Here is a 107,500-nt window from a genome sequence, read left to right on the forward strand (position 1 = left end):
TAGTGTTAACTCATAAATTAGAACGTTGCATTGAAAAAAGTATCAATGCTTCGGACAGCTGCATTGTGTGCATAGATGTTTCGCACAGCTGCACTATGTACATAAGTGTTTCGCACAGATGCAGTGTACATAGATGTTTCGGGCAGCTGCATTGTGTACATAGGTGTTTCGGACAGCTGCATTGTGTGCATAGGTGTTTCGGACAGCTGCACTGTGTACATAGATGTTTCGGACAACTGCACTGTGTACATAGATGTTTCGGACAGCTGCAATGTATACATACAAGCTTCGTACAGTTGTTAGGTGTGTACATACATGCTCCTGTTATCCTTAATATCTAGGTGTGTGTGTGTGGTCAAGCCTTTGTTGAACACTTACTGTCAATGGTTTAAGAATACTAGACAGACGGTTGTAAGACATTGACTATGCACAGTGAATCAGTTGCCCAATGGCCTCTGAATAGTAATGACGGCAACAATGATTTAAATAATCGATGTTGATTATTTGGTTTCTCATTAATACATTACGTTAATGTGATTTCTTTGTGTTTTTTAAATTAAATCTGGAAGCTGCGTGATCTAATAATATAACTTTAGTTACTATCACGTTTAACGTGATTTGATAGGCCAGTTATAATATCTAGTTTCCTATGCGTGAAACGTGTACTAAATTCAACATGATACTTACATATTTATTTGTCTTTCATGTTTAAAGAGTAAATACAGAACATATGAAGTTATGGGTTACTAGGCTTGGAGTTGCCAATGCAGTGATATTACTTCATTTCTTGAGAACGTCTCCTTATCGCTGGTTAAGCAGTGATATTTCAAACCCATTCTCAAAAATAACAGAACCTTTAGCTACTATGGATGGGATGTATAGAAAAGGTTCATGTTTTGTACGATTAAAATTCAAAAGGCCATAACAAAAATTGCAAGCATACATGTAACCCTAATCTTTCTGGGTATATATATATATCCATGTGACACCATTAACATCCGGAGACATCTCCCGTCACGCAGGGTGCAGTCACACCTCCACAGATCTCCAGTATCATCTATTGATACTGGTAATGGCTCAAAAGGGCCACCACTTACAGGCTATTCATGCCCGTGCCACCTTTTGGGTGGCTTAATCTTCATCTTCATCATTAACATCAATTCATGTATAATCTGGTGCTGCTCACGTACAGAACAAAAAGATTGAATGGAACTACAGAAGAACTATTTGTATTTTCTCCATCCACCGGTTTCACGATCAAAAAGTCGCCAACTTAGAAAATGTAGTGTTGTCACCGCGCGCTCAACCACAAAGTAATCATAAGTTTGATTCATGAAGGTTTGGTAACAAGTCTGTGACGCGTCATGCGATGCTTGTCTAGTGAAAGTTGGCATTACTAGTGAAGACCTAGCCGGACTGTCACGCCAGGTAACGTCTTGGCTCAAGACGCGTTAGTACACACACTGTATTATGTACACTATTGGACGCGTTAGTACACACTGTATTGTGTACACTAGTGGACGCGTTAGTACACACACACTATTGTGTACACCAGTGGTCGCGTTAGTACACACAATGTATTGTGTACACCAGTGGTCGCCTCAGTACACACGCTATAGTGTACACACCTCGAACGAAAAATGACTTTTGGAGAAACCCTCTTCCAATTAAACCATAGAGAGAGACTAGGTCGGGAGTCGGCAGAACATTAGACAACCTACGATATAAAGGCAGGGTCCAAAAACTAACGGCTCGATCCTGCAAAAACAAATATGTAAATACACACGCGCACACACATACACAGGAATGGTGTATGGAGAGTTTCAATCATCTGTATTAGAAATACGCATGTTTGACAACTGTATCGCTAATAAAGTTCTAAACCGTTTATGGCACTAATAAAGTTCTTAACTCTATAACACTAATAAAGTTCTTAAAGATAATACAGTTATAGTTTAATCGACAAAATACGCAAACGAACATCTAATTAGGCATTAATTCAAACGAACACACTGGGCTAGGCTGGAATAGGAAAGATGACGGCAGACTTGTATAAACGTTGCAGAACATACGTTTCGAAAGAGCACAATTTCAGCGTGACAGCCACTTTTACTCTCTGGTCTGCGGGAAGCGCAACACAGTGATAACACCGTCACAAATGGCCGTCAATCATTTATGCCACTGCTCCACATTCATGCTCTCGCAAGATATACGACCGTATTCATAAAACCACTATGGCAACACCAACTGGATTTTATATATTTTTATATATATAAAAAATAAGAAAATTTTGATATTGAATATAACAGTAAAATAAATGTTTCACGGAGATCGCCCACAACAGTAACAACAATTCGGGAAATAAATCAGAAAAAATTATCAAATGTATATATTTTATATTTACATATATCTCAGAAACATCAAACTACCAACAAGAAAATCATGGAATGTCTTCTCAGAATACAATAATTGGCCTAAGGAACATAGTTTTAAATGGGATAATTGTTTTCAAGTACCATGTCTCAAAACCAAGGAACATTGCTTAGGAACGAAGGAACATTGTCTCATGAGCAATAAATGTTATTTTAACTGAAATACACTCGAAAGCAAGGACCTATAGTCTCGGCTGATAGGAACCTAGTCTTGGAAACTAGTAACTAAAGACACGACAGCCCAAGAGTGTAACAATTATATGCTGTGCTTACTATATTAACCTGCAATGTTAAATGGGATTCTTGTAATGTTATTTGTCTATGTGTACTCACTGAATTTGTGCACCCCTTGAGGGACTTGAAGTAGAGGGGGGTAGAAATAGCCTAAGCTACTCTATCCCTTTGAGATGTATTTCTTTCTTATCTCAATAAACATACTTGAACTTGACACGACAGCTTGAAATGGTGTTTCGGCAGTTAGAAATGTGGTCTCTTCAGCTAGAAACCGATGAGACCACATTCTCATAATGTGATCACATTCTTAATAATGCTGCTAATTGTCTCCTAATTTAATATGAAATTTTAGCTTTCTTTTTTTAACAACTTGATTCGTGGCCGTATTTTTGATAGACACACACAGGTTCTTTTTCCACAAACATCAATCAGTTCATTCTTCTGTATGGTTTTTATATTCGTTAAATACGAAAATGACTGCTCTCATAAGTACGACGTTGAGAATTGTAGCAATATATTTATGCGTTCTGGGAGATAAAAGGAAACTCTGCTTTCACTGATATTCAAAACACATCTGACAGATCATTAAATTTAGTTTTTAGGATTAAAACCTGTTAAAATCTAGTAAGCTCAAATTTCCGTTACGGCTTGATGAGCTCATGAAAATGTATTAGTTATTATCTGGACTATTGTTACTTTACCTATTTTAACTACAAGGTGTTGAACATCACCAAACTGATATTATATCTTACTTGTGTAAAGGAGGAAATGTATATGTTTATCTCTCAGAATGTTTGGTAATATGTTTATTGTTTGTGATGTGTGTATATGTATGTATTAACACGATGTACTGAACGGGGTGAGAATAGCTTGAGCTACCTCATCCCTTTGTGTGTATTTTACCTCAATAAACTCATTTCAATTTCAATTTCAAATTTCAATATTATATCGCCGTTCTCATCCCCCAACAGATGGCGCGACGGGCGGGTCTGAGTCGTCCGGTCTGCTTCATCTCTGGCGTCTTGCTGCTGACTTTCTTACAATTTTTCGTCAAGGTCTGTATCTTCCAGGTCTCCTCGTATCCGGAAGGAACTAGACAAGAATCAAAATTCTCGAGTTATCAAGAAACTGTTTCAAATAAGAATGGCAGAGCACTCAAATCTGAGAAATCTTCAGAGTTTGCCTCAAGGTACACAACGGCAATAGAAAGATTTCCAAAAATGAACTGTTCGCTTGTTCATGACTCAAAGGAACTTAAAGAGAATGTCAGCGTCATTACTCAAGAAAGTGATGCACTTATGAAGGCCCTATATAGTTCAAATAGGACACGCGTTCGAATAACTAGAAGTATCAACATATCAGACAAGCGAGAGTTTACCGCATGTTTCCTGCAGCTAAATGTTAATTATTGCACTTGTAGCCGGACTGTGACGACCCGCCAAGCCCACACCTGCCCAAGTAAATCCGTTACTGTTGATGAACTCCTACAGGAGATCAAATCCTCCCTTGGGGAGTCTAGCTGTGGAGACTCCGCCACTCTGAGAGGAGGAGGACAGAAAGTAAGGCTCCTTTAAACTGTGTATAAATTGCTGCGCTTGCAGGTACATTATTCGCTTTGCAATGAAGATATTATTTAATCAAATTTAATGGCTTGCACATTGAAAGCACTGATCACTGAATATTTATGCATTCCACAAACTAATTTAACGTAAATATAATTTCTCTTATCTCCTCGTCAGCTTAAGCTTTAGATAATATTGTGCAATGTATACCATACAACATGTACGAAGCAATTAGCATGCAATGAAAGCCTAAAATATATATATGAAAACAAAATCAAATGATTCTCATACAGGTAGTGAGCTTTTCAGTGTACGGTCAATTTCCCAGCGAGTACTACGAGGGGTTGAAGAAGCTGTTACCAGTGGTAGGCGAGATGTACCCCGGGTGGACCGTCCGGGTGTACCTAGACCTCAGTACTGGAACCCTGCAGGACTGGGCCTGCTCCCTGGCCTGCCATCACCCCCATCTTGACCTATGTAACGTCAGACAACTACCAGGTGAGGTCTGGTAAACCTAGGTCTTTACCTAGATCTTTCATGAATCTAAATTTACCTAATTTATATCCCCCTCTTATTCTGTCTCTCCTCTTTCTTTCTCCTCTCTCATCCTGTACCTATGTTATAAACCCGAGTAAGGCTCGTGGTGTAGACTCCCCATTCTCAGTATTACGCACACCTGGCCTCAAGTAAATTACATCTTCAATCAATTAGTCTAGGGATATGGAAAGTCTATGGAAACAGAACCACCAGTTTACTGGATGGCAAGCACTAGTAACACAAATATTAACATATGTACAGTTACATGAACCATGGTAATCTTGGTACTTCAAACTACACCTATAGGTGCTACTAAGGTAAACAGGTCAAGCTTAAGGTACACGAAACTCAACAACTTTTGTACACTAGGTTTAGACTAGATGCTGTTAAGTTAAACTAGTTACGAGATTTGTTTTTATAAGACATAGTAACATTGATACACTAATCTGCAGTTAATGTGGTCTACGGTAACGAGATTAAATTGAATCATTGTGAACTTTATCCAAACTTTAAAGTCCCTAAGGACTATCATATCAAAGTCTCTCTGGATTCCACAGCGTTAAAGTATCTAGTACTGGGCAAAGTCACTAGACCTTAACAAACCTAGTCATTGGGACTCAAAAACGAAATCTCCGAGGACTGGCAAAGTCAGTAATCACTGAAAAAATTAGAGTACCAAATGATTTGGCAAGCGTCAAAGTCCCCCACATGGACATATATAAAGTCACATTGGGGGTAGAAATAGCCTAAGCTACTCTATCCCTTTGAGATGTATTTTTTTCTTGTCTCAATAAACATACTTGAAGTAACTTGAAATCACAAAATGTACTTGAAATTAATGTAAAACACTGATAATATAATGATACCATATCCACAATAAATCTATATTCTTACTTACTCTGCATACTATGAAAATATATAACTTGTCTTTAGAGCTCAACAATAATGTCCTGCCTCAGTCGAATTCCTCAGACTTGTGAGGAGAGACACCGGGCAGCCCCAGAGATAACATTAGGTTATTACCAACTGTGGCTGAACTTACTATCCTCTCATGGTATACTTAATATAACTAATAACACATGTTACTATACGGGAATAAATGCAGGTTCGTGTAAGGAGTTAACAATTGAAAAACAATTAAACTATCGATACACCTTGTTTTAACCAACCACCTGGTTGGCTGCCCTGAAATATAACGCATCCAGACATTGACTAGAGCTGGCCAGCACACAGACAGGCAGTTAAAAAATAAAAGTCGTAATTGAAAATGAAAATAGGTGCAGAGAGTCAGAATTCGGCTCAAAAATTAACTAGTTTAACTCGCGCCAGACATGTAAACAAAACCTTGACATATTGTATAGTCCGACTTTCATATGGACATGTATTACATACACCGATATAATGACAAGATATATTTGTCACTTATTACAAGAACAGTTTAAACTTAAACTTAATGACATTATATTTATTAATGCCAATAATTATAGGATTTTATTTATGAAGTTAGGACACAGTGTATATTAATAATATACTGGTCCATAGCAACCTCTTCATTCCATTTCCTCTATCGTTCTGTCCACCGATTGATTGATTGATTGATGAAGATTAAGCCACCCAAGAGGTGGCACGGGCATGAGTAGCTCGTAAGTGGTAGAATTTTTGGAGTGAATGTGATCTTTGGTCGTGAATCTGACCATCCTTGCTCCATTCGCCTCGCCTATTTGCCTCCCTCCCTCCCTCCCTCCCTCTCTCATTCAGTACCTCCATAATTCACACTGCATTCTCACTTCCAGTGTTGGGTGACGTGAGCGGGTCGACGGGGCGGGTGTGGAGGTTCGCGGTGATGGCTGACGCTCTGGTGGACCGCTACGTAATCCGGGACACCGACTCTCCCATCCTACAGCGGGAGGTGGACGCCGTGAACCAGTGGCTGTCCTCAGGCACGGTACGTCCTCGCAGAACATGCACTTTCCCCACTTTTCTTGGCCAGTGGACCAAGGCCGGTGGACCAAGTCTCAGTGGTGGACCAAGTCTCAGTAGTGGACCAAGGCCGGTGGACCAAGTAGATCTCGCACAGTCTGGTGGACGTTTTGTGCTGCCCATAAGCATAGGTTTCAGATCTGAACAAATTGTTTTTTATACTGGTGCTTTCAGGTCGTTAGTAGTCAGTAATTTCTCTCCTATCAAACCTGAGTGTTTGGAACAATATAGTCTTGACAGCAGAGATGGGGATACCTAGGTCTAATTCAACTTCATCTTTGTTACACGTTTATTTAGCTGCAATGTCTGTCTCATTATGATGGGTTATATTTATGTGTGATGGTGTCAATACAATGGAGATTCGAAACCCTTTACTCTGTGCAGCGATTAGGTCATATATAATTGCTCGTAGGAAGTTCTTGCTGTCGATCTTCCAGAAGTTTACAATTGCTTGAAGAGCAGACTTTGAATCACAAAATATTATTCAACTAAAAAAATCCAAATTAGCCAAAACAAAATTCCAAATCAGCCAACAAAACATATCCAAATCTGCAAACAAACAAATTTCAAATCCGCCAACAAAAAAATCGAAATCCGCCAATTGATTGGCGAACACCAATTAATAATATACCGTATTGTTTTTTTTTTTTTGCTCTTATTATTGTTTAATTTTCTCAGAGCGTATAATTCAAGTGTTCATGTCCTCCTCCACACCCACCACAATACTTTTTCACATTCTTGGGGAAATGTCTCGAGCCGCTGCTCGAGCCCTAGTTATCTAACCCATAACAGTGAAGCGAAGTATATCGTTCAAATAAATAAATATGTTCATGATATATATATTAAATTGAGAGTAACTTATCATGAATTACAACATACACATTAAACTATAGAACTAGCTTATCAAGACTGTAACTTACTTCGCTAATAGAATTTGGGGAATCAGTTCCTGAGTGAGCCCCGGTAACCTTATCCACTACCCCCCACGGGATGGGCATGGGATGAATAAATGAACCAAAACATGGATCATGTTGTTGGTATTAAGAGCAGCGACGAGACTAAGCCGTATTACAGTGTCCTCTCCCAGTTACTATGTGATGCGTGACTGTCTTCCTTCCACAGTGTTATCACGTGATGCGTGACAACCTCTTCCATTCAGTGCCCATGTTGGCGGGGATGTGGGGCGGGTGCAACAGTTGGCACCAGGAGGCGGCGCGCGCCGTGCGAACTCGCGCCCTCTGCCAGGGCCTGGGCCCCTTCGACGACCAGGAGATACTTAAAGTATATATATACTTCCTCTCGCTCGTTCATCACTCACCTTGGGGTGATCACTTCATCACATACTCACTCTGTATAGTTATTATAGTAATTATGTTAAATCATATAAAGTAGCAAATTATTGTTTTAGGTGAGAGAATAAGTTTTTGCTAAAACTAAGCTAACAAAAAAACTTTAATATATATAAATATATATATATATATATATATCTGAAAACTCCTATATATATTTATTCTTCGCATATATATATGTATATATATAATAATTTTTTCCATGTGTTCTCTTCCCCTGTTGTACACCAGTTGTACTTGTGGCCTGTCGCTCGTCTCAATGCCACTGTACACGACTCCTATACTTGCAAGAGGTTCGGGAAATCTTTGCCTTTTCCATCAGAGAGAGTCAACTTCACTTTTGTGGGACAGAGATCTTACCGCAACAGATACCGCAGAGAGAGGACCTACATCGCCTGTCCTATCAATTGTCGTCCCAAGAAGCACAAAAACTGGTTTTACTGCTGACACAATTACTTGGGAAAATACTCGCACAATCATCTACACTGCAGAACTATAATATAGCAATTTAGGTTATATTTAGCTTTGAAGTAGTAGTGGCATTAAGAGCAATCACAGTGCCATGGCCAGAGAAAATACACACACTATATGCTCACACGCTACAGAAAAATAAAGAGATACTTCCTCTTTTTAAAATATGGGTTAAATCTGCAATGTCTGATGTTAAATACTGGTAACGTTAAGACAGGTTTACACTAAACACACAATGTGGTAACTAGATGTAAGAGCCGTGGTTGATGCATGGTACAATAGCGTCGTGGAAATTGAAATTGAAATAAAAGTTCCGGTGACGGCAGACCAATCACAGTTGGTGGAACTGTGGCTGGTAAGAGGTGATGTTACTGCTGGCTATGTTGTGAGATTGACGGAAGAGTTAAGGGGGTAGAAATACCCTAAGCTATTCTGTCCCTTTGAGATGTATTTCTTTCTTGTCTCAATAAACATACTTGAACTTGACGGAAGAGTTAGATCAGAGGTGGTGGTGCTTCTGGCTGAGTTGTGTTCAGACTGCCTAGAATGAAAAAAACTTACTGCAATGCCGTAGTGCTTGAATTTAGATTAAGGAAAACCCAATATATGACAAGTGTATTAAAACCAAATTTTGGAACGCAACCTACATCCTTTCGCAAGGTGCTGTAAACATTGTTTATATAAATCAAAGTTTATGTAAACAATTTCAGAGTCCCCCAAGTTCAAGTTCAGAGTCAGAGTATTTGGGATTTTGTGGAATCCCAAACAAGGGGTTCCAGGAAATTTAAGTAACTGCAACATAATTTCCAATGTACGAAATCACTAGAAAAGCACCACTGTAGCCAAAATGTATTTCTTGCCTTATGTATGATGAAACATGAGCAGCACCTCGTCCAGGATTATAGGAACAACGACACTTGTTCCAACCCCCAATTTTCGGGAGATACAAGTCTGACTACAGGTATTCTAATTCTTGATTGTATTCATTTTGAGAATAATGATAAACAGACTGCAAACGATAGACAGTGAAATTTGAGGCCCGTGTTCAGTGACCTGAATGAAAAGTACAAAGATTTTTATTTTTATTTTATTTATATATATATATTTATTTCTGTGTACCAGGTCAGAAACTGATGATAGACAAATCACTTGTGCTTTTCAAAGGACTTGTTAATTTCAAGCAGTACATCCTGCTTGATACCTGCTTGGTATGGGCAAACATCCCTAAAGATGCAAAACATTTGGACTCAAATTTTTTGTTCCGTGTAATTTTGAATGGTCATAAACTTTATACAGTACTTCAGTGTGGCACTGACGTAAGCATTACCAAGGACGAACTCACGGTTTTTCAGGCAGTGTGATAAAAACGCTGATGACACCCACTGGACCAAGTGCTATATAGTCGTAATGGCATGGCGCTTTCTCCTGATAGTTCCCTTCACTTCCACTGCTAGACAATTCCACATTTTATACACAGACAATTATTATACCAGTTCCTTGCTAACTAGATTCCTGCTTGAACATAAAACTGTTTTGTATGACACAGTAAAGTTGCAAAGGAGAAAAATGAGTGTTTGGCCAATTTCAATAGGTGAATGTCAGATAAGACAAACCGTCAAAATATTAGCAGTGCATCGGAAAGACAGGTGCCCATCAGAGGGTTGTCATATAAAATAGGTGCGCTGTGCAGGAATTAATTACAGGGTATTCATGCCCGTGCCACCTCTTGGGTGGCTTAATCTTCATCAATCAATCAATCAGGGATTAACCACTAAGGGGAGGACGATGACAACATCCGCGAGGGGGTTGAGTGACCATATCAACCAGGATAGGATAACCTTGGGCTTTGAGGATGTATTTAATATCCTCGTGGCAGTCCTTAGTTTCTTGTTCCCCATCGCAACATGGGGTGGGAGAATGATTGTACCGATACTGGCATTTAATTAGACACTTTTAGAGATCCAAACCCATGGTCTCACCAAAGTGAGAGCAGCTAAGAGGTGATCTCCTTAGAAGGGGCCTCAAAAAATATGGGCACCAGTCTGGATGGGTTTAAAACATAACACGAGCATCCAGTGTCACCATGGTATGTGTGTATTTGCAAATCAAGGCAGGTAAGGTCTTCGTGGAAGATATCAAAATATTTAGGCCACATAGCAGGGCCAAACAGATTACGGTACATAGCACCATAGGAGCTGGCGGCTGAGCGGACAGCGGTCTCCATGCACAGTAAAAACATGGGTGGTGAACCCACAAGGATATACTTCACTCATGCATTGTCACAGGAGACAGGAGCAGAAGCCACTGACACCTGTCTGAGGGTAGTGCACAAGAGCTCCCCCTCACCACATCAAGGTAGCACCCTAGAGGAGAGAGTATTAACATAAATTATGCCTTAAAATGATATCTACATTTTTAACTGTTTTTGTTAAATAAAACAAATTTAAAATTAAATATTTATTTTCTTTGTATTTCATTATTTTGTACTGTTATGAATAAATAATAAAATACACTGTCAATCAACTTCCATTCTTTAGTTGTACATGTTGTAAAATATCAAACTAATACATGTACAAAAGAAAGTTATTCAGTAAAGTGCTGTTGAACTGTGGGATGTTCACTATATTTTTACATAATTTTTCTTCGCCAATACCGTTTTTCCACATTCATGAGATGTGATTGCATCAGATCAGGAAGAAGAGAATGACTTTAAAAAACAGCTTATCCATGCCATACACTGAATCATGCAGAATCAGCAGTCACACAAACAACACTATTTTATTGATTGATTTATTCATATACAAGAAGATACAATGGCTTATTTAAGTATTTATGTTGGTAATTGGTAAGCACATTCTTGCAAAGCAACTGGCATGCATACCATTTCAGGCATGTCCTTAGCTAACAAATAAGCATAATAATAGGTACATTTTGTTTTATTTATTTATTTATTTATGCATATACAAGAATGTACATAAGGAATGTGAGGATACAAATATGGTAATTACAGTCTTGTAACATTGTAACAATTTGAATTCACATAATAAATACATCAGTATAAAGAAAATAATATTATACTGATGAAGTTGCATTTCTACATTATAATATACTGGGCAAGTGAGTAGAACAAGATACTGTGAGATTTAATAGCCCAAGGTAAAGTACTGTACTATCAAGATGAAATTTGGCATTTCTTAGTTCAACTTCTGAATAAAGTATAGGTTGGACAATTCCATACACTGGCATGTTTTCATAGATTTAGCCTGACTAAGAATATCGGATACTTATTTCAGGTATTATGCTTATGGAGTTCTATTGTAGCAATTAAGAAAGTTTCAAAACAGGATTAGCATTTAGGAAGTGTAAGTAGGACAAGAGAATACACCGTATGTGGATTAACTGAATGTTTAGCATAGTTAAGTATTTAAAAAGAGGGGCTGGGTGTTGTCTGAAGACACACATGTTATACTTCTCATAGCTTAATTTTTTTCGTGAGTGATGATGGATTTGAGGTAGTTTGCAATAGCTGAACTCCATTCACCTAAGTTAGATAGGTATACTGTAGTATGAGAAGGGAACATAGTAGATGACTGAGAAAACACTTTAGAGAGAGTTTTTGATGACCAGAGGAAGACCTCAATGTTTTTTTTCAATGTAGACCAATATTTTTTAACAAAAGCATACATATTCTTTTATACAAAATCATCCATTTCTTCTTTTATAAATACACACTCTTCTTTTACAAGTACTTCATTTTTACAAGAGATTTTATTACAAAAAAGTAAGTTATCCTCCTCTTTTAAAAGACCATATTTTTGTACACATGCATCATCACTAGATAACATATAATTCTCTTCTTTTACAATTGTATCTTTTTCTTCCTTTACAAATGCACAATTATCCATTACAAAACCTTTTCTCTCTGCATTAACTTCATTAAGAATACCTTCACAATTTTCACTCTTCTTACCCTGATACACATTTCTAATAAAAACATTCTCTCTTGCTACCTTATCAGAGGTATTATTATACAGCCATTCATGTTTAACATGGATGTCATTCTTGGAAGCATAAAGATTGTTTAATGTGTGGTTTTCTGGAATAGCATTACACTTATGTTCTAAACTGCTATAACATTCAAATGGGTTTTCTTTGTTTATAAACTTGCTTTTAATACTGCTGACTGCACGCATCTTATCTGGTACAGTATTTATGAAATAATTAATACTACGAGAATTGAAACCGATTTTTCGAATAACGTTTGAATTAACTTGCTTTTTTCTGGATATACTAGGATGTCTCTGGACAAATTTTTTGAACCATGCTACATCTACTAAACCATCAAAATCCCACAGAGGATTTGGAATAATTGCATTGTATTTAAAAGCAAACTCATACACTAATTTCCGAGTCTCCTTGGTTGTCATTTCATCAAAAAAAACATCTGCTTCCTTGATGCATTTCACTAACTCAACTTCCTGCTTATCAGAAAAGACACATGCATGATCTTTGATAAGAAACTGATGAACAGGTACACCAGACTTCGGTGTAGGGTGGTGCTTTCCAAGTTCTTTACTTTCAGCTACAGACGTGTGTGCTTTCCCATAATCTCTCTTTCCTACTCTTCCCATCACTGCACTGGTATCTGTATCTCTCCCATGTTTTTGTGTTGTAGCAAGATCCTGTGGAAAGATGCATGTAAAGAAGCAACACCACTACATATATGCAAGTTTTAAATGTATTGCAGAATGAGGAATTAATGATTACTTTGCCTATGAAAAAATTACAAAATGGATGACAAAGGACTAGCTTCCTCTGTATTTCATAAAGGACAAAAATACAAAACATTTATTATGTACAAAACTTGATACAATATATTCTGACTAGTTTTGCATTCCAAAATTTTAGATGCTCAATATAACCAAACTTTACTAAAACTTTACCTAACGTCCTTCCATACACAGCAAAAACTCAGAAATTGATTAAATTCTTGTAGATTAACAGACATTTGGGCAATTTCCTTTCACCTGATGCCCCCATACTCATACTGGGTCGGCAGTTTCTCCTCACAATTACCTTACCTTCTTTCACCTGATGCCTCTGGGTACCTAGTTACTGCTAGAGAACAGTTAGGCAACTTGTGGGTTGTATCCTGGGGAAAGTAAGTACAGTATTTGGTCTTAGGAGACCTCCATAAGCCTAACAGGCTTCATGTCCACTAACAATGGGAACCATGTCCCAACCAAGAAATATGGCCGGAGCAACCATGGACATCTTCAAGAGAAAACTAGATAATTTTCTCCAAGGAGTGCCGGACCAACCGGGCTGTGGTGGATATGTGGAAGTGCCGGACCAACCGGGCTGTGGTGGATATGTGGGCCTGCAGGCCACTCCAAGCAACAGCCTAGTGGACCAAACTCTCACAAGTCAAGCCTGGCCTCGGGCCGGGCTTGGGGAGCAGAAGAACTCCCAGAACCCCATCAAGCAGGTATGTATAAACATATACAAAGCTGTACTTTTACAATTAGTACAATATTATACTTTTAATATGATCTAAAAACAGGTTAACATAATAATTAAATGGTACTAGGAAAGACAAGGAATGACATGTTAGGTGACAAATTTTTAAGAGAAAGTTGATATGCAACATATGTGCAGGCAGAATGAAATATTGTTAAGGCCATGAGTAAGAAAATAAGAGCTAGTAAAGAAGTTTGTTAACAGATTGTAATGGAATAATTAATTACTTTTCTAAGTGCCTGGCACATGGTAGGTGTAAGGTGGCTACCATGATTTCTTATGAACTGTGTGATGTATAAAGTGAGAATGAAAGAATATTTTCTAGAGTTGACTAGAAAATAAAACTGGTGTGACAGATACCGAGAAGCTACAGTAAGTGTGATGTGTGATTTTCAGGGTAATGCAAGAATGTACCCTAAAAATCATAATGGACATGCAGGATTTCACAGATAATAAATATGAAAAATCTATTAATCACAGATCTCGTGGACAATGATAAAGCTTTGGCCGCAGAAACAATTTGGCAAATATCACAATAGGTACAGTATCTACAGGCTTGGTTTTGTTTTACTGTACAAACTAAAGCATGTCACATTCTATTACAAGGTTTCCAAAAATTTATGAAGATTAAAAGTAATTTGTATTTCACTGAAAAACAGAGAAAAGTAGCTTAAGTGGCTGAGGACTGGCGACTTATCCTACAGGAAGAAGTCGGGAGATCAGAATATTACTTTTTGATACTGTATTTCATACTGACCTCAGGCAAATCTGAAGGCGAGTCAAACACTGAAGGCACAGCACCCTCTCGTAGGCGTACAGTTTGCCTTGAACGATCAAGGTCCGATTCAGCAAAGTGGTTACTACACAAAATGCTGTGCCGGTTTGGTATGAAGTCTTTCTTCATTCCATGAAGCCATTTTTTCAAAAGGAGAGGGTTTGACATTGGAAACCTGGAGGGAAAATTTAGGTACTAATATTGATTTGATTTAAAAAAATGAAAATATCAGAACAAAAAATACCTAGAATAAATTACATTTTTTTTTTACCCTTGGTAGTAAATATAACTTTTTAACTGCTTATTCCTCCAAAGTACAGTACAGTATAGGAAACTGGTATTATTCCCCCCCACAAACTTTACTTTAATCTTTTCCTTAGGTTAGGAAGTTCTCTTGAAGGTACTGTTCTTGAAGGCTGCCAACTCCCTATCTAGAACCATGACAATTTTACAGCTTTGAGTGGAATCATAACCATTTTTTATGCTTTGGAGGAATAAACAATTAGAAAATAATACTTACTACCCAGGGATAAAGAAAATTTGTTTACACATTCTCCAGTGAATTCCTATCACTAAATTACTTCACAAGGTCAGTATTGACACTTTCCCTGAGGCACTGCAGTGTGTCATCCTGCCTGACACTGCATGATCCTTTCCACTGAACACAAGGGGATCATACCTCATGGAACAGTAGAATGAGCTAGCTTGGAAAATGGAGCAGATCATCAAGTGGTATAAGGAGTACCACCTTTTACTTTCATATGTTAGTGCTTCCCAAAGTGATCAATGCTAATTAGACTAAATGCTAACTAAATTGTGTAAACTGTCAAATGCAAAGGGTTTGGTGAAATATTATATTACATTTTTTCAATTTTGCCACGAGGGGCGAGTTTATTGGGCAGCGCCACTCATCCTGTGAGTGGACATACAGCCATAGCAGCATGTACAAGACTACCCAATAAAGGACGAAAACCCGCGGGATTGTTCATCCTGTCACTTGAAGTAAATATTAGATGTACATAAAACTGTCATCCACACTTCCATGGAAATAAACATTCCATTTCCCTGGGCTCTAATATCCTCCTTCGAGACTCGAGACTCCTAGAGCCAAGGTGAATGGAATTAGATGTACATGTTACATGGTCAATAAGTTTAACACTATTGATTCTGGCATGTAACTGGTTGGATGACTGCACAGACAGCCTTGTCCATGGCTAGTGGGACCTTGATAAGCCAAACATTCAACAGAGGCTTGAGGGTTTGAAAACATTAATATACAGCCGTGCATATGTCTGCATGCAAGTGGCACGTCGAACCCAGTAGGTCTTCTTCATACTCTAGGTTTTTCTACATGCTGCTTTAGTGATATGTTGACTCACAGGATGAATGACTGCCCAATAAACTAAACAAAAACTAAAAAAAAAATGGCAATCAATTAGTAACGTTAAAACAAAATTGTTTGTACAGCATATAAACTTGCATTTGAACACAATAACTCACCTATGAAATGATATGCCAGCTCCTCTGCTCCTTCTTATGCCGCAGTTATAAGCAGCACAGGTGGCAGGCATTATGGTGTCTCCACTTTCAACAGTATCTGCTTGCTGCAACATGAGTGCAGTGCATCAGTGTGTGTCTAATTCTCTCTGTCCTTCATTGTGTGCAAATGCTACATAACACCTCTGGGGACTTTGCTCGGATATTTTCCACATGAAATTTTGAATATCTCCCTAACATACCCCACCATAGGGAACCAGTCTGGATTATCCTGTTGGTAGAGTTCTTGCCTATAAAAATAAAGTACCCTGTACAAAAGTTCTTTAATCTAATAACTAAACCAGTCATTCTGAACAGAAGGTGATAACACCCCCAAGGGTGTATCCTTCAAATAATTCTGGGTCGTACATTAGATTAACATATGGATTTCAATGTCAACTGAAAGGAAACAACTTATGTCTTTGATTCTGATGCTGGTTAAATGAGAAAAATTAACAAAAATTACTCTAATGTACATTTACAAATTATTAGAATTAGACTATCACCATCTCTTGCAGAACCCCTAATTACCTTGGGTTCCACGGAGCAGTGGTTGAGAAACACTGAACTAAACATAAGTAGAAAACAATATTTGTACATTCTTTTTAATTATTTACTGTGTATCATGTAACCATGTAATGTACAAGACACTTTCTTTGTTTAAAGAATATACTGTACAGTATGTCCAATTACTTTATGTTTTCATATACAGAGGGGGCCTCGTAGTCTGGTGGAAGGGGGCCTCGTAGCCTGGTGGATAGCGCGCAGGACTCATAATTCTGTGGCGCGGGTTCGATTCCCGCACGAGGCAGAAACAAATGGGCAAAGTTTCTTTCACCCTGAATGCCCCTGTTACCTAGCAGTAAATAGGTACCTGGGAGTTAGTCAGCTGTCACGGGCTGCTTCCTGGGGATGGAGGCCTGGTCGAGGACCGGGCCGCGGGGACACTAAAAAAGCCCCGAAATCATCTCAAGATAACAGTACAGTATATTCTCCAGTACATTAATTTTATATTTTTTAATAAGCTCAGACACAAAGCTAAACTGCAGTAGCAAAATATATAAACAAATAAATCAATACTTCCAATATGACCGAGTTCCTCGTTAATAACATCACGTGCTTGTGGATAGTGTAAGCAACTTACGAATAATCACTAGAGCCTAAACTCGCTTAAGAAAAGATATGCCAACATTATAATGAGCTACATTATAATGGTGCTAAATGTAGAACATAGAAAAACATATTTTTACTCTGAAAAAGTATCATTTCATAATGAAATTAGAAAAAAATAAGCTGCTGGTGACGCCAAAGCAAGTCGAAGGTCCAAGCGACAATGTTGTGGAGCGACTTAGTCAAGATATATTGTTGTGTACAGGTTATATTAACTTAGGTTTGGATAGGTAAGGATTTGTTAGGTTATGTTTGGGTAGGTTAGTTAGGTTAGGTAGGTACAGGAGGCTGATATGCCAGCAAATACTCTTTAGGCAACAATGTGTCTTGGATAAGTCGCTCCACAACATTGTCGCTTGGATCGTCGAGTTGCTTTGGCGTCATCAGCAGCTTATTTTCGTCTAATTTCGTTGTGAAATGATACTTTTTTAGAGTAAAAATATGTTTTTCCATGTTCCACATTCACCACCAACATTATAATGAGTAAATATATCATATTTATTCATTACTAATGTAATGCCAGGAAGCTTTGGGTGGCTTTGAGTAGCTGTGGGTAATTAGACGGACCCGCTATTTACTGCCAGCTGAACAAGGGCACTTGAAATTGAAATTGAAATAAGTTTATTGAGGTAAAATGCACACAAAGGGATGAGGTAGCTCAAGCTATTCTCACCCCGTTCAGTACATCGTGTTAAAACATACATATACACACATCACAAACAATAAACATATTACCAAACATTCTGAGAGATAAACATCTACATTTCCACCTAAGGCATTTGGTAATAGGAAACGCGCCCAACCATTTCTGTCCCGCCCGGGATTTTTTATTCAGTCGACAACGAACCCGGGACATCTCTACACTGTGGCTGGACTCAGTCATATCTATAGTTTCCCACTCCTGTCCACTGTCCTACACACACACACACACACACACGTGTATCCAACCACGCTGCCTCGTGACTTAGGGCAGCTTGTTAATGTTGAGCAACAAGTCCCCCCTTGTTTCAAAAGCTCTATCTAGCCCCATTCGATTTCTTAGTTTAGTTTTCACAGATGTTTTACTCGCGAAAATACTCACTCAAGCAGGGCTTTGCTGAATGGTAAGCTGTGTATTTTAATGACAAACTCTGCGAGGTCAGTCTTCGGAGCTCCAACACGTGTGACTGTTATTGTTTTGGTCCAAAATGACGATCCGATTCACGAAGCAGTTACGGAAGTACTTACGAACGTGTACATCTTTCCTTAATCTCTGACGGCTTTGGTTACATTTATTAAACAGCTTACAAACATGAAAACTTCGCAAATAACTGTTGTTATTGTTATAAACAGCCTCCTGGTGCTTTGGAGCTCATTAACTGTTTAATAATTGTAAACTAAGTCGCCAAAGATTGAGAAAAGATGTACAGGTTCGTAAGTGCTTGCGTAATTTCTTCGTGAATCTGGCTCAAGATGTTAATGTAGATGCAAGTCACATCGTACACGAGACAATTCGCCAACGGATTTTTTTTTAAACCTACCTAATTTAACCTAGTTCAACCCAATACATACGTTACCTTGAGGTTACCTTGAGGTGCTTCCGGGGCTTAGCGTCCCCGCGGCCCGGTCGTCGACCAGGTCTCCTGGTTGCTGGACTGATCAACCAGGCTGTTGGACGCGGCTGCTCGCAGCCTGACATATGAGTCACAGCCTGGTTGATCAGGTATCCTTTGGAGGTGCTTATCCAGTTCTCTCTTGAACACTGTGAGGGGATTGCCAGTTATGCCCCTTATGTGTAGCGGAAGTGAGTTGAACAGTCTCGGGCCTCTGATGTGATAGAATTCTCTCTCAGAGTACCTGATGCACCTCCGCTTTTTAACAGGGGTATTCTGCACATCCTGCCATGTCTTCTGGTCTCATGTGATGTTATTTCTGTGTGCAGGTTTGGGACCAGCCCCTCTAATATTTTCCACGTGTAAATTATTATGTATCTCTCCCGCCTGCGCTCAAGGGAGTACAGATTTAGGCTCTTTAGTCGGTCCCAATAGTTTAGGTGTTTTTCTGAGTGGATTCTAGCAGTAAAGGATCTCTGCACGCTCTCCAGGTCAGCAATTTCTCCAGCTTTGAAAGGGGCTGTCATTGTGCAGCAGTACTCCACTCTAGAGAGCACAAGTGTTTTGAAAAGTGTCATCATCGGTATAGCATCTCTAGTGTGAAAAGTTCTTGTTATCCAACCTGTCATTTTTCGTGCAGTTGTGACGGCTATACTTTATTGTGTTCTTTAAAGGTAAGGTCTTCCGACATGAGTACACCCAGATCCTTTACATTGCCTTTACGTTCTATGTTATGATTTGCCAGAGTTTTGTACGTGGTTTCCGTTTTTATATTTTCATTTTTTCCATAGCGCATGAGCTGGAACTTATCTTCGTTAAACACCATATTATTTTCTGTAGCCCATAGAAAGACCTGATCTACATCTGACTGGAGGTTTGCCGTGTCCTCTATGTTGCCTACTCTCATGAAGATCCTAGTGTCATCTGCAAAGGATGATACAGTGCTATAGGTTGTGTTCTTGTCTATGTCCGATATGAGGATGAGAAAAAGTACTGGAGCAAGCACAGTACCCTGGGGAACTGAGCTCTTCACGGTTGATGGGCTGGATTTTATTTTGTTGACTATTACACATTGGGTTCTGTTGGTCAGGAAATTGTAGATCCATCTGCCTATTTTTCCGGTAATTCCTTTTGAACGCATTTTATGTGCAATAACGCCATGGTCACATTTATCAAAAGCTTTTGCGAAATCTGTGTAAATTACATCAGCGTTTTGTTTGTCTTCCATAGCATCTAATGCCATATCATAGTGGTCCAGCAATGGATCTCTATATATACATATATTCAGAAAAATAGTAAAATCAAATACATGCGACTGGAAGATCAATAGACTTTTGTTCCCATAGCATCTGAGACACATGGCCTCTGGAGTAGAAATGCCGTGGGATTTCTCAAAGAATTGGGCTCAAGCAGAGACCCAAGGGCTGCCAGTTTCTTGTTTCAGCGCCTCAGTGTGGCGACCCAGAAGAATTGAATTGGAGGGGACCTAAACATCCCTTCTAATGCGTTATATGTGCTTTCCTCCGAGGCTAAAGGTTCCCTTCTTCCAGCCAGATGTGGAAATGCCTGCTGCGTCCTCGATTCTTGTCCAGAAGCAGAGGAGCTTAAAGAGATCCATAACCTTTTAAGCACTCATTGTATCAACCAATGTACATCTTATAACTTTTAAATATCTAATAAAGCACAACAAAACACAAAAGAAAGGGGGGTTGGTAGGAGAAAAGTACATAGAAACTGAATTGGAGGGGACCTAAACATCCCCTCTAATGCGTTATGTGTGCTTTCCTCCGAGGCTAAGGGTCCCCTTCTTCCAGCCAGATGTGGAAGAAGGTATATAATGCCCCTTGGCATTATAACTGTCAAGAAATTATAATTTCTGTTGTAAGCTGCCAAGCCACAGATATTTTTCATCGTAAATAAATGGCGTAATTAAGAATTATTATTCTGGCTGACTACACAAACAAAAATTTATATAGTGATTTTGTTATCATGAAACTGCTGTTTAGCAATTGATTTTTTTTGTATTGAGGCAGGTATTTTCTCATATGATTCCATGTATTTTGTATTTAATTATTTATATATACAAGTTAGATTAGTTCATTTATTATGCACCCCGTACCCATCATGTGGGCGGTAGTGGAAAGGGTTTCAGAGACATATAATGGGCTCTGAACCCCACAATTCATTTAGCTAAGCAAGTTACAATTTTGATGAGCTAGTTACAAAATTCAGTATAAGTCGTCACATCATAAATGGGTTCGAGATCGACCACAAGTACAGTTTCTAAATTAAGCAACTGACAAATGTGAAGAGCTAGTGTCACAATTGATATGTTTGTCCTGCACACCGCTCCCCATTCAATGGGCAGCAGTGGATAGGTTACAGTCACTTAGTTACTACCTACAGTTTGCAAACTGGATATTTGGCTAAAATTTCTGGTAGCAGATCATTTTGAATTAAATATTTACACATTAGAGTTCTTACATTCTTGTACAAGACATGTATGACTAACCATCCTGTGGGATGGGAATATAAGATGAACTTATAGCTAGTTTTTTATCTACACTGTTTAATCTTTTGTAAAGAATAGTGTAGCGGCACATTGCTGTGTATACCTAAGCTTGTTAATAAAGAAAAACTTATCCTGCTATTCAAGCTTCATATTTTTTACATATATTCTTTCTAACTGTTCTAGATAGTTTAATAAGTATTTTTATGATACAAGAAAGCTATATACAAAGGAATTAAGAATAAGGAAGTTTAATTATAAACTTTCTTATTCTTAACATTTTGTATATATTGCTTTCCTTTTTTCAACGTAAATATACAATTGATATGATCGTGTACAAATAATTTTACTTATAAATATTTTATGGTTTTATATTTAACCTAATTTTGCAGGATGTGAGTATTTAATCCTTAAAACATTCGTTGTACAGTATCTTAAAATACAATACTTCCAGAGTACAAATTGTTCTACCAACGATGGCCGTACCGTAGTCACAAGTATTACTATAATAACCGACCCCGGACGTGGCAGATCATAACAAAACTCCGTCAAAATGGGGCTTTGTAAATGTTCCAAGAAAAAAGTAACCAATCAGTTTTGTTTTGAGCACAGGGTCAATGTCTGTGAGCAGTGTATTGTTGAGGAGCATACAACAGTAAGTATGAATGTTGTATTAACCGAGATTTATCATATGGATACTAGCTCTCTGGTGAAGGGTTGAACTAGAAACAGGGTTTTTCATCCTGCTGCTCCTGGCTGACTGAGCATTTGCAATGGGAAAAGGCAGCGGGATGCTGCTCCTTGTTTACAGAGCAGCTATATGACTTTGTAAAATGTTTTAATCCCTGATATGGATCAGACTTTCCTCTTGGTGTACCTCTATATTTGTAACAATAGTACACAATTCTCACCTACAATGTGCAACAGAACTTCAGGGAGCAAACAATGTCTGGACATGCTGATCTGCAGTCGTGTCTTTACATTTTATCTGCAGTCGTGCTAATGAATATTTTTTTTTACATTGTTATGATTTGTGGTCCCCATGGCGCAGTGGTTAAATACTCGCTCGGCGCTTCGCATGCGCTTTGGCCTGGGTTCGTATCCTGGCCAGGGAGGATTTACTTGGCACCAATCCTTAACTGTAGCCTCTGTTCACCCAGCAGTAACTGGGTACCTGGTTGTTAAATGATTTGATGGGTTATATTCCGGGGGAAATTAGGATTAAAGACTTGCCTGAAACACTATGCATGCTTGTGACTGTACAGAATGTAAGAACTCTTGTACAGTGTATATATAAATAAATAAAATAAATTAATTAATATGTACTAAATTTTACATTATTGTGATTAATATATGTACTAAATAATTATAAAGGTCAAAATTCTATTTTATGACAATATTTTCTGTTTTAATTTGCATTAGTATAATGCTATCATACAGACAGTGATGTTCTAACTGTTCAAGGATATATCACTGCCTGACCTAACCTCACCTTGAGCATTCACCTACAAACAAGCACCAAGAAACTTAGACAAGTACTGTACTAAAGTAGGTGCTCTGCTAAATTCAGCATCATTAAATTCAGTACTTTAAATATAAAAAAAGATTTCTTTCTGCCATTATCAACGTCCTCACTTTTAACCATTTAATTTTCTGTGTAGCCTATCTATAAAGCTTTAACTTGTTTTGGAAATTTACAGTACTTTACATGATTTTTATAATGAGTAGTGAGGTTTTATGTAACAACATTGGTTGTTAGCCCCCTAACAAAATTAGCATGTTAACATGCAGATCATACAATAACAATTTTGTAGTTTGGACATTTGTGACATTTGGACATTTTATTCCATGGGATATTTGAGCCCATGGAATATGCACACTACCTGTCGGCAAACATGAAACTGGTGATACAGTACTCTCAATGTTGCATGTCCTGAATTCGAGGGGATGGGGTAGTGTTGTGGTAATCTATAGGCAGTAAAATATTATTCAGCTTCTTGTTGTTTTCATGTCTGTTCCACCCTAACCCAATGAAAGTGAGGCACAAGGTGATGATAATGAATGAATGATTTTGCACATCATTATGGTAATTGATATGAATAAGTATAAAAAATCAAGAGAACAATATACACTGTATTGTATATAACATGAATAACAATAATGATAACTGAAGACTAAAATATGCCTATCATTATGGGAATAATTACAGTACAGTACTGTATGTACTGACTAGCAGTAATTGTATACAAGTACAGTGCCTGTATACAATTGTTGTAAAAAGGAAAATGTTTATTGAGATCTCCCTAGTCAGGGAAGTGTTGTCCATGTGGTCATCCATCCAGGGCTAGCCAGACTAGATTGTGCTTAACCTAACTGACCAAGTGATGTACACATCATCTATTATGCCATGTTGTTGATTACCAGCGAATATAGGCCCCAGGACTGCACTATATGACACATCCAGGGCCCATAGATTTTAGATATGCTATGTAAGGTAAAGCATTCAATGCCAAAGGATCTCAAATCTTCTGTGATGTGTTCAAAAGTAAAGCAGCACCTTTAGAACGTATGAGCCTGTTTAATCTTTGCTAAGGGTTATGTAGTGATTTAATTTCTTGGCTCATTACCAGCATGTCAGATCATGAGCAATGAACTGAAGCTCCAAAAGGAGCTCCAGTTCAGGAGCTCATACAAATATTTCATAATAATTTTTGTATAGTGAGGGATTTCCTTGGCTTAAAGAACTAGGAATAGCTGGATGCAATGTAAATCATTCTAGGCAATGAAAATAATTTTAATTATTATTTTTAGTGTGTTGTCCAGTCGTACCTTCATTGGCTAGATGGCAGTGACTATAATCCTGTGTGTCGGATATGTGATGACCAGTTGGCTGCAGGAGAGTGTATACGACTTGTTTGTTATGGTAATTATTTTCTGTGTTTTTAGAATAAATTTATAAACAATCTTCTGTTTGATAAGGTATCAGATTTGTTCTACCTTGGAATAGTTATGCCAGGAGAACAAATATTAGCGGTGAATAAAAGCAAAGTTTAAGTGCTTTCTAGATGTATATCATGAATGTGTTTGAAGTACAGTACTGTGGCTCACTTAGGGAGTACTGTAGTAACTTGTGCTGGTTCAAAGAAGAGCCAGTTAGACCAGGCTTGTGTGCCACTGTGTTCTGATGCATATCTTGAAATGGATTGAGGTATGAATATGCTCACCATTGAGTTCCAGACTCCTTTACAAAGGGAACAAGATATTTTGAAAAGGTACTGTGCTTGTCCTTCTGGGGCCAATGACATGAAGCAGAGGAAAGCTACTAAGGTATTGCTCAAGAAAGGGCATATCATATCAATTAAAGCTTTATTGTAAATTCATAATTTAAAACACTAATTTTAATCTATGTCTACAGTATCATATTGTATTTTTAAATTGCTAATAAGCCTGTTTTCTATACAGATTTGTTTCATAAGGAGTGTCTAAATGACTGGGCAAGTCGATTACCACCTCACACAGCACCTGCTGGATATAAATGCCCAGTCTGTTCTGAGGCAATATTCCCTCCTGCAAATTATGTCTCTCCTGTGGCTGAGCGGTTAAGGGAGACTCTTGCCATCTTCCCATGGGCGCGAACGGGACTTGGACTGCCTCTGGTAATATACCGTATATTCTTTTATTTCTTTGTGTGCTTCAATTTATTTGACCAGGGGAAACATATCAATTGACGTATTGACTATGATATGTTGTAATATTTAATCTTTGAACTTCATGTCATTATGCTTTTACTTTTCTGGCACTCGCTAAGTCACCACTGAAAAATAACAAACTAGTTCTTATTCTCAAAGCTAAAGAGCTCATTATGTACTAATGATAACTAGATTGAAGTAGTTTTTCTGACAATATAATATAATTTTTGTATATTATTTACCTGTTGGCTTTTCAGATATTGTTCCTTAAACCCCTGACTTTAATTTGTTTCAAGTATAGTAAATGGCTCATAAAAGTGCTTTTCATGTATAGGGGCCACTCAGAAAGGAGCTTTTAAATTCCCTTGACATAATTTTCTTTAAAATTAGTGAAAATAAATAACTAATACTGAGCCAAGTAGAAGGCTCAGTAGACAATCTCATCCAAGATAGACAATCTCAGACAATCTCATCTAAGACAGATGAGATTGTCTTAACTAATCCTGATAATTGGAAGTAAACTGACACTTGAAATAATTAGCTTAATACCAATGAATAATCTGTTACAGATAGCAAATGCTGGGAACAGTGATGAACCTGACTGGAGTGCAGCCAATGGTACCACTGTTGCTGAAATGGACAGCAGTGACCATTTGTCATCCATCCATTCAAGACCAGCAGTTACACAGGCAAAACCTATGGGAGAAACTAAGACGCGCAATATAGACACAACAACTAGAGTTCATGATCACGGTAAGAATTACATTATACTGTAATGCGAAGGCGAAACATTTTCATGTATGTTTTTCCTCCCAAATGATTCCTTTTATATAGCATTGCCACCATCACTGCATTTATCACTTGCATGGAAGCAAGGACCAAGTACTGAGTTGGTCAAAGTTCTTTTCTTTCGAAAGGACCATGACCTGGACTCTGGGTTAATTCTGAGGTAAGGACCAGGCTTGGGGTCCATTCACTTTTCAAGGAATAGGTGCCCACCTTTGTGCAATGATAGTATGACAGGAAAATTATTACAGTCACACATTGGCGTGAGATCCACAAAAGTACTGTATTTCAGTTGTGTCAGAACTGTTTCCACTCAATCTTGTTCATTTGCTACTGCTTGTGCATTGTTTACAAACAAAATATTTTTCTGGGTTAACCCTTAGTAGCTTCATTGAGCTTGTATGCTGGTACCATTCAGCCTTCAGATCATATTAGGAACCTGAAACTTGTGCAGGGCTACCAGAAACAAGGACCAGGTAGCTGTGTTTTAGTGTGCATGTTGTTCCTGACCTAGATTCATATTCTGTTCTGATTTTACTCCTTAGCTGGGTTTGTGTTTGAGTCATATAATGTGATTCTTTCTGATTTGTGGCTTCCATATATCAGCCACTCTTTGTCCTTTACTTACACGCAACTGCAGTTGCACAAATTCTTAATTTTGTCAGTCACATCTTGTGTATTCATAAAAAAAATTCCATTACCCTAGTTTCAATTATCTGATATTGGGAAACCTTCCTTCTCTCATGACAGCTATAAATGCAGTTTTTCAGTTTTTTGTTTTTTGTACAGAAGAATAATAATGGCGTAAAAAAGTTAAAAGTTTTTTGCAGGTTTTATCTAATCAACTTTTAATCGAAAGCAAATACAGTAAGCTCTTTAATGTATTGTATTGTATACAATTTCCAGGCAGTAGTAAGAGCTGTGGAGGCACTGTTAGTGACAGTGGTAGCACTAATGTGAGAGTTACTGCCATTGAAGACCCTCCTATCACTCCATCTCAGTTTAGAGAGACTCACCATCCTACTGGCAGTGGTGTAACACGCAAAGGATCTTCCTCTGAAACACGACTTACTGTAAATGACAAAGCAGATGTTGATGATGATGAAAATAAATATAAGAGAAGATCTGCCATTGAATGGTTTGGCAGATGGTGGAGGTAAGTTTTAATGTGTCACATTGTAGCTTATTGTTGTTGGAACTATAGAATATAGAGAAGGTACTTTTTTGTGTGTATATTTTATTGCCATTTTGCTACATCTTCATGGTGAAGAGAAAACTAAGATTGAGTAATAGTTGCAAGATCCAAACTAGTTTCACATCAATCTTGCAGATTTATTAGTACACCAGTTGGCTTCGGTCTTCCATGGAAACACTATTTTGTAGATGAAAGAGGTATCAATAGCCTCTATATTTGTTGTCTGTTGACCAGGCTCATGCTACAGAAGCACCTGGTGGTCTGCTAGATCTTGCTCACCTCTTGTCCTTTTTCTTTCCAGAGTTACTGTATTAGATTCGCCTCTCTTGAACTGCCTTCTTAGCTTGGAGCTCATAGTTCTGGACACTAACCTTGCTGCAAATGTCACAACTTACTAAATCTTCTTTTTTGTGCATCACTAAATGCAGATTTATATTATGAGTCTTCAGACCTGCTTCACTCAATTCAGAATCCATTACAATTCCGCATTTTCTAGAATTCATCTAAAGTAGAGTCTGTAAATCGTCTTGAAAGTGTCATTGTGTAGGTTTTTAAGCACTGTTCCTTATGTTTGCTGGGTTCCTATATGCTGCTGGTGTTATCTAATTTACATGCAATTCTAGTGCTAGTACTGTATTATATCTACTCCCAAGTCTCTTGTTTTAATACTTTAAAGTTGCCTACCTCTTATGGTGTAACTTCATCCTAATTTTTTCATCTTTCTTATCTTCCTTTGTACTTGCTTGGGTTGAAATCTAGTAGCCCTCTGTCTGCCAACACTTGTCAGCAAGTATGAATGTGAAAGACATCAATGAAAGAGTTTGAAACTACAGTAACAACTAATAAATATTATATTTTTCTTGCAGAACTATGAGTCGTCCACCATCACGTCACCATCAAAGTTTGATAGGGGGACGACGACGTATGATTATAGTTTTAGTATTGCTAGCTTGTGCTACTTTGTTAGTAGTTCTGTCATACTTAGGACATGGAGCTTCAGATAATGATCCTTTACTTGACCCACATCATAACCCCAACATTCATGTTGAGGGAGAGTAAATGCAATAGCTCTGTGTTGTGGTATTACGTGAAATTAATTGTAATTTAAAGGACAGTGACAAGTCAAGTAATAGAATCATAGAAGGTCTTGCTTCACCAACAAGTTTTCCTGGCCATTAGTAAAGTTTGATACAAAAAATCTTATTGAAATACATTATTAATGCAGTAAATTGAAAATTACAAGGCATTGCAATTTATTTGCTCAAGTCAACAGGATAAAAGAGAAATTTGAGGGAAGTTCGCATATTCTTAAAATATAAATGGATGGATATCTTTGTACAGTATGTATGTAAAGGCAATTTTCATCCAGATAAAACATTTGAAACACAATTTGTTTAGTGTTTGAATAAAAGAACTGATAATATTGCATATCTAAAGATAAAATGGCATTCAGCCCTTTCTTAAACAAGTAGCAATTATTTTATTAAGAGCTAGACTTAAGCAAGTGCCTATTAAAACAAGCAGGATGAATATATAAATCATAGGTGTTTTTTAAATTAACTGCACATTTTCCATATTCTGTATTGGTATCATTACTCCATTATTCTTGTTTCAAATTCTTCAGTGGTTACTCGGTCATCCTTTTCATTAATTAGCTTCTGTGCACAAGAATATATATATATATAGTAGGTTGTTGTTGACCTGTATTGCATTCATTTGGTTTAACTTATGCCATTTGACTTTATTGTTTATATATATATATATATATATATATATATATATATATATATATATATATATATATATATATATATATATATATATATATATATATATATATATATATATATATATATATATATATATATATATATATATATATATATATACATATATACATACATACATACATACATACATACATACATACATACATACATACACATACATAAAATATAATATATATTTACTTTAGGATATTTTATGGATTTTTCTTTATCATAATGTGGATCTAAAAAAAATATTATTGTTTTATGTTACCTGTTGCTGATTATATGTTTTGGAAACTCCCATAAGCTTTGAATATAAAAATACACATGAATATATTCTAACATTAAATTGGTGTAAAATCATTTTGATAATACATTTGGTCGATAATCATTTTCTTGGATCATAGATATCATATGCTATATACTAAGTGTAGGCTCGGTTAAAGTTGCCTTTATAGTCAAACATTAAAATATAAATTATTATAATGTAGCTTTGAGTGATATTATTTTCTTATTCTTTCCTAAACAGAATTCTTATGCAACTCAAGTGTAAATCAAATTGGTAGAATCATGGCCCAATAATGTGTGTGTCTTTTTTTTACCAAAATCTTTTGTTTCTGGTATTAAGTCATATATATTCGCATCAATTGATCTTTATGACTATTTTTGGTGACATTGGTGGTATATACAATGCTAAATAAATTACTTAAAATGGTAATTCCTGATTTCCTGTTTGCCTTTCTCCATAGGATGGGCAGCTCCCAGATATATTTTTTATTAATGATTCTAGGGTCATGACATGACAGTGCCAACCTGCATGTAAGACCAAACTACAATCCATCAGTCTAAAGCCAGAGTTTTATATATGTATGTATGGCTTACATGCAGACATTGTTTTTACATGAGTGCATGCACACAGGTACAGATATAGCTCGGCATACACATACAAACGTACTCAACCCTGGAATATTATTTTGTTATATTTTATTTATTAAAATGAACAAATAAGCAGCTTATTTCCCTATTTTGGTTAAGTTTTTGTGCCAACCAAGCACAATGTGATGGTGTGTGTAATATAATGTATAAAAAATTATGAAAAATAAAATTTTAAATAAATAAATATTATACTGTGTACTATATTTTATTTTTTTATATCAAATATACAGTACGATGTACTAATGTGGGTTTTTATGAACTGTTATACAGTACTGTAATGAAATAAATATTTTGGAAATCATAGGGATTATATTATATAAGTGGTAACCCCATAATTGGGGATCCTGGGTTAGATCCCAGGGCAAGACAGAAATTTACCTGTGGGACACTAACAGGTAATGTTATCTGTTAGTGGCCCTAACACTAACTCTTCTTTAGGTTACTTAAACACTTGAATGAGGATAAAAATCCAGGCAATGCTATCAGTGATGCCTTGCGTATTCCTGTACCATCGAATAACTTGGAATGTTGTTTGGTCCAAGTGGTCATATTATATATTCTATATATGTTTGTATTTTGTTACTATAATTAGAATACACAGTATTTGGCCACTTTTAGATGGAAACAACAGTTTTCTAAGAGCAAGATACACTTTGTAGTTTGATAAAAAATAAAAGGGGGTGGGGTAAAATATAATACAGTATATACCTATTGGAGAGAATGTCTTAGTCCAAAGGTGGAGGCCAGATGGTTGGAGATAATCTCACCCAAATTTGCAGGGGAAAATCGTCTGAGGTAGGGGACAGACATACGCTTGTTGGGGTAGGCCTAAGTTTATTGCCTTTAAGAAATATTACCAATTATAACACCCTCAGGTGATTTTCATCGAGTCAATTGTGAAATATATATTGTGATTCCTATGGAGTTTTTTGTGATCATAATACTGTAATATATTTTCTTAGAGATTCAGAAATTAATAATTTTTATTAGAGAAGAGGGAGAGAGAGGCAAGAGGAGGAGGATGAGGGAAATGAAGTTGGGGACCAAGAAGATGGGGACAAGGGGATCAAGAGGTAGATAGATTATTACAGAGAAAACCTCAATGTGCGATCCAGAGAAGAAACGCCTGCTGCATCCTCTGTTCCTGCCCAGTGTTGAAGGAGTTCGAAGAAATCTACAGCCTCAAGGAAACAAACATCCTTTTCTTTCTTAATGTTCACATTTTGAAACCAATCAGCTCATGTAGCTGTGTAATCTTGTATAATAAAAAGGGGTGGTAGAAGCAAAAACACACACAAATTTAGAGTCAGACGGCAAGTTTTCTCTGCTGTTTATTCCCTTCTCTGAGGCTATGGGTCCCCACAATTGCACCAGAGATGGTCCACATCCCAGTCATAAAAATTGTTAACCACTATATCATGAATAACAACTTTTCATTCACTTGTATCATCGAAGCCTTGAACCACAGACCACACAAACAGCGGTCCACAGCTCTACCTACTCGGTGATCAGCGCGCACACAATAAGGAAGGAAGGACTCCAGAGACATCTATCACCTATCAAACTAGAACTTTACGGCTTTCCTGGGGTGCCTTCTTTTCCCCAAGCCACATTTATTTCTGTCCTGCCCGAGAATCAAACCCGGGATAGTGAGTCGAGAACAAAGTCAACTGTACTACGAGACCCTATATTCCATCGTAGGCATAATTTAGCATGTATGTACTATACTAGACCCAGGAAAGTTTAAATTTGGTTGTTCTTTAGTGTCTTAGTTTAGTTCAATAATTTATATGCATATAGGTTGCTCGTTGGTGCATTGGCAACACTTTCCTGCTTACAAGCAGTACTAGTCAGTTTCGTTTCTTTAAGTAGTATGGATGATATTCTAGCAGTCCCCATTATGCATTGGTAAGACACTCGCCCTACACTTCGCGAGCGATTTGGCCTGGGTTTGTATCCTTAAATTTACTCCTCTGTTCATCCAGCAGTAAATAGGTGCCAATGTGGCAGGTCATATTCCAGGGGAAACTTAAGATTAAGGTTGTAATGTACGATTATGTTATGTTGTTTGGTTGATTAGATACACAGAGTTTAGTGGTTTTGATATTTATTTAGTAGTCTTGGTTACAGCAGTTGGTTGTTGGTATTGTCATAGAAGTTAAGACGAAACTTGGAGCAAAGCAGAGAGTCGAGTGAGGCCAGGGATAGCTTGGATGTGGGGTGAGAGTCGAAGAGCGTGGTGCTCTGAATGTGGGTAGAGTCGAGGAACTCGATGTGGGGCGAGAGTTTGGTAGTTAGATGCGGCCTGAGTCCAGCTGTCTGCTCCGAGTCAAAGCTGAAGTCTCTTGGAGTCGGTAAGAACTGGACACGCCGAGTGCTACATTCTCGAGATTGAAGGTGTGTGGTACTCTCAAGCTGTATTAAGTTAACTAAACCACTGTTGAAACTATATTGATGATTATTCGTTGTTGTTTTAGATTCAGCTACTCGGAACAAAAAGTTCACAGTAGCAAGGACTATGGTGAGCCCGTAGCGGACTTACCTAGCACAGGAGCGGGGCTGTAACTTGATGATTACTTGATTGATGAAAATTAAGCTATCCAAGAGGTGACATGGGCATGAATAGCCCGTAAGACGATTACTCGATTGATTGATGAAGATTAAGCCACCCAAGAGGTAGCATGGGAGTGAACAGCCCATAAGATGATTACTCACTTGTCGAGTGTTTATATAATTTGCCCAACCTCACCTAATAGGTTGGAAGGAGTGTTAACTGCAATTAGGGAAGATGTATGAGTTTTGTCATTAGTGGATTAAGTAGACTTAACAAACCAATCTCATTAAGCTAATGAGGGTTTGGAGTATATTATTGACCATTATATACTCCCTACAAGGCCCTACCCAAAAGGCTATGCAAGCTAGTGGCTTTACAAGAATGTAAGAACTGTAGTACAGTATATATAAATAAATAAAATAAAAGCATGGGCGTGTGTTTTGTGTTTGATCATGAGATGTTGGGTTAAAGCCCAAGATTATGTGTCACATCACTGAATTTCGTTTAACTTCATATGCCTGCTAAGTAAAAGAGTTTAGCTGTTAATAATATTATATTGTGTTTTAATAGTGAGTAATAATTTGTATACAGAACGTACAAATTTTGTGTGCGAAATGGTAGATATATAATGTATTCACCTAGTTGTGCTTGCAGGGGTTGAGCTCTGCTCTTTCGGCCCGCCTCTCAACTGTCAATCAACTGCTACTATTTATAATACTACTACTACTATTTTTTTCCCCACACCCCAGGAAGCAGCCCGTGACAGCTGACTAACTCCCAGGTACCTATTTACTGCTAGGTAAGAGGGGCATAGAGTGAAAGAAACTGCCATCGTTTCTCACCGGCGCCCGGGATCGAACCTGGGACCACAGGATCACGTGCCCAGCGTGCTGTCCGCTCGGCCAACCGGCACCCAACGTGTGGACTCCGTATTGTGTACTGCCATTGTATTAAGGCCATACCCAGTACCCAGGGTGAAGATTGGCACGGCTTCTTTATTCCTCCCCCTCTATACAAGATTAATAGCACTAAACATGAACATTGATTGGATCATAAATCCATATTCAAATCAAGTTCTGCCCGAAATGCTATGCGTGATAGTGGCTTTACAAGAATGTGAAACTTTCAAGTCTGTATACTCTCATAAACCCAATGTACCTTATATATAAATAAATAAATAAATATATTGTACTTTCCATCCATAGCAATATGATTAAATAGGTATCCTTTAAAAAATCGAAATAGATTTGTTTTGTATAAATAAAATATTTTATAGTTTGTATTTTTTAATTAACTCAGGGTACCAATACAGAAATGTATTGGTACCCTGAGTTACAGCCCCGCTCCTGTGCCAGTAGCCCGTGCTACTTGTAACTTTATATTCTCTATATGAGAGTTAGTTTAGTTTAGTTCATTTATTGTGCACCCCATACCCATCTTGTGGGCGGTAGTGGAAAGGGTTACAGATAGTGGGCTCAGGGACTGAACCCCACAATTGAGAGAATACAGAGTCTAGATAAAGATTACGGGCTATTCATGCCCGTACCACCTTTTGGGATGGCTTAATATTTATTTTAACTTAGCTGAATGAATTGTGGTGTTTAGTCCCTGAGCCCATTATGTGCCTCTGTAACCCTTTCCACCACCTCCCACAAGATGGGTATGGGAGGGTGCATAATAAATGAACTAAATTTAATCGTTATCAATCAATTAATCTTAGATGAAGAGCTAGATAATGTATCATTATCCCCATGTGAGAGGTCAGTACACGTGAATATTGAGCAGGTATCGGCGGCGGCCTGTGGCTCTTCACGTTTATCATCTATATTCTTCACCTTTGTGGTGGCATTGTGTAAGTTGAGGCGTAGAGCCTCACATATGGCCTCTAATATCGTGTAGTGGTATTTTCCTGAAGTATAACCTTTACCACAATTGTATGGAACGGTTTGTGATGGTCCTGTGGTTTGTTTATCATGATGGGATGACATATTGTTGTTGATTTTACGAGTATGAAGATTGTTTTGTGGTAATGGAACGTGACCGAGGAATTGTGGGGCGTTGGGGTAGGTTGTTGAAGGAATGGTGTGAAGTGGCATGAAGGGTATATATGCCTTGCTGGTTAGGGTAAGTCAGGTGTAGGGTATGGCACCCGCGGCCGCCTCACACCTGCTCTTGGGGGTCGCCTTATACCTGCTCTTGGGGTCGCCTTATATCTGCTCTTGGGGTCGCCTTATACCTGGCCTTGTGGCTGCCTCACACCTGCTCTTGGGGTCGCCTCACATCTGCTCTTGGGGTCGCCTTATACCTGGCCTTGTGGCTGCCTTACACCTGCTCTTGTGGCTGCTTTACACCTGCTCTTGTGGACGCCTCACACCTGCTCTTGGGGTCGCCTTATACCTGGTCTTGTGGCCGCTTTACACCTGCTCTTGGGGTCGCCTTATACCTGGCCTTGTGGCTGCCTCACACCTGCTCTTGTGGCCGCCTCACATCTGCTCTTGGGGTCGCCTTATACCTGGTCTTGTGGCCGCTTCACACCTGCTCTTGGGGTCGCCTTATACCTGGCCTTGTGGCCGCCTCACACCTGGCCTTGTGGGGGTCCATAAAATTACCCAAATTTACCCAAATCCTGCTACCCCTCCAATATGTTCCAGTTTCCAGAACAACATCTTATGTGGCACTCCGTCGAAAGCCTTTTTTAGGTCCAGATAGATGCAGTCAACCCAACCATCTCTTTCCTGTAAAATCTCTGTGGCTCAATCATAGAAACTGAGTAAATTCGATACACAGGATCTTCCAGATCGAAAACCATACTCTCTGATACTATATCATTTCTCTCCAGGTGTTCTACCCATTTAGTTTTAATTATTTATTTCCAGTATTTTGACTTGTCAATGATACAGGACTATAATTGAGGGGGTCTTCCCTGCTGCCACTTTTGTAGATTGGAACTGTGTTAGCCTTTTTCCACACATCAGCTACAACTCCTGTACACAGGGATGTCTGAAATCAGCTGAAGTGGAATGCTGAGCTCAGGTGCACATTCTCTCAGAACCCATGGAGAAATGCCATCTGGGCCAACTGCTTTGTTCTTGCTTAGTTCAAAGAGCATTTTTTTCACTTTGTCTGTAGACACCTCTATGTGCTTTGTTGTTCTCTGGAATTCTTATTGTGTCTGGTTCCCTGAAGATCTCATTTTGTGCAAACACACTTTGGAACTTTTCGTTTAATGCTTCACACATTTCATTTTCCGTGTATCTGTCTCCCATGTTCAACCTCTGAATATTATCCTTTACCTGCAGCTTGTTTTTAATGAATTTCTAGAAAAGGTCTGGATCTGATTTACATTTGTCTGCTATACTATTCTCAAATTTCCTCTCTGCCTCTCTCCTTACTGACGTGTAGTTGTTTCTCGCATCTTTGTATTGTTGGTATGTTTGGGGGATTGGCCTCTTCCTATAATGATTCCATGCTTGTGTCTTTTGATCTCTGGCCCTCTCGCAGTTTCTGTTGAACCAGCCCTGTTTCCTAAGTCTTCATCTTTGTTTTGGTATGAATGTTTGTGTGCCTTCATCGTATATTTCACAAAATTTGGCATACATCTCATTTACTTCCTTGCCTAGCAACAAGTCTGTCCAATCATACCCATGAAAAAATTGTCTAAGTTCCCCATAGCATCCTCTCTTGAAATCGAGTTTAACAACTGTTTCAACATCCCCATTCTCTACTAGATTATATCGTAAAGTGTATTTAATGTCCAACAAGACATGATCACTCTTGGTGTACAGGTTCTCGAGCCTATTGGGCTCCATCTGTGTATATTGTATTTTTGTGTACTCGCTACAGTGTGACTGGAGTAATAGCACTCAAAATAAGAAGTGATGAACCAAGACAATAAGCAGAGTTATTATAAGATATACATCTACACGTAACTTTCATATCTTTTTCCAATCAGCAGAAGGATGTCTGGTGTAGGGGCACTCTCACTGCATAAGATACTGTGTGTTGGACATGTTTGTGTTGACATGATCAACATTTGCTCCAGCTACCCAGAAGAAGATAGTAAAATTGGTACTACAACAAAAACTAACAGGCCAGTACAGTATATCTATTGAGTAGCTAATTCCCTTAATAATAATTTTGAAATAAGAACTAAGTCAACAAAGTACAGTTGTGTTTTGTACAGTACAGGTATTGTTTTAATCCTTAAGGGACTGGTCGTGTCATATGACTTCCTTTTGAAGACAGAAGTTGCTATATTTTTGATAGCTAAATCTTGTTGGATAATGATGGGTTTGAAGTAGTTGGCAGTGGTTAAGTCCGATGCAGATACCGTAAATTAGACAGGGATGAATTTGGGAGCAATATAATAAGAAAACAACAGAGTATTTACCTGAATTTACCAGAGGGCCACCTTCTATCCAGTGGCCATGACGGGACAGAAAACCAGCGGCTTGTGAAAGATTCCCCCATTTTTCCTGAGACAAGCTGCCAGCGTCCTGTCCCCATCGTGACCACTAGATAGATGGTGACCTTATTGATGATGTTAAATGGTGCATGGCAAGAGTAGGAGATGCCATCCAGCCATGTGAAGTTTCTAGTAGTCCAGTTACAGCTGGATTCTCTGCTGTAGATTTGTTTTTGTTCACACTATATATATATAATTGTTGGCAAGTCCTATTCTGCCTCTGTGTTAGTTTAATGCTTAAGGATGGGAGCTATGCTCATGGTATCCATGTCTGTCATATGAAGTTTTGAAGCGCCTGATGACTTTTTCATATGCCGAGAATCGAGCACCATTAATTGTCTAATGTATTTGTCTGTGTGTATGGGGTTACCAATTTCTGGCTACAGTAGTAGAGCTGTGTTTGTGGTGTCTTCTTTAATACTGTATCATAAGTTTCTTTCCTGTTTTCATGAAGTTTCTATTTGTTTGGGTTAGGTCTGGTTTCTGTGACTACTTATGCCAGTGCTTACACTGTTATGTTCTCGGCTGACTCTTTTGGAAATGTCAGATTGAGCCAATTAATTGTTAACCTGCCATTCATTATTGTGGGAAAGTTGGTGTGTTGAATATCTACTACCTTGGCCTCTGAGTAGTTGACATAACACACAAGATGCTAAATTAGACGTTGAGTTTTATGTAATTAACAAAAAAAGGGATCTGTAGAGAATTTTTGAATAAATAAAGCTACTGAACCCCAAAGTGCTGCATGCAAGGTAATTTTTCTTAGGGGCTTTTGCCCCTATCCCATCTCCTCCCAGAACCTATTTCCCTCAGTACACATTGTTACATGTTACACTCACATGCTGGGTATTTCCACCCATTCACTCTTCAAGCACATGCTACGATTATGAGGAAGGGAGATTATTATGTACCTGTATTTAATGCATTATTATTTTCCACAGGTAAGACCAGTGTCCAAGAAACTCTCATGTGCACCACGTGTAATTGTGGCACTGTCAAGGTTCATCAGAAATTGTAAACAATATCGCCTGGTCAAATTTGGACAATTACATACAGCTACAGTATTTGGTTTAGTCATGTGTTGAACGGTGCATTAGACCTTTAATAATTAGTTGAATATCAAATATGAGTTCAAAGCAAAATATACTCTGTGTAGGGTATTGCTGTCTTGACATCGTCAGTCAAGTCTCCAAGTTTCCTCTTGAAGACACAGACCAAAGGTAGGAAGGATTCATTATTGATGAAATTACTTTTTACAATTTTTTTTTTATTTTCAAGTTCCACTGTTTGATGTGTTGGTTTAGACCTATAAAAATTGCTTAATCAAGAGTGAAGTCATTGCTTAATCTCTTCACACACACATATACAGTACATACATACTCTTAATCAAGTGATGTCATATGTGTATGTATGTATATGTATGTGAAGTTACATACATACATATTGTATGTATGTAACTGATAATCACACAATCTAAGGTTAACTAAGGGGCAGCAATCATATTGCAATTGAAGGATGTTACCAGATGTGAAACAAGATTTTTTATCAGAATGCTACATAGTGAAATTTCTGTAGTCTTTCTCAGTTAGAATTAATTTTTCTTTACCCTGCTCTGGTTTTCATGAATGCGTCTGATTGTTTCCCATTGGTAGGGACAGAATTAGCCGTTGATTTGGTAACTCTTGTGTACTGTACTTATTTACTGCCAGGTAAACAGAGGAATCGGGTGAATAGAAACATGTTAAAATGTGCCTATCCTGCCATGGGAATCAAATTCAAGACCTTTTGATTGTGAAGTGACTGCACTGACCACTGCGGTGCCGAATGCTGTGGTGGTGAAAAAACAATTATACATCCACAAGATACTGATGAGAATTGAAAATGGGGACAAGGCAAACATTTAAATTTAAAGGAGGTAGGACAATTGTGTTGAATACACAATTGAGTTATCGAGATATAAGGAAATTCTCATACCCTGCACAATACAGGCCAGCAAGTGGAATGTATTGAAGGAAGGCATTAAAGCCACTTCCATTGACAACTTTAAGGAAAAATTTGGTGAACTTAAAAGTCAAGTAATGTAATGAGTACAGCAGATATAAATTTGTAGGAAGTGGGGCATTAAGAGCTAAATCTCACTCTCCTGTAGTTACCGATATGTAAGCACTGCATTGGCCTTCTTGTCTTTAGGTACATAATTCATACTTAAATTATGAAACATTTGGTCAATTTATTTTTAAAGGGGAACAAATTTGTAATTTGTTGTTACTATTGCATGCCATTCTATTGGTTTTTAATATTCTTTTTTAACATTTAAACTGTATAAAATATAATAATTAACTATAAATAATCTGAATCTTCAAATATTATACATTTTTAATTTCTACTTAATGATCATCAAAATAATTTTAACTTGCTAAAATATTGTCTTACCCCGTTACTTTGGTCTTAAGCTCCATACCATAACTAGTAAATTATTATTTATTTCATTATTTCAATTGATCAACTTTATTAGATGTCTGGATCAGCGTTGGCAGCGAGGCGGTAATGCTTCCAACAATTGTACTGTCCTGGGGCTCCTCGGGGCTAAGCCAACCTTTTTTGGCACCATCGCTGACTCCCCTGAGAAGAGGTATAGTAGAATATAAGAGTGCCTGTACAGTACTGTAATTATGGCAGACATAATACTGCACTTTTTTTTTCTATACAGTATACATATCTGCATAGCTTTGAGTCATTGTCATAGAATTTTTGAGAGTAGAATAGTCATTATAAAGAGCCAGAAGTCATGGGGTATAAGATATTAACTAAACAATTGTAATGCCATTTCCTGCTTTGTGTTGGATGGCCCACATTAAACCCTCAGACCTTTTAATTTTTAATATATATCTCTTCTTGTTTCCTCTTCCTGTACTACATTCAAAAGAATTTGGTTTGTTTTTGCATATGATTTTTGGTGTGCCTTTACAGGTAATTTCTGAATATTTTTCACAGTGCTGTTTGCATACAAGTGTGTAATACATGTTAACTCAAATACAGTAATTAAGTACATCGTTAAGAAAGCAAATGTATTAGAATTATTTTATATGTTATGAGGAATGTCTCCAGTAAGTAATGAGGTTCGTTATGCTGTATCACTGGTTTTGGAGAGGAATAATAAGTAAGGGTTAACAATGGATGACAAGACATCAACCTGACTGAAATATCCATGTCTCTTCTCTGTTCAGTACTTTTGTCAGCAACATTCTTCATAATGTGAGCTCTCCATTAATATTCTGCATTCCTATACTCCACTTTTTATTCTAATGCAAATGGAATACTTCTCACAATGGTTATGAGAAGTGCCAAGTGCTGATGACAATGTCAACAAACACTAAGATCTACTTATTACATTTCCTGTTGTTGCAGACAATTATTATTTGCAATAGCATGTGACACTAATCCTTCAAACTTTTTCACTAACTTTATTTTTTTTAATAATCACTTTTTTTTAACATTTAAACTTTTACCAGATTCCTCCTTGAAGACTTTGCCAAGTTTGATGTAAACACAGATTATGCCGTCATACACGAAGGTTGTGACTGTCCAGCGTCGTGCATTATTCTTAGTGCTGCAACAGGGTCACGTACAATTGTGCATGCCAATAAGAATCTTCCAGAAGTTTCTGTGGAAGATTTTGACAAGATTGACTTATCACCATTCAAGTGGGTTCATTTTGAGGTAAAGTTCTGAAGGTCCCTTAAGGCTAATTGCTTTAAGGTTAGTAGGTAACACAATTGTACATTTTTCTTATGTGTTTTATGAAGATAATGTGCATGTCTAGTCATTTTATATAATTCTGAAATATTACAGTAATTGGGCAAATATCACCTTAAAGTGTTAAAGTGAAGTGTTGGTTGATGACCATCTGCACATTTATAATTGATACAGCTTGCATATATGGTAGTACTACTCTACCCAGGAGACTAAGTAAGTTGTTATGGTACTATGTTTTGTGGTTAATTCCCTTATCCTTTAAGTGTTCAGCAATTGAATGATATTTCTTATCATTCTTATCTTATTTCTTTCTGTACCTATTTTACATGTGACTGGGTCCTCTTAGTACTGTACACTATTATTCTCGTGTGCATTGTTTATTTTATGTTATTTCAAGTTCCATATATATGCAGTCGAAAGGAATTTTTTTCACACATGCTCACATAGAATTCCTTATCTACAACTACAGCTGTATTTGTTTTGCATAGTAGTGCATAGAGAAAATAAAAATACCTTTGTCCTCAATATGACTCGCTTACATGTGGTTAGATTGATCAGACCACCTTCTTAACCCTTTGAGTTTTGAATTACAACAACATGCTCCATCTGTACAGAAGGGACTTGTAAAACTTGTTTATATACTGTATCTTGAGTTTGCGAGAAGTCAGTATTTCTGAAGAGCTTCTGTTTTTTGGCTATTACACCATTTTAGTGGATTTTTTGGGGAGGTACTGATATAACTCCTCTTCGTATCATGTGATGGTGCATGTAGCAAGTTAAGTAGAAATCTTGGGGTTTATAATTGGCAACATCGGTAATAAATGCACATTGTCCTCCAGTTATATTTAGCCCTGGTGAGGCCCCCCACTTAGACTGGGCTTTCCAATTCTGATCACTATATTACCAAACAACCCATCATCCTGTTTAGATAGTATATATTGTGATGATTGTCAATAGTCAGAATTTGTATGTTCTTAGCTTTTAGATAGTAATATACTGACTAGTAAAGAATTGTTTTAAAATAAATGAAGCTAAAACACAAACTTAAATATGCTTAGGCCTAGTATAGCACACACATGTATTATATTAGGCCTCAGATATCGTGTATTAGGCCTGGGAAGGTTAGGTTACACTAGTTTAGTTTGTCAAAGCAATAAAAGTACATAATAGTTTTCCAGTTTGTCCAACTCAATAGTGCCGATTTCTACTTTCTAATTTCGTTGTACGTCGGTACAGTATATATATACTATGGTCCTCGTCGTTACTATAAGTACTATCGAAACAGGAGGATGGCTTGTACCAAATTCTTTCGACAAAATTCATTGTAGAATGACCAGACTGATCCCTGGCATTTGGGACCTTCCATGCGAGGAGAGGCTAAAAAAAAGCTCGGCTCGCATTCCTTGAATAAGAATAGGGTGAAGGGAAACGTAACCGAGGTCTTCAAGTGGATGTCGGGTATCAACAGAGGAATTTCAGCATGATCTTGGGCAATTCTTAATTCTATGCCTCTGTTCACCCAGCAGGGATTGGTACCTGGTTGTTAACCGATTGGTGGTTAAAATAATACAAAAAATAGCTATTAAATTGACTCGTATACTTAGTACTGTATGCATATTGATGTACAGCTTTCGTTATTCTGCTCACTGAAATACTTCTTGCAAAATATTCCATTTTTATTTTTTATTACAATAATTGTCTTCATGTTTTGTGAAAGTATATTGGTAAGAAGCCGTCTTTGGATGGTTTTCAGTTAAAATATTGTGAATCATTTTTTTATGTACTTATTTTCATGCAGGATCACTTTTTCAGGGGCGAAATGTGCCAAATGTTACAAAAATGATTGACCGCATAAGGCAGCACAATAAAAACCTTCGGGATGGGATCCCTGTCACTATTTCTGTTGAAATAGAGAAAGCAAAACCTGAGCTTGAGTCACTCATTTCCTTGCCAGATGTGCTCTTTGTCTCCAAGGACTATGCCATGTATAAAGGATACAGAAGTATGCAAGAAACGCTTGAGAAAGTCCAAGCTCAAGCATTTCCCAAGTAAGTTGCAGGGTTGGTGTATATAGGAGTTGTGTACGGCAGTACCGTGACATTCACTTACATGTCGCTTTACTGTATATTCTTTCATTGCATGTTGATGAAGAAGCTCCTGTGTGTGTGAAGTTAGGTACATTATTTATTTGAATTATAGAAGAAAATGTCCATGTTAACCACATTAAGTGAATTGGTAACATTCTGTTGTTTATGATCCTTAGACTATAGACTTGGTGTGTTTTGGCACATTGCAGTATGCACTGCTTTTTAGCCTTGCTGCATGACCGAGCTATGTCTAAGAAACACACCATGTTTAAATACCAACACTTCTTTTCATAAGAAGCAGAGAAGCAGCGAGACCCCACCATGTGGTGTTGTCGTTATTCAAACGGCAATATAATATTCTAAAGTATCTTGTCATATATCTATTTATTAGTCCTAGAATAAAGAACCATATAGGGAGCTGCTTCCTATCAGATTTAGTGTTTACTCTCCATAATGTGGGAATGGTATAATAGAATGCATTATTAGCATTGCAGTATACATTAAAAATCATCTGTTTTCTGTTACTTGGCTCATTGTTACTGGTTGATTCTTCACATGGTTAATGGAGTTTCTGCAATAAATATTATGTAATCAGTAGGTAAGGGAATATGAAGTGTGTGGTCCATTCACCTGGGCTGTGAAATAAATATATATATACAGTGGAACCTCAAATAACGAATTTTATCAGTTCCAGCACCGAGCTCATTATGTGAAACGCTCATCTTTCAAAATGAATTTCCCCATTTAAAATAGTGGAAATCAAATTAATCCGTTTTACCACTGAAAAACATTAACACTGTATGATATTCGATGTTTTAAATAAGGGAGCAGCCTACCTTACATACACTGAACAAACCTTTATGACCTTTTTCTTTCTTCAAATGTGTTATTTTTTTTTCCCCCATTTTTTTATAGCAAAAAGTTCGTTCGGTGTTTGTCAAGTAGGCTGCTCCATGTTTAAAAAAAAAAAAAAAAGTTGAAACAATTTGAAAGATGGACAAATGCCATATAGGTTCGTTCAGTGTTTGTCGGGTAGGCTGCTCCATTATGACAATCTTTCTTTGTTTCAAATGTGTTCCATTTGTTTTGTATTTTTCATTTATTTCTCAATAATGGAGCAGCCTACCCGACAAACACTGAACGAACCTATATGGCATTTGTCCGTTTTTCAAATTGTTTAAACTTTTTTATTTTTCATTTGTTATTTTTTTTTAAGAAACACGGAGCATCCTACCTGCCGAACACCGAACGAACCTTTTTGACATTTGTTCTGTTTTTCAAAATTTTTCATTTTTTTCTGTTAAGAAACATGGAGCAGCCTATTTGACAAACACCAAATGAATTTTTTTTACTTTTTTTTTTTTAAATTTCATTTCTTTTTTCTACAAAAAAGTCAATGCTTTGCAACATCACAGCAGTCACCCATTTACATCCCAGCACCATTAGCATCTTTAAACAAAAACAACATGCAGGCGATGAGTCACAATAACGTGGCTAAAATATATTGACCAGACCACACACTAGAAGATGAAGGGACGGCGGCGTTTCGGTCCGTCCTGGACTATTCTCAAGTCGATTGTGAATGGTCTAGGACGGACCGAAACGTCGTCCTCCCTTCACCTTCTAGTGTGGAGTCTGGTCAACAAAAACAACACAATTTATCTGCATCGTCGGAGGCGTCCGAGAATGTGCGAGAAGCAGCGAGACCCCACCGTGTGGTGTTGTCGTTATTCAAACGAGTGCTCACCAAACAAGACGAATTGTCAGTGATCGGGGTGCTCGTTACCCAAATTGCTCACCAATTGAGGTGCTCGTCACTCGAGGTTCTACTGTAATGTGTGTGTGTGTATATATATATACTGTATATATTAGTCTCAGCATTACAAATATATAATCAATCTATCCATAAAAAATAGACAATTTATTGTATCTGTGTTGTTATCCAGGGCCGTTGTGATATGTCCATGGGGAGAAGAAGGTGCAAGTGCAAGCAGCAGTGATGGCAATTTGGTGCATAGTCCTGCCTTCCCTCCTGTCCAAGTGATAGACACATTGGGTGCTGGGGATACCTTCAATGCTGCTACTATATTTTCACTCTCTAGTGGTCGCAGTTTAAAAGATAGTATTACTTTTGGGTGTCGAATTGCAGGCTTGAAAGTTGGCGTTGCAGGATGGGAAGCGCTAAGAAAATTTGCAATGGATGGAGCTTTCTCTTTGTTAGAAAATTCAGTTGAAAAGAGCAATGTTATCAGTGTCGCCTGATATATGGAGATTGGTGCTAGAGGTGAACTTGGGAGCCAAGTTGAGGGTATTGTGTGTGCTGCTTGGGTGTATTTACTGGTGCTGCTTGTCATATGGCAATTACTTTTCACAGATACTGATGAAAATGAGTTACTCTGATGAATGTTGAAAGATAATGCTATTTTTTCAATATGGCAAAAAGTTAATGGAGCTCTGTTACTTGCCAAAAAAAATTCATAGAATATGTTGATCATTTGGATTTTTAAGCCCATCTCTCGGCTACCTATTTTAACCATAACTCAAACCAGTGATAGGATAGGAGCCTACAATTGAGCCTAAATTTGTATTTTTAAACTCTTAGATCAAATGCCCAAAGGTAATGGCTATCTGAATCATCAATCTGACCTTCACGTTATCTAGCTATCATTACATTTTCTATTTGAATAGGTAGACCACAATAATTCCTTTCTTATGAACTCGGTGGTCAATGGTAAATTGCATCGGATGTTTTGATAGTTTTGTCTATGGCAAATGATTATCACTTTACACTGCTATTAACAAACTTTGCCCCAAGTACAAGGTGTGGGCCGGGGCCACAATAAACCATGCACCTTTTGCTTATATAAAACCAAAAAGCAGTGCGTATCAGAGGCCTAAGTTGTTCCTCGCATAGCTTTTGATCACGATCAAGAGGAAGAAGATATAAAAAATGGGTATCCCCTGACATAATGTACAGCTTTAGTTATATTGACATTTCCACCAGTTTTGCTCATCTAGAAAGTATTATTTTTGTTTTTGCTTGTCTTATGAGAATAAACGTTTTTAGCAAGTGCTGGCCTTACGGTTCCTTAGCTGTGGTTTAAGAAGTATAATATATCTTAGGAAGGATGACATAAAAGTGCATTAATAATTTGGAGATTAAAGTTTTGAATCACATTTTACTTTCTGAATATATTACATGTAATGTACATAATATTAAATATTTATTATTTTATGAAACTTTATTATATTTTTATATTTTGCTTGTATAGTATTTAGAGCATTAATATAAATACTGTCTGTGCAGGTTTGCGTCCATACAGCTTTATACAGTATTGTCATATCCATATTTTACTTCCAGCATCGCTGTAAATTTTCAGGGCTTTAGAATATGAAATTATAAATTACTTATGTTGGTGATGCCAAAAATAGTTATTTGTGAATACCATTGAGTAACACAAGGAGTGACTGTTGAACTGTGAAAGATAAGCAAATTTCTAAAGATCTAGAATGGTAATCAAATTAAATCTATTATTGTACATGCAAAAAGAATATTGTGATCGCACGCCATGAAAATAGATTTTATTTGTATTATTACAAAATGCCTATACGGGCTTTACTATATCAGGGAGAATCTGGGTTAGTGCGTGTAAAATACTATAGTAAAAAAAGAAAAAAAAAAGAAGGGTTGGGTTGATGTCGGTAACCTCACCCTTTTCGGGATACGATAAAATGTCATCCACAAATAGTCTAGTCGCATCTTGGTGTTTATTTTGTTGACGGCCCTTTGTGCTTGCCGTAATAACAAGAATATTTCAACTCTCTGTTGATATAAACCAATGAAACATGCTGCAGGCTATAAATTAAATTACTTGCATTTTGATTAATCTTCAAGCTACATATCAGTGTCTGTTCAGTATTTGGAAAAGTAAAAGGGAGACCTTACAAATTTTGTGGTGTTTAATACCATTATCTGGAGATCTTAGTGTTTGTTAACATTGTCATCAACACTTGGTACTTCTCACAACCAAGAACTATTGCATTGGAATAAAAAGTGGAGATAATAGGAAAGTAGGATATTAATGCAGAGCTCACATGCAGGCGTTCGAGTCACAATAACGTGGCTGAAGTATGTTGACCAATCCACACACTAGAAAATGAAGGGACGACGACGTTTTGGTCTGTCCTGGACTTGAGAATGGTCCAGGACGGACCGAAATGTCGTCGTCCCTTCATTTTCTAATGTGTGGATTGGTCAACAGAGCTCACATTATGAAAAATGTTATTAACAAAAGTACTGAACAGAGAAAGGATATAGAACTCAGCATATGACCTGTTAAAATTAAGAAAATTAATTTGTTTTTTCTTAATTACTTATGAGGAGAAAAGTTTCTATCAAAGTGTAGTTACAAGTTGAGAGATATACTCATGGTCTCCCATCTTCCCAGTACTCTTTGCTATATGACACTGATATATGATGAAGTTACTGATGGTTTTAGCATCTACAACCTCTTTGTTACAATTGTCTACCACTCTGCATAAAAAAAAATATATATATATACAGTATATATATGTATATATACAGATATACAGTATATATATGTATATATACAGATATACAGTATATATTTGCCACAAAAAATAATAAAGTTCTTGCTAATATTATTTTTTCATGCCACCTCTGCATCAAAAGAATGTACAGAGGAATGACTTAAAAGTCACAAATACTGTACTGGTACTATTATAGAAGTAGAAGTAAGTGCTGGAAAATTTAAAATTAATATTAAAGGTACTGTAGTGAATGTGCAATGCTATTAAGGGAAATTTTTTTAATGAAAAACTAATTCTGCTGTAATATATATTTTATGGTTAAATGAGGTTAATGAATGTCTGAACTGAATATTGTATTTTATACCTTTGAGATGCCATAAAGTTTTGTACTTTTTCATTGCAAAAATTTATCTATAAAATTACATTGGGATAGATACTGTATATACAAAATATTGCCTATACACAAGTGATGTTGAAGAGACAGACAAATTCTTGCTGGAAGTGCTGGACCGGTTCTGTTGTAATGGATACATGGGTCTTCAGGCTGCTCCAAGCAACAGCCTTTTAGATCAGCTTACCACAAGGCAAGCCTTGCTGCAGGCCAGGCTTGGGGAGAAGAAGTATGTACTCTTAACTGACTACAGGTAAATATGCAATACCAACAAAAATATTAATTGTTGTTGAAAATGTGAAAATATTCACAACACCACAAAATAATGGTGTTGTGAACGTTGTTACACTTCAATTAATTATCTGTACACCCTGGCACCTGCCTCCAGACAGCAAGACATATCACCCATTTGTAAAGGAATTTTGCAAGTATAACTATATATTATGGTCTATATTATACTTTAATTTCTTTACTATTAGGCAATACTTTTAGAATAACATATCTGTACCAGGTTCCTGGATGTTCAGGCCCTGTGGGGATCAGGAAACTTGTATCCAGATGGTATCCGAGACAGGTGCCAGGTATTCGAATGATCAATAGATCATTTCTCACAAATCACTGAGCATTAAGATTTGATATTACTACACATGGCAGTGGGATGTGTCAGTACTATTTAGTTTTGTTTTCACATTATTGGGTAACTTTCTACTTCCCCACATGTTCACAGATTAGAAACCAAACAGCCATAGTCCGTGATTCATTCCTTGAGAACCACTGACCATTAAGGCCTGATATTAATATATAAGGTGGAATGGTCTGGTTGGAATGCATCTGTGGCATTTTCAATTAAATTAGACACCTTTCGTGGTGTTAAGTGTCCAGAAACGAGGCAAATTTTGGTATTCTTCTGATTGTATTTATAACTTTAGGTGCCTGCCTATGTCATTCTACAGTTTAAGGCCCATCTATTTGCCTGAAAATAAGAGAATTAAATTAGATGTAACTGCTTCAATTTTACAAAAAATAACTAACTTTTTTTTTATAATTTCATAAAAACATTCACTGAATTGTGGAAAAATTAACATTATTAAATTTATTGTAACAAGTTTTAATATGTAGCTTTCATGATTCAATATGGTTTTAAAATATACTGTATATTGAAGTTTCATTATATTTGTTATTCTCTGCACTAGTACAGATGCTATGGCTTTATTTCCATTGGCAATGTCCAGAGACAGACAACTACCTAACTGTGAATATAGTGCACATTTAATGTAGATAATTTTGTTTAGTGCAACTTATGCAGCTATAATGAAAATGGTGCTTGTGTGTTAGAAATAATGCTTATGCAATGGGGGATCATTTCTCAGGATGTTAGATAACACTGTCGTAAAGATGGTGCAAGGATTTTAGATAGATTAAAAGTGCATTATTGCAAGTCATGCTTTTGATGTTGCAGTTAAGCCCACTTTATGGACTTACTTGTTCACATTATACAGACACTGTAAATAAATGGGAAAACGAAGACACCCGTAATTCTCGGTAATCATTATTATGTGGACTTTATTTTCTCTTGCCTATATCAAATTAATATTAGATTTATTATAATTCTCCTTTTTATTTTTACTTGGTGCTTTGTTTTTGTTATTAAAAAATACTCTGTCTGAAAATTATACTTATGAATAGGTTCTGTATTTGTACTCTCCAGAAACGGTGTTAAATTTTGGTCAGTAATATACGATGATTTGTACCAAGGCAGGTGTGCATCATTATTTGCTGACCAGCACATGCATGATTATGTTTTAGTTAATAGATATGGATAATTAGTTTCATTAATCATATACCATCAGACTTCAATGAAATTTTTTTTCCATGACTTGCTTCATTACCAGTTTAAATACATGAGCAGAATAATTTACAGTCTTCACAGACTCCATAAACTGTGGGAATGATTTATCTGTATGATCATTATTATTATTATTGGGCATCTTTCCGTTAATATTCATCATGCCAAGGTCTATAGTGCATTATTGCTTGTAAACTTTGTACTGAACCAAGTATTGTTGTCATTACAAAATTCTGTATCAGAATCTGAGTGGGGAACACTTCTGTACATGCTTTGAGTAATAAAATGCATTAGTTACATGCTTTAAGCTGAAGTAATGTTATTGTGAAAGAATTGTATTTTGTGGTTTTAATGAAAATAAATGTTTTTTAGCCTTGCAGAACAAATAGTGCTGTTGCAGTTCTGGCTGCAGGTTTGTTGTAGTAACTTGAGTTAAACCATTTGAATACATGAGCAACTGACAGATAGGGCGTCAAGTTCTCAAGAGAGAACTGGATAAGCACCTCCAAAGGATACCTGATCAACCAGGCTGCGACTCATACGTCAGGCTGCGAGCAGCCGCGTCCAACAGCCTGGTTGATCAGTCCAGCGACCAGGAGGTCTGGTCAACGACCGGGGCCGCGGGGACGCTAAGCCCTGGAAGCACCTCAAAGTAACCTCAAGGTAGGGCATTGAAGAGGACTAATATGATTTTTTCCCTGATTTCTCTAATTATTGAAATTTGGCATTAATATATTTACTGCATTTATATATTCAAGAAGCCTTCTAGGTCACCTGATCTGTAAAATTAAAAAGGAAAGCATATGACCTGTTATAAACAGGTCATATATATACATATGACCCAGGTTATATAGCTGTTAAATGTTTCACCAGGTTGGTTCATTCATTGGGTTTGAAATTGACATTGGTATTAGTAGAACATGTTGGGATGGTAATGTTTGTTTTCAGACTGCCAGATATTTGAATGGTAAGTCTTAAGCATTAGTAAAGTATACTCAGCCTTCAGTAAACGTAGTGTAGAAATGTCAGCCGTAAGTACTGTATGAAGCTTCAGCCAGTTAGTTTGTATTTTGTTTTGGCAATTATTTAAATTAATATGGTCAGTTTAAAATTTAAACTAGAAATTGTCAGATATCAAATTAAAATAAATACAGTATGATATTTGTTGTAGCAGAAGACAAGTTGAAAAAATTAGCATTTTTTATAGTTTATATTAAGGTTTTAATTAAAATTGCATTTTAAGGAGCAGCATCCAGCACTCCACTTGACAGTATACAAGCAAAACTCAATAATTATGTTTTTTATATTATAGGAGAGAAGAGCAAATTGATTAATGTTAAGATTTTTCATGTGTAGTATTTGTAGAAGAACATTTGTTCTTCTACAAATGCTATAACAATATGCTACACACCAATATGTTTGGATAATTCCAGTTCTTGTTTGTAGAATAAGTGGAATTATCCAAACATTGGTGTGTACTGAAAACAATTTTGTGTGTTGAGGGTAAAGATGCAAGGAATATGTATACTGTATTTGTATGGGTGATTTCTCTTACTAAAACTGTCCTAAATAATAATATTGTGAAGTGTTAAAATATTTATAAATTAATTACACACAAAATTGAATTGCAGACTTTGACATTCAATACATATTTTATATTAAGGTTTATGTTGATGATACTTAAAATATAGCTGGATTTGAATACTGTGGAGTAATTCCAATATTACTTTCTAAATTAAAAGGAAAAATATATTTTACATGTATAATATTTGAGCTGTTATCCAGTGTTTAGTATATAAACACAAATCGTGGAAGGTGTGTGTGTGAATTATGTTTGTAAAGAATGGATTAATTCTAAATATTTTGAAGTTGAATAAAAAAATCCATTTTTGGGATATGAAATAATCATTTAATGGTGCAGCATTGTAAAATAATTTGAAATTTTTTTGTATTTATCAATCATTTTGCACTAATCTTAAATGAGTTAAATTGTTAACTAAAAGCAATAAAATAAAATTTATCTATGCTTTCTTTTTATCATACACAAATTAGTTTTAAGTAGTGCCACAGAGATAATCACATAGCCAATAATATGAAAAATAAAATTTGGCAGCATATCAAGCAGATAAATGTCAAAATTGATGTTCTCATTGATGAATCAACAAGCCTGAGCAGTAAAACAACCTTAATAGTTTACTAGAAATGTGAAAGTGATAAGGAGGGTAATACCCATTACATGTTCTTAGATCTAATTGAACTACTTGATTAGAAAGCAACAACTTACTAGGCATCTATTGAGCTGTCTTTATTATCATGGATTTAATGGACTGGTATATGAAACAGAACCTTGTAGCATTTGCAAATGTCATGCTTCGTGTCAAATCTGGTGTTGCAACAATTCTCTAAGGAATATTACCCTAATATAATAATTTGGCATTGTCTTAATCACAAATTAAACCTTGCAATATGTGATTGAGAAGTTCATGGAATTAATAATTTTCAAACATTTATGGACAAATTGTACTCAGTTTACAGTAGGTCACATCTAAATCAAAAGGAACTGTCTGAATGTGCTTCTCAACTTGAACAACAGATTTGCAAAATAGGCCGTGTTCTGAGCACCAGGTGGGTGGCCAGAGGCCGTGTTCTGGGCACCAGGTGGGTGGTCGGCTCGTTTCGAACAGTTTCAGCAGTGTGGAAAAATGATGAAGTACTTTGTTTTCATCTTGAAAAGCAGTGAAAGATGAAACAAGTTTTGGAAGTGATATAAAAACCTATGAATGTCTGTTGAAAAAGCTAATTTCAGTACAGTTATTATTGTATTTAGCTCTAATGTATGACACATTGCATGAACTTGGTTTACTGAACTTGGTGTCTACAGAAACACACTACTTCGATTGTGTATGTTGACAAACTGATTCAACGGAGCATAAGGTAATTGCATGGACTAAATGAGAAAGGGAGGGGAAAAGAGAGTGATGTAAGGAGCAAACCCAAAACGTGTTAAAAAAAAGATGAGTCGGCCACAGTCAGCCAGGTTTCGTGGGTGTTGTAGACTCTCCTACGAGGCTTCCTTTTAGCGGCCATTGTCCACTGACCAGCCCGTCCTCCTAAGGTTCCCCAACGTCAAGAAACTGTCGTACTAAAATACCCTTATCCTAACCTACCAGAGATCCTTTGCATCATACTGGGTTGCGCCTCAGCTCAGGTGCCTTTCGTTCAACTCCTACCCTCAACTTGTATGCTGACACAGGCTTCCTATCTCTTCAGGACCGTAGTGATCGCTACTGTCTTCGCTATCTTGCATGGTCCTTACAGCATTCTCATTCTCGCCTCTGTCGTGCTTTGACTTTTACCCCTCCTGTAGTTCCTGTTCCTCTTCACCACCTTCCTCTTTCTGTCCATTTGTCTCGCTTACAAGATTCTCTTCAAGTTTGTGTTACCAATGTTTCTCCTCGTATTGTTCCGTCCTTGCCCCCGTGGAGGGTCCCCCTTCCCAAATTTTGTACTTCTCTGACCCGCATTACTAAAGCTTTTACCCCTCCTACAGTTCTGAAACGCCTCTTCCTTGAGCGCTTTTCTTCACATCCCAACTCCGTTTCCATCTTCACCGATGGGTCTAAGTCTGCTGATGGTGTGGGCTACTCTGTTCTTTTTCCTGATCACACTTATATGTGTTGCCTTCCTCTGGAGGCTAGCATCTTCACAGCAGAACTTTATGCTATTCTCTATGCTCTTCGTCTCCTGCTTTCTCGTTGTCAATCCTCCTTTGTGTTGGTAGTTGACTCTCGTAGTGCCCTCATGGCTTTGGATTCCTTTAATCCGGTCCACCCGGTGGTCATCGAGATTCAACATTGGCTGTTTCTTATCTCCAGTAAATTTAAGTCGGTACGGTTTTGCTGGGTTCCCAGCCATGTTGGTGTCTCTTTAAATGAGCGTGCGGATGCTGCCACCAAGAAAGCTATCCACACTTGTCCCATCTCCCGTAAAGGTATTCCTTATTCTGACTTTTACCCAGTTATTCATTCCTCCATCCTTGCCAGTTGGCAGGGTTGTTGGCCTTCTGTTATTGGTAACAAACAGCTTACTCTTAAGAGTCGTGTGTCCCTGTGATCTTCCTCCTACCACCGTAACTGGCAGTAGGAAACGGCTCTGGCTAGGTTATTTATTGACCATACACGTTTAACTCACGGTCACTTAATGGAGTGCCGCCCTGCTCTTTATTGTCCAAATTGCATTGTTCCTCTTACAGTCGTGCACATTCTTGTTGAATGTCCTGACTTCCAGGACGAGCGTGCCTTGCTTTCCGACCGTCCCTCACGGTCAATTGTCCCTCGATAGAATTCTTGGTGAATGGAATACTTTTGAAATCGTTCGCCTTATGCGTTTCTGTTCTCGTATTGTCATCCTTGGTGATATTTAGCGCCCTCTGATTACTCCGCACATTTGGTGGTGCTACATAGCCTTCCCTGTTTGGTGCCTTCTTTTGATAATTACTTACTTAACCTTAATGACGTCCGATAACCCATCACTTACTAGCTAGACGTAGCTTCAAACACGTCTTGAACAGTTGACCAGTCATAGTGTACAAGGGAAGATAGTATAAAATAGTTTGATAAGCGCATTACACTGAAGGGGTGTACACCATTTCTCGATGTATATACACAATATACTTTAATCCTGGATAATCTGGAATAAATTGTACTCTTAATCTGCGATCTTAATAATCCTCCCCGTAGTTGATAAGTTTTAATTAAGCTCTACACCAAACCAACCAAAGTACACCTGCCAAGCATACCATATCTGCTTACATCTTGCTCAGATAATAAAGTGGTCATTTAAATAAGTAAAAATATTTAAGAAAATTGACAGTTTTATAAACATTGACAATTGTGAAGATAGACATACTGTCCGTAATTGGTGAGGACTAGTCTAATGGAACCAACAACATCCTAGTTACCCAACATTTTTGTTGATTATAATGTGATAGACTGTTGTGTTGTATGTATGTGTTACTGAATTAAGTAAGCCATGACGTGAGTAAAGTGGTAATATGTATTACTGTATAAGTCTTGCGTAGCCAACACTAGGCTACAGTGGGGGCAGGCCAAAGGTTGGCGATCTCCCACACTCACCGCTCTCTCCTAATTATTTACTACTACAGAAAGGTCTCTCCCCATCACTACCCCTGTCATTTTTCGATTCCGCTTTTAGCCTTCCTACATTCCCCCCCCCCACACTATTTCCCTTAACCTTCCTCCCTCGCTGTGTATTCTTTCATCCTCCCTGTTCATATTTCACCCAATTTCTGCCTTCTCCATAGTGTCTCCCTCTTCTTTTTTTAACTTCACTCCTTCCTATGCACCTTCCCCTGACCCCTCCCTTTCCATCCTGTTACCGTCGTGAGGGGGCTTGGTGGGCGGCTGCCTGAGTGATGCTCTATACTCTATAGGACAGTTTGTCCCTTTGAAGCCTCATGCTCCTGCTGCTGTTTTAAAAAAATTTGCTGGTTGCTTTTCCTCTTCCTCATGTTTCATTTTTCCTCCCCACCTATTCTTTCTGATTGTTCTTGTCTTGCCGACCTTCTGCCATTCCTGAATATTCTTTCCGATGTCTTCTTCTGTTTTGGGTGTTTGGGGAGGCACACTTTCACCCATAAAACTGTCGTACCCAACGTTGTCGAGCGAGGAGAAGCTTTTATTGTAAAGATTGATTGATTGATAAAGATTAAGCCACCCAAAAGGTGGCACGGGCATGAATAGCCCGTAAGTGGTGGCCCTTTTGAGCCATTACCAGTATTAAGAGCTGATACTGGAGATCTGTGGAGGTGCGAATGCACCCTGCGTGACGGGAGATGTCTCCCTTGTTAATATGTTAAGATGAAGATGAAGCCACCCAAAAGGTGGCACGGGCATGAATAGCCCGTAAGTGGTGGCCCTTTTGAGCCATTACCAGTATCAATAGATGATACTGGAGATTTGTGGAGGTGCGACTGCACCCTGCGTGACGGGTGGTCTCCCGTGTTTTTATTGTAAAACTTTGCCTTCGTTGCTGAGCCCGATCTCGACGGTCTGACGGTTCTTAATGTGGCGATTGCAGGGTGTATATCCATGATGCACCCCTGGAGGCCCCGTCTTATCGGGTGTCCTATCCTCTAATTATGGCTCCGTGGTGGGTATAGAGGCTTCGTTTGTATGCCATTTTGACCTTCATTTAACTTTTCAGACTCGTAGGGTGGGCGACCAGGCCCTCGAGTCGGACTGTGATGGAAGGCCGGGCTCTGTAGCCCCCGCTACATTGTGCCCAGACCAAGCTGCTTCTCTGATTCTCCCGACTACCCCTCTGCTCCCCTCCCATCTCTGTGGCAGGATTGAGCCCCAAGCCCCCAGTGGTAACCACCTCATCACCTGGAGATTTGGGAAAGCAACGAAGAGAAAGGAAGCGCAGGCCCCTCAGAAAGTAAAGGAAGTACCTAAGCAAACATTAGTTGTGGGAGATTCCCAGATAAGGTATTTGGATAGAACGTTTTGTGCTAGAGATAGGGGGAACAGGTTAAGGGTTTGCTATCCCGGAGCTGGCATTGGTGATATTATAAACAACATGAATGATATTATGGCTGGTAATGGGAACAATCCCATTATTTGCATTAGCGTGGGAGGAAATGATGTTGGTCGAGTCAGGAGTGAGGAACTGATTCAGAGGTATAAAACAGCCATAGAGTTAGTTAGGAGCAAGGGAGGAATCCCGATCATATGTGGCATTCTTCCAAGAAAGGGAGTGGGAAATGAATGGATATCGAGGGCACTTGGTGTCAATTGCCGGCTGGAAAGATATTGCAAATCAAATGCAATATCTTTCATAGACAACTGGGAACACTTCTATGGAAGAAATGAAATGTATGCTCGTGATGGGGTGCATCTATCGAGAGCTGGGGTTGTTGCTGTTGCGAACTCGCTAGAAGAAGTGGTTAGAGGTGTTTGTTTGGGTTTAAACTGTTAGTAGTTAGAGGTATGGGAATTGATTTGGAGGAAGGAGGTAATAAAAGTATGTGTTTGTGGGAGAAAGGAATTGGCAAAACGATCAGGGAAAGAGAAGGTCCGCAAAATAACAATTCACTTAGGGTATATTACACTAACAGTAGAAGTCTAAGAAATAAAATTAACGAATTAAATGCTCTTGTCTGCACAGAAAAAATAGATATTATTGCACTTACCGAAACGTGGATGAATGTAGAAAATAGAGAACTATTAGCTGAATATCAAATATATGGATTTAAACTATTTCACACAGATAGATATATTAGACGAGGAGGTGGAGTAGCCATATATGTTAGGGACAATTTGAAATGTAGTCTCAAAGAGGGAATCAAAACAGAGCCACACACAGAAACTATTTGGATTGAATTAAACGAAAAAGCTAATAATATTATAATAGGAGTAATATATAGGCCACCAAATTTAGACAGAATGGAAGCAAAGCATCTATGGGATGAAATATCTAGAGCATCTAGATCTAACAGTATTTATGTCATGGGTGACTTTAATTTTAGCGGAATAAACTGGTTGAACAAAACAGGGAATAGTGAAGCAGAAGATTTTCTAGAATTAATTGACGATTGCTTTCTTACGCAACACATTAAGGAACCAACACGGGAAAATAATATTTTAGATTTAGTGTTAACTAACAGGGAAACGCAAATTAATGACATCGAAATAGGGAGTGAGCTAGGGAGCAGTGATCACAAAGAAATCAGATTTAGCATAGAATGGAATAGACCAGTAGGAGAAAATTCTGTTAAAGTGCCAGATTTTCGAAAAGCTGATTTTAATAGCCTAAGAATTTTTTTGGGTCAAATTGATTGGAATGGCTTGGGTATGGGGTGTGGGCCGGTCTTGGAGCGAGACATGAACCCAGCGATAGGTGACTTAAATGGGGATTTCGATGTGGATTCAATATATAACTTATTTAAGAATATTCTAAACAAAGCACAGGAACGTAGTATACCATACAAATTGAATAGATCGTATACTAATGACCCAAAGTGGATAACAAAGAATTTGAAGAACCTTATAGGTAAAAAGAGAGCTTGGTACAAAAGGATTAAAAATGGGGAGGTCACTTTAGAACAGGAATTCGTACAACTGGTTAGAAATGTTAAAAAAGAGATAAGGAAAGCAAAAAGAAACTATGAAGTTCGCATAGCAGGGCAAGCAAAGACAAATCCTAAAGGGTTTTTTCAGTTATATCGTACTAAGACTAGGGAAAGGATAGGTCCATTAAAAACTGAGACAGGTCAAATAACAGATAGTGATGAAGAGATGAGTAGTATTTTTAATAAATATTTTGTATCTGTATTTACTAAAGAGGAACTTAACAATATGCCTTCAGCCGAACAAGTCTATGTGGGTGGGGACGAGGACAGGTTGACGAGTTTAGCAGTTACCAGGGAGGATGTTCTTAAACAAATAGTAAAACTCAAACCAAACAAATCCCCAGGGCCGGATGAAGTGTTTGCTAGGGTGCTTAAAGAATGCAAAGAGGAGCTTTGTGACCCACTGTCAACCATATTTAATAAATCAATAGAGTCAGGCAGAGTGCCAGAGTTTTGGAAAGTTGCTAATGTGATACCAGTTTTTAAGAAAGGAGATAGATCACTTGCGTCTAACTATCGACCAATTAGCCTAACGTCTATTGTGGGAAAGTTACTCGAATCTATAATAGCAAATAAAATTCGTCTTCATCTTGAAAAACATAAATTAATAATTGAGTCGCAACATGGTTTTATAAATGGCCGTTCATGTTTAACAAATTTGTTATCTTTTTATTCTAGCATTGTTGAGGCAGTTGATAGTGGTAAGGATTGCGATGTTGTATACCTTGACTTTAGCAAAGCTTTTGATACAGTGCCACATGAAAGACTGATTAAAAAAATAGAGTCTCATGGTATTGGGGGTGCTATATTAAGCTGGATTAGGGCATGGCTATACCAAAGGAAACAGAGAGTTAGTATAAATGGAATCAAGTCAGAGTGGGAAAATGTTGTAAGTGGAGTGCCTCAAGGCTCTGTCCTGGGACCTCTGTTGTTTATAATATATATAAATGATTTAGATTCAGGTTTGAGTAGCAACATTTGCAAATTTGCCGATGATACGAAAATCGGTAGGGAAATTAATTCGGAGGAGGACTCACTATCACTTCAAGTTGATCTAGATAGGGTTTTGAAATGGTCAAAGGATTGGCAGATGCAGTTTAATGCTGATAAATGTAAAGTTCTGAGGTTAGGTAATGATGATAGAGTTACAAGATACGAGCTAGATGGTGTTGTGATTGCGAAGTCGGATTGCGAAAGGGATCTGGGAGTTATGATTAGTAAGAATTTAAAACAAAAGGATCAATGCATAAATGTACGTAATAAGGCAAATCGGACACTTGGATTTATTAATCGCAGCGTTAGTAACAAGACACCTGGTGTGGTTCTCAAGCTATATCTTGCTCTAGTTAGGCCCCATTTAGATTATGCAGTTCAGTTTTGGTCGCCATATTATAGAATGGATATAAATTCACTTGAACGTGTCCAGCGTAGGATGACTAAGTTAATTCCCCAAATTAGAAATCTTTCATATGAAGAAAGATTAACAAAGCTTAAGTTGCATTCACTGGAAAGGCGAAGAGTTAGGGGTGACATGATAGAGGTTTACAAGTGGATGAATGGACATAACCGGGGGGATATTAATAGGGTATTAAAAGTATCAACACAGGACAGAACACGAAACAATGGATATAAATTGGATAAGTTTAGATTTAGGAAAGACTTGGGTAAATACTGGTTCAGTAACAGGGTTGTTGATTTGTGGAACCAATTGCCGCGTAACATTGTGGAGGTGGGGTCCCTCGATTGTTTCAAGCACGGGTTGGACAAGTATATGAGTGGGATTGGGTGGTTATAGAATAGGAGCTGCCTCGTATGGGCCAATAGGCCTTCTGCAGTTACCTTTGTTCTTATGTTCTTATGTTCTTATGAGTGGCTCCATCTCTCATTGTAACAACTGCGCCTTGTACCCCCTCTCTTACTGGGGATGCTCGGTGCTATCACCTACGCACTCGCACGCGCAAAATTCCTTCCGATTCTAATACATCCCAAGCTTTGCTTGGTCCTGTTAGCGGATAAAGTATTTTGATCTCAGTCATGTTGATTCTACTTATGATTTATTCATCTATAAACACCTAGTTGATTCGGTGGATACCTTTGTCACTGTTAACCACACCCGTACTTGTACACGTGTCATTGCAGCCCATTCTCAGGAAGCGTCAGCCGCTTTAATCTAGTTGTCCTACATTGGGGAAACCCCCCTGTTCTTATCTCCAAAATTGCCCGGTTAAATGCCAGCATTGGCACAGTTATTCTCCCGCACCATGTTGCGACTGGTAATAGGACACGGAAAGACTGCCATGATGATATTAAACATGTCCTCGAGACCCAAGGCCATTCTATCCTTCAGAGTGATACATTCACTCGACCCCCGCGTGGCCGTCGTCGTCAGCCTCTTCGCGTTGTGAAGATCACTTTTGATAGTAGGTCCCTCCCATCTTCCGTAATTCTTGCTGGTGCCAGATGCTCCGTTCAGGAGTACATCCCCTCTCCTCATCTCTGGAATAGGTGCTGGAGATTTGGGCATGGTCCCTCCAAATGCACGAGAGCGGTGTGTCTATGCCCCTTGTGTTGAGACTCGAGACAGAGTGTTGACCAGACCACACACTAGGGTCTGGTCAACACTCTGAAGGGACGACCGAAACGTCGTCGTCCCTTCACCTTCTGATGAAGGGACGACCGAAACGTCGTCGTCCCTTCACCTTCTGATGAAGGGACGACGACGTTTCGGTCCGTCCTGGACCATTCTCAAGTCGATTGTGCTCGACTTGTCGAGACAGTCAAGTCGAGACAGAGTGCTCTTCTTCACAAGCTCACTGCATCAATTGCGATGCAGACGCCCACCCTACCTTCTCCCGCGCATTTGCGCTACAAATTTGAGGAAACCATCCTCAATTTGAAACACCGCGATCATTTATCCTGAGGCGAGACGCTAGGTACTCCGTCTTCCCCTCGTTCTCTGCCATATTGTATGCTCGTGTGTTGCGTTTCACTTCTCGCCCTCTCCCATTTTCTCATTTTCGCAACCGTTTCCAGGCCTGGTCGAGGACCGGGCCGCGGGGACGCTAAGCCCCGAAATCATCGCAAGGTGAGGCCTTGGACCCGGACACCACCACCACTACCTCACCTACTCCTTTGCGTTTTGAGCCAAAGGGTCTAGCCAAATATCCCCAGTTTGCTAACTGTAGGTAGTAACTAAGTGATTGTAACCTATCAACCGCTACCCACTGGATGGGGGGGGGGGGGGCGTGCATGATAACCATATCAATTATGACACTATCTCTCCACATATGTCAGTTGCTTAATTTAGAAACTACTTGTTGTCGATCTCGAACCCATTGATGTGACGATATGTATTGAATTTTGTAACTAGCTCATCAAGATTGTAACTTGCTTAGCTAAATGAATTGTGGGGTTCAGTCCCTGAGCCCATTATGTGCCTCTGTAACCCTTTCCACCACCTCCCACAAGATGGGTATGGGGTGTATAATAAATGAACTAAACTAACTATCCATCATGTGATTATTATCATTCTCTTTTTCTTTGTTCCTTTTTTAAATTCAATTTATGCTTTTGATCTCAATTAGTATTAAGTTTTAGTCTAGCTTTTTTCCCCCCCCCCACACTTTGCCCGAAACGCTGTACGTATTAGGGGCTTCAGGCATTGTATGTATTAACTCTAAAATCCGAAATTATGTTTGTAACTCATTTTCAATATATGTACCTTTACCTGAATAAATATCTTATCTTATTTTATCATTTAATTACATGGTGATTCAGGACATGTGAATAGTTTTGATGGCATTGCTTACATTTGGTCAGATCTATCTCATTAGGTTAATGTCCAAACGCCCATTGAATTAAACGAGCCTATTAACTACGTGTATGTTATTAAGGCCTTGACATTGTATATAGTTTAATGATCAATAGCAGGTAATATTTAAGCCCTTTACATAGTCCAGACTAAAGTAAACATAGTATATACATAGAAAAAGCTGGGTTGTTGTTGTTATAGATTCAGCTACTGGGAACAAGTTCCAAGTAGCACGGGCTATGGTGAGCCCGTAGTGGACTTACTGGCACAGGAGCGATGCTGTGTGAAAAAGCGAGGTACCCCTATCAGTGTATATATTTTCCTGTGAGATGAAATGCCCGCGGGTTGTTAAGGCCGTGCCACTAGCTTAATTACCTTACGGGCTATTCATGCCCGTGCCACCTCTTGGGTGACTTAATCATCAGCTTAATTAATTACTGATCCCTCCATCGTCGTCGACCCTCAGTCAACAACTACTACCTTATTACTGACATACAAAATACTAAAATAAGTTTATTATTATAACCCTGAATTGCTATTTAATTTAAAGAAGCAAGTTAATTATTTAACCCCGAACATAGTCTGTGACTATGAATAAACTGAATAAACATTTGATTTGATTGACTAAGGTAAACTGAGCGTATATACAGCGAGAAGCGTGGTACACCAGGGTACGCCGTGGTACACCAGGGTACGCCGTGGTACACCAGGGTACGCCGTGGTACACCAGGGTACGCCGTGGTACACCGGGATACACCGTTGTACACCGGGATACACCGTGGTACACCGTTGTACACCAGGGTACACCGGGGTACACCCGCCCGAGTATCCCAGTCAGGTGACTGTGGAAGCTGAAGCTGGTTATCCTTAGCTTTTTTGTTGTAGATGCTCTACCTCAGTTTTCAACGAGAATGTTGTCCTCGCTTTCATAACATCTTTCCTGTGATTTCCTATATTGTATTAATTGTAAATTCTTTTCCTTTGCACAAAACTGAACTTCGTTATATTTGTATTTACAATTTATGTAAGTTGAAAAGTTGTACTGTTTACAGATTCTTTCCACCCTTTAAAGCGCAAAATAGCCCAGATCAACCTATATAGATGAATTTTGTTACATCAGCAACAATAAAATACGGCTTTAAAAGGCCAATTAACAAATGATACAATAATAAAACATTATAATTCTGAAATTAAACAAATGTCTTTCCACTAGCCTCACACCCTCGTGCAGCCGGCCAGCGTACGATAACATCCCTCTAATACCATACAACACGCTCACCACACACCCATACAAACACTTCCCCCATATACACCTACATACCCGCAAACATTTCTTTAAACGTATTTACATAACAAGATGCTATAAAAGGCCAGGAAAAGCCGTAAAGAATTAAGCTAACTGGTATCGGAGGCATGACGTCATGTTTGGTGGTAGTGAGCGGCCATATTGTAACGAGGGAGACTGTAGTGGCTGGTTTAAGATATTAAACCCCTCGATTACCCGGCATCCAGTCACCCCTGGTGCTTGACCAGCAGCAACGCAAACTTTAAACTATATAACAATGGATGACAAAACACAAATGAAGGAGTTAGACCAATGGATAGACCAGCTGATGGAGTGTAAACAGTTGGCGGAGAATCAAGTGAAAACACTATGTGAGAAGGTAAGACCGGGATGGTTTTTTTTTTGGCTATTTCCAGGGTATTTTTTTTGTTTTTTTGAGGGAAGTTTGTTGGCGTTCGTGGGCGTGAGGCCCTGGCGCCTGCAGGCAGCCAGGCAGGCTTTAGGCTATAGAGCGAGGACGACTGTGGGAGGGGAAGGGACTGGTGGGAGAAGCCTGGCTGGGCTTGGCCACGGCCGCCTGTCAAATTAAATCCACTACACTAGTCCTCTCCCACGCTACACTAGGCCCACCTCTTCTCCCACGCTACACTAGGACCCCTCTCCACCTCTCTCACACTACACTAGTCCGTCCCCCCCACCTTCTCCCACCCACCCCTCCCACGCTACACTGGTCCCCTCCCCACCTCTCCCATGCTAAACTAGTCCTCCCCCCACCACCTCTCCTACGCTACACTAGTCCCACCTCTTCTCCCACACTACACTAGTCCCCCCCCCTCCCCACCTCTCCCATGCAACACTAGTCCCACCTCTTCTCCCATTACACTAGTCCCTTCCTCTCATGCACCACTGGTCCCCTCCCCATCACTTTTAATGTGACAATGGCATGAGCAATATCCAACAATTGAGGGTTTAATAATATTGCACATCAGTTGAAATTTTGTTAGATTCCTTCATTCAGAATTATGGAGAAGGAACATGGCAATCAGACTCTAGAATTGATCCTTTGAAGTATGATTATGATATACTGTATACGAAGAAAACTACCTTTCCACTTCTGACACTAGAAATGTACCAGTATATTCTGCTTGCTAGAACTTTATTAAAATATATTCACTTTGTTTCATAAGAACTTTCCCACTGGGCACAATATCAGTGGTGTTGGTTCAGTATTGATGACATGCATTCGGATGATTTGAGTGCAGTATCAAGCAACTGCTGGAGTTGTAGTATTCATGAGGTCAAACCCTCAACCACTTGGGCTGGATGGTAGAACCACGGTCACTCTTCCTGCAGGTTGGGGTTCAATTCCCGACTGTCCAAGTGGTTGAGCACCATTCCTTCCTGTCTCATTCTAAATCCTTATCCTTTCTATGCGCTATATAGTCATAATGGCCAAGTGCTTTCTCCTGATAATTATCAATGTCAAATTTTATCGGATGATTCTGCATTGCTCTTGGATATTGTGCTCACTGGGTTTGGGTATGTATAACTTAGATGCTGTCTATCCCATATCACTTTAAATAGTGAGTGATCTATGTACATTATTTAGTTATCCTGAATAATACATTTTTCCAAATATCTCATTTGAGGATTAATATAAAAGGTCGATCTTTTATGATACTGGTGACCAGGGAAATGTGCAGTGCCCAATGCGCCAGCATGTTGATACAGTGTGCAGGCTAAATTTGTAACTGCCATTAGTCATAATATATAGGTATAGAGATATTTGTTAGTTTAATTAACCAATTAAGTTTAATAAGGGTTGAGCATATACCCGTACTGCAATTTAATAAATTTGTCTGTTCCTACTGTATCTTTTCATATTGTATCAAAGGGTGCCTAAGTAACGCCTAAGTTAACTAAGTAACAATACAGTAATTATTTTGTATGAATACTTCTCCATTTTATATATACTGTACATGCATACACTGTATATGTATACTATTAGTAGTTGCTTTTAAAACAATTATTTTTCAGGCTAAAGAAGTTCTGGCAAAGGAGAGCAACGTTCAGGAAGTAAAGTCTCCTGTCACAGTTTGTGGAGATGTTCACGGACAGTTCCATGATCTTATGGAACTATTCAAGATTGGAGGACGGTCTCCAGACACAAATTACCTCTTCATGGGAGATTATGTTGATAGAGGCTATTATTCTGTAGAGACTGTTACATTGTTAGTTTGTTTAAAGGTAAGAAATTGCAATTTTATTATTTTTAATTGCACCGTATGTAGTTACTGGAAACCACAGTGTATATAAGAATAATCAAATCCACTTGTTAGTAAATATTGCATATATGTGGGAGTCAGAGAGCAAGACTTCTGCATTTTGGAGGTAACCTCTAATAACTCTATTCTTATTCTTCCTTCCGATAAAGGTATATATATTGCATTTTTATTCTTATCTGACTAAAGTGATAGGCAGGGCTGTGGCTGTCTATCCTTCTAGATAATGACCTAAATTTAATTATATATAGGATCACTCGAGTCCATTGAAAAACTTACTTCTGTGGAAAAAATCACTTGGTTTATACTGAATAGGGAAGTGTATACATCTGAATGTTTATATGGTTAACCTATGTGTAGTTACAGGATGAGTGTGCTATGCTCATGGTGTCCCATCTTCCCAGCACTTTGTCATGTGATGCTTTTGGCCTTCCACTTTCTCACTTGTTCTGTCTACCACTCTGCAAAAGAAAACTAATAATTTTTTGGCACCTTTGTTTCCTTAGCTTGAATCTACAACCTTTTGTTCTTGAGGTTGCTGGTTTTAGGAATTCCTCTTTGTTGAGTTGGTAGATCCCTGCTATTATCTTGTAAGTGATCATATTGCATTTTTTTCTCGTGTCTTCTAGTTGTGGCATATTTAATGCCTCTAACCTCTCTTCTAATTCTTGTTTTACAGTTCTGGAAGCCATATTATAGCATGCTTTTACACGTTTTCTGGTTTATTGATTTGCTTCTTGAGATAGGGCATCAAATTCTGCTGCATATTTCAATTTTGGTCTCTTAAGTCATGAATAGTCTTTAGTATTTCACCATCCATGTAATTAAAAACAATTCTGAAGTTGGAAAATGCAGCATATGCTCCTTCCCAGACTGTTGTATTACATTAAACTTCAAAGAGGAATGTAGCTATTTGCATGAAAATGTTGAACAATACAGGTAGGATGAGGATTAAGTGATATTCAGTATACATATGTATAAACAATGACATGCGACTTGATAATTGGTCCAGGATCAACTGAAGCATCGTAGTTTCTTCATTATATGGTGTGGTTTGGTCGTCAATTTTAATTTCTAGATATGGGCAATTGATAGACAAAATTTAGTACATTTCATTATTAAAAGATGCAAAATTTAGTGAATATCTTGCTAACATGCTATTAATACCTTCATATACATTGAAGGTTATTGGTTTGACCTCCTTAATGTATTTGTTTATGTAATTTTTTCAGGTGAGGTTTCGTGAACGGATTACAATCCTCCGTGGCAACCACGAATCCCGACAGATCACGCAAGTTTATGGTTTTTATGATGAATGCTTGCGAAAATACGGAAATGCAAATGTTTGGAAGTATTTTACGGATTTATTTGACTATCTTCCCTTAACGGCGTTAGTAGATAGTCAGATATTCTGCCTGCATGGTGGACTTTCACCATCTATAGACACACTTGACCACATAAGAGCACTTGACCGGTTGCAGGAAGTACCTCATGAGGTAAGTCCATCGGCAGTACACATAGTGTATCGGTGTGATATAGGACTGGAAATATTACCTTAGTCATCATAGAATTTGACTTTAGACTGCCATTTTCAATAAGTATTGTACTTTTGACTCCTAATTTTAGTGTATGAAATACATTTAAAAAACAAACTGTATCTACTAATACTACATTTGAAATTGAAATTTTAGTCTAACTAGTTATTAAAAGCTTGTTTTAAGTCGAGCAAACCTGTATTATGACTTCTTCTTCAGGGTCCAATGTGCGATCTTCTATGGTCTGATCCAGATGATCGTGGTGGTTGGGGTATTTCTCCACGAGGCGCTGGTTACACTTTTGGCCAAGATATATCGGAGACCTTTAATCACTCCAATGGTTTGACTTTGGTCTCGCGTGCACACCAACTGGTTATGGAGGGTTACAACTGGTGCCACGATAGAAACGTAGTCACAATCTTCTCCGCACCTAACTACTGTTATCGTTGTGGCAATCAAGCAGCTATTATGGAGCTTGACGACTCCTTGAAATATTCATTGTAAGTACTGCATAAAGTTAAATATTAATTTTTTGTAGCTTAATTTGAACGTGATGGCAAACGGCCAAACATATTGAGAAATGGTTTGCTACTACAAGCCCTGATGTGGAAGTGATCCAACAGGTGTGTAAGTATTTGGGATGGGTATAGCAATGAAGAATAAGATGTGGTAGTGAAATGGGCAAGGGAATGAAATCAAATGTGGAGTGAAAGGAATGCGTGTGCAGTAAAAGGAACATTAGATAGAGGAAGATGACTGATGATTTGTAATGTAGGAGTGCTTATCAGTGACTGGGGAAAGGTAAGTTAATTATGAGGAGAAAGCATTATGCCAGTATGGCTACACAGTACTTGGAAGGGAATATGACGACATGTATCTGCAATAGAATGGAGGTAAAGAGTGGTTGGTGCCCAACCACTTGGACCATTGGGGGGATTGAATGGTGACCTGAAAGAAGCGAGGCCTTTGTTGTACCAACCAGTCAAAGTGGTTGGGGATGAGGGGGGGGAGAACTAGCTCTTTATGCCTTAATCTCTTCATGGGTTAATCTCTTTAGTGCATTCCACTTTCCTACTACCCATACAGGAAATGAGAACTTTCTTGCATCTCTACAACTCTTCCATATCCAGCTTGTTCAACCTCTCTAATTTAAATAGGCTTCCTTTATCCACTTTATTTCCCCTCAAATTCTTGAACATAATCATATACCCTGTTTCTTCTCTCTAAGGTTAAGGCCAAGGTCTCTCAATGGCCTTAGATGCCATGGAAGACAGACAAAATGTTGGTGTGATTTACAGATTTTGCTAAAGCCTTTGATAAATGTGACCATGGTGTTGTTGTGCACACAATGTGTTCAAAAGGAATTACCATAAAATAGGTAGATGGCTCTGCAATTTTCTGACTAACAGAACCCAATGTGTAATAGTCAACAAAATAAAATCCAAACCATCAACTGTGAAGAGCTCAATCTCTCGGGGTACTGTGCTTGCTCTGGTACTTTCTCATCCTCATATTGGACATAGACAAGGACACAATCTATAGTACTGTACAGTATCTTCCTTTGCAGATGACATTAGGTTTTTTGAGTAAACATACGACACAGCAAACCTCCAATCAGATGTAAATCAGGTCTTTCTATGGGCTACAGAAAATATGGTATTTAATGAAAAGTTCCAGCTCGTGCGCTACGGAGAAAGAAAACATAAAAACGGAAACCACATACAAAACGCAGTCAAATCATAACATACAACAAAAAAGCAATGTAAAGGATTTGGGTGTACTCGTATTGGAAGACCTTGCCTTTAAAGAATACAATAAAGTAGCCATCATGACTAAAAGAAAAATGACAGGTTGGATAACAAGAACCTTTCACACTAGAGATGCTATACCGATGATACTTTAAGACGCTAGTGCTCTCTAGAGTGGAATACTGTTGCACAATGACAGCCCCTTTCAAAGCCGAAGAAATTGCTGACCTGGAGAGCGTGCAGAGATTCTTTTCTGCTAGAATCCACTCTGTAAAACATCTAAACTACTGGGACCAACTAAAAGGCCTAAATCTGTGTTCTCAGGAGCCCAGGCGGGAGAGATGGATAATAATTTACAAGTGGAAAATATTAGAGGGGCTGGTCCCAAACCTGCACACAAATACCACACGAGACCAGAAGGCATGGCAGAATGTGCAGACTACCCCCATTGAAAAGCAGAGGTGAAATAGGTACTCTAAGCGAACTCTTATCAACATCAGAGGCCCGATGCTGTTCAACACGCTTCCACTACACATCGGTAGTTGGAAGCTCGCCCACTCATGCCACTGCTCACTGCTACCCACTGTCCCCTGACTGCCCTGCTATCCACCGGCTCTGTTGCCCTGCCACCCACCTCCTTAGTACACCAGCCACCACCTCCTTAGTACACCATCTGCCATCCACTTATTCTGCTGCTTGTATGCCCACCTATTATTCCCACTGCCTGCCCATCCACTCACTTTGCCGCCCACCCTGCTGCTCGTTCATCCATCCACTCACTTGCTTGCTTTTTACACGATTCTACACATGGCCTTCCCGGTTTGGTGCCTTCTTTTTGATAATTACTTACTTTCACGATTCTAGAGCTGGGCCATCCATCCAGTCCCCCCCCCCCCCCCCCCCATTGTCCGTCCATCCAGTTCCTCCCCACTATCCATCCTGTTGTCCTACCAAATAAAATATTCAAGCACGATCGCCACTAGGTGGGATAAACTGAGCACACCTTGTACTCGCTCCCAGCAGAACAAAATCTCCCACTCGTCGGCCTATACATGTATCGACAACTGAGGCAAACCTTGAATACCAAGTCAAATTTTTCGAAGAAATTGGGCTAAAAAATTTTTTAAGAGGGGCATTTGAAAACCAAGGTTCCCCTTTACACTAAGAATTTAACAAATATCCAACAAAGTTTAGAGAAGTCTAGTGGTGGTGTGCACTGAACGACAGCTATGATGAAACAACACATCAGGGATGTGTGTTTGAGTGACACACAAACGGATGACTACTGAACATAAACAGTGCTGAAATGTTTGAGTTGGGAGCTGTTAAGAGTACTGAGGTTCCTCTGTATAGGTGTGGATAGTTGGAACAGTTTGAGGGATTGTATTGATGCCAAAACCATCAATAGTTTGTCATGTAACAAGATTATATGGGGAAAATGGGATGCCATGAAAGTAGTTCTCATCCTTGTTCCTATCCCTCATCAATCTCTACACTTGGTTAATTAATTATACACTGAGCTAGAGGAAACTGTGATGAAGCCTTGTTTAATTTGTATTTTAATCTTTAAAATAATTTTAATTGTGCAATGTAAATAGATAAATCCTGAATTGCCTGCCTTCGTGCCATTCTTATTCCATGAAATTCACAAATTTTTCAACAGCAAATATTCATTCCCTGATTTGTCTTTGTATACTTGCAGCCTGCAGTTTGACCCAGCACCTAGGAGAGGGGAGCCTCATGTTACACGCCGAACACCAGACTATTTCCTGTAGATTATTGCTTTTGTTTTTCTTATTGCCGCCATCATGTTACTGCTGTGCCATGATGCAGTTATTGTTGGCTATTGCCACAAGGGTTTAGTTTGTATGCTCTTGTTTGACAAGTTAGTCAGTAATGATCATAATGACATTAATTAGCAGTGCTGTAGAAAATTTTATTTGAAGTTTTTCATGGGAAGGGGATTCATGAAGGCAGATTCTAGTGAATCCCTAGAATCTACCTTTTATGTGAATGAATCATTATTAAGTGGCAGAAATATACCAGGAATAACTATTTTTGGAGGAAACTGCAGGCACAGTTGCCATTACTGTTTAAGTAATGAATTTTTTTCACAAAGATAATTACTTCAATGTCATTCTTTGATGTTCTCTATTCCATAATTCTGAGAAGTCGTATGGCTGCATTTCAGCCTGTGCAAAGGCTGTTGAGGTGGGGCATTGAATATTAGTGCATTTCATTATTTCCACATTTTTTCCTCCTTCATAAGACTGCAGGGTCTTTGTGTTTATCCCTTACATACTCATGAAAGTAGCTTTTATAAGGTAATCACAATAGTTTTTGCAACTGGTCATATATAGTATTAATAATATTGCTCGAAATATCATAAATACATATGTAGCCTTGCAGTGGATTTTAAGAGCGGATTTCTCAATACCTGTATGTTCATTGGGACACATGCCTTATCTTGAAAGTGCTTGAAAATTTGCATGCATTTTAAGTCTTAGGAGAGAAATTAACAATTACTGTATCAACCTTAATTTTGTAGTGCATTTTTGTTCTAGTTCACTAAAGATTGCAAAGCAAGGGGTAGAAATCTTAAGTCTTAAATACATGCATACAGTGAGTATGGTGGATCTGTCTCCCAAATTAGTCACCTAAACAGTCATAGGTCAACTTTTCTTGTCATGTTTTCCAGCCTATGCTTCCACTAAGCTTGTGCATTTCTAGGTTGATTTCCTGCCTCCTTAGTACTGCCATATAATTGGCCGATTGCTCTTAAGTTTTGTATTGCGATCTTCAATGTTGGTGGAGACATAGGTTTTGGAAACTATATATAATTGAGTACAGACCAATTTAATAGTCTAGTTTGTGTAATATGATATATCACAGAAATATTTTAAAAGTATTATGCAGGATTTATTGTATGTATAAATATTAAATTATAGGCTTCAGCAATTTGCCCTTCATGTCGAGTTCAACTGCATAAGGATTCGTATATATATATATATTGTATACACATTATATATATTCTTTTTGCAAATATTTAGTATAAACCTCTTCTCTTTAGGACCAGAGAATTTTGTTTATTTTCTATTGTAGTAAGTAGACTGAGGTTAGATAAGAGCACAATTGTCAGGACATCTGCATAAATATCATATTTGCTAATTTATTAATTTCCTTGGTTTATATTGGTAATTGAATGTGTTGCCCAAGTCGATCAGTATGTCTGATAAATAGGTTGCAACTAACAGCTGAAAGTTCTCTGTACTGTCAGATATTGATTATTTGATACTGATTCCTTTGTTTCTGTTCACTTGTACGTTACCTTGCTTGTACAAGCCCCTTTTCCTGTGGTTTAATATTAAAATTATTGCCCACCCTGTGTTAGTAAAGTCACTTTAACCAACATACTCTGCCATGGAGGGATATAGCCTCATCGTAACGAGCAAGTCTGTAACTTGAGTAAACCGCATGGTTGTGTGTGAACAAATGTAACAAAGACTTAGTTCTACTTCAATAAAGTGAAAGAAACAAATTTCCTTTTTGTTTTTTTTAATACATATACAAAATTTTAAGATACAAATAACCTAGATGAAATTTAATGCAATTGAAATGTTTTGAGTAGGTTGTTTCAAGAGGAACATTGGTTTTGAGTTTCCTAATTTTAACACGCTTAAAATAAATTGGATGCAAGTTGCAATTCCATGTCATTAATATTATAAAAGCTCCTAGTGCAAGAAAGATGAATGCAAGTGACTGATAATGGGAATGATTTTTATTTTGTAACTGCAGTACATATTGCCTACACAATGTGCCAGTCCAAATACAGTGCTTCAAGAGATGCAATATTAAATTAATATTTTTCAAACAAATTTAAGACCTTCAAACATCCTGGCCATACTAAAACAATTCATTTTAAATTACTGTATCTACTCAAAAAAAAAAAAAATTTCAACATCTTTGACTAGACACGTGAGATGAAAGGATGCTTGTTTAAGCCCCTGCTTCCCAGCTATTGATGGAGCTGTAATGACAGTAATGTACATAAGCCAATTTAAAACTGAAAAAAATTGTCTCGAAAGACATTCCAATGAGTAAATTATACTTGAAAATACATTTGTGATGCAAACCAATGAGCAGTATAGGTCAGCCAAAACTGAAGATACAATAACGGTATCAACTCGCCAAAAATTAAATTATGAAAACGTGCAAGAGTAAAATACCTATATTAATTACAATTAAAATAAACATGTCAATGCAATAAAGAAAAAAAAAAAAAAACTGGGCAGTTTGACATGATATATATAACCACCTTCCACATCGCCTGTAATGATAAATAAAATGGAAAATAAACCCAATGAACATGAACCATTCGTTTTGACATGTGGCAAACCAATTTTTCATTTTCTATAGACAATAATACAAAGATGCCGCTAAAACATTAAGTTTTCACTAACTCACTGACTTCCCTCTGTTTTTCGTTTTTTGCTTGGAAATACTGGGCTTGATCTTCCATCACTACAGCCATTACTTCGAGCCATAGGTACCTTGAAGTCTTCATACTTATGTGTATTCCCTTTGTTGGTTCGAGGAGAACGCCATACAGATAAATCATCTCCCTCAATGTACATAGAATTACAACTCATTTGAACTGCCCTCTCACTACTTCGGTCTTTTTCTCCCTTTAGTTTAACAGTTTCTGACATTATCATCTTTCCTGAAATATCAATTTTGCTATTTCTATCCATAGCAATAAAAGTGCCATCACCAAGCTTAACATTTGTATTATTTCTAAATGATGGTGTATAAATACTTGTAGGAGCTAAATGTGTCTGACCATTATGATAAATTGAACTGGTATCTCTATTATTGTCTACATATCTATCATTAGGACCTGCAGCAAGACCATAAGCAGCAGACGTAGAGGCTTTCCCTACATGCCCAATGCTGGAATGCTGACTTTCATATTTTTCATTTGTTCGTGAAGGTGCTAAACCTAAAGAGTATGCAAATGATTCTGTTTGTTGCTGCTCTTGTCTAGCTTCTAGGAGTTGTTGTGTCATCAGCTGAGCCCAAAATGTTGGATCGTCTGTGAAATATAAGAAACAAAGTCAGTATAATTTAGTTTAATATTGTTTATCAACTTCAGGTCCAACCAAAGCTTTGCAAAAAAATGAACACAGTACCTTTATATGGTAAATAAATTATTAAATGAATTAGGTTAAATGACAAATTGTACAGACACTTTTACAATGCTGGAATCCTTTTAAATATTAACTTTGACAAGTTGATTTTTAAATAACACTTATCTTGATTCACTTATATCTTAATTATCATAATGTCTCCTCTGTGCATGGTCTCTAATTTAAGAGGCAAAGTTATTGAGTAACATTACAGACAAGTGGATAAGGGAAAAAAATAATTAACACTTGTACGCTGATGTCATAAAATTAGGAGTTTTGTTCTTGTGATCTGCACTAAAACTGCACCAATCAGTATATAATTTCACAATGTATAGATATAAAAGTACACACAGGTGAATACAGTTCTAGCACCTGACAAAAGTATTGGAGTATGAGCAAAAATATTGGTACACCTCTAAATTTTCACATCCAATAAATAAACAATATTTCCACGTACCAAGCACTTCGTTACTGGACATTTGTATTGTTAACATTGTACACGTCGGCCTAAATTTTCACCCATTTACCACCTAGAGTACAGCATTTACTATATTTGCCAACCCATCTTTCTGCTGAGATAGCACACTACTTTTTATAACTTTATGGACCATTGTATATATACTGTATTGATGTAATGCACAAATAGTAGAATTTGGTACTACTGTATTTGCTTTATAGTTCAGAAAAAATAAAGCTAAAAGCCAAACTTAAAATATTCCTAGGCCTAGTATAGCACATATGTACTATAATAGGCCTAGGATGGTTAGATTTGGTTTTAGTAGCAACATAAATACAAAACCTTTTTCAGTTTGTCTAAATTCAATAGTACCAAATTCTTTCTAATTGTCCATTATGTCAATATATATACGAAGGTTCATATCATTCCTACATACAAATACTATCTAAACAGGAGGATGGGCTGGTATTTACTGATCAATCGGGGACCCATTAACTTTTCAGGGAAATTCTTAGGGGAAAATGTGCATTCAGACTATGAACACTGATACCAGTTGTTCCACAAGCTGCACTACCAGTAGCTCAATAAAGTATGGTATATAAAATACTAAAATAAATACCTATAGTTTTAGACATTTGACTCACACAACTTGTCCAACTTTATATTATATTCATATAGTTTTAGACATATTCATATGTAACTGCTTGTGAATTTCATATTTTCCTTTGCCTGTGACTTCAGTTTCTTTGAAAATCTCAGTACAGATATTTTGAATTGCCTAGTATGGTTATACGTATTGTTCTTTTCTTGTACAAGCTCTGGCATCTACCAGTCAAATCCCAGTTCCTACTTTGGAATCCATTCAGATGCTAAGTTCAGTAAAGTCAAATACTGTATATAAATATTTTGTATAAAACAACCTTTAGGTTATGAATTAGAAGGAAACCAGACCATAGGCCAAATCATCATTTACCTTATCAATTTATTTATCTTGTGTTGACCAGTTGATTTCATCAGTGACAAGGATAAGTTTTCCCATTAAGGTACGTCTTATTAAGTACAATACTGTATACCCGCCAAACACACACCAAAACTACGATATTGGTACAACGTTTGAACAAGTTTTAACACCTCCTAACCAGTCATAACAACGTTCTAATACGTCATAAACACGTTAAGCCAAGATGTAACAACTTTATTACAAATTGTAACAAGCGGAAAATAGAGATAGTTTCGGTTTGTGTTTCCACGGTAAGGTTTAGATTGCATTTACTATTTGTGCTTGCAGAATTGAGCTATTAGCTCTAGGATGTGTGATTATTTGTGTCTTGATTTGTACCCCCAAAGGCATATTCAACATTTCCATACAGATTGTAACTATCTCTTGTACTTTTATTTACTAAGAACAGGAAAAATAAACCTGTACTCTTACAGGGTTCCATCTTGGGAAAAGCATTATCACAGGCAGCAATTCTTAACCCTTTTTCCTATTTGAACCCCTCCTTTCAAACTCCAAAGCTATTCTCTCACCCCTTCCCCCGAATTGACCAATGACAAATTTGTAACATAATATAGCAATTTTATGTTTAGTTCTTTATGCCATTCAACTAAGATGAGCCACATTTTATCACAGCATTCGTCACCTTTCTAAGAAAGTGGTTTTGCACCCCCAGTTAGGAACATCTGTGATATACGCAATTTTGGTAAATCTAATCAGGCTTCCTGTCCTGACAAAGGGAAACCCCCAAATACTATTCTGATACTGTACGCCTGTATGGAGAAATGTTTAACCTTTTCAGTGTAGCACTTCAATGTTGGGCCCATACTTTTCTTTGCGCAATATGGGACTAAATAACTTGTTTTATTTTTACAATTTATAAAAAAAAAAATCTTGGAAAAAATATTAATCTTTATTTTTCTAACATTCTCCATGCATTTCTGCATTCCCACATCTGACTTGAGGTATTCAGGAAACAAGCCGAGCCAAAAGTAGTGTGTTCTTCGGGTCTTAATTTATCTGAGGTCAAAGTGAACACATTTTACAGCTTAAGAAATCTTTCCAATAATGTGCTTTGGAAAGACTTATTTTAACCACTGGTATTATTTTGCAGTAAATTACTGTATATTGTCATGTTACTCATCAATGTCTGATGCAAGGTATGGTAGTTATTCCATACAACCTGTGAATAACAATGCACACTTACTACTGGCAAAGCAAGCCATAAAATGTCTCACTATAAACACACTAATGGAATTATCAATTATCAAAATAGATTTTACTAATGTGTTAGGTGGCAATTGCAGTAAAAATTTTATGTAATAAACCTTTTTCTGGGGGGAGCCCCTAGGGATAGCTCCTTGAAGCTATCCAAACTGATATGTGCTTTTATTAGTTTGGGGTCATCAGTCCCATGGAGTTCTTAGCCTACCGGGAACCTCGAGCTAGAACCTGGCCCCTTCAGAGAGGCGCATGGAACAATGGCGTATGAGCACTCTACATGAAAAGTATTGTCATATTCTGCCATTTTCTTTGTTGTCCTGTTTTTGGCGGAGGTGGTCTGCTTAGCGGCTTATTAGGTTAGCCTAGGTTGTGTTGGCTCTCCTTCTCCTCTGATGTCTCCAAGGTTCCACCACTGCTACTGGTAGTCGGTTTGCCTCCTTTCAAGCAAGGGGTCTACCGACTTAGCGGGCCAAAGTGCCTGGGCTTCCCGTAGGACTAACGTACCCTGCGGGCCCTGGTAAACCCTTGTGGTGGATCTGTCCAAATCCACTCATCTTGTGAGATGTTGACAGTTGTTCAGCGCCCCTGCCTTGGGGCGACGATCGCCTTTTCTGCCTCCACCATGCTGCCTGTTGGGTCGGTGACACCTTCGACCCGGAGTCTTGCGTGACTTGTTCACTTGTATTCAAGTTCACACATTTCTCATCTGTGGATGAGAGGTTTCAGGCTGTGATGCAAGCTCACTTCTCTTCCTTGCAATGAACCAGGTTAGATGCCTGTTTGGAGACCCCTGGGGCTACCCCATTTGGGTTTTATGAACCAGGATTTGGGGGCATTGGTCGCTTTGACCTTGGTTCCGTCTGCACCCCCGCTTCCCTCCCAGGTGGGTGTGGTTTGCCCTCCTCCTTCCCCCATTTCCAGCTCCAAAACGTCTGAAGGTTGTGGGGTTTAGATTACCTGGTTGATGGGGTTCTGGGAGTTCTTCTACTCCCCAAGCCCAGCCCGAGGCCAGGCTTGACTTGTGAGAGTTTGGTCCACTAGGCTGTTTCTTGGAGCGGCCCGCAGGCCCACATACCCACCACAGCCCGGTTGGTCCGGCACTCCTTGGAGGAATAAATCTAGTTTCCTCATGAAGATGTCCACGGTTGTTCCGGCAATATTTCTTATGCTTGCTGGGAGGACGTTGAACAACCGATTTGAGATGAATCTCGGGTGGCTTCGGCGGTTGCCCCTTCCAATTCGGGTGCAGAGGTAGTTTCAGTTTATCCCAGCCGCCTTCCTTCTCGGAAACTTTTCCTTTGGACTCTTGCCTTCTTCTGGGGTGGTGGGGATGGAAGAGCGCTCGGTCCCAGGGCCGCTGTCAGGGGTTCCTGGGGCTCGGGGGACAGTCTGCTTGGAGTGCTTGGGCTCCTTTTGCCCTGCTTGGGTCCTTGTGCCTTCTGGGTAGGGTTTGTTGCTACAGGGGAGGGGTTTTTTGTATCCCCTGTTCCTGTATGAGTTTGAATTAGGTGCGACTCCTCCCCGGGTTCGTTTCTAGGTGCTTTTGGGTTCCCTGGATTCGTCCTTCCAGGTTCCGTGTCAGTGGATGCTCTTTGGGTGGATTTGGTTTCCCTGGCTCCCTATTCCAATGCTCGTGTGTCCAGGTTTTCCACAGTGTCATAAAATCTAGCCAGCCTGTGGTCGACCCTCGTGACCATGTGTGTAAGTACGCTACACTTGGTGCATTGTTAGGTAACATGTCTTGGGTTGACAGCAGGGCACGAGGGTTTTGGAGATCGAACAGTCGTGGCTGCCAGGTACCTCGTGAACGTTCTGGGGCCTTCACGGTTGTGTCACTTTGGGGCGCTTATCACGGCTGTTGGTGCCTTCTTCGCCTTGAGACATGCAGTGTTGCCGCCTCCCGGGTAAGGCTCCCTGACAGCCCCTCCCTCCAGCTGGTGTTTTTTTCTATCAGGACTCTGAGGGGATAATTTGTGTATCTTTTTTCTTTGCGAGGAGTTCTTTGCTTTTTTCAGGTGGTAGATTACATTTTACCAGCTAGTTATTTGTTTTGGATCACCTGTTTTGCCCCTGTCGATGTCGGAATATGACAATACAGTACTTTACATGTAGTGCTCATATGCCATTGCTCCCTGCACCTCTCTGAGGGGGCCAGGTTCTGGCTCGTGGTTCCCAGTAGGCTAAGAACTCCAAGTGACTGATGACTACAAACTAATAAAGTACATATCAGTTCGGATAGCTTAAGGGAGCCTCCGAGGCTACCCCCAGAAAAGGGTGTTTCATTACATTCAACACTGGCTTTTTATTTTAATCTAGCATTGCCAGCAATATCTGTACTAAAAATAGGTACTCTCTCTAAATGATGACATAATTCTCCTGTGTTCCTTTAAGGCATTTCAGATTTTGAATCTATACTGACAGCCATGTAATATACAAATGAAATTAAACCATTGTAATGATGAACAATATTATACACTAACCTTCTCCAACCATATCCCCTCCATCGTCCCACAAGCTTGCTTCTGATGTTTCTGGCTTGTTCAGTACAATCAAATTAGCAGAATTTCCAGGCAGATTTCTATTTTTCATTTTCATCTTGAATGCCTGTTGCTTTTCTCTCTGTCTTCTTTTCCTTTCTTGCTTATTTTCATCAAATTTGTGTTTAGGGGATTTAGTCATTGGTGATATGACAATCATTTCCTTAGTAAAACCAATAAAAGAGTTTGGTGAATTTTCCCGTTCTTCTGTTACTTCTGCAAGTTCCATCTTCCGATGAGAATTATTAACACATTCTGACATACTGAGGTTGTTGGACTCTACCGGTATTTCAATAGGTGCATCGACTGCTCCAGGTATCAAGGTGTCTTTTTCATGTGAATTTAACCCTTCCACATTTGGTTCACTTAAGGATGAGATGCTGTTCTCCATAATAATTGATTTTTTATTTGGAACCAAGGGGGATAATGTTCTCTCTACAGTACTTGACTTATTTCGGAACACTGTTACTGAATGTTCAGTATGCTTATTAGATAAAGTTTGATCAACACAAACACTTGAAGTTTTGACCAAAGGTATACTTTTATTTATTAATGGGAAACTCTTATTTAAAACAGAAGGGGACTTGGCATCTTGTTCCAAAGGTAAACTTTGATTGTGTGCTGATTGAGCCAATTCTGTATTAGTTGAATTTTCAGTTCTTTCAAGTTTCACAAATGGTGTCATATTATTGGTATTTCTGTTTTTTGAAGGTATCTCAGAATTCGTTACTGGTAATCTTGTGTTGCTAATATTTTCATCAGTGCCTGATACTTCTGCATGGTGGGAACTGATTCTGTCTTCTTCAGGGCTTGGAACATTCACGCTCGTAACTTGTTCTCTTGATGCTTTTGCATGCACACGACTTTTCTGAAAGAGAAATGCTACAACTTAAATTTGCCATTAATAAAATGACTGCTATATGAATATACTGTAACTTGATAAAACCTAGAAAAGCTATCGACATTTATCAGTATTAGATACAAGAGAATCATTAATTTTTATGCCAAATGTTTGTACCAGTTTAATAATTAAGTACATCTGGTAGGGATACTGTACCTTTTCAATTTGTTATTTTTGTTATTATGAATATTGTTATTTTAGGACCCCTTTAAAAATCACTGATGAAATAGGGGAAATCTTGAGCGATAAATGTTTTGAAAACAACTAAGCACAGCTGCATCAAAATTTATACAACCGAAAGAAAATGCGAGCAGTGATTATAGGATATCTATTAACCTGGAGAAATGTCACTAGCAGAGTAGTGACATTTCTAGTTCAGTTCTAACACTAGTAATATAAATTGTGAAAATCAGTAGAAGCCATGAGTAGGATTCAAAGCTAAGCTCTGGAAACACCCAAGCACACCCCTTAGACCACTACACCACGACATGATAAAAAACAATGCAATCTGGGATTCAGCTGAATCCTCTAGGGGTCCTGAGGCTTCAATTGAAGCCAAGTCAGAGATTTCCCATACTGACTCCCATGCACCTTAGGTGAAGTCTAGGAATACACCTCCAACACTTCTCTTGAAATGCACAAAGATATCACATTAACATGATATCAATGAGAATTTCAGTAGGAGCCATGATACATCACAGCTTATGTCCATATACTATGGGTGGAGTGTTTTCAGGGCTAACTTGAAAGTTTACCCTGTTCTCTGGTTAGGTGTCCAAGTACATGTTGGGCTTGCTGGGTCCCTGAAGTGTGCTATGACTCTCCAAGTTTACTGCTCGATTTTCCTGGTGCATACCTCAGTTCTTGAAGTGTGTACCCAGAGGATGTGCCCTGGTTCTTTGGCTGGTTCTCTGGTCTTGTGCCCCAGTTCCAAGGTGTTGTACCCTGGGGTGTTTTCAGGCTTCCCTGGGAGGTTTGTTGGTTTCCCAAGAATGTATGCTAAATTCTCCAAGGAAACCCATTTTTCAATTGGCTGCTTGGATCTCCATGTTGGGCCTCTCTCTGTGTGCCTGGAGTTTCCCAGGCCTTCAAGGACATTTCCCAGTTCACTGCAGGTGCTTCCTGGTTTCTTTGGGGCATCTCCAGTTTTCAAAGTGCATATTCAAGTGTGTTTTGCTGGCTTTCATTAATATGGCCATACCCATTTCCCCAGACAATTTGCTTTGTTACCTGGCTGTATTTTCAGGGTTGCCTGATGGTTTCCCTGGTTTAAGGTTGGATATTTAAAATTTTTTGGTGGGTTGATCACTTTTCTAAGTAACTGTCCCCTTTTATTCAATTCACCAGTGCCTCAGTTACCTGGTTTTCAGGGAAGCTCCATGGCGAGTCCATGGCAAGTTGCTCTGGTACTGAATTCCCTTGTGCCGTGGTCAGTGGCTTTGAGTACTCTTTCAGGGCCTCCAGCTGCTGGTTCACTGGGGTAGGGTTCAAGCAAATCTTGATTGGTATCTTGTGGCTGGGTCCCTTCCATGGTCTACGGTGAATGATTTCTTTTTTTTTTACTTTTTTGTATTTTTTTTTGTCTCGAGGTGAGAAAACTGAAAAAGAATATACACATTTTACTGCTCTTGCATGCTCACGGCTAACTCTCGGCCGATTTATGGGTATGGTGTGTGTGGCACGCCAGGCTTTTGGATCTTATATGCATATACCCCTGTAGGGAATTCTATTGCGAACACTATGATACCAAAATGAATGACGTAACACGAAAATTGAGGCGATAAAACTGAGAAGAGTACAGTATACACATTTTAGTCTGGCCGCGCACTGACGAGAAATGCCTGGCGCACACTAAGGTAGGCTGGGGCGCGCACCCCGGGGACGCGAAAGTGTAAATTTCCTCAGTACATTTACATATTTGATTTTTATTTTCACCCTACTTTAGCTATGGATGATTGGAATAAATCCAGAAGGTTGTGTGTGCTAAACTGAAGGCTTTAAAATTATCATAAAATATCTATGAAACACAGGACATTATGAGCAAATCTCTGTACCTTTAACCAAAAAACTTGGTAACTGCACACTCTCACATACAGTATATTCAAACATATTCCCATTTATACTGATCACTTCTCTCTCATTTGAACATGATATATTATTTTTCAAATGTACTTATTTTTGTGTAGACAAATTTATTCCCCCCTTTATTTTTATAAAGTAATACAAAAATATTTTGTATTACCATTTGTATTTTAACAATTTCGTGTAAACAGAGGGATCTGCTGTATATGAATTATATATATAATATAATATATATAGCAGGAGACTCGACAACAGCGAGGCACTAACATCAAAAAAGTCAACACCAGCAATCAACAGCCAATTAACGCATAACTATATTTTCCCCACTTCAAGACCCCGAACCAACATAGAAGCAGCAAGAGAAAATATGGGCCAATAGGCCTTCTGTAGTTACTTACATTCTTATGTTTTCATACCCAATTTATACCCACCTCACCCAAAACATTTGTCATATCACCTCACCCAAAATGCATATAAGCATTTTGGGTGAGGGTCTACACATTTGTTATGTGTAGACCAGTCTTTGAGAATATAAGAAGCCCTTATGAAACGCTTTTTTGGCGTCAGACCAAAAATAAAAATGTAAGAAATGAATTTTGGAGAGTTAATTTTTCAATTACCCTCGGCAGTGAAGAAAAATGTAAGAAATATTGAGAAGATTCATGTCAGAATTATTAATCTTACCCTTTCGGTCATATTCAACAACAAATGAATTATATACAGTATATAAACAGTAATTTTTTAGGTCAATCCTTGAAAATTCAGCACCCCTGCATTTTTAAAACAAGTTTTTAGGAACATTAGATTGCTTCAACCAGCAAACTCATACCTGTCTCTGAGCTCGGCCTTCTTCGGTGACTCTTCTGCGAATCTGTGCAAGGCCCGTGTTGACATCTTGATGAAGCAAATCACTAGAACTGATATTTGGTGCTGGGGAGGCTGGCACTTTGCCAATAAAACGAAGGTAATCCTTGCTACTGAGGCAGTTTCCAAGGGCATTTCCAAAACTTTTCAGTGCTCGCTTTAATCCATCAGTGACCGCTTCCTGTTGGAGTCAAATCAAAATCTATAAGATTATTGTAGATTTACATAGAGTGGGGATTAAGGATAAATACAGTAAGACTGATCTCCTAATAACACAACAACCATCTCACATTGTGTTGCCATACACAGTAATGTATATATATATATATATGGCTGCCAGTTAGATCTATTTAATACAAAAACATTGAAAATTCTTTGATTTAAGGGTGAAATGTCTTCTTTACCCCTTCAACTTTACATCACAATCATGGATGTGATCACCATTATTCCTTAAACTGCTTCTCACTCTCAGAGCTGCATTAAAGTACCATTTAAGATTGAACTTCCATTTGTTTTGTATTTTTCATTTATGTCTCAATAATGGAGCAGCCTACCCGACAAACACTGAATGAACCTTTATGGCATTTGTCCGTTTTTCAAATTGTTTCAATTGTTATTTTTTATTTAAGAAACATGGAGCAGCCTACCTGCCAAACACTGAACTTTTTTTACTTTTGTTGTTTTTCAAAAAATTTCATTTCTTTTTTCTACATAAAAGTCAATGCTTTGCACCATCACAGCAGTCACCCCTTTATATCCCAGCATCATTAGCATCTTTAAAAAAAAAAATTATTTGCATCGTCAGAGGCGTCCAAGAATGTGCGAGAAGCAGCGCAACCCCACCAAGTGGTGCTGTCGTTATTCAAACGAGCGCTCACCATACAAGACGAATTGTCGGCGATCTGTGTGCTCGTTACCGAAAATGCTCGCCAACTTAGGCGGTCTAATTGTATAAGTACATTGTATAAATAAGTGTAATACTGTACATTCTATAGTAATTCACTTTTTTCTTCACCTTGAAATTATGCATAAAGTATGTTTTGTTTATTATATGTTTATTATATATATTTGCAAAATATTTGCAAAAAAATATTTACGACATGAACAAAAGATGGTAAATTTATATTGTTAATGTGTGCAAAATACAACTGGAAGCAGTGTAGTAAACACTAACCTTTCGAGCTTTCTCTACTGATAAAGCCTTGCTCTTCATTCCTTCAGAAACACCATAGCCAATATCTTCATGGTAAACTCCATCTTTTAGCTGCACTCGAACTCTAGAACTAACTCCAACATAATACCTACCATTGTAGTGGTCAACAAAATCTGTAGCAAAAAAAATAAAGTGCAGATAATAAATCTTGTTATAAAAATTACCAACTCTCTTTAAGTCACACTCCCCACAATACTGTAAAGTAAATTAACACTGTAACTACTAGATGAAAAATAAAGAGAAAAGAGACAAGACAAACCAATCTATCACACAATTTACTACGTGCCTTATTGAGGGAATCAAGTGGCATAGCTCAGAAATCAGGCTTTGAGTACAAGCAATTTTCTGAGGAAGTCGCTAAATTGGTCAAAAGTTTCTACATTGGTACCTTGGTTTATGACTGCCCTAGATTACAATTTTTTGGTATACAACATCAAATTACTTGTAGAATTTGACTTAGTTTATAATGTTTGCCTTGGAATACGACGCCTGTTGATATTGTACGAGGAACCCAAAGGCACACGGAAATGAACCCAAGGGGGAGCCGCCCCCAACTCAAATTCATACAGGGAAGGTGGATATCAAAACCCCTGCCCAGAAGGCATAAGGGCCCAAGCAGGGTCAAAAGAACCTATGCGCTCCATGCGGATTTCCCCCGAGCCCCAGAAACCCCAAACACAGGCCTTGGGTCGGAGCCCTCATCCACCCCCACCACCCCTGAAGAAAAGGCAGAGTCCAGGGAAAAGCTTCAAAGAAGGGAGTCTTCTGGGTCAACCCAGAAGCCTCGGCGGAAAAATCGGGCTCAACCACCTCCACAGCCGAATCGGAAGGGGCAATCCTCAAAGTCACCCAAGCCTCATCCCGAGCTAAACCCAGCCCCAACTCCGAAACCCTCAGATGTTTGGGAGCCAGAAGCTGGGGGTAGGGAGGAGGAGCAGGGCGAACCACACCCACTTGGGAAGGAAGTGAGGGCACAGACGGAACCATGGTTGAAATGACCAACTCCCCCAAATCCTGGTCCCTAAAACCCAAGCGGAGCAGCTCTGTAGCTTCTAAATGGGCGACCAACCTGGCTTGTTGCAACAATGAAAACCTAGTATGCAATGCAGCTGCCACTTGACCCTGAGATCTTCAGATAAAGAATGGGTAAACTGGAGCACAAGTGGAGAACAAATCCCGAAAGACTCCGGGATTTGTAAGAATCGTAGGTGTCACCGACCCAACAAGCAGTATGATGGAGGCAGTACAGATGATCGTCACCCTGAGGCAGGAGCAACGAACAACCTTCAACCTCGCACAAGGTGTGAGAGGACACACTCATGGTAATCCCGAACCCAATAGGGATTTCCAGGGCCCGGAGGAGGGAGTAAGCCCCCCACCGGGCCCTGGAAAGGGAGAAACCCAGGCACTAGGCTAGCTAAGTCGGTTGAACCCTGTCTACTAGCAGGCAAACTGACCAACAGTAGCAGTCGTGAAACCTCAAGGGCACCAGAGGACTACCAACACAACCTAGGTGGACCTAATGAGAAGCTAGGCAGACCCCTTAAAAAAAAAAAAAATGCTAGAATGTTAAAACAAAAAAAAACAAAAAAACAAACTGGCAGCCAGAGAGAATCTTTGGCCGCTGCAGGTGCAAGCTGCGCCGGCCACAGTGCACCACGCCCAGCAATAAATCACTCCCTACCTGGGAAGCAAGATGGAAAGGCCAAGACCCCTGACATACCCAAAGGCGAAGACAACTTCAAGCGATGAAGTACTCTAACGGAGAGCGAGTTCCGAACACCCCAGGGAAGCTAATGTCACGTGAATCCCCTGCATAGCAGTGGAATTGCCTTTTCCCTTCACCTTCAATGCCCCTGCACTGGAAGTATACATGTACACCAGCCCAGATGAGTCATCAGTCCTGCCTCTCCGTACCCCCCAGGGCCTGGCACGGCCTGGTACGACTCACAGGCAAGCCGGGCGCCACTGCTACCCGGTAGTTTGCCCCCACAAACAAGCAGTTAGCCGCCTTCAACTGACAGTGGTGCAACTCAACACAAAGGCACCGCCAGCCACACACGAGCAGTTTGCTAGTTGACCAGATGTCCACCATGCGTTGACACCAGATGGGTCATCACTACCAGACTATATAAGGGGCACCGCCTCCCTGGAGAGCCAGTCTCTCTCTCTCTCTCTCTCTTAGTGCTCTAGGAACACCTTAGCCTCCTGCAACGCCATCTGCCTTCAGCCAACATTGTATGCTGAATGCTGTGGTGGTATGGTAGTTGTCTTCAGCACCACCAGTATACTTTTGTGTTGTATTAATAGAGTTAAGCTTTCATTTACTTATTTTATTTGTTACATAATAATAGCCAAGTATTCCCAGGTGTCATTTTGTTCATTAGTATTTCAGTAAATGGCTTTAATTATTTATTTGATGATTTTCATTTGTTTTCACCTGCGACTTACACACTGCAAGGCCAATAGCAGCATTTTTTATTTACGTGAGGGAGAGCCATACCAACTTGGTTCAGTATAGCTGCGATACCACAACCCGTCACAATAACCTTGAAATGCAAGGGCAGCACTTACAGAGCACCTAGGGAAGATCACCCTAGGTGCATGCTACTCCATGTACAATAAGACACATGGCCACCACACTGTACACACTGCTGGTACAGCCACACAGGGCAAAATCCACAACAGGAACTTGAGTCCAGAGGTGACCTATATGACTGCCAGCACATACTGCATGTTCAAGAACTGAAGTGGTGGGCTGAAGCTCCCCCTCCCACCCCTGTATGGGGGAGGTAGTGCTAACGAACAGGAGTGCTAGTTGATGAAGTGTTGCTTGTTTGATTTATTTCTAAATTGCACAGGTTAACCAGACAGTGGTCTATTTTGATTCTCATACCGTTCCAAGTCCTTCCTGGGTTGATGGCAATTGTGACATACTTTAAATATAAAGTGCTCATAAGCAATTGCTCCCTGTGCCTCTCTGAGGGGGTCAGGTTTTGTCTTGTGGTCCACAGTAGGCATAAGAACTCCTGTGACTGATGACCCCAAACTAATATAGCACATATCAGTTCAGTTAGCTTCAGGAAGCCAATGGGGCTCCCCCACAGAAAAGTTGATAGTGTTCTTATGGTAGGATAATATGAACAAATGAACCCCAGTGCCAAGAGGAATGTACCTGTATATTATACAAGACATGTCTGGCTAAGAATACCAAACAAATGAGGTGTTGCACATACTGGTAGAAGTAAGGGATGAGAAACTGTTTCCTGAAATGAGTAGGTGGCAAGAGCAATAAATAATAAGAATACAAGACGACTCTGTGGATAAGTTAATGAGGGGAAATGTAAAAACACACTTTTAAATTTCTTACCAATTGTTTGATTTGTAACTGAATGACTCCAACCGTTAAAGCCAAAGATTTCATTAGCAAGGCTGACGAGTCGCCAACCTTCTATGTATGCAATCCTTTGGCCACTTGGTCCAGCCCTTTGACTGATGAATGAAGGGCCAAGCTTCTGCCGCAAAACATTTTGAATGGCTGTTTGCTCTTCTCCAGTGAATTGTATCTGCAATGAAAACAAACAAAATACATAGTTTAAATCAAATAATTATCATATTAAATTTTAGATGATTTTCTGTAGTGCATACAATAGCCTACAGTGCTCAAATTTTCTTGGTAAAATTGTTTATAACTTCACCACAATTTCCTATGAAATTCATTAAACATAGCTAGCTTTAATTACTGTATGGTAAATGCCAATCATGCATTGCTCATCTCTGGTCGCATCTAATTAGTATAGTAAAAAAAAACATTGTTGAATAAAATGAAATGCCATTTTCTGGGCGAGTCCCGGAGGCTCCCCGGAGCTATCCAGGCTGAACAGATATGTTTATCTTTCTGGCATCAGTCAATGCATAAAGTTCTTGCCTACCAGGGACCACGAGCCAGAACCTGGCCCCCTCTTGAAAGGCACGAGGAACAATGGCCTATAGAGACCCCCCCCCTGTGGTTGGGAGCATTCTGTCTGCCATTGACCGGGACAGGCACCCAGAAAGGTAGGTGCCCCAAAACAAACCCCTATTCTGGTAAAAGTATTGCAACCGAAAGCTGAACAGGTGGACAGAACTCCCCCAAACGAAAATTAGCAAACTGGCATGATGTCATCATGTCGCCACGCCCCTGTCCGCACAACCCTCCCCCCCCTCTCCCCAGGAGGGGGGACCCCTGGAGGGGGAAGGGGGACCTGGGAGGGGGAAGGGGGTCCCTAGAGAGGGAAGGGGGAGCCCCAAACCCATCCGCTGGCGACCCAACCTACAGTTCTAAGGCTGGATGTCAAAAAGCGCAAAAAACACCGCCAACTGGAGGGAGGGAGGGATGCTGGGGAGCCCTGTCGTCGTCCCGGAGCTAACAACCCAAAAACAAGGAAAAACAGGGATTTACCCGGGAGGCGGTTCGTCCTCACTCCTCAACAAGAAGTCAAGACAACTGGCTGCAACCGCTGACTCAAGGCAACGCAGGCCTTACCTGGCCTGCCGGAATATTCACCAGGTAGCAAGCAGCCAGGACCTTGTTTGACCTCCAAAAACCCCGTGCCCGAATGTCAACCCAAGACATATTGCCAAAGACGGCAGCCAAAGCAGCAAACTTACGGACGTCGTGGCACGGGGATAAACTGCTGGCCACCGAAGTTGTGGCGCGCAAATAATGTCGGAGAACTGCAACCGGACACAACGCATGATGCACCCCTGGCTTGACCAACCAAGCATCAACAACCCAAGGCCCTCTCCGAAATGCAGCCGTTTCATTCTTCGCCAGAAAAGAAGGAGACGGCTGCAACTGAACAAAATGACCACCAGGACCGAAGGAGCAGAAACCAGTGAGCCGGAGGAGAGCATGAAGCTCCCCGACCCCCAGAGACCAAAGCCAACAGGAACAAGAGCTTTAGAAAAATAATCCCGAACGGAAGGGGCCACAACAAACCGAGAAGAAGAGAAACGAGAGCATCCGGTCCAAAGACCAGGACAGCTCAGGGGGCACATGAGCCGGCCGGAGGTGAAACAATGCCCGAGACAGCTTGCGGAACAGGGCAGAAGTAACATCAATACCGAAAGCAAGCTGAAGCAGCTCCGCTCGCGCCGCACGCAAATTCAAAAGGTGACACCCCTAGGGTCAACACTTGCAGCAGAGGAGCTCCAGCATATTTCAACAATCCTAAGTATTGTAGTACAGGTTGATGGTAGTGAGTGGTGTCCCACAGAACATAAAGGTATAGTGCTCTTGAAAAATAGGTGAGATAACAGGAAAGTGCTAAGGGAAGTGAAGAATCGGATGAGAAAAAGTTGCCCTAGTGTTTACAGTGCAGAGAAGAACATTCAAGATGGCCACTGGCAAGGGGAAAAACAAAACAGAGCTTGATTTTGAGGGATTCAATGAAGAAAGCATTGATATTAGTAGTCTACATAACAAGTTGGTAAATTTAGATACTATAGTGAACTCTCATGTAGAAATAATTAGTAAATTGAAAGAAAGTAATGACCATTTGAATAGCAAAGTTTTATGTCTTGAGGGTTTAGTGAAAGACTTGCGCAAGGATAAGAATCAATTGGAAACAAATTGCAAAGCCATGGAAGAAGAAAATAAACTCTTAAAAATAGCTTTGGAAGAAGTTAAAGTAAATTTAAACATAAATGACTACAATAGGTTAGGCAAGGAAATTCAACAGGAGAAACAGCTTTTGTCAGCACAGATGGAGGAAGTTACACAGGGAATAGAACAGTGCAAGAAAGATATGCAACTCACTTATGCACAAGTGGCCAAGGAGAAGGAAAAAATAGAAGAAGCAGTAAAGGAAGTCAAACACTGCAGCAACCAAGATAAAACAAACATTAGGCTAGAAGTGAGGAAAGAATTGGCATCTAACCCGAAGTTGGTGCAAAACACAGTTGATCGGAGTAAGTCCCTGATCATTTTTGGCTGCAAAGAAAAGGCGATAACATCTAGGTCAGAAAGAGCTGTAGAAGAAGCTAAAGTAGTAGATAAAATTGTTGGCCTCGTGGAAGGTCTTACAAACAGAGAGAATGTGTGCGACTACAGGAGAATAGGCAGGTACGTAAAAGGGAAAGATCGACCTTTGAGGATCACCCTAAACGGTGCCAAACAGATGGAAGAAGTACTAAGGAATGCTAGAAAATTGCAAAGGGATGAGGATGGGAAAGGGTGGTCGTTAAGACGAGATCTTTCAAAAGAAGATAGAGAGAAGCTGAAACTGAACCTCGCCGAGGCAAAACATTTAAATGAGAGCAGGAATGAAGAAGAAATAAATTCTTTTTTCTACAAAGTGATAGGGGTAGGCAAACCAGTAAAGTGGTACATAAAGGCAAACCAACAAAATCAATAGAGAGAGGGGGAGTGAAGAATAGGGAGAGGGGGAACAAGTTCCTGAAGATTGCATACACCAACATAGATGGAGTGAGATCGAAGATACTGGAGTTAAGTGATGTAATACAGCTGCAGACACCAGACATTGTTGCACTCACGGAGACAAAACTTGAAGATGTAATTTTAAATGAGGTCATATTCCCAAGGGGCTACTCAATTTGGAGACGGGACAGAAAAATTAGGAAAGGCGGTGGCGTTGCTGTGCTGGTAAAAGAACACCTAAAGGTGAAGGAAATAATGACTGCCAATCCACAAGAAGTTGACATAATAACACTAGAGATCTGCTATGAGGATGATAAACTAATGATGATAAATGCATATAGTCCACCGCCAAGCAGCACATGGTCAAAGGAGGAGCTAGATAGTAAACGTGAAGGTCTTATAACAATAATGAGAGAGATTATAGCGAGAGCGGATAACGATAGATCACGACTGTTGATAGTCGGTGACTTCAACTTGAAATCCATAGACTGGGAAGCATATGAAGCTAAAACAGAAGATTTTTGGACCTGTAAATTTGTAGACCTCATCCTGGAAACATTCTTGTATCAACATGTTAAACAAGCTACGAGGATGAGGGAAGGGGACGTTCCCTCCATGCTAGATTTGATATTTACCAGGAAGGAGGAAGAGATATTTGACATTCAGTACCTTCCTCCCTTGGGTAAAAGTGACCATGTCTTTTTGGGAATAAAGTATGCAATGCGTTATAAGCTGGAAGAAAATAAGGAGGTTGAAGCAGTTGAAAAACCAGACTTCAGGAGAGGACATTATGGTGACCTTAGAAATTTTTTTAGTGAGTATAATTGGACAGACTTGATGCTAGGCAAGGAAGTGAATGAGATGTATGGCAAGTTTTGTGAAATATATGATAAAGGCACAAAAAAATTTATACCAAAACAGAGATGCAGGACCAGAAAACAGGATTGGTTCGACAGAAATTGTGAGAGGGCAAGAGACCAAAAGACACAAAAATGGAATCAGTATAGGAAGAGGCCAAACCCCCAAACATACCAGCGATACAAAGATGCGAGAAACAATTATACAGCAGTAAGGAGAGAGGCAGAAAGAAATTTTGAAAAAGGGATAGCAGATAAATGTAAAACAGAACCGGGCCTATTCTACAAATTCATAAACAACAAATTGCAGGTAAAGGATAATATCCAGAGGTTGGAAATGGGAAACAGATTCACGGAAAATGAAAAGGAAATGTGTGAAACATTAAATGAAAAGTTCCAAAGTGTGTTTGTACAAAATGAAATCTTCAGAGAACCAGACACAATAAGAATTCCAGAGAACAACATAGAGCGGATAGAGGTGTCTAGAGATGAAGTGGAAAATATGCTAAAGGAGCTCGGGAGGAACAAAGCAGCTGGCCCAGATGGCGTTTCACCATGGGTTCTGAGAGAATGTGCATCTGAGCTCAGCATTCCACTTCACCTGATCTTTCAGGCATCCCTGTGTACAGGAATCGTAGCAGACGTGTGGAAACAGGCTAACATAGTTCCAATCTACAAAAGTGGCAGCAGGGAAGACCCCCTCAATTATAGACCTGTATCATTGACAAGTGTAATAGTGAAAGTATTGGAAAAGCTAATCAAAACTAAATGGGTAGAACACCTGGAGAGAAATGATATAATATCAGACAGACAGTATGGTTTTCGATCAGGAAGATCCTGTGTATCGAATTTACTCAGTTTCTATGATCGGGCCACAGAGATATTACAGGAAAGAGATGGCTGGGTTGACTGCATCTATCTGGACCTAAAAAAGGCTTTCGACAGAGTTCCACATAAGAGGTTGTTCTGGAAACTGGAAAATATTGGAGGGGTGACAGGTAAGCTTCTATCATGGATGAAAAATTTTCTGACTGATAGAAAAATGAGGGCAGTAATCAGAGGCAATGTATCGGAATGGAGAAATGTCACAAGTGGAGTACCACAGGGTTCAGTTCTTGCACCAGTGATGTTTATTGTGTACATAAATGATCTACCAGATGGTATACAGAATTATATGAACATGTTTGCTGATGATGCTAAGATAATAGGAAGGATAAGAAATTTAGATGATTGTCATGCCCTTCAAGAAGACCTGGACAAAATAAGTATATGGAGCACCACTTGGCAAATGGAATTTAATGTTAATAAATGTCATGTTATGGAATGTGGAATAGGAGAACATAGACCCCACACAACCTATATATTATGTGAGAAATCTTTAAAGAATTCTGATAAAGAAAGAGATCTAGGAGTGGTTCTAGATAGAAAACTATCACCTGAGGACCACATTAAGAATATTGTGCAAGGAGCCTATGCAATGCTTTCTAACTTCAGAATTGCATTTAAATACATGGATGGCGATATACTAAAGAAGTTGTTCATGACTTTTGTTAGGCCAAAGCTAGAATATGCAGCTGTTGTGTGGTGCCCATATCTTAAGAAGCACATCAACAAACTGGAAAAGGTGCAAAGACATGCTACTAAGTGGCTCCCAGAACTGAAGGGCAAGAGCTACGAGGAGAGGTTAGAAGCATTAAATATGCCAAAACTAGAAGACAGAAGAAAAAGAGGTGATATGATCACTACGTACAAAATAGTAACAGGAATTGATAAAATCGACAGGGAAGACTTCCTGAGACCTGGAACTTCAAGAACAAGAGGCCATAGATTTAAACTAGCTAAACACAGATGCCGAAGAAATATAAGAAAATTCACCTTCGCAAATAGAGTGGTAGACGGTTGGAACAAGTTAAGTGAGAAGGTGGTGGAGGCCAAGACCGTCAGTAGTTTCAAAGCGTTATATGACAAAGAGTGCTGGGAAGACGGGACACCACGAGCGTAGCTCTCATCCTGTAACTACACTTAGGTAATTACACTTAGGTAATTACGATACGAAGGGACAGTATTTGGCACAAGATGACAGTCCTGGAACAACCAAGAGAGAAAGGACAGAACCACCCTATTAGAGACCGAAGGAAGTGATAGGAAGAATCAGAAGGACCATCAGGAAACTTCATACTGATGCCAAGACTAGGTATGCAGGTGGGAGACCAACAACAAAGCCGCCTGTGCACTATACAAGTGATGATTAACCCGAGTCAAAAACTCCAGATGCGAAGACTCGAGGAGAAGACTGAACCAGCCTCGTACCGGGCAGGACCTATCCGCTGAAAAAGGCGGAGCCACGGGAAGACCCTAGGGTTCAGACACCGAGCAAGCAGCGCCTGAAACCAAGGCTGGGCCAGCCACCAAAGAGCCAGAAGGACGAAGGCAAAGAGCCAACGTGAAGAGATCCACGTCCGGAGTCCCGAACGTTAGGCACAGCCTACAAAAAGAATTGGAGTCGATCGTCCATTCCGGGGAAAGGTGGAAGGAAACGAGACAGGCCGTCCTCCACGACGTTGGACACCCCCCGGATGTGAACCGCCAGGAGAGCCAAACCCCGAGAACTCAGCAGACGAGTCACCCAAAGCGACCAGCCCCAAAGAGCCTAGGGTTGCATTGAACCCCCTCGGTTGAGGCAATGAACCACCGGGGAGCAGTCTGAATGGGAGCTGGATTGTCGATCCGCGAGCGACTTGAACCCTCTGGAGCGACATCCACACTGCCGCGAACTCCCTGGCCGTGGCGAGAACAGGGCGAGCTGCCCCCCGTCAATGGGACGAACCGCAAAAGGGCCGATGTGCCTTGCGAGAACCTAAGCGGCGAACAGTGCGATCCTCGCGCCGACCAGAAACAGCCGGAACCGTGGGCTGCGCCTGCCCCAAATCTGGCACCAATAGCCTACCACGACAAAAAGAATCCTGAGCCCTGGCACGACTTTTCTGGGAGGGCCCCACCACGAGCCCAACAGAGCAACAACTTAGACATAGGCCAACAACTAACCAAGGGCGCCTGCAGGTACTACACCACAGCAGACTCAGCAAACAGCAACAGAAAAAAAGACGAAGACAACCGAAGAGCCAGGGCCCGAGCAGATTCTAAGGAGGAAGCCAGCACCGCCTGCCGACACATGAGACAAGAAGCATAGAACTGCGAAACTGCATTACGCAGGAGTGGCACAAAGAGCTTTAACAAAGCAGATAACGCCCACACTGCGGAGGGCAGCGCACCGCAACGGCCCCAAGCGCTCCCACATCCAACTCTAGCCAGTCCGATGACAGCTCAAGGAGGGAAAAGAAACGCAGAGCCGAAGCAAGCAGGCCACGAATACGCAAATCCTCCACCACCAAGGCAGCCGAAAGGGAGGGAACCTGTACGTGAAGCTGCATGACACCAACATCCTACGGAAAGGCAGGGGCGAACAAACAAGCATTGAGATGCTCGAAGGCGTCCCCCAGGAAAACCTGAAACGCCGAATGAGTCTCTCGTCACTCAAGCGCGCAGTGTGCGTGTGACCGACCGAGCGTGTGCCAAGCCTCCAACGAAAAAAGAGGGCAGTCTGCCAACCAGGACGACTCTGAAACTTCATAATGAACCCAGTACGAACGAGAGAGCCGTACACGAAAGAACGCAGATCCATCATGAAGGCATAATCCGGGTCGCATAGGAGGTAAGTCGCCAAGGCTTCCCGCACCTCGGAAGACGAGACTCGGGAAGCTGGAAACCTCAAGAAAGACGGAACCGAAGAATCTACTGGATCACGGGACCGAACCCGGGGAGGGGTGGACACCAAATCCAATTCATACGAGGAGGGAGTAAAAGAGAACCCCTCTCCTTGTAACACCAAGCCCCGCTCGGAGGGCAGAATAACCCAGGCAGGGTCCAATGGGGCGCTTGAGCCAACCCTGAGAACCTCGCACTGAGGACCCGGGGCCGAGCCGGCCTCCAAACCCCCCACCTCCAAAGAAAAGGTGGGAGCTGCCGAAAAAGCAAGAACAAAGGGGGCCCATTGGCAAGACCCAGAAGCTCCGGCAGAAGGACCAGGCGTGAATGCCTCTGCCGCAACCCCAGAAGGGGACACCCCCGAGACCGCCCGAGTCTCAACACCAACTAGACCCTCCCCGAACTCCGAAACCATCAGACGCTTCAGAGCCGGAAGCAAGGGAGGATGGGGGGGTGGGGGATGGGACCGAATGAACTACAGAAGGGGAAGGACTAGGAGAGGCGGACGGAACCAGAGCCGAAGCGACTCCCAAGTCCGAGTCCCTATAACCAAAACGGGGCAGTCTCGGGGCATCCGGGGCTGCAACCAATCAAGCACGTTGCAGCAACCTAAATCTAGCATGCAATGCCATAGCTGCCTGCACCCACATATCAGTATCAGGGGGTTGGGTGAGCTGGAGTATGTACAGACAACACACGTCGCACGACTCTGGGTCAAACAATCACTGACCCAACAAGCAGCATGGCGGAAGCAAAACCAGTGAGTGTCACCCTGAGACAAAGGGACAGAGCAACCTTCAAACTCGCAAGACACGAAGGGGGACTCAGGGGGTCACATCCATCGGACCACGTAGCCCCCCATGGGGTTTCCCAGGCCGTTAACCTTGGAGACACGCTAAGGGAAGCCCAGGCATGGTACTGCGAACCAGCGCCCATGTCTACCAAACAAACTTCTAAAGCTGAATCCCCGGGACGTGTTCACTCACGGGGGCCAGTGTGAGTTTCTCCTCGCACTGCAGACCAGGAACAAACAATAATCTGAACCCGAATGAGGCACAGAACGTAACCTGCAGGCAGAATGAGAGTGGGCTGGATGAGACAAAACTGGCACGGTGCACAAGAATGGGAATCCCTGGATGAGTCCGAAGTGTCAAAAGACCCACTGAAACGACTAGGAGGGGGAAGTGGAGGACCAGCAAGGAAAACTGATCATATAATGATGAGAAATGGGAAAACCAAAGGAGCAAGAGACCCTCCACCAAAAAACCAACATCCAGAAAGGGCTGAAGGTTACCTCAGTCCCTGAAGAACTCTCCTCAGGTCCACCCTAACTCCCCTTTCCCTGTCAGCCAGTCAATATGGCTGGCTTCTGGGGCAGAGAAACATTCCACACCAAGACAGAATGCATTGTCTTAGTGTGGACATGGAGGAGCAGGGGAAGAGGTAATTGTGAAGGCAAAGCTCCGCATCCCCAGTGGGAAAAGATAACTCAACTGCCTTCACTGTCAAACTGGATGGGACCACCCTGGAGAAGACCAAGCAAACTAAACACAAATGAAAGCACTCCCACAAGGGATGCAGTGTAGATGGAGTTAAGAGGAGCACACCAACACCCTGCACATTCCAGATGCCAATACTGGTGCATCCAAATGAACACCAAGCCATGAACTCCAAAATTGGAACTCATAAATTGGCAGGAGCCTTCACCAGAAAAGGTATGTCAGGGTAGATCAGAGCAAGACTTGAACAATTTAAAGCTGACCAAGCCTAAAACGAAGTCAAACAGGAGAAAGGTTCTCACCAATAAGGTAAAAAACATGTGGATTTTTTTTTCTGCCATATTCACAATTTACTTGAATTTACCCGAGAGCCACTAACACTATAAAGGGCTCTGCAAGAACAGGAAGCCGGTGGCTTGTCAAAGGTTCCCCATTCATCCTGAAGATTTTGTTCTAGCTTTAACAGAGTTTTGGCATTTATGGCTTTGGCAGGTAGGTGGTTCCATAGTTTTATAACCCTGTGGGTGAAAAAAAGCATCTCCTGTTTACAGTCCTGCATTGTGGCTTGTTGATCTTGAAACCATTGCACCTTGTTTGTGTTACACCTGACCTTTTGAAGAAATTGTCTGAATCAACATTTAGTGTCACAGTTGCTGAATCACAGTTGATCAACAGTTGGACCAAACTGTTTAGTATTTTAAAGGTTTTGATGAGATATGCCCTGTTATGCCTGGTTTGAAGTGTTGTTAGCCCTGAGGTCCTCAACCGTTTCTGGTACGAGAGCTAACTTAGCTCTGGAAATACCAACTCGGAGACAGTTGGAAAAAATCCTGACAAAGTATTAGAAGCCTGCCATATGCAACTGGTTTCTTGTCCCCACAGAGATACAATGAACATTAGCCAGCCACAGTCTCCCATAATGATATTCAAAGGTTGCTAACAATTATTGGTAGGTTAGGAAAACAATTAATTTTATAAAATGAAATTGATAATATACACAGACTAGTTTCCTCCTTCTTTTCATTAAGAAACCAGAAAATATTACTGTATCTACTAAATCAACTTTGGAAACCCCATAGAAGAAATGAAAATATTTCTTCTATGGACACACAATATATCGGAGCTGGTCGGCCGAGCGGACAGCACGCTGGACTTGTGATCCTGTGGTCCTGGGTTCGATCCCAGGCGCCGGCGAGAAACAATGGGCAGAGTTTCTTTCACTCTATGCTCCTGTTACCTAGCAGTAAAATAGGTACCTGGGTGTTAGTCAGCTGTCACGGCCGGTGCTTCCTGGAGGTGGAGGCCTGGTCGAGGACCGGGCCGCGGGGACACTAAAGCCTCGAAATCATCTCAAGATAACCTCAAGATATCGAGAGACACACTTTGCACCCAAGATGCAAATGGATTGTAAAACCTACCCAACTCAACCTAAACTAACCCAGCCTAACCTAATGATATATATGAGTTTACCCGAGTGCCACCATCTCTCTAGTGACCTCGAAATGGACAGAAAGTTGGTGACTGGTCAAAGGTCTCCCCCATTGTTCCCGAGAACTTTTCCTCTCTGGATTTTAAATTGCAGATTTTAAAATGTCTTGGAATTTACGTCTTCGGCAGATGGGTGATTACGCGAGTTTCCCTTATGGATGAAAAATGATCAGTTTTCTGTCCTATATTGTGGGGTGTTGAGTTTGAAGTTCTTGCTCTTTATGTTATACTGGAACTTTTAAAGAAGTACTCTGGATTAACATCCTCCAACTTGGCCCTGAGCCATTACTAGTACAGTGTGAGAGTTGACTTAGTTCTGGGATGATTTTTGCCACTATACTATACTGTACAGTATATAGATGTTGCTATTAAAATGTGAGCTTTGTCAGAGCTTTGTGTACAATCTGACCATAATCTGGCCAGATACAAGCAACTGCCGAGAGCACATAATTGTCATGTGGACTTGCAGGTCTAACCTAACTCAATAATAATGGTTACTCAGGTAAAAGTACATACATTAAAAATGAGTTACAAACAGAAAGTTATATTTCTAGACAGAGCTAGTGCAAATTATGCCTAAAGCCACTAACACGCACAGTTTTCGGGCAACCCATGATATATACAGTATTACGAATGTGTGAAGTCTACCGTTTGTGGGTGTTGGAAACAAAACAGCCGGGGCAAAATACTGATCTTCAAAAAGACCACACACACCAAACTGGCCCGTCTGTGTTGAAGAAAACATTACGCTTGAACAATAGGGTTCAAAACCCCTTATGTGACTAGAACCTTTCTGCTTCCATTCATAGGATAGGTATGGGGTCTACAATACTCAATTTAACCTGCTAATTTTGTCTCGCTTTTGCGCTATACATTCATATGCCTTGCACACACTGTACGGCATCACCACACACTCAAGATGCCCAAGAATAGCTCCGGCACTTTAACTAAAGACATTTTAATTAAACAAAAAAAAAATTATTGATGAGGAAAATTTTCAGATTGCTTGAGCACAGAAAATGCTTCACATGGTATAATCCACCATACATTTCCTACAAAATCTTCAAACACCTTGGGTCATTTATTATAGATCCCTCACTTCAGTCAACTACCTTTTTCACAACAAAACAAAATTGTCTTCAAATCAAATTTCCCCAAAACCTGTATCATACAACTTTCTGTAGGAAATCGACTCTAAAACCCATAGTAACGCTCACAAATCTCTCCTACGGCCACCTAGTCATACAATTCCAATGACAAACATGCCATATAGGGTAGAGGCGAGCACACACCAGCCCGTAGCGAGGACACAAGCCACATATACAGTACATATACATATATGTATCCTAGCGAGAGGGGCCCAAGCAGCTCCTCTGACACACATACAGATGTGCTCTTCTGCAGGTCAATAGTCTGGCCTGTAATACCCCTCCTCCACACACCTTACATAAAGCTCCAGCCACTACCTACCTTGCCAAAGAGTGGGTGGTTGTGGGTGTCGAGCTCCATAGTCGTGGAGAGAAGTACTGAAGGCTCGGGCAGGGCACACGTCTGGCCTGGCTCACTCCCTCTCACACAGCCGCCATCAACTCCACCAACCTCCTTCTCTCTCACAACTCATTGCCTATTCACATATACCAAAAAACTTTTATCGATTTTAAAATGTACGCAAAATATGGCGAAATAAATGTATATAATTGGCGAGGCTGATATATACATAATTCCCCCCCTAAAAGTAAGCTTTGATGTTTTAATGCTATTGAAATTTAACGGGTTATATATTTAGCGGTCTCTGGTCAAAATATAACTCGGTCATCTCTGAAGATGATATATTTTCTTCGGATATTAATGTATTTTAAGGAGAAAATACAGTAAGTGTATATAGTTGTTAGGATGGGGAGCAATATAAGGGAGGCAGAGAGTGCGTCTGGGGTCACTCAACACCCTGTGACGCATCTTGGATTTTTCAACAATAATGTGAAGAAAATAATTGTAGTAATTATAACAGTAGCAATAATAAAGACAGTAATGATTCAGAGGTCAAATACAACCCACTATCTCATAAGTAACTAATTAATAAGGCCATATACATTTATCCTAGCTTGCTTCCTGCCCTCAGTAGTTAGCTCAAGATATATTTTAATTACTGTACATATATCAACTACTTTTTCTCTTTGAACAATCTTAGGCACTTTAGCAATATGCTCCTTTCCCATTCTATAAGAGTACAGGTCAAAAGCTAGCTATACATTCATTTAATCACCCAGTCTCATAAGAAGGTTGGTCATACAGTACATGAGATGCAAGTCTAGCCTATTTTAACTTGTAAAGTTAAAATTTAACGTTGAATTAAAATTAAAGCAACTTGTAAAGCTCTTGTAACCGATTACTAAGCCCAAATTAAAATTAAGTTAATTATATATAGAGGGATATACAACCGGGCTGTGGTGGGGTATGTGGGCCTGCGGGCCGCTCCAAGCAACAGCCTGGTGGACCAAACTCTCACAATTCTGGCCTCGGGCCGGGCTTGGGGAGTAGAAGAACTCCGAGAACCCCATCAACCAGGGATGTTAATTACTACAGTACTTGTTTTTATAACTTCCAAAATCACTAATTAGTTACTTTGTGGTTAAGAATAACCATTTCTGTGCTTATTAATGCTTAATAACACATCTGCTATACAGCATACACTGTAATAATAATAATAATAATAATAATAATAATATAGGTAACATGGTATATTAGCATAGTATGCTATAAATGAACCCACTTTACTATTATGTATAGTGTAACTTTACTAAACCTATTTATATATATATATATATATATGTTCTTAAAGAAGGTGGGAGATAACCTCATTGGGAAAACTAAAGACTCAAGAGCGGCCGGTTTCCTGTTCCAGCGCTTCAGTGTCGCAGTTCAGAGAGGAAATGTGTGCTGTATCCTGGGTATGCACCCAACCTCCAAAGAGCTGGATGAGGTCTTCGAACACTGATTGTTATATTGTTATATATGTGTGTGTGTTCTCTGTAAACTGTAGCATAGCAATAAAAAAAATAAACAAATAAAAAAAAATAAAAAAAATAATAGGGGTGGTAGGAGAGGAAAAGATTAAAGTGTTCAGTAAGAATCCACAGGGTTTTCTTTGAATACTCTTTATTTTCTTCTTCGAGGCTGTGGGTCCTTACAATTGCACCAGAAGAGGTACCACTAATTAATTAATTTATATATATATATATATATATATATATATATATATATATATATATATATATATATATATATATATATCACCAAGGGGTACCACCAGAGGTGGTACCCCTTCTAGGTTATATATATATATATATATATATATATATATATATATATATGCATAAAAACCACATGTGAAAAATAGAGAATGCTTAACTCATTTTCGGCTACATTGCCTTCATCAGAGCAAAGTAGAATGCCATTTTATTTTGCTCTGATGGAAAGCGATGTAGCCGAAAACACGTTAAGCATTCTCTATTTTTCACATCTGGTTATTCCGCATACTTAGATCAGTGTTTTTTTTATCATTGTTGCATAGTTGCATATATATATATATATATATATATATATATATATATATATATATATATATATATATATATATATATATATATATATATATATATGTATATATATATATATAACTGAAAACTCACACCCCAGTGAGTCTGGGGTGTGAGTTTTCAGTTGCATATTGTCCTGGGGACCATTCAGGCTTGTTCGCATATATATATATATATATATATATATATATATATATATATATATATATATATATATATATATATATATATATATATATATATATATATATATATATGTGTGTGTGTATTTATGTATTCATTGTATGTATAATTCCTTGAGTCAGGAGGACAGCAGCCAGTGTATATATACATGTTAGGCTTATGTTTGGGTCCCGGTAGTACAGTCGAGTTCATTCTGAATGCACAATCGAGAATCCCAGGATCGAATCCTGGGTGAGACAGATATGGTTGAGCACATTTCCTTTCACTTAATGCCGCTGTTCACCTAGCAGTAAGTAGGTACTCAAGTGTTTACTAGTTGTGTTTTTACGGGGGTTGAGCTTTGCTCTTTCGGCCCGCCTCTCAACTGTCAATCAACTGTTTACTAACTACTTTTTTTTTTTTTTTTTTCCCACACCACACACACACACACACACCCCAGGAAGCAGCCCGTGACAGCTGACTAACTGCCAGGTACCTATTTACTGCTAGGTAACAGGGGCATTCAGGGTGAAAGAAACTTTGCCCATTTGTTTCTGCCTCGTGCGGGAATCGAACCCGCGCCACAGAATTACGAATCCTGCTCGCTATCCACCAGGCTACGAGGCCCCGCAGTACTCAAGTGTTAGTCAGCTTGTTGTGGGGTTGCATCCTGGGCAGGGTCAGTAATTTGGACTTGTGCAGGACATGGCCTCGATAAAAGTCAAAGGTGTATGAATACACTCTAGCTTCCTGTCCCCCTGACAGTAAATTATATTGAGGTCTCCCCCAGGGTCAAATTACTGACCTTTCCCAGAATGTAATCCGCACAACAAGCTGGCAAGCTCCTGGCTACCTATTTACTCCTCACTGCTAGGGGAACAGAACATTAGGAGATAGGAAATGTACCCAACTATTTCTGTCCTGCCAAGGATTCAAACACAGGATTTCCGATTTTGAGTCGAAAACGAATTTGATTTTACTATATAAATATATATATATATATATATATATATATATATATATATATATATATATATATATATATATATATATATATATATATATATATATATATTATTAAATATGACCGAAAAAGTAAGATTAATAATTCTAACACGAATTTTCTCAATCTTTCGTACATTTCTTTTCACTGTTGGGGGTAATTCAAAAATCAAAAATTGATTTTTGAATTACCTCCAACAGTGAAAAGAAATGTACGAAAGATTGAGAAAATTCGTGTTAGAATTATTAATCTTACTTTTTTGGTCATATTTAATAATATATGTCTACAGGAAAGACTGCTACCAAAATATACTAATATATATATATATATATATATATATATATATATATATATATATATATATATATATATATATATATATATATATATATATATATACACACATACATATACACGTTTTGGCTACCATCCTCTTTTGTCCGGTCGTGTTGGTCGAGCGGTTAAGGGATCCTGTACGCCAGCAGAGTGATCCTGGCAGTATGGGTTCGAGTCACTTCTAGGGTGTGAGTTCTCAGTTGCATATAGTCCTGGGGACCATTCAGGCTTGTACACATTTGTGTTCCTCACGTGTGCCCCAAAGAATGAGGTGATTTGATAAAATACCATGCCCAAGATTACCAACTGAGTGCCGGCAGGGGGATGGAAATAGCCTCGGCTACCATCCTCTTTTGTCCGGTCGTGATGGTCGAGCGGTTCAGGTATCCTGTACGCCAGCAGAGTGCTCCTGGCAGTATGGGTTTGAGTCACTTCTGGGGTGTGAGTTTTCAGTTATATATATATAATATTGTGACGTGCTCAGTTATAGCGCAGCTACTATCCTGGCAGGTGTTGTATGCCAAATGCACATTAATAAAAAAAAAGAAAAAATAAGAGAAAACAAAGTAAAAGGAAACTGCTAAGCCTTTACAGTATATAAGTTACAGAAAATAAACATGATAACAAACAATTTAAATATTTTACTTTAGCAAAACTTAACAAAAATTTACTTAAATTGTATATAAAATTTTAATAAACAATTAATGACAAAAAACTCTGAACCACTTGGCAGAGAAGGCCATGCCATCCACACTTGTCGGCTACTGCCTCGCTACAAATACTCCTGTATTCGGTGTAGATTGGGGCAGTGAGGCAGAGAGCCACAACAATTCGGAGGGCCTGTGGTGTGAGACGCGTGCCGGTTGCTGATATTGGGGTTGCTAATAGGAAGTCACCTGCAGGAGAGCTGCTACAGCTCTAAGTCGGGCAGTATCCTGCAGTGTTGTTGCAGCTTCAAGGGGCATGTCACAGCTGCTTGGTCAACAATGGGACGATCCCAGCTGGATTGCTTGTGAGCTTCAGAATGTGGTGGTTGGGGTGCTGGTCTGCAAGAGAGACCCATTTGGTGGTGCAGATTATAATGCTGGAATCATGTACCCCTGCCTGTTGACCTAGGTACTAAGATAGGATTTCCTTCACCAGGTTGTCAGATGCCACTGGAGAGGTCAGGAATGCTGGTACAACAATTTGTGTTGCTGTGCTAACACTGAGGCCCCTGAATCTGACAGAAAGGGAGGTTTGTTTCCACTGTGAGTCATTGAGGAAAGGTCAAGAGCTTTTGCTAACAATGATTTAAACAAGCCGTCATAAGGGAAAGGACTTACACATACTAATGAAGCCACTATTGTGCAAAGCGTTTTGGGCAAAACTTAAAATAATATAGGAAAAAGGCTAATAAAATGAGAACATTCAAGAAAAATAAAAAAATGAATACAAGAAAAGTTGATACTTATGGATGACAAGCATAACTATTACATTATGGATTCAGTAGTTCTAGCAACAGTACAGTAGTTTATTTATATTATTAACAGAATGGAAATACAAACGTGTAATTTAGAAAAGCAACTGGACTCGTTCTCATAACATTTTCTTGGAATATTACAGAACATAGAGTAATATACTGTAGTATAATTTAAGTTTAATAGGTCCAACACTTAAAAATAAACACGGATCATAAGAGACACTAATAAACACTTTATAAAAAAGCATGAAATTAGATGACATTAAATGTAGAAAGTAAATATTTTTTAGTAAATAAAAAATTTAGATAAGGGTAGCACAAAAATAACTTATTACAAGGGAAAATGGGATTGAAATTATTTACATGGTATTGATTATAAGGTACCCCTGTATTAATTACATGATATTAAGTAAATATCTGATCTTAAATACATTAAGTCTGATCCTTTTTTTTTATTTACTTATTTACTTTTTATTTATCAAACTGTTCAAAATACTGAACAATTTGGAGGATGTTGATCCAGAGAACTTCTGCAAAAGGTCAGAAGTAATATAGACAAGGAACAACAGCTTGAAGCTCAACAAGCCACAGTGTAGGACTGAAAACGGGAAATGCCTTTTCACCCACAGGGTTATAAGCCCATGGAACTGCCTACTTGCTGAAGCCATAACTGCCAAAACTCTGTTGAACTTTAAAATCCAGCTTTAAAAAATTATTAGGACAAATGGGGGAAACTTTGACAAGCTGCCGGCTTCCTATTCTCATCGAGGCCACTATTGTGTTAGTGGTCCTCTGGTAAATTCAGATAAATATTCCTTAGACCTTGTTTTAACACCTTTAATATATATATATATATATATATATATATATATATATATATATATATATATATATATATATATATATATATATATATATATATATATATATATATGTCGTACCTAGTAGCCAGAACGCACTTCTCGGCCTACTATGCAAGGCCTGATTTGCCTAATAAGCCAAGTTTTCTTGAATTAATATGTTTTCTCTAATTTTGTTCTTATGAAATGATAAAGCTACCCATTTCATTATGTATGAGGTCAATTTTTTTTTACTGGAGTTAAAATTAACGTAGATATATGACCAAACCTGACCAACCCTACCTAACCTAACCTAACTTATCTTTATAGGTTAGGTTCGGTTAGGTAGCAGAAAAAGTTAGGTTAGGTTAGGTTAGGTAGGTTAGGTAGTCGAAAAAACAATAATTCGTGAAAACTTGGCTTATTAGGCAAATCAGGCCTTGCATAGTAGGCTGAGAAGTGCGTTCTGGCTACTAGGTACGACATATATATATATATATATATATATATATATATATATATATATATATATATATATATATATATATATATATATATATATATATATATATATATGCGAACAAGCTTGAATGGGTCACACGCCAATATGCAACTGAAAACGCTGCCCGAAACGCTTTGCGTAATAGTGGCTTTAGCCATTTTATGTACTAGCTCTATCTATAAATCCATCAACTTTTGTATCTTACCTTGTATGTATGTACTTTACCTGAATAAATATTTGTATTGTATTTGTATTTGAAAACTCTACACCTTAAAAGGATTCGAACCCAGATAGCCAGGAGCGCTATGCATCTTGCCGTACCTGGTACCTCAACCACTAGACCAGCACGACTCTACAAAAATCTTGGTAGTTGTGAGACGCTTTATCCAAGATCCGAGAGCGCTCGGTGGTCAACTTGGGCATAGATATTTTATTGAATCACCTCACTTTGAGGCCATGTGAGCAACACAAATGCGAACAAGCTTGAATGGTTCCCAAGCCAATATGCAACTGAAAACTCCACACCCCAGAAAGATTCGAACCTAGATAGCCAGGTTCAGCCAAGATAGTGAACCCAAATATATATATATATATATATATATATATATATATATATATATATATATATATATATATATATATATATATATATATATATATATATATATATATATGGTCTGAGACCCTAGGCCCATAGGGAGAGAGTTCAAGAAGGTTTCTTAAGGATCTTGGTTCCAAGCTCATTTACACTACAAGAGACCCCTAGAGCTGCAAGTTTTTTCTTTCAGCACCTCAGTGTCGCGATCCAGTGGGGAAATGCCCGCTGCGTCCTCGGTTTCTGCCTGGCGTCGGAGGAGTTTGAGGAAATTTACAGCCTCTAGGAAGCGAACTTTTTCTTGTGTCCTCTCAACATTCATTTTTTGTATAAAATCAGATATGTAACTGTATAATCTTGCATAATAAAGTGTACACCATAAAAAAAAGGGGGTGGTAAGAGAAGCGAACATTCATATGTATTCAGAGCATTTTGGCTGTTTTTATTATTAGCGATAATGTTTGGTAATTACTGGGATTAAAAAAACTCGTCTATAGCCTGTGTAAATTAAAATTAGATGACTAAATAAAAATATAAATAACTAAATACGTTTTATTAATACCTATTGAATATATATAAATTATTACGGTGGTGAATGCTGGCAAGGACTGGCGGATGACGGCAAGGTAATCAGGTGTTTAACGCCTTGGGGCATGTAGCCGGCGGCAGCTTAGATAGCCTTGGGAACTTAAGTATTAAAAGGTTAAATTGAGACGCTTCAGTTGATTTTGTGTAAAACTGACTCGTTTAATGTAAAGGAACTAACATTACAATGTCTAAAAGAACTGCACGGAATTATGAACGAATAATATTAAGATAATGAAGGAGAGGGGTAAGGTAACAGGTAGGGAGGTGTAAGGTAACAGGTAGAGAGGTGGGGAGGGACGGTCAAGATATTACCGAAACCGAATTATTGAATTACTGCCCGAAACGCTTTGCATAATAGTGGCTTTAGGCATTGTATGTACTAGCTCTATCTGTTAATCCATCAACTTTGTATCTTACCTTG

The 107,500-nt window shown here is 39.1% G+C and overlaps 6 protein-coding genes across 11 annotated transcripts in view; 4 read left to right on the forward strand and 2 right to left on the reverse strand.

Moving 5' to 3' along the window:
* Positions 1-11,019, forward strand: part of LOC123747354 (uncharacterized) — an 11,727-nt gene extending 708 nt beyond the window's left edge. Inside the window, exons 2-6 of the mRNA XM_045729513.2 lie at positions 3,638-4,225; positions 4,522-4,726; positions 6,559-6,710; positions 7,868-8,026; positions 8,326-11,019. Of these exons, the coding sequence (XP_045585469.2) occupies positions 3,638-4,225; positions 4,522-4,726; positions 6,559-6,710; positions 7,868-8,026; positions 8,326-8,541 (1,320 nt within the window). The 3' untranslated portion in view covers positions 8,542-11,019. The remainder of the gene's footprint in view (positions 1-3,637; positions 4,226-4,521; positions 4,727-6,558; positions 6,711-7,867; positions 8,027-8,325) is intronic.
* Positions 11,020-11,545: 526 nt separating this feature from the next.
* On the reverse strand, positions 11,546-18,975 carry LOC123747355 (uncharacterized). Its single transcript, XM_045729514.2, has 4 exons — positions 18,648-18,975; positions 16,361-16,464; positions 14,843-15,035; positions 11,546-13,247 (listed from the first exon to the last, which is right to left on the reverse strand). The coding sequence occupies exons 2-4, from the start codon at positions 16,429-16,431 to the stop codon at positions 12,258-12,260; spliced, it is 1,254 nt and encodes a 417-aa protein (XP_045585470.2). The 5' UTR covers positions 16,432-16,464; positions 18,648-18,975; the 3' UTR covers positions 11,546-12,257.
* A 3,189-nt stretch (positions 18,976-22,164) lies between these two features.
* LOC123747356 (zinc finger protein-like 1 homolog) lies at positions 22,165-29,104 on the forward strand. The gene is made up of 6 exons (XM_045729517.2): positions 22,165-22,322; positions 24,479-24,590; positions 25,130-25,323; positions 25,926-26,109; positions 27,049-27,298; positions 28,204-29,104. Exons 1-6 carry the CDS (start codon positions 22,221-22,223, stop codon positions 28,394-28,396), a joined length of 1,035 nt encoding a protein of 344 aa, XP_045585473.1. The 5' UTR covers positions 22,165-22,220; the 3' UTR covers positions 28,397-29,104.
* A 5,207-nt stretch (positions 29,105-34,311) lies between these two features.
* On the forward strand, positions 34,312-51,716 carry LOC123747357 (ketohexokinase). 6 transcript variants are annotated; one of them, XM_045729520.2, is made up of 6 exons: positions 34,312-34,448; positions 36,552-36,686; positions 39,577-39,693; positions 40,574-40,781; positions 42,630-42,865; positions 44,851-51,716. In XM_045729520.2, the coding sequence occupies exons 2-6, from the start codon at positions 36,556-36,558 to the stop codon at positions 45,164-45,166; spliced, it is 1,008 nt and encodes a 335-aa protein (XP_045585476.1). In that variant the 5' UTR covers positions 34,312-34,448; positions 36,552-36,555; the 3' UTR covers positions 45,167-51,716. The 6 variants fall into 6 exon arrangements, with proteins under 6 accessions (XP_045585476.1, XP_045585475.1, XP_045585477.1 ...); XM_045729519.2 differs by having other exon boundaries at positions 34,334-34,448; positions 36,549-36,686; XM_045729521.2 differs by lacking the exon at positions 36,552-36,686 and adding an exon at positions 38,003-38,281 and having other exon boundaries at positions 34,353-34,448.
* Positions 51,717-63,073: 11,357 nt separating this feature from the next.
* On the forward strand, positions 63,074-72,043 carry mts (protein phosphatase 2 catalytic subunit mts). The gene is made up of 5 exons (XM_045729524.2): positions 63,074-63,319; positions 64,978-65,187; positions 66,455-66,718; positions 66,977-67,257; positions 70,208-72,043. The coding sequence occupies exons 1-5, from the start codon at positions 63,218-63,220 to the stop codon at positions 70,278-70,280; spliced, it is 930 nt and encodes a 309-aa protein (XP_045585480.1). The 5' UTR covers positions 63,074-63,217; the 3' UTR covers positions 70,281-72,043.
* Positions 72,044-99,625, reverse strand: LOC123747358 (uncharacterized). The gene is made up of 6 exons (XM_045729523.2): positions 99,467-99,625; positions 87,337-87,532; positions 83,928-84,079; positions 82,719-82,934; positions 78,850-79,774; positions 72,044-73,597 (listed from the first exon to the last, which is right to left on the reverse strand). Exons 1-6 carry the CDS (start codon positions 99,503-99,505, stop codon positions 72,966-72,968), a joined length of 2,160 nt encoding a protein of 719 aa, XP_045585479.1. The 5' UTR covers positions 99,506-99,625; the 3' UTR covers positions 72,044-72,965.
* Between the last annotated feature and the right edge of the window lie 7,875 nt (positions 99,626-107,500).

The sequence above is a fragment of the Procambarus clarkii genome, chromosome 94, assembly GCF_040958095.1.
Source record: "Procambarus clarkii isolate CNS0578487 chromosome 94, FALCON_Pclarkii_2.0, whole genome shotgun sequence".
NCBI lineage: Eukaryota > Metazoa > Arthropoda > Malacostraca > Decapoda > Cambaridae > Procambarus > Procambarus clarkii.

Bases quoted from the DNA above. Each gene is read 5' to 3' on its own strand.
- LOC123747355 (XM_045729514.2), bottom strand. From the start codon at position 16,431: ATGCCTGCCACCTGTGCTGCTTATAACTGCGGCATAAGAAGGAGCAGA. The intron at 15,036-16,360 runs GTGAGTTATTGT...TTTTCCCTCCAG, and splicing joins GCTGGCATATCATTTCATAG to GTTTCCAATGTCAAACCCTC. The intron at 13,248-14,842 runs GTCAGTATGAAA...ATCTTTCCACAG, and splicing joins CGCCTTCAGATTTGCCTGAG to GATCTTGCTACAACACAAAA.
- LOC123747356 (XM_045729517.2), top strand. From the start codon at position 22,221: ATGGGGCTTTGTAAATGTTCCAAGAAAAAAGTAACCAATCAGTTTTGT. The intron at 22,323-24,478 runs GTAAGTATGAAT...TATTATTTTTAG, and splicing joins TTGTTGAGGAGCATACAACA to TGTGTTGTCCAGTCGTACCT. The intron at 27,299-28,203 runs GTAAGTTTTAAT...TTTTTCTTGCAG, and splicing joins TGGTTTGGCAGATGGTGGAG to AACTATGAGTCGTCCACCAT.
- mts (XM_045729524.2), top strand. From the start codon at position 63,218: ATGGATGACAAAACACAAATGAAGGAGTTAGACCAATGGATAGACCAG. The intron at 65,188-66,454 runs GTAAGAAATTGC...TAATTTTTTCAG, and splicing joins CATTGTTAGTTTGTTTAAAG to GTGAGGTTTCGTGAACGGAT. The intron at 67,258-70,207 runs GTAAGTACTGCA...GTATACTTGCAG, and splicing joins GACTCCTTGAAATATTCATT to CCTGCAGTTTGACCCAGCAC.
- LOC123747357 (XM_069319971.1), top strand. The intron at 36,687-39,576 runs GCCAGTACAGTA...CAACTTTATTAG, and splicing joins ACTACAACAAAAACTAACAG to ATGTCTGGATCAGCGTTGGC. The intron at 39,694-40,573 runs GTATAGTAGAAT...AACTTTTACCAG, and splicing joins GCTGACTCCCCTGAGAAGAG to ATTCCTCCTTGAAGACTTTG.
- LOC123747358 (XM_045729523.2), bottom strand. From the start codon at position 99,505: ATGGAGCTCGACACCCACAACCACCCACTCTTTGGCAAG. The intron at 87,533-99,466 runs GTAGGTAGTGGC...TTTTCATTGCAG, and splicing joins ACCACCCACTCTTTGGCAAG to ATACAATTCACTGGAGAAGA. The intron at 79,775-82,718 runs GTATGAGTTTGC...TTTCTCTTTCAG, and splicing joins AAGGCCGAGCTCAGAGACAG to AAAAGTCGTGTGCATGCAAA.